Source organism: Fundulus heteroclitus, unplaced genomic scaffold (genome assembly GCF_011125445.2).
Source record: "Fundulus heteroclitus isolate FHET01 unplaced genomic scaffold, MU-UCD_Fhet_4.1 scaffold_70, whole genome shotgun sequence".
NCBI lineage: Eukaryota > Metazoa > Chordata > Actinopteri > Cyprinodontiformes > Fundulidae > Fundulus > Fundulus heteroclitus.
The window spans coordinates 938,074-1,082,252 of record NW_023397143.1 but is presented as its reverse complement, the minus strand read 5'-3'; the positions used below and the strand labels follow the sequence as shown (position 1 = coordinate 1,082,252).

General features: G+C 39.4%; 4 protein-coding genes across 6 annotated transcripts; 3 read left to right on the top strand and 1 right to left on the bottom strand.

Annotated features, from left to right (window-relative positions):
* Positions 1-41,032: 41,032 nt before the first annotated feature.
* On the bottom strand, positions 41,033-98,057 carry rai14 (retinoic acid induced 14). 3 transcript variants are annotated; one of them, XM_021323528.2, is made up of 21 exons: positions 97,751-98,056; positions 93,861-93,945; positions 72,818-72,948; positions 68,935-69,023; positions 68,673-68,737; positions 66,284-66,341; positions 66,038-66,108; positions 57,047-57,153; positions 56,751-56,935; positions 56,207-56,232; positions 55,250-55,336; positions 53,920-54,009; positions 52,324-52,452; positions 51,684-51,779; positions 47,618-48,331; positions 47,047-47,525; positions 44,687-44,855; positions 44,437-44,604; positions 43,602-43,760; positions 43,434-43,499; positions 41,033-42,968 (listed from the first exon to the last, which is right to left on the bottom strand). In XM_021323528.2, exons 2-21 carry the CDS (start codon positions 93,894-93,896, stop codon positions 42,882-42,884), a joined length of 3,012 nt encoding a protein of 1,003 aa, XP_021179203.2. In that variant the 5' UTR covers positions 93,897-93,945; positions 97,751-98,056; the 3' UTR covers positions 41,033-42,881. The 3 variants fall into 3 exon arrangements, with proteins under 3 accessions (XP_021179203.2, XP_021179204.2, XP_021179205.2); XM_021323529.2 differs by lacking the exon at positions 97,751-98,056 and adding an exon at positions 97,322-97,340; XM_021323530.2 differs by lacking the exon at positions 55,250-55,336 and having other exon boundaries at positions 97,751-98,057.
* Positions 98,058-104,820: 6,763 nt separating this feature from the next.
* On the top strand, positions 104,821-120,295 carry scarb2c (scavenger receptor class B, member 2c). The gene is made up of 11 exons (XM_012876410.3): positions 104,821-105,053; positions 105,623-105,780; positions 107,728-107,872; positions 108,127-108,410; positions 110,769-110,888; positions 111,803-111,981; positions 112,086-112,204; positions 114,292-114,365; positions 117,338-117,389; positions 118,497-118,649; positions 119,085-120,295. The coding sequence occupies exons 1-11, from the start codon at positions 104,931-104,933 to the stop codon at positions 119,121-119,123; spliced, it is 1,446 nt and encodes a 481-aa protein (XP_012731864.2). The 5' UTR covers positions 104,821-104,930; the 3' UTR covers positions 119,124-120,295.
* A 2,100-nt stretch (positions 120,296-122,395) lies between these two features.
* LOC105935829 (liver-expressed antimicrobial peptide 2) lies at positions 122,396-123,830 on the top strand. The gene is made up of 3 exons (XM_012876411.3): positions 122,396-122,961; positions 123,073-123,212; positions 123,502-123,830. The coding sequence occupies exons 1-3, from the start codon at positions 122,896-122,898 to the stop codon at positions 123,521-123,523; spliced, it is 228 nt and encodes a 75-aa protein (XP_012731865.2). The 5' UTR covers positions 122,396-122,895; the 3' UTR covers positions 123,524-123,830.
* A 1,802-nt stretch (positions 123,831-125,632) lies between these two features.
* On the top strand, positions 125,633-143,848 carry LOC105935805 (iporin). Its single transcript, XM_021323502.2, has 10 exons — positions 125,633-125,879; positions 133,094-134,365; positions 137,105-137,321; positions 137,440-138,327; positions 140,317-140,393; positions 140,543-140,717; positions 140,812-140,917; positions 141,012-141,058; positions 142,928-143,594; positions 143,734-143,848. Exons 2-10 carry the CDS (start codon positions 133,121-133,123, stop codon positions 143,837-143,839), a joined length of 3,528 nt encoding a protein of 1,175 aa, XP_021179177.2. The 5' UTR covers positions 125,633-125,879; positions 133,094-133,120; the 3' UTR covers positions 143,840-143,848.
* Positions 143,849-144,179: the final 331 nt, after the last annotated feature.

Below are 144,179 nucleotides of genomic sequence, written 5' to 3'. Positions count from 1 at the left end.
TTTTGTTGTGACATCACAACCGAAAAACCTTGATGGTATGATTGTTCTTGTTTACTTGACATACCTTCAAATCATCAGTAATGTTCAGACAATATGTAGTTCTTTTTCCACCAACAAGAAAATGTTTAAGAGGAGCGTGCAAAATCAAGAACCATAAACCCTTTTGTGGCACCTAAGCAGGAGGCTTCATTCAAAGCTGTCCTCTTACAGCCAAAATTCCCATGTATCTGGCAAAAGATTCAAGGCAGCTCTGACAACTGTGAAAACAACATTGTGCCTCAAATGAGCACAGAAAGGACACATGCAATCAACAAGCTTACAATTATAACTGAAGATCGGGGGGGGGGGGGGACCAAACTTTGCAGCTTGTGGGGCAAAAATGTCAAGTCAAAAGCACACAGTGGCTGAAAATTGTATATAAGAAAGAAAAAGTTAAGTTGTAAAAGTTTTTTTTTTTTACCTCCTCTACAAAATATGATCATTTGAAATAAACAAATTATTCAGATTTTATGTAGGAAAGGGTTGTGTAAATTACTGTAGATCCGAAGGTCATTTTCCTTAGTAAAAGATGGTTATCCAGTTTGCAAATATTGGGCTTGATTGGGGAAAAAATTATTCTTATTATGTTGATTTAGGTCTGTATCTCTTTAAAAACACTTGCTTTATTTTTTACATTTAAAGCAGATTTTAATGCACCATAGTCTGCATTTGAGTAAAAGTCACTGGATAGATGTCCTATTTACTATGAAATTGAAGAGGATGTAAAAACTGTGGTTAATTAGGTGAATACGTTATGTTGTACCTAACATTTTCAATTGTGACATTTTAACATTTTGCCTTAATTAAAAACAAAAAGTTTCCATCTGCACCATCCACCTTTGCGGGTGGGCCAAAACTTTCTTCAAATGCTGTTGGGGGGGCGGACAAAATCAGTACAGGTGCCGCAAATGGCCCCACTTGGGTCTGTTCCTGCTCAAGATTACCTGTGGTTCAGAAAGTCAGATGGGTAGGTCTGTGTCTGAAACCAGGTGCCTCTCATTGGAGGAGAGACTAGGACAAATCTGAAAATCTAAAATACTCCCAGACCTTTCAGAGATTCTCCTGCTGCAGATAACTGTACAAATTGTTGTATGGAAAGATCAGATGAGATAAGAGAGAAAAGTGTGGGACATCGGAGGCACGCCAGCTCCTTCCTTATGTTGCAGGAGACTTTGTAGCTGCTCGTTTTAGGTTCTAACACGCACAAACAAACACATACACACACACACATAGATGCATACACCTCTGCTATTATCCTCCTTTTCTTTTGGTCAAGAAGGAATTGGACACCTGTCTCTTTCCATGTACCAAGTTACAATTTCAAGTGTCGGGTTTAAGTAGTCCAGCAACCCTGCACCTCCTCTTCCCTTTTTGAATCCACTCTGCACACACTCAGTCAGCTGGGGAGTGGGTGTGGGTTGAGTATCCCCCCCCCCCCCCATCTCCTCCAGACAATATATTTGTGCTTTTAAAGAAAAGATGATTTGAAAAGCCAATTATGAAGAAACTCAAACAGACAAAGCCCTGTGATGTGGTGAAGGCACCTCGCCGTCCCGAGGTGCACAGGTACACAATAGAAAACCAATTCAAAGCCCTGCAAAATGCATTCTGTCTAGACATGATAGCAAACCAAAGTAAAAAAAAAAAAGAGTCCCTCCATAGAAGAAGATGTTCCTTTGTAGATGTGATGAAGACAACAAAAAAGTGTTCTGAATTGTTTTTGGAAAGAAGCACTTAAAGTCCACTTGAACTAACCTGTCATTAGTGGATACTCTACGTTAAAGATCAGTCAGGTGAAATGGTTTCAGATCTATCTGATGAAAGAGGGGGATTTAAAAACAATCACTCAGTTTTATAAAGACAGAAAAGAGACCATACAAGTTCAGCACCTTTTTCTGTTCATCTGTTATAAATGAGCTAAAAAAAATGTACAGAAGGATATAGAGGATCTGCTGGTATTTTTAAAACACCATATTAAAGTCTCAGATTTAATTTATGGTACACAGTGAAGAGTGGCTTCCATCTGTCAGAGATTTCTACAGTACCTACTGTAAAATTCAAGCGTTGTCTACAGCAGGAAGCTTTGCCCTTTATAAAAATACACAATCCCTAACTTTTATGAAGTATGTGTATGTTGAAAATAAACCAAAATAGAGTAAAACTTTTAATTAAAGTATGAGCATGGCATATCTGAAAATGTCTCTTTATTATTGTGTTTCTCTGTACAGCCCTGGGGCAAATGCAGTTCAGACGCCCAGATGTCTTCTTGTTCCACCTGTCATGAGCTCTAGATGTTTGCTTTTGGGTTTCTTTTGTGTTTCAAACACTCCCTTGCTCTTTATTTATGTTTGATAGGTCCTGCATATTCGGTTGTTATCGTTACAGTTTTGACAAATGATTTTATGTATTTATGGATTTAATTCTCTTAAATAACTGTTTACTCTCCCCTTGGTTTGTAGTTCTTTGTGTATTAGTTTAGCTTCCTCTGTGTAATTAATCTCCTTCCCTTAGCTGCCAGCCTTCATTCTGCCTCCGCAGAGCCACATCTTCACAGATTGGCTCCCCCAATTCGTTTGTCATTCTCCAACTCTACCTCAGTACATAAGCTCACTGGTTTTCTCTGTTCCACGCTGAAATCTTCTGTTATACTGCTTCATACTTCGTTTCGCTGTTTGTCTGCCTGCGTTGTATGCATTAATCCCCTTGAAGAGCTCAGTTGACAGTTTATCTGCACTCAGGTCCTTCACTCAGCGGTCAAACATGACGCCACCAGCTGGACAGCGGTTAAGATTTGTTGGCTGAATTCTCTAACTTGAATCCTTCCCCGGAGTCATTATAGCTAGAAATTATTTAAATAAGGATAATTTATGTTATCACAACACCTTTCTTACCCTCTGCAGGCTGTTCTATGTACTGCTTTGTAAAGGAAAAGGCCCGTCTTTGACATCAGATGCACCTCCCCCTATTATTCAATGTCAAACAACCCACACTATGAGCTTCAAAGCGCTACACACACAGTCTGTTCAAAATCAGTTCTGTTCAGAAACACCATTCCTGTTCTTTTTTTGGGCTTTCCAGCATGACACATGTAATATGTGTAAAAGGTGCCAACTGACATGGTTTTATTGCTGCGTGATGTCTGTCGTTTCAACAATATAATACCAATACAGAGGTTTAAAAAGTTACAGGTCAGTAAATCATGTAGGAAGCATTTGTAGCACAGCACTGCCCATCCCCAACCTGTTGCTGCCCACTGAAGGTCAGATGTCTTAAAGCAGTAGTATTACATTTTTCCAAATGCATTCAAGACAGACTAAATTCAGCCGGTTGTGAGATTCACAGGGCAACACAGTGGTGCAGTGGGTAGCGCTGTTGCCCCTTGGTCTTTCTGCATGGAGTTTGCATGTTCTCCCTGTGCATGCGTGGGTTCTCTCTAGGTACTCCGGAGACCCACAGTCCAAAAACATGACTGTTAGTTTAATTGGCCTCTAAATTCTGTGAGAGTGTGTGTGAATGGTTGTTTGTCCTGTTTGTCTCTATGTTGTCCTGCGATAGACTGCCGACCAGTCCAGGGTGTACCCCGCCTCTCGCCCATTGACAGCTGGAGATAGGCACCAGCAACCCTCGCAACGCCACAAGGGATAGGCATGCTGGATAATGGATGGATGGATGTGACACTCACTTACTTCTGGAGTTTATTTCTTTTTAACGGGAGCAATGAGAACTAAGTCTCAGATGGGAGCTGTTCTTAGTTTTCTTCTGTATGGCGTTTCACATAAAGGAACACATAAGCTCCTTCTTTACTACTCCATTGAGTGAGTCAGATAACAGGCTCTATTTTATATATGAACAATGCATTCTGTAATATGAACACACTGCCTCCCGCAAAGTGGTCTAAGGGGGCGGGTGGTGGAGCTTTGTTTGAATTGACCTGAGACCGCCTGTCAATTAGTCTTGTAGGCTCGTCAGTAATTCACCAATCGCAATTTTTCCCAAAGTGAAATACTCCCTACCTGCAGAGGCTTCCCCCTCTTTCCCTCCGACAACATTCTGGAGCCTTATATTACGAACGCAATGTGGTGAGAGGGATTTTGTTGTAAAAAAACATCGGTAAAAATGGTTAAACGTTGTCAGACACAATTCAGACACCGGAGTGTTTAGAAGGTGTTTATTTCTTTCCCAAAAGCAAAGCAGGAGTCTAGAAATATGTAAAAAATGGATATGTTGCCGACATATCCATCAGCTCCTTCATAACAGAAGGAACTGAGCACAACAGTGATTTTATGGGGAACTCAATCGCTAAGGTTTAGCCCAGCCATTCTGTGGAGGAAGCTCATTACAGCTGTTTCTCTCTGGAATCTTGCTCTTTTGTTTATGAATTCTATCTTATTTTCTCTGGTGAGATAATAGGATATAAATTAAGGTAATAAAGAGACCTTTGTAAAGCTTTTTTTGTGAAAAGTTGTACAAAATAAATAAATAAATACGGATGGAATACAAACTTTACCTTAAAAGTATTACTAAAGATACTGAATGGCCAAAAGCTGTGCATTCAGCTTAAGCGACGTAAAGAACGTTGATGCTTATTGTATACAACAAATTCCTCGACAGATTCGACAAGGACAGAGGAAGCAGTGTCACAGAGACGTCTCTTCTTAACCGGAGACGATACACACTCGCATAGACGGAAAACACAAACATGAACCTGTGGTTTTTAAAACCACACCAAACACTCACTCTGGGGCCAAACCCATCAAGTATCTAGTGTTTTCTCTTGTTTACACACTCCACTAATGAAGGGGCCATTAGACATGAGACACGGTCTCACATAAAAGGAGTCATCACGCATCATCATCAGAGCGGTCTGTTGCCTGTAATGAGGACACCGAGTCTGGGCTTCCCCCTGTGCAGCTGCTGACGTTTAACACGTGGTTTCCCGCTGCTGTTCCTCATCATGCTTTGTGAACGCAGGTCAATCCCACTGCAATCTGTACCAGTGGTTCAGGACACTCATAACAAAAAAATCTCATCAAATCAGATAAAATGAGCAAAGTGACATCTTTTTTTACTGGGAAACTGAACTAAAGCATTTTTCTAATATGTTTGATCCGAAAAGCTAAAGCATTGACAGTGCTGAAGGCTTGCCTTGGTGCCTACTGAGAATGGGGATGCTAGGTTATCTGCGTTATGCAGAACTACACTACATTTTATCCCTACCCAAAAAAAAATCTGATAATTGTTTGAATTTTAATTGTTTGGGGGGAGGGTGGACTTGCCCAGGGTACAATTCATACAAGAGCCGCCACTGACTGGTAAACACAGTCTCAATTGCAAACGCATACTTTGGAAAACCATTAAACATCAAATATGCCCACCATATTTACCTTAAGGCAAAACAGACATTTGCCACTTTAGAACAACTCCAACCTCAGAAATGCAACAGAGATTCGTGACAATGCTGTTTACCACTGCCAGGGAAGGTCACATTCTGTGATGATTTTCCCATGCATGATGTCTAATATGTAAAACTGAACATGTTTAACGTATCTAACCAGAGTAACAACACAACAGACGAGTGAGCAGAGCACAATTCAATAAAATATTTAGGATTTTTCAACCATTAGAAAAACCTTTGAGTGTAAACTAAAAAAAAGAAAGACCCACATGAAGTCGAGGTTTGATTCTTCTTCAAATAATAATGTCACATTACCATCACCACATGGACATTAAAAGTGGAATGGAATAAAAAAATTAAAAGGCAAAAACAAATCATGTTATTTCAAATGAATTAAACTGTTTGATGCATTAATGCCTGGAAGCTCTTGGATTTTGAATTATTTTTGATAAATCACACCTTTGCCCAGGGCACCATTCATACAGGAACAAGAACAAGACTCTGACAGATGCAACAGATTCTCACATGGTTTAGATCCTTAACTTTAGCAAGGCAAGTCACGACAACGATCCATCGAAAATGGGATCGTTGTTCCGTTTCTGTTAACACATCCACACAACAACGTTTCAGTTACAACCTCTGTGCACACGACACTAGTGGAAACATTAAAAACTGTAATTTCCGTCAACAACATGTGCATGCTTATAAACACCCTCTGCCATGAGTTCCTTTAAATCAAGTTTAAAAACCTATTTGTTTAGATTTTCCTTTAAATGTTAATGTTAAAGTTTGTAGTACAACTTGTCTTATACTATATCTGACCTGCTGCTACTATTCTTATGCAATTTGCATTCATCTGTAATGTTTTCCCCCTGTCTCTTAAATGCTTTCTTTACACTGTAATGATTTGTTTGTTCAATTACAGCACTTTGAATCATCTTGTTACTGAAAAGTGCTTTATAATTAAACTTGCCTTGCCTACTTAAAAAGGTACTTCCACTAAGTCATACTGTTCATATCCCAGGTCTTCCCCAAATAGGCAGATTCTGTTTTTCCTGTGTACATGACAGCAGAAACGGGGACGTTTTCAAACTTTAAACCCAGTTTTCTTGTACAGCCTTTAACAGGTTTTCTTCCAGGATCAACCATCTTCCCTATTGCTACCAAGAAAACTGCAAACAGGACATTTTATTGTTGTCTTTCAACTACGCCTTTCATCTTGACATTTGCTAAGGCCATATTTGTGGACTGCAGACCTAATAGTTATCCTGTTAAAGATTATCCTGCTTTATGGATCTCTGCAGCTCCTCCAGAGTTACCATGCGCCTTTTAAACTCCTTCTCTGAAGATTACTCTCTGTGTTCAGCATGTCACAGTTTATGTGGACAACCATGTCTTTATAGGTTGTTGTGCCATAGTTTTTCCACTTTCAGATAATTTACAACCTAACACTGCTTTAAACATTTCCACAGATTCACCCTTGACCTGTCTGATGTGTTCCTTGATTTGTTCCTAATGACCTGCCAGGAACTTGTCAGGCCTTTACAGTACAGTGTGATGTAACTTAGATTAAATTACATAGTGGAAGACTGTTTAGTTATAAAATGACTTCCTAATTCAAGTGGTTGCACTGGATTTTATTTAGTGGTGTCAGAGTAAAGGGGACAAAAAATTCACTGCAAAAACGGAACTAAAAATAAGGAAAATGTTCTTAAAATGAATGTATTTGTCCTTGATTTGAGCAGGTAAATAAGATGATTTGCCAATGGAATAAGATTTCTGCACTTAAAATAGGAACAATTCATCTCCATCATCTTATTTCAAGTGCAGTATATCTAATTATCTTATTTTAGGGGTCAAAATACTCATTCCATTGGCAGATCATCTTATTTACCTGCTCAAATCATGGACAAATACACCAACTTTAAGAAGATTTTACTTGTTTTTAGATCCGTTTTTGCAATGTTTAAAATGCTGTTTTGTTTGTCAAAAAATATCTTTCCATATTACTAAATCTGAATAAAATGCATTTGTGTTATAATGATAAAACATAAAAAGGTAAAGTGGTATACATACTTTTGCATGGTACTGTATGCATCTTCTGTATCTGTGTTTTTGCTGTTAAGGGTTTAAACTGCTAGTTGTACTGGACAGGATGTTCTCATGAAAGACACTTTAGCCCTTGAATATTACATAATTTGGGGCGACAGTGACATAAGAGTTAGGGAGTTCATCCTGCAAGTGGCAGGTTGCTGGTTCGATCCCCCGCTCCGACCTTCTATATGTCCTTGGGCAAGACACTTCACCCAAATTGCCTGCTAGCGGTGCTTAGCGCAGATGTATGGCAGCCTTTTCTCCTTCAGTCTGCCCCAGGGCAGCTGTGGCTACTAACACTGCTCACCACCTTCAGGGTGTGAATGGGTGAATGACTGACTGTAGTGTGAAGCGCTTTGGGGTCGTTGCACTAGTTAAAATGCTATACAAGTGCAAACTCAACACGAGCAAACCAACATCCCAACATTGTGGATGGGGAAATAATGACTATTACCCATTATCAGAAGCAACATTTGGCAACTCCATACGCAGCACATGGGTGAAGTGCTATAAGATCTTCAAGCTCACCAGGCTAAATTTCTGTTATAACCTTAAAAGGGGAAAAAACATGACATGAACACATTTAATATGCTTTAATATCTAAAACTTAATATTTTAGATCATTTAAAAAAAATTATGCTTTCTGACCTTCACTGGAGTCAAAGCAGGGAAAAGCCATACCAAAGTGTTCCTTAAATAAATCTGTATTTATATAGTAAGCTGTTTCTAATTGGGATATTCCATTTACAGAAATAGCAGCGACATAGAGCTTTGACATCTCTGTGAATATCAAAGGAGCTTTTCATGTGGTAGCCAGCACAACTGGCATGTTGACCACCCCATCATCACCATGTGTCAGCTTTAGCCAAGTTATTCATATGGAGGCAAAAAATAAAAACATAAAAATATCAGTGACACTGGGAAGTGCACTGCCTTCCTGTCTCTCCCTCTCTCTCGCTCTCTCTTTCTCACACATTCACTAGCAGAGTCTTTAGTACCTTTCAAGTGTGTGAAAAAGTGTCTGTTCAGGCCAATTTCCTCATATGGAGGCAACAACACTCGAAGATCTTTGATGTTCTGGATGACTCCACATGTTTCCAGCACAGATGATTAATGGATGATAGAGCAGGATGGGATTTAAAAGAATAATCTCAATGTTGGTTATGAACTTCAAATGCATGATAAACAGTCATGTTATATTTGTTTGCGGCATAACTGTGTTTGTGTCAGTGTTGTCTGCGACGCTGAGTGATGAGGCAACATGGGAGCATCCAGGGAGGAAATGCTGTGGAAGCTCTGTATGTCTGTGTGTGTGGATGTTTGTATAATAAGTAATACACTTCCTCTCACCTGGCAATACTTTCACGAACAAAATGATCTGTTAAAGTCCGTTTGGGACATACTATTCTAAAACATGTGCATTAGGAGTTTATTATCTTTATTTTTGGAACGTTCTTCATTTTGCATTATCTCCGTCATAAGGCTGAAAACAATGAAATGTAATGTTTATTGTGGATCTCCAATATGTGCAGACAGTTTCCTCCATCTGCAGCTCAGCATTGTTGGGGTGTGGTATGTTAAGCCAGCACTAAGATTAAATGCAGTCAGCAGCGTCTCTTTGATATGATCCATCAAAGCTCTGCTCTGCCATATCACCACTTGGCCTCTAATCAGTATATTTACATTATTTTCAGCCGTGTGAACTGAGAGCCGGCTGCAGAGATGACAGCCCTGTACCTGCTGACATGCAGGTACAAGGCTAACATTAGACAGCCTCTAGCATGAGGAACTGTTGAATGGAAATCTACAAACACGTTGTGGGGTATAAGCTCACCTTGCAAGACTAACACATACAGAGTGGAGAACTTGTAAAATATTGTGGATGTCTGAGCAATAAACCCGAACAGTTCGGTTGGGACTGTTGCAAAGAAGCATTACTTATACAGAATCTAAGATTGTTGTTCTGTATGCATGGGTAGGAGAGTATATGGTATTTATCAAAAGATTGTTCACTCTTCCCTAAATAAACCATTTGCAATGCTGACCTCAACAGCATATACACAAGCACTTGATAAATTAAAGTGAAGGATTAGGCAGGTATAGAAGATGGATGGATGGATGGATGGATGGATGGATGGATGGATGGATGGATGGATGGATGGATGGATGGATGGATGGATGGATGGATGGATGGATGGATGGATGGATGGATGGATGGATGGATGGATGGATGGATGGATGGATTGGGCACCAGTGAATACATACAAATCCATCAGCCAAAGGTTGGTGGTTGATGATACAAACTGGGTATTAGTCATGCACTTTTAATATATTTTTGAGGTACAAATGTAATGATTTCATAACAAAGTATTCTTCACAAGTTGACTTTATATTTTTTTTTACAATTTCCTGTAGAAGATCTCGATGTGAACTCAGGATCACAACTAAGAATGCTATAGAGTGGCATCTAGGTGAATCACAAAAATAATCTTTTTAATCTAGTCGCACTCTACAATACAACCTGCACATTCTCTACTTTGTAGAGCTTTCTCCAAATTGTTTATTTGAACAATCCTGGAACTCAACCGCTGCTTTCCAGAACTTTGATATGCCATGAAATTTCCACAAAGAACCTGGAATGTTACAGCAAAGAACTAGTCACTGGTGTCATGACGCTTGCATTTTGCAAGTTTCATGATAGCTCCAAGTGCAAGAAAATTATATTTCATGGATATTCCTGAGCGTATCTGGTAGGTTGTGGAAAGTATTTTGGTAAGTTTTACAAAGTACGTTGTAAGATCCAGGACAGTTTAGGAATATAGCTACTAAGTTCAGTGAACTACCTAGAAAACTTAAGGTACATTCCAAGAGAATACCTGGTTAGGTCCATAAAAGTTCTGGGAAAGTAACAGGAAAACTCAATAAGGCTTTCAGAAAGCAGTTTGTGAGTTCTGGAAAGGTTCCATGAAAGTACCCGGTAAATTTTGGGGAACCTCTGTGATAGTTTTGTAAAGTAACTTGCAAGTTTAAAAAAAACCTCTGGAGAAGCACCTTGTGAATTGCAGAAAAGCTTTGATATGAAGGGGGGCTCAAAGCTTTGCTCATGGACCTTCCCATCCTGTGTATGCTGAGCTCCAGCGGCTCCTTTTGGCCTCAAAAGTGGATGTCCTGATATTTTTCTCTTTTAAGACTTTTAAACAGCAAGTGATATTGATTTGTCTTAAGATGAATGAGTCCTGTTGTTGCTCCAGATGTGTCTTTTGCAATTGATGAAACCAAAAAAAGGTGCTTACTCTCAGCAGGACTACACAATATGTTCTCATGTGATGTATTTTCTTTAGCAGACTTCCTACTCAGAAGCTGGCTATGTGAAGATCACACAGTTTAACTGATTTAATCTGCAATGCAGGACATTTAAGGGATTCAACACATGTGCAGGAACTCCTGAACAAAATTCATCTTTTTAAGGGGATACATTTTCAGGTTGGTTGGCCTGCCTGCAGTATCATGATTTTGAAAGAGGTCTGAGACACACAAGATCTAAAATATAGTAATTTATTTAAAGCTTCTAGTAGAAAATGGAAGTACAACCACTAATCTTTGCAGCAACACATCACAAGAACAATACATCCAGAGTTTTAACTTTTCAGGCCTAGTAGTTTAGTCTAATATGAATTCAAATACATAATAAGGCAATTCTTATAATTCTTAAATGCCACCATTTTTTACAGCTCTCATTTTTGTCCCGGCAAAAAGACAAAAGTACGCAATTGATTTCTCTATGCGGTTAACACATTTTAAAGTGAGAACATGTTAAACGTTCATGTTTCAGCGCATTGAAAATGACAGATGCCTTGGTTTTCTGTGTACTGAAGTGTAACGTCGGCAAATTAGGCATTGATGAGGTAAGAAAATCAGAACAGCAGGACATCAGAACAGATTTGCAGAAATGCATGGAAGTGGTTTAAACATGAACCACTAACACTAGATGAAAGTTATTACTAAAATATACATATAGCCTAAATTGTTTTTAGGACGACATTCAAGAATAGATGACGACATTTGCTCTACAATGACAAGATGGAGATTTAACTGTACAGAGCTGTGTTGATTTTGGATGTCCCTACATATTCAACAATCTTTATTTTTTGTTTTTTCTTTTTTAGGGTAATGAAATAAGCTAAGGTCCCCAAAATCTGTTCATTCGGTTTGTTCCCACTAAAAGCAAATCAACAGATCACATGGTAGCAATTCTGCTTTTACGTAGATGTGGTCAACATGCTGATAAAAATGTTGTTGATGGTAGAGGTCAGAGAAGAATGGGCAGTCTGCTTTAAGATAATAGAAATGTAGCAGCAGCTAAAAAAAAAAAACTCTTGTCGAAACCAAGGTTTGAACGCCTGAACACATAACTCACCTGACCTAGAAGTAGATGGGCTACAACAGCAGAAGACCACTGCAGCGTCTACTGTTGTCAGCTGAAATTCAATTCAGTGCAAAATACTTTATTAATCCCAAAGGGAAATTAAATGTTGGAACAAGAGAAACAGGAAAAAGAGGACACTTAGGCTGCTGTTTACAAAGGCATGCAAGAACGTCACAATAGCGGATTGGGAAAAGTTTCCTGGGGAGATGAGTCTCAATCTCAGCAGCCACATTCAGATTGGTAGGGTCAGTATTTGGCAGAAACACATAAAAGTATGACTCCACTTTAAGTATACTTTGATGGTTCCAGCAAATGTTTCTCGTGTAATTGCGCATGACCATTTTATTGCCAGCGTTTGAGCCCCTTATTACCAATTGAATGGTGCATTCACAGCATTTTGATTGCTTGTCCGTTTCTGTGAGCCTCTAACTAAAGTAGTTCTTTCCTCTGACCTGCAAATGCTTGGCGGTGTGATAGCAATAACTTTTTGAGTTAGAGTTAGAGAGTTAGTGCTTTTGCCGCTAGAAACAGGAAAAAACTGACGATAAGCAAGCACTAGTGCTAGATCGCTACTGGTGGAACAACCACCAGGATTGTGGCGCGCATATGTAACCACCTGCTAGACGTTGGGAAGATCTTCTTTTACCGCATTTTTTTTTTTTTTTGGAGGGATCGCAAAGAACATTTTGAGCTGTCCTGAAGTTTAGATTTCCAAGAATTGAGATTCTTCAGGATTTATGGAGTCTTCGTGAATTGAGCATACTTTGCACAGATGTGGTCCCTAGAGAGGTTTAAAGGCAAATTAACGCCTCATAGTCATTATTATGATCACTGAGCCAGAACGTGGACTTCTTTGGTGGAGCCCACTGCTGTCCTTCTTCCAAGGAAAAAGTTTCACTGTTGAGGAGTACAGTTACCACGCGCATGATGTGTTGGCAGATATGTAGAGGTGTGTCGAAATAATGTTCCATGTTAACGCAAGGTCAGGTTCTCCCTGCAGAAAAGCAAAAGTTAGGATTCAGATGTATGCTAAATATCTTTGAAAACGTTCTAAATCTTATGAGATTTGTCAAATTGTTAAAAACTGGTTGAGTTTTTGATAAAGTGCATTAAACTGTTTAACATTTTGATAGAATTTATCTGTAAAGCAGCCATCCATTGGGTTTAGAAAGTACCTTTTTGTCTTCAAACTCTGAGGAGTGCTTGAAAGTGTTATTCTTTCACAAAACACATGGTTCTTAAAAACCCCGATAACATCAGCTTTTGTAAAATAAGGACGTGAATTACCCATCTTGAGTTCATATAGACTGTTTATGTTGTGTATGACATAAGATGCCGAAAAGTCTTGTTATATCCCCGTAAAAGTGCTTGAAAATAACTATGCCATCACTTTGGTATTTAATGACAAAATCGTTACCAATCAATCTACAAAAAGTTTGATTGTTTTTAAGGTCACGTGTCTGCTGTATTATATATTTAAACAAAGACGGATTTGCTCTCACAAAATGACTGAATTTTTGGTACAGTCACAAGCACAGACTCGAACTAAAACTAAGGAACCAGTTTCCATTGGGAACATCTGTTGCTGTGTTAACCCAGCAGACACAATGACCTTCTTGGTGGTAAATCTGTCAGTGAGTCTAATGTCTTTTACGTTTGTCCCAGACATCCAGCATGTCCAGTCCCTAGCATGAAATCAATGAGTCTTTTTTTTTAATGAAAATACATAAACATAATTTGTTAATTTGCTTTCTTTCGACAAAGGCCTTAATAACTCTAACTGTGTTTTTTTATATAGTTTTATGGAGATATAAAAAGGGTGTCTGGCTGTAATATTACTGTTTGCATCACCAGTGCAGTATTTAGGCACCAATTCACCAGATTACTTAAAGACTGTCTTAAAGATGAATTATCAAGAAATTAAATTTTATTATCAAACAATTAACGCTTACCTAATGATAATGTCTGGATAGTTGCCAGACAGAATACAGCAGACCATCTTCAAAGGTTAGAGTTAGGATTTTGGAAATGTTTATATCAAAATCCTAAAGGACTGGAGGAATGGAGTCAAGTGTCTTACTGCAGCCCGCGAAGAACATGTAAACAGAAATGGCAAAGGGAGCCTTTTAGAGCTTCCTTTTGTAATTTTACGTAGTAAATTATGTTAACTTTAAAGAAATAAATGGAAACATAAAGTTCTCTAAAGTTGTAGGAGTTTTCCCTCGTCTGGAGTGCATGTACCTTATGGTGACTTTACCTGAGGAAAGATAGTAAAATAGTTTGAGGTTTCATTTTTACATCTGATGGGCCATTTAGGTACATCATCATGGGGGGGGGGGGGGGATCACACGTTCATCCATAGATCATCTTATCTGAGATCAGCCTGTGGGGATAACAAGGGCGGGAGGGAAACCCAGAAAATCCTCTCCCCGGTGACACTTTCCAGCTCATTGTGGGAATCCCCAGGTGCTACAAGGCTGGAGGAATCTATAGATCCTACAGAAAGTTCTGGGTTTCCTCCAAAGGGAGACCCACAGAAACGTCTTGATCAAATCCAGATCAATCCATCTATTCACTTATCCCTCCATCCTACCAGCAATTGTGAACAAGACATCAAGACAGTCAAATCCCTTCCCTGGAGGCAGAGAATGACCCCTGAGGGAATAGTCCGTCTTTTGCTATAGGCTTAGGCTACTGGAGGACATCAGGGTCTATTTTTCTCACTCTGCTGAGTTCTACCATTCTCTAATTTGCATTGCTTGTCGTCATTTCATCTTTTAAATTTTTGCTCTTTCTGTTGTTTTTTTTCATAGCAGGTACACCTGGTCTGGTGTTCTGTTAGCTGTGACATCATCCAGAGAAGACAGATCATCCGCTATTACCATCTAATGTAGAACAGATTACTGGATCATTGTGTGCTTCTGTGCTTTTTTGTCTCTCTTGTTGTGTCTCTGCTCTGTCTTCTGTAACCCCCAGTCAGTCGAAGCAGATGACCGTTCATACTGAGCCCGGTTCTGCCGGAGGTTTTCCTTACCGTTAATGGGGAGTTTTTCTTTCCACTGTCGCCTCATGCTTGCTCAGTATGAGGGATTGCTGCAAAGCCATGGCCAATGCAGACGACTCTCCTCTAAGCTTTACGCTTCTCCAGGAGTGAATGCTGCTTGTCGGGACTTTGATGCAATCAACTGGTTTCCTTATATAGGAATTTTTTTTTACCAATTTGGATAATCTGACCCAATCTGTATAATCTGATTGAATTTGACTTTGGAAAGTGCCTTGAGATAACATGTTTCATGAATTGGTGCTATATAAATAAAATTTATTTCCAGTTGAGAGCCATGGCCTTAGATACAGAGGAGCTTACTTACATCCTGTCTACTACACAGTCAGCTGAAAACCCCTCTATTAAGCATTTGCTAGGCTAAATGCACCGACAAAAATAACATGAAGTTCACAAAGAAGAGATGAGAAACTGAGGTTTCCAAAGACATCCTCCTTTGCAAGACTACGTTTTAAGATGCCGTCCATGATCCCCACAAGCAGAATTACAGACAAGAGACAGCCCTGGCTACGTCAATCCCACTGAGGTGACAAGCTCGACTTTGTGGTTGGAATCAGCACTTAGGTCTGTTTCCGGCTATATAAGGACCAGACACCCTGAAAAGCATCCCGGCCCCATAGCAGCAGCACTCACAAAACGTTTTGAGATGCAGTCGAAAAGTCACAAGATTGCTTCGGATCTACCAAACAAATGTGGGGAGGACAAGCAAACCACGATGACCCCTTGAGCAACTCTTCAAAGGTCTTTGGACAGCACAAGCTGAACAGAAATATCCTACCGCTCCTCTTTGACAGCTGGTTAGAGCCTGGGTACATTTTCTCCACGGAAGACTCAGAAGTGAGAATGTGTTGGTTTTGTCATTCTGGCCACTGATGTCCACCAACGGGTCCTCTATTAATCACGACGATCTGAACAATGGCCCCTTCATACTGCATGTCCCCAACTTCCACTGAGACATAAAACAGAAAGCTTTCATTTTGATCATCTTTTTTTTTTACTTTATTTAAACACTATTTTGGCTTTTCAACTTCAAACCAGTTTGTGCCATTCACATACATATTTTTTTTAAAGATTTTGAATTGATTTGACATAATTTTATGTCTAATCACAAGGTGGGGTCTAACTGAGATGTTTTTGTACCCGAATGCTGGGCTATGATGAGTAATGCATGTACTGTTTAAGCAAATAGGGAAATTCAACCCTATAAGGACAGCACTGGGATGGATTCAAGAGAAATATTGCAGAAATCAACACGTTCACATGAGATGCAAAAAAAAAATTGCACAGTAACATTAAAGTAGCACCCTTTGGCCCAGTTTATCTGGAGAGAAAAATTGATTTTGGGATGCTTTACACTTTAATGAAGACAATATGGTGGCTAGAGAATAGCCAAACTTTGAAACAAGGCTTTTCATGGATGTCCATTTATACAAGGATGTGTGTGTGTGTGTGTGTGTGTGTGTCTTTAGAGGAGGGAGTATTGGGAAGAGTGGGTGGGCAGTTTGATGTATGAAACAACGAATGATGTCATGACAGCTTTTTATCTGTGAAATAAAGTGGTGAAGATGTTATCTAGGAAAGATGGGGAGAGAAAAAATATTGAGAGGCTAAATGCAATAAATACATCACCACAAAGATGTGTGTTTAAGATAACCTCAGTGAGTCAGTACATTTGTAACTGAGATGGAAAACGCAGGATTTTAACAAGTTTTTTTTCTGCAGCTGTTGCAACAGAGCAGTCCTCATGCAATTTTTTTTTTTTTTTTTTTTTGCTCTTTGCCCCTTTGCAGAGCAGAGAGATCTTGTAAAAGTCCAGCTGTGACAGATTCCAGAGCTTCCAGGAAAGAAAAAAAAAAAAAAACACTATCAGCCCAAATAAGAATGCTGATTAATGGTTTTACCAATAAGCTCCAATGACGCTTCATGCGAGAAACATCCAAAAAGCCTGGGCATTACTCACACTGCATGCACTTTTCTGCCAACACACCAACACAAACGCTTGCAGAAGTGTGCACACTTCCAACAACAAGAAGCCAGATTTACTCGCAAGGAGGAAGAAAAAACAGCTCCCAGAGCATGCACACACTTTTCTGGCCTGTTACCTGCCCGCAGCTAGCTGAAGACGTCTGGGTTGTAATTTCACACCGAGCTAACTTTGACAAGCAAAGCCGACAGAGACAAAGAGCACAACATGCACAAAAAGGCTGAGTTAAGGTAGAGTAAATAGTGATTAATTGAACTGATCAGGAACACATATGACTCCTGTAAGGATTTGATGAGAAACAAACCTAAGCGCCAGATACTGTAGATCTAATTCATTGCTGTACTGTAGAGGTGGATTTATTGTTGATTTCACATCAGTGGATTAGAGCGCCGCTGCATCGGCAGTCTGTATTTCGAAACTTACAGTAATGATGATTGTTCTTTTCTTACAGTGTGACCAAGATAAAGAGAACTTGATATCTCTGCTTTCTGTAATCCTTTTTGGGATGTCAACAATACTTTCATGTCTCCCTAATTACAGAAAGCCAAAACATATGTAGGTTTTGTCGTTTGTTTGTGCTTGTAATTAAAGACCTGTCACTTTTCTGACACTCAGGTTCCTGCAAGCCAAGGCGTGCACACACACTAACACACGCACACACACATGCTTGGTCTGCAGCAAAGCTAAATGAATCAATGTAACTATCATCAGACGGGTGCTGTCAGTGTAACGTTGTGTATGCAAGGGCATTGCTGATATTTAATACAAGATTTATGAGGTAAAGTGCTCTAAATGCAAGTGAAATGCTAACAGCAGGTACTATACAGTTGGCACTAAACTGTATTCACCTTAATAATGCAACCAGTTCTCCAAGAGAACCTCTGAATGTTTGATGGCACACCAGTGAACGCATTATCTGAGACCAATGGTTCAAAGCATTGCAGTTCCACTACATATAGACCACAACCGAATGATTTCAAGCCACAAGAATTGACAAAAACTCCTGGATAAGTGTTGAAACATTGTCAGAAAACTGAGCTTCAGTCCAAATGCCTCTGATTTAAGCCTGTTTGCTGTCGCAATGACCTGGATAATTGAGAATTTGTTCAGGTGGAAGACACAGCATTGACTTTGACAGTGGACACAACCTTTATTCACTTACAGCTTCGCCTAAGCTGCATGTGCTACTGCAGTCACTTTCTTTAGATCAGCATCTTCAAGTATTAGATAAGAAAAAAAAGGGGGATGTACTTAAGATTCCTTTCAATGTGGTCAAAATTTCTTTGAGAATTTTATTTTATACCTCCAAAGTTTTCCGTCTTTCAAGATATGCTTTCCAAAAGGTCAGGAAGGTTTAGCTTGTGAACTAATGGAAACAGGCCAGACATTTTTTTGCTCTGCCGCCCAGCTCATCTTCATTTCCTGAACGAAAACATCTTGATTACCTGTGATTTTAAGTGCAATACTGAAACACAGGAACTAAATGCCGAAAGTCAGCCAAACTCAACGTAATATTTAGTTTACCCACGTTAAAATGAAACGTGATAGATTTTGTCATTAAATCATTATTTTAGTGGATGAAATTTACCCTTAACACAAAGCAAACTATTATTAGGTGTGCTGTTAAATATTACAGATGACATTTTTAATGCTTTTTTTGAAACTTTGTATTCTGCCTCAGAAATGTATCCTTTTTGTTATAATAATAACCATATAATTGTTTTTTTTTTGTTTTTTTTAAAGGAAGTGATATCTGTATGTAAAAAGTGGAATCTTTGAACATCCTAACTGGCGCATTTTTCTAACAGTACAGCAGTTTTTTTTAGTTTTTTTTAATCAGGACATCCCGAAATAATTTATATAACCTGCTTTAACTAACTGACCATAGTCATTTCCCTAAAAGCCCCCATCCTCCTGCTTCTCTTCCTCCTCTGTAGTTCCCATGCCCCTCAGCCCTGACACCAGTCTGCCTTTGAAGTCCTCTTTTAAAAGCACAATTAACCCCCACCTCCAGACGTTGCACTCACTTCTCACCTTTTTAATAAGACCCTCATAGACAAGTGTCAGAACTTTTCTCCCCCCTCTTTCCCGCTGTCACATACACACATTTAGGTCCACACGTCCGTGCAATTTGCCTGCAAATTCTTCGTCACTTGGCTGCAAACTCTGAGAGCCTTTCCTGTTTGTGTGCTGCGGTACTGTAAATGTGAACGAGGGGGCAAATGAAAGAAAGACAGAGGAGGTTTCTACTGCTTTGACTCAGAGTTTGTAGAGTTTCCGCTGCTTTGATACAAAGTGAATCAGTGGTGACTGGGGGGTGAAAGAGGCCATTAAGCACTAGACCAGCTAATTGACTCTCAGCATGGGCTTTTTTGGAGCCCATTACCTGCCCAGTTTCATCCAAAATAAGTTATTTGTCTGGCTGTTGCACCATTGTGGACAGCAAAGGTGTTAAAATATATATCTACACCTTTATCACTGCATTCACTCTTCTGTAAAAGCAACGACTAAAACCTCAGTGTTTCGGCTCCACACCGCCATGACCTCTGCATGTTCAGTGTTTCCTGTGCCGGCGAGAATATTAGCCTGAGGCTCGCCCGCCCTGTAATTTGGTGCAGGTGAATCTGGTCTTTGTGACTCAGCCTGTTGCACCAGATTGTTTCAAACCAGAACCAGGTCACAGCTTTCAGGCACCTTAGATCTTTTAGATTTATATTACACCGTACGAACGAGGAAAACGTCTGCTCCTTTCTGTTCCCACCTAACTGCGCTGTGTAGGAAGCGGGTTAGCAAATGAAAACCATTCAGGGGATTTTTGAAGAGCTTTCATGGTGTTACAGAAATCTTAGGAGCTGTAGTGTTTTACCGTCCGTTAACCTCAGAAACTGGACCCCGGGAAGAAATCACTCCAACAAAATGACCACATTTCAGTCACTTTCTAATAAGATGTTTCCCTGCATTTACACACTTGAACATGGTTACAAATAGATGTTGCACAGTACTATTTATGCCACTGATAAAATGAAATGCTAGTTGTTATAGGTTCAAATAAGCAGCCCAACACTGCAGCCATCACTGCACGTTAAACATACGTGGCAGCCATGTTGGATTTTTAAGTCTGTTAAAAATTCATTAGGGGGGACTTCTCACTTTTCTAACTGGGTTGCTGGCTTTATTGAAAATTCCAGTTTTTCATTTGACTTGACCTTGCAAAATGCAGCTCCAATGCAAAAATGGGAAACTGTATTAAATGGCTGTTAAAATGATGCAACAGCTGAGTAGAGGGGTGTATCTAAACATCATGATTTCTCAGAAGAAAAAATGCTGTGGGGTTCCTTTATTTTGTATTTCGTGCTTCACCTTTGGACAAAACATGCACTTTTAGAGTTTTCCATGAATATTTATCAATATATCAATATATATATATCAATATATATATATCAATATATATATATCAATATCAATATCAATATATATATATCAATATCAATATATATATATATATATATATATATATATATATATATATATATATATATATATATATATATATATATATATTTTTTTTTTTTTTTTTTTTTTTTTTTTTTTAAGAAAGCTATTATAAACTTCAGTAGTTCTCACCATACATGACATACATTTACCCATCCTATATATGCAAGTGGTAACTTTTGTTTTTGGGGAAGAGAGTGTTGTAACAAGTCTAGCAGGGTACATAAAAAAAAGAAAATAAGCAACAATGACGTAGATTTGTTTGTGGTGCAAAGTTATAGAAATATTGTAAAAAAGTAGATTTGTCTTTACTATGTATATAAAACACCTGTTCACCCTAGGCAGGTGCACAGGTGAGCAGAGCTGACAGTAAAGTGGCAGCAGGTGGAGCTGATCAGAGCTGATTGGCTGGATACAGGTGGCTGTTGACTGAGGAAAGTGAAAGCTAATTAGTCCAGTACAAAATGAATAAACAAATAGCTAAATCATGACACACCTAGTGAAAGCCAATTAAACATGAACTCCTGAAGGGTTTTAGCATAAATTAAAGAAAGAAATAGCAAATCAAATTGCAATGGTGGTGCTTTAAAATTGTGCGCTTATAGCAGAAGTCGATGGCACAAAAAATGCCAAAGCAATATGAATGTTGCTGTTTAGTTTAAACGGCTTAGTTCAGGCTCAAGACAACAACAAAAAATACAAAAAACATAATAAATTCCTCGAAAATACACAACTTGGACAGATTTCAGGTGATTTTGAATAAACATAGCCAAAGTTAAGCAAGAATAAAATTCAAAACTCAGACACAGACACACACAGGCGATATTCAGGAAACCATGATGGAAACAGCTGGATATAGAACAATCATTTTTCACTTTTCCTTTGATCAAACAACTGGAAAACAAGTGGTTATACTATGCCTTTATTTCAAAACGTATACGCAATATATTAGATTTTTTTGAAAACCCTTAATCAGTGACACTAACAATAATCTGGCTGCAGAGAGCTATCTGTTATTTCTTTTACTGGTTAAGTTCCAGTTTTAGGCATGAGTGAGCTTCCAAGGTTTCACTGGGATCATCTCAATAGATTTCGAAGAACTGTTTTACAGTTTCTTTGTCTAAAGTCATGGAGTGCAGTACTTACCCAATACTTGTGATGTAAGCTTAGTGAAAAGAACATTTGAGGCAACATATTCAGTCTTTACCTTAAAAGTTTAAGAAAAGCTGAAAATCTGAGTGATGGTCGGTTTGGACTTGTCCAGACATGACTATTTGTCGCATTACTTGCGGCTGCGCTTTTAGACCCCATACTGACAATTTTTTTCTTATAACATTGTAAAAAAAATAATAAAATTCTGATTTGGGCATAAAACAGATTTTGTGAAGTATGCGTTTAATCTCAATAGAGCACATAAACACACCACAGGTTAAACCATGGGTATTAAAATTTTTTTTTAGCTAAGCTGACTAGATTTGTCAAATGAAAACTGAGGACGACTGGGGGTGGGGGAGGTTGTTTTTGGTTGGCACCCACCAATGACATCTACTAATCTGTCTGGAACACTAACAGCAGCACAACCAGGTCACTTAATAGTACTGGGTGCACGCACCTTTTTTTCTCGTTCATAAAACTCTGAAGTTGGGGACGTTTGCACGAACAGCTTTTGCCGGGGACAGGTCGTCCAAAACGGGGACTCGCCCCAGAAATCGGGGATGTCTGGTTACCCTATATTTAGCATGCAAATTTGCTAATATAGACATAGTTGTTTATAACTTCGACCGCTCAATGTTGGCAAAGTGCTTTCAATATCATCCTTGTTATGTGTTGGGTATACATCAACAGGCAGGTGGTTTACATACCGCACCTTGGCAGTGTGGTTTGAGTCGATTTCACGACAATAGTCCTCAAAGTTATTAAGCCTTAGAACCCTGAACTGGGACTTCAGCTAGCATGAGTTACAGTAGATCCAAATGGAAACTCGGTCACACCTACTATCAGAGGCTTATTTTCCATTGTTTACCAACAGGACAATTGTTGCTCAGAAATCTAAATTTAAAGAGAATACTGAAGGTCCTGCAATATTGCCCTTTTCATCTGTAAATCAAAAGCCCAGGAATTCGGGGAAAAATCTTCAGAGAAGGAACTTTGGCTTATGAACACCTCCAGTGAAAGTGGATTGTGCATGATTTTGGTTTCAGGAATAACTGGTGATGTATGTACGTCCTTTTCAGATAATATAGTTTATTAGAGCATAACCTCCTGTTCTTTCCAGTACTGACCACATTCCTAACCTATAATAGCTTAAAAGACTGACCATCTCAGTCTGGCCTCTCTGGCTTCATTTCCAACACATCTACCATCAGAGAGTCCATCAGAGACGTCTCTCTGATGGACTCATCCCTAATCCTGTCCATCCTTGTCACTCCCAAAGAGCACCTCAACATCTTCATCTCTGCTACCTCCAGCTCCTATCTCCTTCTCAGTGCCAATTTCTCTAAACCATACAACATCTCTGGTCTCTGGTCTTTTCTTTCATTCTCGCTGAAAGTCGTTGATCACACAACCCTCCCGATATCCTCTCCACCCGTTCCAAACAGCTTGAACGTGTTTTATCACCGTTTTTTTCTTTTTTTTCACTCTTGCTGTGGCTGTCCTCCACCTTCTTCATCTCTGGTCCCTGTAACCTCACGGTTCCACTTGGGTCCCTCTCATTCTCTGTCTTGCTACGGCTACCCTTCGTTCTTCTCCTCCTCCATTTCATCTCTCTAGGTTTTCCTCCACCTGTTCCCTGCCCTCGCCCCAGATCACAATCCAACTCACAGCGGGGGAGTACAAAATATTGTAACTGTATGTAACCAAAACCCGAGCTGTCCAATCCACTAGGATGGCGCATTTGCTTTTTTGCGACTTTATACTGTAAGACCAAATTTATGGTCTCAGTGTGCGATTGGGAAGAGAGCGCGTGCATCTGAGACTTCTGCTGGCTCAGCTGCCTCACTTCCTGTAGATTACTCACACACATGAAAGAGCAGTAAAATCACCAGGACGCATATGGATGCTCTAGACTTTCCAAGTGGGAAAAGCACAAAGCAAATTAAGACTGCTAAAACTAGTATTTATTAGCTGTGCACAGATATTTTATATTCAAGTCACTTTTTCAGGGGTTTGAAGAAGTCACGAAATTCGTTTTTTAAACATCCAGATTTGTATTTCTCTCTTCCAGCTGACCCACAGTCTGTAGCAGATGTAGAATGGGCTGTTCTTCACGTTCTCTGGCTGCTCATTAAAAGTGTTTTAAACCGTAGGAATAACATGTTAGATCATTTTAAAGGTATTGAAACTGCAACTTCTTTATAGCTCGGTGTAAATTGAATCTGTTAACCTTGCCGTGAAAAGTTCTTGACTATCTGAACCTTGACTAAGCTCCAGTAAACTCAGAATCAAGAACACGTTTGTTTATATGAAAGACAGACCAGCCCAAGACCCAAAATTACTCAGATCTTGAGCTTTTTTGGAATGAAAACATCTTTTTATGTATCTCTCATTTGCATCAGGGTGTGGAGTTAGCTTATCGAGGAGTGAGAGGACATTCCATATGCAAACACAGACTCGCTGTTTGACTATAATAACTTCCTCAGAAGCAAATATAGCTCAGAGTTGAGCTACTTAAGACCAGAAAGCCTTTGAGGACAGAGGATTTTCCTCTCTGGAACCTCTCCCTACCTCCCTTCCTACCTTCTTTCCTTTTTCTCAGTCATTAATAAAATGATATTGGCCCATAGTTCGGGGGGAGTCAGCGCAGAGCACGTGTTTCCATTTAGACTCATCAGAACCTGATGTGGGGAGGCCAGAGCGAATCAGAAACAGGGAAGCCTGGCCTAGAGTCGGAGTGGCGCGTAAAGAAAATGTAATTAAATCACATGGTATTTCTGTACATAGGTATACAATTACATGATTATTTTAAAAAAATAAAGAATTCCTTAGATATGAAAGTAACCATTAGCATGATAGTTAAATGATATTTCCTTTTTGACAAGTGTTTTCATATGACTGGTTGTCAAATCATGGGCAGCTTTGGTTGACGAAGGTTCGGTGCAGAACACGAACAGGAAACGAGGCTGATCAGCTGCCCTGTCACTCCTCCTCCAGAGTACGCCGCAGCAATCATTCAGTGCTGGATAAGACGCAGAAATAAACATCTCAAAACTTTGGATTTGTGGCCAAAGACTCTTTCACATCACGGATCTCTTTCAGCTTTAGTGCGTTCATTACAGAGGAAAACATCTTTGATCTTTGATGCAGGAGTTTGATTCTTGGCCTGCAATCGTAGATTTTCTCCAATGCTATTTTTGTGCGTAATACATGTCCTTATGTAGCACAGACTTCATTGTGATTACATTAACAAAGATCTTATGCCCTTTTTTGCTGTTTGTTGGCACTATATTTACCGTGTTGAGTGCGCATACAGTAAAATGTCATTATATCTCTTGTACATGTGGAGTTCTCCAAAGCTGCAAGGGAAAGCATCTCAATGACCTGATTTACCGTCACAGTCAGTGCTATGATGTCAGGAAACATTATCAGTATGCCCTGCGATATTGTGATGGTTGTCATGTAATCTGAAAACTCACATATGTTACGGTCATAGTTATCGTGGCCACCATTAAATCAATTGTTTTATGAACCGGAGTGGCTATTCCCCAAAGCGAGTAACAAGAGAACAAGAGTAATCTGTAATCTGTGATTTCATTCCGCTGCCTCATCTGGAGAATCGATCAAGATGAGATTAGGTTTTTACGGGATTTCTTGTGATCTCTTGGCGATATCAAATCTGAGCCATAAATCGTGTATTTTCCCACAGGAATCGTTCCCCTTCAGCTGCTTTTCCACGCTGTACGGACGGTGCTTTGTGGTCTCACATTAGTCATCGTTTCTGATAACTTTTAACGCTCATTCTGCAGTCCTGGTGATTTTCACGATGCTTAAGGTTCTCTCCCCGGCATCGTGTCTCATTACTCATAAATATTATTTCACTGACTTACAACCAAGTCCAAGTCACGATTCCTGAAAAGCATTTTTGCTGTCCTTCCCTCCTTGTTCCTACATTAAAGGCCTTCTTAAGCTCCAGCAAAGAAATACGTTCTATATATATTTTAAAACATGGACTTTAGGCATGGCTTTGAAGGTGACCAGCAGATTTTAAAACACATATGGAAATAAACTTGAAACAAATGTAATGAGCTAAACCGTGTTGACCTAAAACAATCCCCCCAAATGTCTGACTTAGTTTTCTGTTTTTGTGAAAGTTCAAGGGAAGACTCCTGAGACGAGAGGAGGGTTTGATCCACATGTACAAGAGATATAATGATATTTTACTGTATGCGCACTCTTGACTTTTGACATCTGCAGATTGAACCAGTTAAATGTTGCGAGGCTTCACGCCTTAACAAAGGCAGGTTGGGATTTTCCCATTGTAACCCATTGACATTGAAATTTCTGCTCCTGAGGTATAACGCATTTGTACTGAAGGGGCATGGCACGCAGCTGATGAAACCTGACTAAGAATATGTTTATCCCAGCTAATCATTGATTGCTTTGTCCTTATTTCCAAAACAGGAAATGAGTTAGGACCCCACACCAAAGCAGTGCAGAAATGGCTTCAATGACAACACGTGAACAGAAAACCTTTTGTCTATTTATTAATCAGCAGTCCAAAGAAGGTTCAAATTCTCTGTGATCTACGACAGCAATAAAGACCATTATAACAGCCACCATGCATATAAGATGTGCCACTAGAGGATAAATAACTGCACTGACCAGTCTACCAAATGTCAGTTTTGAAGCTAATCAAACTTTGACACCTAACTGGTACTGTTTTTCTTTGTTCAACTAGATTAATAATTTTGAAATCTTTTTTGATATTAAGCTAACTGTAGACTTCTGTCTTCTTGGTACATTGTCTGCTATCTCATCTTTTTTCTCTCTTTTCTATTTAAAATAAGAGAAAGGAGTTTGTTTTTCCTGCTGAAGTAAACTTCCATCCAATTGTGACGCCACCACAAAGGTACATACCATAGCATGATTTATTTATTTTACATCTGTACATCCCTGATAGGTTTTTAATAACCTTTAAACCTGTCCTTCATACTCTGTTTAAAAGTCCTTCTGTAGTTTCTAATGTCTCTTTTTTACTTTTTTAAAAAAAAAATTACATTTGGCCTACTCAGTTTACTGTCTTTGGTTTTCTTTTTCATTAGAATTACTCCTTGCTCAGTGGTCCTTGGGTTCTGTGTGTTTTTCCTGGACAAAGCAACTGACAGAGCTATTACTGACATTAACTTTGCTCTCCCGCACCCCCACATTGATTGTGAACCTTTTTTTTTTGTTTAGCTATATTTCTTTCATCAATGAAGCGACTGACAGAGATATTGCTTTTTCTTTTCCAAAGAAAGTACTCCTTTATGTGTTTTTTTCCATCCTCTCTGATGTCTGCCTAGGCACCTTCTGCAGATGGTCACTCATATTAAGTCTGCGTTTGCAACAGAGTGGTTCCTTTCCACTTTCACCGAGTAATTACTTGGGAAAAGGGATTGCTGCATAGTTAACAACTTAAGGCAGTCACCTGGATTTCCTTAGATGTATTTTTTACCAGTTGCATTAAATGATCAACTGAATTTGACTGGATTGCGTTATAATATATATTGAATTGGACTAATTGAGGATGAATCTTACTATAGGTTTGTGTTCTATTAGAATGGGTTGGATTTGAATGAAATTAGTGGGATAAGAATTGGAGGTCTGAAGCCTGGCCAAAGTCTTTATAGTCTGGTTAAGGTTTTTACATTTAAAACCTATTATCGTGAATTTTGAGCCAATTTGATTTCGTATGAGTCCAGTTACTTCAAAGACGGGCATTTTTTCCATCAAATTAGACTTGTGGTAAAAATAAAACCTTGTTTTTTACCAGCAAACAAACAAAAATAGATCTGAAAAATCACCCAACCATGCAGTAATTTAGTAACACACTTGGAAAATGTTGTGTTTTTTTTACTGTGCACACTATGTGCTCGCAAGTTGGTTCATTTGCACCCATTTATCGTGTATGCATGTGCATGTGGAAATGTGTCTGTTTGTCGACCGCAGCGGGCCGCAGGCAGCGCGACATCTTGCAGCAATTAAACTGCATGCGTCTCTTACGCCCCTCAGCTCGTCTACTGCAGGCTCTTATTTCAAGGCCCGCCAGCATTAGACAAACTGAGAACATTTAATGGATTGGTGGCTGAACAGAACAACAACATGTTGCACTCATCAGTTAATTACTCAACAATAAAATGTGGTTGCACTGGGGTGGAATGTGAGCATGTTTACAGTGTTTACAAACCAAAAAGATTTGCTTGAGAAGAAGGGGGGGAAAAATGGAAGATGTACAAGGGATATAAAGTAAGGTTAATTTGTCCATAATTCAGTCATGTTTTATTTTAGAAATCTCAATAAAATACATTTTTGAACACCCACATGGTCTCAAAGCTCTGCCAGATAGAAAGCAGCACATCATGTAATCCTCCCCGACAACAACATGACTTAGACACATGCATGAAGTCATTAGATGTGAGATTAGCTAACATGTCAACAAGACCTTGGATAACAAAAATCAGTCATCCCTGGAATATCTGAGAGGCACTCTATAATGCAAAATGTCAAAAATGTTTCTCTGTGAAAACCAAGAATTCACTTGGCCCTGTTTTGCTAATAAACAACATTAGAAACAGATAAAGAGCAAGTTCTGATCACTCAATATAACAAGTGCTGTGTATTCAGGCTACTAAGCTGTTAGCGAATCAAGCGGCAAAATTGGTTTTGTTTTAATTTTAATCATCCAAATCCCATTTTTGCAGATGAATTAAAATGTTGCCAACCAAAGCAGATACAAATTGTATTCAAGTACTTTGATTTGTATGGATCTGATTCACACTTCTTTTTTTTTTTTATCTCAACTAGCTTACGAAGCAAACAGTCCAATATATGTCCAACTAATTACAATACAATTCAGTCCAAATTAATTTCAGAACAATCCAGTTCATTACAATAGAAACCAGTCGATTAAAGACACTAATTTCCAGACCCAGAGGGTCACTTTCAGTCCAAATTATGGTACAATAGAGTTGAATTGAGTTGATTATTTCATGTTCTCTGGTTGGGTTGATTGGACAGAAAAGAGTTACTCAAAAAAAAAAATAAAGCCATGATGCCAGGAGTACCCTCAACCGAAAAAACAAATAAAAAAATTATACAGTTAATGACAGCAACAGCTCCATGAATGGCTTTGTCCAGGAAAGAGAGACAGCGCAAAGCAAGGAGTAGCATTTCATAGAAAAGACAAATAAGGAGCAAACAAAGTTCTTGGTAGCAATAGCTCCGTTAATTGTTCTGTCCAGTAGAGAGACACAGCTAAGCCCAATAACTGAGCTAGAAATACTTTCTATCCAAAGAAATAACAATGACAGTATACAGCTCGGTAATGTGTTGTTGTTTTTTTTTTTTTTTTTAAGAAAGGCAGCTAAACACAGGGTCACTGGTCCAAGCAGTTCTTCTACACTTTACACATAGTTGCCTGTATCAAAAGGTACTAAATGAGATAAACAAACTCCACTTAAACAAACTCTACCTCTGCTTTCTTTCTTGTCCATTAGGAATATAGTCATTTATTGCAGAATTTGAAAGATTCAGTATATGAAAATGTGCCCCATGTTTTGCTCTTTTGGCCGTTGATGACTAATCAAAGCAGTGGCATCAAAATTGAAAGAAAAAAAGACTAATCTCTTTTTATTTGATGACTAAAATAAACAGATAAACCCACTTAAACTTTTGCACCAAGTAAAATTATTAATTACATTTAATTACTCAAATGCAGACGTTGGTGCATTACAATCTACTTTGTATTATATTATTGATATTGGCCAATTACAGCAAGTTTCCAAAGAACAACTGACCCAATACTCTTCTTATGCTGCTAGAGCAAAATTAGTTCAGTTTACTATTGTTAAAGAGTGACATTAAATTATTCAAAGTGATTTGCAAACTGGGAGACCATCTTTTAATATGAGAATGAGCAAAACCCTTTTTTTTTTTACATTAAAATCTACAGTGATTTACAAATTCATTTCCTACAGAAAATCTGACTAATTTATTCAAAATGATCATATTTTGTAGAGCAGGTAAAAAAATTAATACAATTTGTTTGGTTAAATAAAAACCCTCGAATTCCTTTGACTTGACAATTTTGACCAGTGTACCAAAATGTTTGTCCACCCCCGGGTTATGCTGTTAACTTTCACTTCCTCCATTTTAACTGTAAATAGTCATGTGTTACCTAGATTATACCCAAATGTTTGCATTCAAGTACAGTATATAATGCTTGAAGCATCATGCTGTATGAATTAGTTGTTTTCATTTATTTATTCAATTCACTTTTTATGTTATGTTAATTTCTCATGTGTTCCAGCTCAATGTACTGTTTTGTGCCTTCCAGCTTTAAGGATGAGTCGCAGTGCTTTGTTGTTTGTCCAGCTAATACTTTATTATAATGCGAAGTGCTGTTGGGTAACCACTAACATCACTAAGAAGAGCGGCTATTTTGCCCGTCACCTCTTTTTTATTTTCATCTTCTGGTGCGAAATCAGCCTTTGTTGCATTAAAAGAGTGAAATCAACCGGCCTCCGTGATTCTATTGCTCTGGATATTTTCATGGCAGCATCAAGGGGGGTGCTTCGGGATCTGACAAAACAAAGAGTGGAGGAGACAGCGGCATACATCTGGGTTACAGTTAGTGTTCCAGTTAAATAAAAGGCTGGCTGATGGGGTGGGGTCAGAGGTTAGCACAGGGCTCAGTCAGATTTATTCTCAGACCAAAAGCACACAAAGTTCTAACATGGAGATTGCTGTATTGTTTTACTATAGGGCGCACCTAAAATCCAAAAATTTTCTCAAAAATTGATGGTGTGCCTTATATATGATTACCGTTGTGCTTACTGGCCTGTTTTATGTAGTACAATGCACTGAAAAATCTGTTAAAATGTGTAAGTACGACTTTGGTTAGCAACAAAGTTGCTGTGCTCAATGGATATTCAGAGCATTAGCTACCTGATGGGACCCCTGAGCTGTCCACAAGACTGCCTGACTATAATTTTTAAACTAAACGTGCATCCATGTAAGGCAGCCTGCGCCTGGAGTACGCACTATCAACAATAAACCAAGTAAGTTAATTTGATATAAAAATTATGTTTATTTTGGCCTTATTTTAGAAACAGGGCAGTGTAGTCCAACTACTCTGTCCTAGCGACAGAGACGGTTAGCTCTCCCTCTCAGGAGAGAGGTGTGTAGGTGAAGGGGCGAAGTGATATTACACACTCAGGAAGAATATCTAATGCACCTTATAATCCCGTGCACCTTATGTGTGAATATAGACACATAAATAACGGTATTAAAAGTCAAAGTAATTTATAATTTTGAATTAAAAAAAAAAAAATCAGAAGTGAAAAACAACCCTTAAATAAAGGAAAATTGAATAAATTTGGCCTGTTTACAAACACTTAAAGATAAACAACGCAAGTTTAAATTTTAAATCTGTTTTTCTTTCCCATACATGCCCTTACAATAGCCCGATGTGTAAAATGAGTTTTTCTGCAGTTGCCTCTATAGGCTCCATTATGTAGTTCATCAGAGTGATTCGGGCCGAATCTTCTGAGCGTGTGCATGAGTGTGGTGCTTTGCGTGCTCTGGTTCACCTGAACCAGAGAGAACACTGACTAACTTTATTATTTATAACTTTCTTACCTGAGAAGACATTACGCCTCTGAAGAAAATATCTGTGCAGTCGCAGCAGCAGATGCTTGTCCTCTTCTCACTAACACATGAACAACACTGGTGTCATTTCAACTTGTTGCCAGAGGGGGCAAACATCTGCAAAACAGAACGTGCGCTATGCTCCTGCAACACTTTTGATTGAAATCGCTTGTAATTTCTGGAAGGGGTACCCCATAAGTACTGGGAAAATAATCTGTAAACTCCATAAGGTATATTTTAATTTCCAGGAAAGAAACCTACAGGTCCCTCTAAGTACTGTGTAACCTTTAAGTGCTTCATATTGAAGGCATCCTCTAAACTGAAGTAAATGTGAAAGAAAAATTTTTACAGCATTTAAAGGTTACCTTTTGGATCCACTCCTAAAACTTAGAGGAACTCATAGTGGACTTTTATTTATTTTTTAGAATTTCTAGATTGCCTTCTGAGAACTTAAAGAGCAATAAGTAAGAAATTGACTATAAAATTAACCAAAATTATTTTCATTTGTCACTTGGGATAAAAGTAACATTCCCCATAAACAATGGGTCCTCTATGGACAGACAATGAAAAGCCAATGTGATAATCATCCAGAGAAGACGGCTCACCCGCTACTACCATCTAATGTAGAACAGATTACTGGATCAATGTGTGCTTCTGTGCTTTTTGTCTCTCTTGTTGTGTCTCTGCTCTGTCTTCTCTAACCTCAGTCGGTCGAGGCAGATGATCGTTCATACTGAGCCCGGTTCTGCTGGAGGTTTTCCTTCCCGTTAATGGGGAGTTTTTCTTCCCACTGTTGCTTCATGCTTGCTCAGTATGAGGGATTGCTGCAAAGCCATGTACAATGCAGACAACTCTCCCTGTGGCTCTACGGTTCCCCAGGAGTGAATGCTGCTTGTCGGGACTTTAATGAAATCAACTGGTTTCCTTATATAGGACATTTTTGACCAATCTGTATAATCTGACCCAATCTGTATAATATGATTGAACTTGACTTTGTAAAGTTCCTTGAGATGACATGTTTCATGATTTGGGGCTATATAAATAAAATTGAATTGAATAGAATTGAATAATCAACAAAAAACAGCAAAATGGTACAATAATTTACATTTCCTTGCAAAATTGCTTTCTACCCTCTTAAGCGTTTGCAACTTTGTCACGTTACAACCATGACCTTCAACAGATGTATTGGGAATTTATGTGATAGACCAACACAAAGTAGTGGAAGTAACATTTTGCATGGTTTTCACTATCAGACCTTACAGTAAATATAGATGTTTTGGGAAGGCCCCGGAGAAATTTCAAAGATATTCTCCGACATCTTTGAGATAGATATATAAACATAAATAATAACCCAAGCATTAAACAGCTCACAAAACACAGTACAAACCATCATGCTAAGATGGAAAGCATGTGGCACAACTGCAAATCTACCAAAACATGGACATCCACCTAAAGAGAACATCAATAAGAGACGCTGTGAAGACGCCGGTAGTATAGCTGGAGGAGCCGCAGAGATCAGCAGCTCAGATGGTAGAACCAAAAAATTGACTTTTATGGAAGAGTGGCAAGAAGGAAGTCGTTGCTGAAGGAAAAGCCACAAGATATCTGCAGTTTGCTACCAGCCATGTAGGGGAAACAGCACAAATGTGCAAGGAGGGGCTCTTTTCAGATAAGATCAAAACTAAACTTTTAGGTCAACATCCAAAAGAGGCTGAAAACTAACAACCGACATCACATTCAAACCACCATAGGGACACTGAACCATTGTGATGGCAGGATCATGGTGTTGGGACAGCCTTTGTTCGGCAGGGACAGGAAAGCTTGAGTAGCTGGGAAGAATGATGTGGGTGAAACGGGTCGATCCCGTCAGAAAACCTGTTAGAGGCAGCAAAATATTTAAGAATGGGGACGAGGTTCACCTTTCAACAGGACAATGACCCTAAACACACAGCCAGAAGTTGAATGGATTGAATCAGATCAAAGCGTATTCATCTTTTAGAAATGCCCAGTCAAAGCCCAGACCTAAATCCCACTGAATATCCTGAAAACCGATACCCTCCATCCAGCCTGACTGATGTTGAGCTATTTTTCCAAGAACAAAAGGTGAAAATTAAGTCTCTAGATGTGCAAAACTGGTAGAGACACTACCAGAGACATACTCAGTATTACTTGTGTGTGTAACGTGTCGAAATGGGTTTCTACAAATGCGTGCCACACTTGTACATTTGTCATTTGCAAATAATCTGGAAAACTATCCTTTTCTTACAATAGTGCTCATTTTTGGGTTATCTATTGCATGAAATCCCAATAAAGCATATGAAAGTATGTGGTTGTTACATGCAAAAATGTGGAAAGAAAAAAAAAAGTTTAAGAGATGTGAATACTTTCACCAGGCACTGGAAGTAGATTGTATAATAAAGCAATAATGTCATTATGATTAAAATCTCTCCTAAATAAGTGTCAGGTTAGATGTCTTTATCTGCAGCCAAAAATATTCGGAAATGCTTAATGTGCTCGATCAGTGTAATGTATACACACAAGTAGCTAATATAAGTACCGGCACTTAAGTAGGATTTTCCAAGCCAGCAGCACTCTTGGAGCGAGCACAAGGTCTATGACGCACATTAACAGGAGGCAGTTCAACAATATTTACTAAGCACATAAAACACGGCCAGTCAGAAATCTGCGCGTTAAACAAGTAGTGTGCACAAAGCCTGGATAGAAACTTTTTTTTTTTTTTAACAGGTGGTGGCTGGAAAACTCCTCTCGCTGCCGCTAATTTAACTCTCGACGAAGCGATGGGTGCTCCAGGTTGCTGTTCTCCAAACAAGATCCTGGAAGCAGGAGCACGTTTGCATACGCAACTTCAAGAGAGGTTGTCACTGGGAATTAGTCATCCATACAAGTGCTCTCCCTTTATATCGAGTGCTTATGCCTCTTTTTAGTATTTCTCTCAGCCACAGCTCTTCTAATACAGCAACAGTGTAGTTTTCCTTGGTTTTGCTTTTTAGTGATTAGATCTTTGTTATATGTGCTACTAATTTCTAACTCCTGGATCTTCAGGTTTAAGAACAGTCCAGACAAAAGTAGGAACTCGCTCTTTGCACCTCTGTTGTTTTTTTTGAGGGTCTGACCTTATCTGATCTATGGCTTGGGGCTTGATAAATTCATTAGCTCATTAACACACAGCCATTATTAGGCATTACAACACCCAAATCCATTAATATCCAAAATATTAATTAGACTTAGACAACTTTATTTGTCATCCTGCATGCACAGAGTGTGCACAGAATGAAATTTCGTTTGCATACAGCTTGGAAAATCACGGTAAAATGCGGTAAATTTCAGCAAATTACAGTGTCCATTTTGTGGCTTCAGCAGTTCAGAGTCCATTTGTATGAATATCTTTTCAAGCAGCTCTTTGTTATTTTTCCTCCCTGGATTTAATAACTAACAAAGGAAAAACTCCACACCTTATAAGTTTATTGTTGGTCCTGACGCTCGGACCAAAGACGTTTTATACCCAGGGATGTTTATCAAACGTGGGCCGCTTCTGGGTTATGATCACAGCACTGGTTTACCCTCCACTCACCCCCTGAGGTCTGAGGGCAGAACGTGGGAGAAAGCAAAGGTTGACAGGAAGTGGTCGACTAAGGGGCAGAGGTATGTGTGTGTTCCCGTGCGCATATCTGCAGTTGTGTGTGTGTGTGTGTGTGTTTGCCCAGCAGGCAATACACACAAATCCAAGACAGGAAACGAAGTGGTTGTGCCACTGGTTAGCAGGAAACAGAGCAGAAGATAAATGACTCAAAACCAAGTTGGCAGAACTTCTGAGAGGAAAAGCTGAGTGGACGCTTAGGGGGGAACCAAGTGCTGACATGCACCAAGGTGAGCCTAACCAAACAGGAAAACAAACAATGCATGTGATTAGTTTTCTATCCAGAGCGTTTGAAAGTCAGAAGGGCACGCTTCTTCTGTCGGTTTTGGGAGATGATCAAAAAATAAATAAATGCTTGTGCAAAAGGATTTTTGGAAACATTTAAAAAAAAGAAACCAGGGTGATGTTTACCCGGCACGAGCTGCCAATGCAGAATCACTTGAGGGTTTTTTTTTTTTTTTTTTATAAATTCTACATATTTCTATTTGGTAGTAATGTATAAGCTGATATTTTCTGCCACTTAAAGGTTACTATCCAGAACTTAGAGGTCACATTTGTAGAACTGACAGCTTACCTACCAAAAACATCCAAAAAAATGGCGTGCTTCGTTGGCACAGTGGTTAGCGTGCACGACCCATATACGGAGGCCCTAGTCCTCGACCTGTGGTCCTTTGCTGCATGTCTCTCCCCTCTCTCATACACCCTTTCCTGTCACCCCGCTATATGAAAAACAAGCTACTAGTGCTGTAAAAACCTGTAAAAAATTCCTAAAGCCACATTCCAGTTACAGTCAAAACTCCGAAACTGACTCCCTGGTTGCAAAAATCAGCTGGAAAGTCAGATTTCCCCCTCATAAAGACGGATAAATGTTTTAAGACTGATTGTCAGATCCAATACGGCACCTCCTTGTATCAACAACAATAGGCTACGATGAAAACAAGTTTATTTTACAAGGTAAAGCTGTAAGAATGCGTCTGTAATCATTGTTACACGTAGGGGCCACAAATTGGAACCAAACAAATTAAAAGTGGTGTTTACAGGTGGGTAGTACAGCTTTAAACGGTGTTCGTAAGAGATGCTACGAACAAAACAGCAGATTTGCTGGCCGTCGCCTTTTTGGAATATCAACCTTTTGTTTTTATTTGGGAATCCCAAGACTTCTGACTGTGTTAGCTGGTACGATATTCACTCGAGCCTGCCACCACTCCCAGCTCCTAGTTCCGACTCCCGAGGTAAAAAGGAACACTGCATTAGAAGTTACTTTCCAGAAATGATAGATTATGATTAATTTACAGGGCACTGTCCCAGTGGTTACTGTCCAGAACTTGCAAATTATTATCACAAAGCTCCAAATTTATAACTTCCTGTCCTTGAACCTGGAGGTCACAATCTGTAATTTATAGGGTGCCTCTCCAGAATATGTTTTACCTTTCCTTACCTGTAGCTTCTCAGGGTACTTTGTAGGTTATAGAAGGCAACCTCCAATGAGTTTTTTTAGGGTTCCTTTCCCCGAATTTAGAGGATGGCTTCAGGGACCTACAGGTTATGATTTCAGAACATAGATACATTTACAGCTTTCTCTCTCAGAACCTAAAGATTGTCTTTCATGATTTGCAAGTTACAGGAACCAATAGGTTGCTTTCCGGGGTACTAAAATGTTACTTTTTCTTGAAGTTGCAATATTCTTGTACAGCACTCAGTTGCTTTTACTTACCTGAACGATTTGAAAAATGAGTATATTCACAAAGGAACCTCCATGTTGCAGGAAGTACAAGGTTACAAGTCACATCAAACTAGCCACAGCCCAGGGCCCAAAAGTAACCTGTGGCTTCCAGAAAGTAACCTATAAGTTCTATGATTATTATGTATTCCTTCCTGAGTGACAAAAACCTATTACTACTCCAAGAAATATAACTTTCTGTGGTGTTTTACAGGCCATCCATCGTTTATTTTCTTTCCATTTGCTTGGGCACAAACTACCTCGTTGTTAAGATCCAGCCCTGGTCTGTGCTGCCATCTGGTGGCCTTTACGTGCCTGTGCAGTCTGTTTGGTGACCAAAACAGGCAACAAAAAGGAGCTGCTAATATTTGTGAGTGATTCTAAAGTTAAAAGTTTGGTATCAAATGTTTGATGTAGCCAACAGCCAGAGACGACGTCAAATTCTGGATCTAATTAGGAGTAAAAGTGCTTTGATTGCTCAATGAATTTCACCGTGTCTCAGACTGAAACAACAACGGGCATCAAGCTCACTGTTTTTGATCTGATAACTAAATAGTAGAGAAGATCGTTAATCCAGAAAGCATCTCTAAAAACCTTTGAAAGATATAATTTCAACGAGACCACATTCGCAGACACAAACCCACCTCACTGACATTTAGGGAACTGATGTGGAGATGGTGGACTCTTAAAAGTAGCTGGGTGTTCACCTGGACCCTAAACTGAACTGGACTCATAACAATGATGTTCTTTACAAGAAAGGACAGAGCAGACTCTACCTCCTGAGGAGGCTGAAGTCTTTTGGAGTACTGGGGTGCTCCTGAAGACCTTCTTTAACTCTGTGGTGGCATCAGCCATCTTCTTTGGTGCGGTCTGTTGGAGCAGCAGCTTATCTGTATCTGAGAGGAAGCGGCTGGATGAACTCATTAGCAGGGCTCTGTCCTCTGGACGCAGTGCAGGTGGTGGGAGACAGAAGGACTGCAAGAAAAGCAGGGTTCCCACACCTTGGTGAACATCAAATTCAAGGACCTTTCAAGGACTTTCCAGGACCAATTTCCTCAAATTCAAGGACCACACGTGGCGGCATTTACCAGCTGTGACCGCTGAATAGGTTATCATATTTTAATACAATACAAATTCAATAAAAGACTAAACGGCATTGAAGTTGTTGGGTCAGAAGCAATGCACAAAAGTGGATTTAATTTATAGCCTACATTGATATTGATCATATTCATAGCCTACATTTATATCCACAGTACATGGCTATGCCATACTACATTACATATAAGATGTACATTAGCCTACCGTTTCATGGAATTTTATGAAAAAAAGTGCAGCATTGAGATGTTCAGAATTATATCAATTTGTTTCACTTACTTTCATCTTTGATTAAGCTAGTTTTTGACTTTGACTCTGAAAAGTCGCTAAATATAGCTACAAAGTCGCTGAGTTGGCAACACTGTGTGAATGTAACCTATTGGACGCACGTAGGCCTAAACCGTAGCCTACCAACTAACGAAGAAGAGCGAACGTACTTTTGCAAATTAAAAGTCTGCGGAATCAACATAATTTTAAAAGATCGTGTGGTAGTAAAATAATGACACGAGTCGTCATCCGTGTGAACTTTCAACCCCACAAAAAAATTCAAGGACTTTCAAGGACAAGGTGTTTTTTTTGGCTGTTTTCAAGAACTTTCAAGGGCCTTGAATTTATTTTTTCAGATTCACAAACTTTCAAGGATTTCAAGGACCCGTGGGAACCCTGGAAAAGTCTGATGACTGATGGATGATGTTTTCCACCCCATGCACGGAGCTGTTGCAGAGCTGGAGAGCTCTTTCAGTGACAGATGCTCCACGGAGCGCTTCTGCAGATTGTTCCTACCAGCTGCTGTTAGATTTTATAATCTCCGTTGCTGACAACAGACTCAATAACTGTTTACATCATGCTAATGGTTGCACAGTTCTGGTCCGGTGATTAACCGTTTACACTGTCCCCAGATGCTAAGACACACGCCTTAGCTACTTTGGGATGCTGCCGCACTATCACGCACATTGCATCATAGTATTGTGTATTCAAAGAGGATGGAGTCTTTTCCACTGTTAAAAAAATCCTTTTCCCACTGTGCAATATTAATATTTATTTTTTCTGGTGTTTACTTTTTGTCTTTTACTCTTAGTGTTTCTTTAGAGCTAATGTTAGATTAGACTAGTTTGTTCTTTTTTGCTTCTTTCATTGCTCATAATTGTGTAACTGTCTGTTTGTCACTGTCACACCCAAATTTCCCCACTGCAGAACAATAAAGGAGTTCTTATCTTATCTTATTGGTTCACTTGGTCAAACTAAACTCCTTTATTTTGTGTTAGGGCTTTTGTTCACTGCAAAAACAAGAACTAAAACCAAGTAATATTTTCTTAAAATGAGTATCTGTCCTTGATTTGAGCAGGTAAATAAGATGATCTGCCAATGGAATAAGACTTTTGCACCTAAAATAGGAACAACTCATCTCCATGATCTTATTTCAAGTGCAGTATATCTAATTATCTTATTTTAAGGGTCAAAATACTCATTCCATTGGCAGATAATATTATTTACCTGCTCAAATCTGGGACAAAAACACAAATTTTAAGAACATTTTACTTATTTTAGATCCGTTTTTGCAGTGTTTGAGCGGCTTAGAGGAGGACTTGCTGGTTGGTGTGCTCTGGATAATTGTCCTGCTGTGTAGCTGAATGTGCCTGGGTTTTTGATCAGACATCCTCCTTCTGGATTATCTAGTGAAAAGTAGAAAATCATGGTTTCATCAAGTTGTCTGGATCCTTAGACAGCAAACCAGCTCCAACCCATCACACTGCCACCAATACATTTGACCATTAGTATGATATTTTCATGTAACGTTGCTAGTTTTGCACCAGATTTAACAGGAAGCATACCTTCTAAATACGTCTACTTTTGTCTCGTCACTCAATGCAATATTTCCCCATAGGCCTTGGAGATCATCGTGAGCCAAGCCTTTCTGTTTATTTATCTTCAAACTCTCCCATGGTTGCCATTTAGCCCAATCTTTCTCATTGCTGGATCATGAACATCAACCTTTACTGAAACAAGTGAAGTCTGTGGGGATTTAAATGTAGTTCTGGGTTCCTTTGTGGGATGAGTTGTTGATCCAACGTTGCTTGATTTTGATTGGCCAGGAACTCCTGATATGTTCACCATCTTCCACCAATTTCTGTCTAGTAGCATTCGCTGTCGTTTTCTGGCGTCCCAAAAGCTTAACGGCCTTGTAACCCTTACCGGACAGATGATTGTGAGTTTATGTTTTTTAATTCCTTTATATCAGCGTACAATGTGTTGCTTTTTGCGAACTTTTAGGCTAACTCACGTTGTCAGACAAGTTCTATTCAAGGGATTGTTTTTATTTTACCGGCCAAACAGGAATCAGGCCTTGGTATGACTATGGTTGTTCACATTTATTTCAAAATTTAACATTGAGTGGAGGTGGGTAATTTGTTTTTCCACACAGGGCCAGTTTGTTTATTTAGCTTTTACCCTTTAATTAATGAATCATTTGAAAACTGCTTTTTTTAATTGCTCATATTTTCTGTCTGATATTAAAATTTGCTTGATAATTTGAAATAAATAGGTGACAAAAAATGCCCTGCGACAGACTGGCGACCTGTCCAGGGTGAACCCCGCCTCTCGTCCAATGAACGCTGGAGATAGACACCAGCAACCCCCGCGACCCCATGAGGGATAAAGCGGTTTGGAAAATGGATGGATGGATAGGTGACAAAAAAAGCGGAATAAATATCTGATAGAAAAATCAAAGGATTTTTGACATGGGGCATATGGGTGGCAAAAGCAAGGAGGCATGGGATGAATGGGGGTCACCATCCAAGATGCAAAAACTGCCAGTGTGTAGACAGAATAAAGGGCCATTTTATCTGTGAAAACATAATGACTTTAACTCAAAAAGTAGCCAAGCTCATAAAAAAAAGAGGACTTCTCTGGGTTATATTCATTAATGCCAAAATCTTTTTAACCCCTACTTGCTTGTTTATTTTGCTTCCCATTGCAGCCTAAAATGAATTGTCAGTTGACCAATTTGAATCTCGAGCCGTTTAATTAGCTTATTTAAATGAGTCGAATGCGTAATCACTTGTATTGTTACTGTGCTTGCAAAATGTTATTGCTTTTTGTTTTGTTTTATCAAACGAGTCTCTTTTGAAAATGAGAGCTCAGATTTTAATGATTACACCATTATATAAAAGGTCAAATTAAACAAAGCAAAAAATGACGTGGCAAATATAACAAATACAGATGGTGACACGGTATCTTGAAAATTTAATTAATTGGGTAAAATAGGGGTTGGTAAACATTTTTCCTTGTCACTACAAAACTGTTAGTAAACCAAACAACAAAGAAATTGTTTCTTGGATTTCCCTTTCTTGGTACAAAACATCTGAGCCAAGGCTTGAAGCGAAGAGGTCGATCGTCTCCTGCATCCTCAGATTTATACGACCTGCAAAGACCTACAGGCATCGTCGAACACATCTCAGTCAGGCGTAAAAGGTTTCCTGAGAGACTCACCCACACGCAAACTCATTTTAGTGTTGATTGTACGCTGTAACAGTCGAAAAGCTTTTTTCACTAGAAATGTGACCTCCCTAAGAACAGTGCTAAGGCAAAAAGGGCTGCAGAGTGAAAAACCGTGCAGAGGCCTCCAGAAGACACATGCAAAGGAACCGAATTTAAACAAATGTTTCTGTACCGACGGACAAACACCGGATCACGTAAGAAAACTACATGAGACAAAAGGGGCAAACGTGAATAAATTACTGAGATGTTACGGAGACGTCTGAAGTATAAACTGATTTACAGGCAAGTGGCAGAAGAACCCGACAAATCGCTTTCAGCCAACATAGTTTCTGCTTTTCAAGTAAAACGGCTGCAAACAAAAGACAAAACAGAGAGGAAACTAAACAGAGTTAAAAAGATATAAATATCGAACGCATACTGCTAGGCATTTGTCACTAGTTTTTTTTTTGTTTTCTTTTTGCTTTTCTACCACAGTAAACAAAGTCATTCTATTATATGGATGACAAAGATGAACACTTTTAGAAACTACTACGTAAAATAGTGCTTTGTTACAAACAAATCAGTTCTTCTCAGTCACACAAACAAACTCACAAGACTATGGAGAACAGATCAATACTATACAGTCACTTAGGGAGCGTATTACAGTTTTATTACTTTAGAAAATCTGCTATTTCTGTTTAGAAGTGCTGGGAGAAAAGCTTTTCTGTGGAGGCTTTTGGCTGCTTTTTCAGCACAGCACCGTGGCGTTGTGCAGAAGGCCTTATAATTTAGATTTTCTCGGCAAAACGGACAGACACGGGACGTTCAGACTCACCTTTTACGATAACATCGTTAATATCGACAGCACACACAAGCTCACCGTTAACTGGGCTGATTCTGCACACACGCAGCGTCACAGTAAAGACACGTTTAAAAATAAACTGTCCGCCGGGATTGCTTCGGCACAAGCGGTCCCTTTTTGTGGGCAGTGACACAAATTGGCAAGGTGAGATCACTAATTTGGCTGGTATGCCCCCAAAAGGTCTTATTTATGCTTTCATTTGGTAGAGCCGTCTGTCCAGAGCGATGGACGGTAGCAACTTTAACGCTGCTTTGAACTGACCTGCAAGTGGGTCCTGGTCCATCCATCCTTAAGTTAGTACTACAAACTGTAAATTCCTGTTACCTGGACTGAGTGCGCAACTTGATTCAAACTAAATATGCATGACTTATTCAACAAATACTTGGTTACATTATTAAGCATATCGATGCCTGCTTAAACTGCGACATTAAAAGCAGTGCAATCTTTCTTGCAGCTGATGTCTTTTCTTTAGGCTGAATGGCTTTACAGGTTGCACTGACACCCGGCTGCGTGTGCTTTCCCAAAATAAGTCACCCATTAACAGAGGATGCTTTAATGCCAGGCTTTTGTAGGACAGAGGGTTTTAAAAGGTTCAAAACGACCTTAGCAAAGGCAATAAACTCATACTTGTAAACCAGCTCCTCACAAGCAAATACTCTGGGCTTATACACAGGCACAATGTGTTGTTTAGTCTCATAATAAATGTGCTTTGGCAGAGACTCCCAGCTGTTTCTTAGCAGGCCTCCTTGGCTTGACTTGGCACTTTGCACATCTTCAAAATCTGCTTCAAAGCTTTCTGGACATCCTCGTCCATCTGACCCTGAGGGACACAGCACAGGTTCAGTTACTGACGGCTTAAAAACAGAATGCTTTTTTTTCTCAATTTGGGGTAATCAAAGACACCAAAGCACTGCAGGATTTATCGGCGATGCTGAAAACATTACACTTAAACAGCCTTTAGAGCAACAACCCTAAACACAAATATTCGTTTACATTTTTCAAACCCAGATTTCCAGAGATTTCTACCAAACTCTGGGCAACGGAAACAGGGATGGATGGACGAATGGATGGAATATTTACACAATAAGATAATTCAAATATTTTTTTAAATAATTGTAAATAAATTAAAATACTTAACTATATTTTCAAATTATGCCAGCCTGTGCAGAAATCTTGAGAGCTTTGCCCGTATATACACGTTTTAATGGACATTTGGTCCAGATTTATATAAAAAGCAGGCATTGCACTGGCTGAAATAACCCAAATGAAACATTGACTGATTTACCTGAACAGCGTAGAGAAGATGCATCCTGTAGACGGACACTATTTCATCATGCTGCTTCTTTGATTCCTTCGGAGGCAACACAAGGCAAAATTGTAGTTTAGGTGCACCAAGAGTACAAATACTAGCATTAGCAGTAAATGACTGTATGTCATTTATAATGAATCTTACAGCTAGCTGGTACTGAAGTTGTTTAATTTGCTGCAGAAGCGTCTCCATCTGCTGGTTTTGCTGTTGCCTCTTGGACGGGGAGCAGGAGCTGTAGGAGAGCTGTGATAGGCTGTTCAGGGCGTCCTTTAGTTTGCCTACTTCCCGAGACAAGTCATCTATCTGAAAATGGAGTAAAACAAAGGCTAATATAAAAATAAACATTATAATGCAACAAATAAGCTAAAAATGTTCTGATTAAAATCTACTTGCTAACATATACAAGTAAAGGAAATCTAATGGTATTAGATAGGAACTTAAAATCTATACATACATTAGGTTTCCACTAAAAAAACATGACAAGTTCAACATGTTTTATGCCAATAAGCTACTAATAAGAAGATTTGAGTTTAAACATGTTACTCAGGAGCTTTAAACAGAGATATCTGCTGGGAGGTGCTTCTTTCACTGCAAAAAGGGAACTAAAAGTAAGTTGAAATTTCTTGGAATTACTATATATTTCCTTGATTTGAGGAGCTAGATAAGACTATTTGCCAATGGAATGAGTATTTTTACCCCTAAAATAAGATAATTAGACATACTGCACTTGAAATAAGATGATGGAGATGAATTGTTCCTATTTTAAGTGCGAAAATATTATTCCATTGGCAAATAGTCTTATTTACATGCTCTAATCAAGGAAAAATACACTGATTTCAAGAACATTTCACTTACTTTTAGTTCCCTTTTTGCAGTGTTCTTTTATTGTTTCTAAATCAGCTCTCCTCAAAAGGCCCGCAGCTTTTAAAACTCAGTTCCTGAAGTGGATCTTAGTGCAGATAAGCTGAATATTACTGACCCTCTTGTTCTTTTCTCTTTCCGACGCGACGTGATTCTCCACCAGCTGCTTGAGCTGACATACAGCATCCTGTGATTCAGCAAGTTTGGCGGTCAGTGTCTGGTTCTCCTTCTCCCGTGACATCAGCAGCTCCTGCAGAGCCTCCCGCTCTGAACGGTTATCTCGCGCCTAAAGGATGAGAGAAAGGAACAGGTTCAACATGATAGCTTACATCAGGAGAGCATGGAGGCCCTCTGAATCCTCTACCCACCTTCTGCCACGCGTCCGCCGCCTCCAGAGCCATCTCGTCCTGCTTCCTCAAGGCGCCCTGAAGGAGCTGCGTCAGATGGTTGACCTCGCCTTCCAGCTGCTCTCGCATGGCCTCATGATCCAGACGGGGAACTGTGTCCTCGGAGGCAACGTCTTGCTCTGCATTCAGTCTGTGAGAGACAGAAATACAGGGAAACTAATTAGGCGAGGCTAATTTATTTGTATAGCACAGTTCAGTACAAAGACAATGCAAAGTGCTTTATATGACTAAAATACATAAAAACAGAATAAAAGTAAGTTGGAATAAAATGCAGAAAAAAATGAAACAAAATAAAACATGGGAAAATGGAAACTAAAAGCAAATATTAAAGACTGTTGGACTACAAACTTGAACTAATGATGTTTCAGTAAAACAGCTTGACTAGAACAGTTGAAGGCAATCCTAAACAAAAAGGTTAAAAAGGTTTTTAACCTTGGTTTAGGTTGGTTTTGGTTTCAGTGCAAACTTATTTTCTATAAAATTCAGTTGATTGTATGAACAAATAAAAAAAATATGCCATCTTGAGGGCATTTACTGGCCAGAGGTCAAATTCATTAGCCTCGTGAGACCATCCTGATCTCGCGAGTGTTCAAGGTTTCACCTCGCAGATCAGTCTGGATACTCTCCGTTAAAGAAAATTTGGAGCCGTTCACCAAACGAACGTCCAATCAGCGTTGGCTTTGAGGCGGGTTGAGGTGTGACGTAACGGGAAGCGCGACAGTTCAGTCTAAAGAACATGGCGGCTTCAGCTGATGAAACTAGCGTTAGCGTGGCTATCGAGCAAGTTTTATCGGAATTACAGAGTATTTCTTTGCTGAGCTAACGAGCCTTTACCTGCAGCAGCAAGAGTAGCTTGGCTTGTGGTTGTGTTTTCGTCGTCGCTCTGTTACGAGCGACGACGAATCTGATTGGTTTATTTGGCCCGTCTATCACCAACATAGGCCAATCAGCTAACCAGTATTTTCGCCCCTTCCCAAAATTACTTCAACGGAAGGTTTCCAGATGGATATGCGGAGCAAATCTATCTGGCAGAGCCAGGTTACAAATTCATCTCCATGCAATCAAATTTAATCCAAATTGAAGGCAGGGTTTGCTCCAGTCAAATCTAATTATTCAGTATTTTTCAGATCAAAGTATATACAGCCCATTTCAATTCAAATTATATAAAAATAAGATCAAATGCAAGTGATAATAAAATGCTAAATGGTAAAGTTAGTCTACCCTGCATCCCAATGAATTTTGTGTGTTCACTTGTTGCCAAGTGTTAATGTCTTAGTTACGTTAAATCAACTGTGTTCTTGCTATATAGTGATGCTATTTAAACATTCTCCTTATTAATGAAGTACATTTAATGAAACACCTGAGTAACAATTAGGGGTTTATTGAGTACTGACCATGTGCATATTTTTGAATTATATAGCTAGAAAAAAAATCCTATTATTATTTATAAAATATATAAAAACTGGAAAAATATGAGTTCTGACTGTCATTGAAGATGTTTTAGCAACATTTGGGAGCCATCCAGTTTTTAGGAACAGGTGAACTTTCAGAAAATTAAACTGTTATCTTATATGGCTACAAAGTCTTATTGCTAAATGTAATAATGCCTATTTCAAGCATTTCTAACTTAATTTATTGGATTAAACATTTAACAGATGTTTTTTTTTTTTTTAAGTGCCTGAGAGAAGAAAGCAAACAAAAATAAACAACTAAATGGATGTTGGCTCAAACAATTGGTTTATAACTTTACAGAATCAACACGTCATCTGAAAAGTCAGCTTTGCATCTCCTCATTCTTACATTGTGTGTACTATTGAACCGACTCCCCTTTATTTTTATTTTGTAAAAGGTTGCGTAACATCAGCATTTTTTTTTTTTCTCCTTCTGGTATGTCTGGCTCTCTTTTGCCCTTCAGCTTCGGCAGATTGTTTCGCTGTCATGAAAGATTGCAAAGCTAATAGAAGCAGTAACATCCTGAGTTGGTCGGTTTTGCCTAAACAACTTTAAATTTGTCTGAAATTAAAAACATTTTTTGGGGGGAATCAAGCAGACAAATGCCAGAGTTCACCTGCATCTTGACAGTGAAATGAGCGAGTTGTGTCATTGATATTGCTGTTAATCCTGATAAATCCACAGGATTGTGTATCTGACCAAAACGATTAAATGTGGAAACCATAAAAAGTAAATCTCCACACACCAGAAGAGGTAAAGCTCCCGCATTCCTTCTTGATTAAGTCTAACGTGTCCAAATAAGCAGCTGGTTAGCTTGACGAATGGCAGTTTAAACTGGCGTTATTTTCTTCTTAAGTTTCTCTCCTCACCTCTTCTGAAGAGCCTCCACCTGCGTCGTCTTTTGATGCAGCTGCTGTCTGAGAGCTTCTAAGTCACTTTCCAGCTCCTTGATGGCATTTCCCAGAGACGACACAACCTGTGTGTGGTCGGCAAGGGTCACAGAGCTCTGGGCCTGAGCCTCGGCCTCCTGCCTCAGGCGCGTAGCGTCCTCGTGAGCGGCCGACAGCTTCCTCTCAGTCTCGGCGAGCGACTTCTGCAGCTCCTCCACTTTACAGCTCAGCGCCTGGACCTGTTGGTCTGAAGCGGCGCCTGACGCCGTGGTTTGCTCGGCTCGGGCCTCAGCCAGCTCTGTTTGAGCGGCATTCAGCTGGCTTTTGGTTTCGCTGAAGGAGTGCGACAGCTCCAGCAAGCGCTGCTGCTGCCCAGCGATGACCTCATTCAGCTCAGCCTTCATCTCCTCGAAGTCTTTGGCCGCGGCTTCGACAGGAACCGTGCCTTTGAGGGCCTCCTGCACGACAGGAATTAGGACATATAGAAGCTAAAATGAGACATTTGGTCTGATTTTCTCAGTTCAAGAGTGAGGGATCTTGTTTTTTTTACCTGGAGCATTCTGACTTCCTCCTGCGCCTCCTTGTAAAGCTCTTCAATCTGTGCCGTTCTCTGTTCTTTCTCCTCTGCCAGCCGTCTCTCCTCCTCCGTCCTCTGCAGCGCTTCTTCCAGCTGCCTGATACGCCCGGCTGTTTCGTCTTTCTCTGACCCCAGCTGGACAAGCCGTGCCTTGAGTTGCTTTACTTCATGTTCCAGTTCCTCCACCACCAATTTCCCCGTCTGCTCGTCTTTTCCCCGTCCCGTCTGCGCTTTCAGATCCTCTACTTCCTCCATAGCCTGATGGTATCTCTCCTGAGTGTCTGTCAGTTTGGCCTGAAGCTCTGCTAAACTTTCCCTCAACTCTTCCTCCCTTATCTTCTCTCTAACACTTCCATCCCCCTCTCTTTCCTTCCCTCTATCAAGGTGCAGCTGAGACTGAAGCAAGCTATAGTCTTTCCTGGCTTCAAGCAGTTTTATTTGGAGGTTTTCAACCTCTTGTTTCAAAATCCTGATTTCCTCTTCACTCCCGTCTTCACCCTCCTCTTCCTTTAGTTTAACGGAAACGGTTCCAGGAGGGTCTCCACCTTCCACCGGGGCCGTAGAGGGAACTTGTGCCTGAGGCTCAAACTCGTCCTGTGTGGAGTGGAAGGAGGAGTTGGAGGCCAAGCTGTTGGGACGACTGTTCTCCTTCAGCTCATTTCCTGATGGGGACGGATGGGGAAGTTTCTGTGTGATGAGAGTATATGAGTGAGTTAAAAAGAAATACGAAATTGACAGTCACAAACCTTTCCTTTTGATCTTCAAACACACTAACACACAAAAGTTTGGGCGTCACATCCAAAAGTCGGTATATTTGTACAGATTGTTAATGTGGTATTTAAAGGAGTGGTTAGCTTTTTTTTTCATTTTTTTTTTTTATATAGTGCCAATTCATGACACTTGTCATCTCGAGGCACTTTACTATGTCAAATCAATCATATTATACAGATTGGTCAAAAATTTCCTATATAAGGGAACCAGATCTCAACACTATTGAGCTGTTGAGCCGTAACAATTTCCCATCAAGCCGTTCAGTTTGTGGGAGGAGTTTCAAGAAGCGCAGGGGGACATTTCCTCAGATCAGCCCAACAAACTGACAGCTGCAATGTCACAGGTCTGAAAACAGATGAGTCCTTGATTGAAGCAAAGTTTAAAGGACATGATTATTTTTAACCTTGTCAATGTCTTATACCATATTCTGTATTCATTTTACAACTAATTTGATTAATAAAATGTGGATTTTCTTGGAAAAACATTAAATGTTTACAGGTTTACCCCAAACCTGAGTGATAGTTTGTACATGAAATACCAACATCCATCCATCCATCCATCATTTTTGGTAAAATTTATAATACTCTATCAGATATATATATAAAAAAAAAATCAATCATAAGTTATTAAAACATTTTTTCTATAAACTGAAAAGGAATATAAAGAACTTTATTGGATCTGTCAATATTATCTGAGAGTCTACAGTCAAGCCCTTTTAGAAAAGCACAACTGTTGCTAGTCAATGTTAACAGAGGACAAGAAAACACTCAGCAAATAATCCACTTTTAGCCCCACAGACATGCTAACATAGAGCCACAGCTCAGTTAAGGTTGTTTCCCTTTAAACATTTGAAGGAATAACTTTTTTATTTTGTACAACTCAACTGATTGAATTTGAGAAAAAAATATCTTGGCTTTCTTTCCATTCAAATAAAGCATCACATCAAATAAAATATCAACTAAATGAAATAAAAACAGTCTAATAAAAACTTAAATTATGTTAATGCATACATGCAAAAATTAGTAAATAAATATTTTCTGGAAATGAAAAAAAGCAGCATAAAATCGCAATGGATTTCATCATCCACAGTCTGTAATATAATCAAAATATGAAGGGAACCTGGAAAAATCTCTGCATGTAACCAACATTGATTGTGACCTTTTAACCCACACCACTGCATTAAAAACTAACATCATTCTGTAAAGGATATCGCCATGTGGGCTCAGGATCACTTCAGAAAACCATCAGCCAGCGGGTAACAGTTTGTTGTTACATCTAGGCAGGTTAAAATGTTTAAACTTCATCTGTGGCTTCAGCAGCGGGGCTTCGTAGTTAAAGAGTGCTTTAACTACTAGACTGGCCTGCCTGCAGTCCAGACCCGTCTCCTATTGAAAACGTGGGGCAAATTACGAAGTGCAAAATACAACGGAGACGCCGAACTGTTGAGAAGGTGCACATCAAGCAAGAGTAGGAAAGAATTTCACCTGCAAGGCTTCAACAATTAGTGTTGTGATGTTAAAAGGTGAAGTAACACAGTGGGTAGCATGCCCCTGTCCCAACGTATTAATGCAAGATTTTACTTTATTTTTTTTAACCTTTTCCACAATTTATCACATCCCAGCCGGAACTTCAAAGTATCAAGTATTATGAAGTGGAAGCAAAATGGTACGTGGTTTTAAAATTTATTTTAGAAATAAAAATCTGAAAAAGGGTAGAATTTTGTATTTAGCCCTCGTCACTCATCAAGTTAGCCGTTGTTTTCTAATAGGAAGAATTCACCTCTGGGTAATGTAATCTCAGTACAGCTAAAGGTTCACAGAGAACACCATGGAGGCTTGAGTGAACAAACAGGACAACCCAAATAGGCCAGGCATAATGTGGAAATGTTTATGGGTTAGATTATAACATGCAAAGCTTTGAACATCTCCCAAAACAGCGTTCAATTCATCTTCATCAATTGAAAAGGAGGGTGGCAAGCCTAAACATGGCCGTCCACATAAAGTGACAGACCAGACAAAAAGAGCAATAATGAAAAGCAGCCAAGAGGGCCATGATTACTCTTGAGGAAAACTAGAAACCCTCAGGTGAGTCTGCAGGACGTCTGTTAGTTGTGCACTCTGGCTGGTTTTTATTTTAGATGCTATGTGTGACAGAACTAAGCGCTGCCCATCACCCTGATGTACAGTAATCCTGTCAGTGGTTACCAAACATACAGCCAGAGCTCCAATGCAGTCGTTTAGATCCAAGCAGGTTTTAGAAAAGCCTGGACAACATATGACTCTTGAAGCCACTGAAAAACTGGGGGAAATCGTTCTTTACATACAGTATCCGTCCAATCTTATTAACCCTGAGCTGTTTAGCAAAGACTGGATGTGCAAAGCCGGTAGAGACACACCACAAGAGACCAACAGCTATAGTGAAAGGTGTTTTTAAATAGCAGCAACTTAAAGGGGCTGAATACAAATGTACATCCCACTTTTTTTCATGTTGAAAGTCTAGTATTACATCTTTCACTTCACAATTATTAATTATTTTGTGCTGGTCTATCCCATAGAATTGTTATGCAACGCTTTACGGTTGTAGTTGGACTATGACAAAACTGGAAAAAGTTCAAGGAACTTAAATAATTAAGTACTGTTTGAAAGTAAGGCTCCCTTTAAAAAAAAACAGTTTAAAAAAATTGGGACCACAGTGTACCAATTTTTTTTAAGAACTTGTTCAAATATTTTTATTTGAGATGTTCGCAAAAATCCCAGAAAACCTTCCAGTTGTAGTTTTAAAATTCTTGGAGGAATCATTTGGAAAATGGCTCTTTTAAAGCCATCAGAAAAAAGTTACATGTTCATGTTCAAAATAAAAATAAAAACTTACCAACCAAGCTCTATTCAATCTTAAATCTGATGGCTCCATGAAATCAAAGCTTATAGAGCTTGAATTCTCAATTGATTCAATAATTGTTCAACAACAGGGTTTTTTTTGCCAATCTACATCTTGTTTAGAACCACTTTTTTTAGGGTTTGTAGGTAGATTCCTGCTACCTTTAACGAGAAGTTACAACTTTCCATTTTTGGCAATGCTTATAATTAGGACTGGTTAAGAGGATCTACACCAATTAGTTTAGTTATGCTACCTTGGTGCTTACTTTCTTAGCTCTTTACGTACACAAAAGATGCCATTTATAAAGTAAATAGCATCGTAAAATTGAGTAAACGTGGTGAATCTATTCATGCTCAACCAGTTCAACACTACACCACGCAGACACACATACCTTGAGCTTGTTTGAAAGTTCCTGGTTTTCCAAGGTAAGAGCATTAATCCTGGCTTGCAGAGCAGAAACCAGAGCTGCAGACGCTGTGTGCTCGACCTGCCAACAGACACACATATATCCACATGCCAAAGAGACGCATAAAGGTAGCATTAGGGACCCCTAGGTATCTTCAGGAAAACAACACAAGTTGTGACATGTTGAAAGCTTAGGTTAGACCTTCTTTAAGAATGCAGATGATTTGTAGACTTGTACTAAACTTAGAAAAACAGAATTCAGTTACAAGTTTTGAAAAAGCACAAAACATGAACTAAGATGAGTTTTAAAAGGTTGCTTTAAAAAACCTGTTTACCAACCATGTCAAAAAGTATTTAAATGAGGTGAATATGGTCAAAATGTTTTTTAAACTAGAAGAAAACTCCAGATCTAGTTAGAAAACTTTAAGAGGTAAAGCTGGCCGGCGTGAAGTTAAATAAACATCCAATGTGTGTTTAGTACTCTACACTGTGTATTTTCACAGCCAGAATGACATCATTCTTTGTTTAGCTCCCTTAGTCTCATCCACCCACCTGGTTTTAAAGCTGCCCATAAGCAAAGTAAATGAGCCCCACACCGTCCATGTGTTAGTCATTATCACCCTCACCTCCAGATGAGGAACTGTCACCGTCTCCACCGTCTGCTTCAGGTCTTCGATCGTCTCCAGCAACATGTTTCTCTCTTCATGGAGCTTCTCTACCTCCTCTTTTAGCGGCGATCCTGTAAACTCGTCCTCCTTTGCAACGAGGGGAGGAGACAGAAGTGAGGGGTGGTGGCAAACAGGAAAATCAGACAAGCGCGAATACAGCCGGATGGTGATGGTGTATATGTAAATAGCTGGGAAATAGCCCTCTACTACAAACACAGCGGCTTGCAAAAGTATTTATGGCCTTTGAACTTTTTACAATTTTATCTCAATTAAAAACTTATTAGGATTTTATGCAATAGACAATAATACAAACAAGCACATATTTCACTTTTTTAAACTAAGAAATTTTATATATATATATATATATATATATATATATATATATATATATATATATATATATATATATATATATATATATATATATATATATATATATATATATATATATATAGCACAAGTCTTTCTCCTTCTGCTTCACGTGGATTTCTTTGTGATGGTCTTTGATATGAAACTAATGAGACAGGTTGAAAAAATGTTTAAACATTCAGAATAATTTATTTGGCTATGACTGTGTGCACAATCAAGGAATTTGACTTCTGTTACAGCACTCCCATCTTACAGACATTTGGTGTACAGTGTTGTGAAATGTGAAGGTGCAATATCCTTATTTTGTTTCACAGCAGAGTAGCTGACCAATCAGGCTCAGGTGTCCAATGTGTACATCAGAGAGGCAGCTTGGATGAAGAAATTGTCTCTGCGGTGATTAGATTTTTCCAACTAGAGCTCTGTGGTGACAACCTGAGGGTAAAAGTCTAAACAACTGGTGTGGAGGATATGAGATGCTGACCGCCTACTTCCTGATTCTAGATCTGCACGTCCTGGATGGAGGGATGATCTTCTCTGCAGACCTAAATGTTTGTTGCAGTCTGGACCTGTCCAGTTTGCTGGATGAGTCAAACCTAACAGTGATGGATTTTCACAAAACAGGCTGAATGATAAATATATAGAAGATAACCAGCAGCTCCTGTGGAAGGTTGAACCTCTGAAGATGCTGTAGTCCAGTGTCTGTTGAGCCTTTTTCTGAATAGCGTCTACATGTGAAGACCATCTCAGGTCCTGAGACGAAGTGGTGGAGGAGTGAATGCTGCTTGTCAAGACTTTGATACAATCAACTGGGTTCCCTTAGATAGGAATTTGTTTTTTTTTACCAATCTGTATAATCTGATCCAATCTGTATAATCTGATTGAATTTGACTTTGGAAAGTGCCTTGAGATGACATGTATATAAATAAAATTGAATTGAATTAACTAGCTTTCACTAGTCGCTCAAAGGACTTCATGACCACAGAGGTCAGGGCAACAGGTGTGTAGTCCTTTAACGCTGTGGTGGTGTTTCTAGGGGACTGGGATGATGATGGAGCGTTTGAAGCAGGAGAGAACTTCATTTTTCAAAGGGTACAAATACTTTTGGCTTTATAGCCTGGAAATGGCATACAGCCATAACTTAAAAAAACAGAATATTTTTAGAATGACTTTTCAGTTTACCCCTACCTTGTAGTTAAATCTCTTTGGAGTATCACCTTTGTTGGAAGCAGGAGTGCTGGTAGATGTAACAACAGAAGGAGAGGAGGGTCCCGAACTCTGAGGGACGAATAAATATGTATGTTTAGGATACATTTTTCTTATCTGTATAAAAAAAATAAGATCTTTGTTCTTGAGCTTTAACAGTACATAGCCACGTTATATGCTTACAAAAAAAAAAAAAGACCAAAAACTGTTTGATCATGATAAAGTTATAAACACCAAGCATCCATCCTGATAGTCTTTTTTAGCCTAAATAGAACCCAGCATAGGGCACGATGAGCAGATATAAACAGATGTGGCACCATCTACTGGCAGTACCACAGAACTATCAGAAAGCCAGATGGCGACTAATAAATCACTACTAAATAATGCCGGACCGAGCCTAACCCCTCTGCAGTGCCGCGTGGTAAAGTGGCAGCTCGACCAACCATTTTTAATTAAATACAACAATCTACAGCAACCCTGTATCAATGTAAGAACTAATCAATCAATCAACGTATTTGTAATGTTGTTTGTACTTATGACTGTAGAGGCTAAGAAGAGCATTGCTATTACTATTATCACAGTATTAATAAGGACATATGCTCATGTCAATCAACTCTGTGGTCACATCTGAGCGATCAGCAGGTTTGGCCTCCGCTTCAGTGAACACCAAGGTTCATACTGCATGCCCAGCTCTGTTTTAGTCTTTTCCCTCTTGGAATCATATTTTTTGCGTTTTTTTCCCACTGGATCTTGGACCATTCTTCATTGTTTCCATTACTTCAATGGGAGATGCTAATAGACATTAGCTACATCCTTGTTTATCCCTTGTACATGCAAAGTGTCACACTTAAATACACAAAGGGCTTTATTTACAAAGAAATTGAGCAAAAACAAAGCATAAAACACAAAAATAACAACTAATACGCCAACAGGACGTGATAATCTTTAAGAAAAAGTTTGTGTGCAACCAGAGTGAGTTACTCATGTATATATATAAAAAAAAGTCAAAAAAGTTGTGGCTATGTACCTTTAAAGCACCTCTAAGTATGCATAAAATAAGATTATTAATTTTAATTTTTACTAGCTAAAATATAACCTGGTGGTCTGAAGAAACACCAATAAATCACTAACGAACAACAAGCTGGATTCCTTTGAGAAAACACTAAAAGGGGGACAGGACATACAATACCTAATCACTCTAAGGCAGTAATTCAATATTCATGTTATAAATTCACCGTGGACATGCACTGATATTAATTTAAGGTGGTACAATGATTCAAGCTGGAAGACGCACAGAAAGACATGCATTTACCTGCAGTGGACTAATAGGAGGTGGAGGTGCTTTTCGTTTTTTGGGAGTTGTGATCCACTCATCACTTAGCTTAGCTACTTGCTCATGCTAAGGAGCCAGCAAGAGAATCAGACAGATATTGACAAAAAGAGAAAGAAAAAGGGAGGTGGGATTCAGTGCTGGTTAGTAGAAGAATAGTCAATCACTAATTTCTACTCTTAAACATCAGCAGCTGATGCACTTTTTTTGCTGAGAAATGTCATAATACATAAAAGCAGTGTGTGAAGAACTGTAAACCTTGTAGTTGTACAATTAAGTAAAATTGTTCTTTTTTCAAAATCAGCAAGGTGATGGAGAGTGGTGAAGACATTTTTTTATATCCCTTATCACTGAACACACCGTGCATGTTATTAAAACGAGTCCCCACACGTCTGGCATAGTTCTAGTTGTTTTAAAGCTTTTGATCGTTGTCCGGACAAAGGATATAAGCCTGTTTTTCATGTCTAAGTGGCAGGTTGTCTTCTTTTCCCCACTTTATAGAGAGGCGTCTAGGTCTGTCACATTAAAGGTGCATGTCATGTAATATTCAAACTTTCTGAGGCACTGAGTTTGGAGTTTTCACTATCTGCAAGCCAGAAATCATCAAAATGACAAAAACATAAAGCCTTGAAATATTCCACACCATGTCATGAATTTCACTTTCTGAAATGAGTGACAAAAATAATGATTTTTTTCACAATATTCTAATATTTAGAGGTGTACCTGTGGTTTGGGTAATTTTCACGAATAAAATCTTTATTTCACATTTCTACTTCTCTCACAAAAATGCTTTATTAATGATCACTGCAGAACCGCCATGGTTATAGGAAGGTTCAACTCGCAGATCAATACTTTACAATTGATCATTTATGTGCATTCAGATCTTTTAGTAGCATTTTAGTGGAACTGAACAGATGCTAAAAGTTAGTAATATTTTACCTGAGGACTTCTTGAAGACTTGGAATCTGTCAAGAGAATTGGCAAATATAACAACAAATTACAATGTTAGAAGGAGTGGCAGAAGGAAAAATCACTCATTGCAATTAAACTTTAAAAATAAAAATAAATAAAAAATTAAAAGTGCCGCACAGTGCAATAAAGCTGCGGTTCCCAAAGCTTGGGTCGGGGCCCACATGGGGGTTATAAGACACTAAATGTAGGGTTGGGAAATGCTCTACAAAAATCAAAATGATTGACATTATTTGCATATTTATTTTACTTATCAAAACACTTCAATAAAGTGCACTGAAAACGCTAACAGTAACCACAGTTTAACAGCAGAGGGCAGTGTTGCCATTGTGCTGAAATCTTAGTAATAATCCAAGAGTGTTTTGCTTATGCAAATCTTTTTTTTCTATGTTTTATTGAAAAAACAGTGTCAAAAATTAAATACAGATCAAACTGCAGTTCAAATACTGTAAATACCTTAAACTGAATCTGTATTTTTCTGTTATTAAACTCCCATTTCTTTCTTAAATCTTACCTAAGGGTGGATGTCTGCTCAGAGCAGCCAAGAGAGTCGTTTGGGCTTCAGAGTTGCCCAACAGCTTGGTATAGTGTACAACATCATGGCCCTCTGAATCTACAGCTGACAGGTCTGCCCCTCTCTGAGCTAAAACCTCAACCACAGCAACCGCGTTGGACTCAGCTGCCAGCATCAAGGCAGTCCTGCAACACGGATAAACCTGGTATCAATAAACATCCAGCTATCTGCAAGAATACCTTTCTTTAATTATCTGCCGCAGAGTATGTGTTAAATGTGTGTGTGGTTTGTTTAACCTGCCACAGTTGTCAGGAGTGTTGATTTCAGCACCGCAGTCCAGCAGCATGCTGCACACTTCAGAATGACTGTGTTTGGCTGACAGCATCAAGGCAGTGAGGCCATCCTTTGGGACAGACATACATTACGACCGTTTAACTCCGTCAGACTGAATGTTTTATAGATTTTAAATTGGCAAACACACACTTCCATAAACCACCGTGTACAACACTACGCTGTGGTCCCTAACATGGAGTAGGCCCGCTGTCTGTGTGGTGAGAAAAACTCAGTGCTATATTGTGAAAAACTATCCCAGCTAAACCTTTTGCCAATTTTTATTTAAATAAACGTGGCAACACAGGAAAAAAGAAGACACACAAGATTCATTAATGACATCAACAAATATACGAAAAGAGGTTTTAGATTAAGTTCACATTAAAAGGACCATGATACTGGAAATTAATAAAATGTAATGTTTTATTTTTTTTTATCATCTCACTGACCGTTGTGGATTGCAAAGAAAACACCAAAGAAAACAAAATTACATGTGCATATTTGCTGCACAGAGAATTCAAAGACTTGGGTTTTCAATAGTTTGCATGTTTTCAGCAGAAAAAATCCCCTGCAAAACCTATTTTTAAAGCATGATAAAAATGTTATGGGCTGGATATTGGTTTGACTATGAAATCTTCAAATCCATAAAGGACAACCCCAAATAAACAAAACAAGCCTTTTTTATTTTTTAAAAGAAAGTTAATATTCGAATCATGTTAAAATGTTATGGAAGAATTTAAAGGAACAAAGAATGTGTCAAAGAATGATGCAGCTGAAGGACCTTCGTATTAAAAAGAAATCAAAACTTGAGCGGTGTAAAAAGGCACAAACTCGCTTATAAGCCCAAGGAGGTACTAATTTTTCCACAAAACAAATAATAAAAGTATTATTTTGTCCATTAAAAGGAAAGAAAAGTAGTTTACTGCCCTTCGTTAATATAAACAGTAAAGTGTATCAAACATTTAAGCAGTACTGAATGGGGTTGCGTAGGAATCGCCATTTAGCTGTTTGCTATTTTTTACAATAAGTACTATATGTCCTTTTCACATGTCTGTATATGGGTAGGGAAAGAAATCTCAAAATGACAAAGCTGTAGTTTGTAATGAGTGGGTTCTGCAGAATTTAACACACACTTGTAATAGCTGACCAACAGCTGCAGTATTTCATGAAATGTAGCACCTTCTTCACCTGGGCAGACAGATTCTAAATCCAACCTCGGCATCTAGTTTAAAGATAGCCTTGTGTTACCACAGTCTGGCAGAACGGTTGAATTTCTAAGGCTGTTATGGCTAAGGCTATATTACGTTGTCATCAGTCATATTAAATTATGTTAATTATGACGATTTACTGATAACCTTGCCTGCCAGTTGAATTCTTGCAATATCTGCTCGTTCACAAACGCGCCTCAGCAGTTTAGGACTGAACCAAAAATGGTTCAGGCCAATCATGTTGCAGCATTATGGTTTAAGGCGGGACATACAGCTATGATGAAAGCAAGGGCTGCAGAACAAACAGCCGAATAACATAAAAACATGGCAGCACAGGGGGACGCATGTGTAGCTGCTGCTATCACATCTGTTTTGTCAGAAACCACGATGTCTTCTTTGAAAGAAGTGCGTTGACCAGCGTAACTTGTGGCTTCTCATGGCTCCTGCTGCTGCTGACAAAGTTGTCATTTGATACCGTGAAAAACACAAAAACTCTGTTAATGTTCAGCCATCCTCTTTGTTTCTGAACAGTTTTGACCTGATTGGACCCCGCATGACAGATATTATTAATCCGTCTCTGTCCTCTCCCTTCTTTAAACATGCTGGTGTTAAACCTGTTCCTAGGAAACGCAGCTCGAAACCCCTCTAAGGCAAATGATTACAGGCCAATGTCCACATTGCTTTTTTCTTAGGAAATCGTTTAAATAGTTGTGGCCAACCAACTAATTACTCCTTTGGAACAGCTCACATTTTTTTGCTAAATACTCAGGCTGGTTTTCAAAAACTGCTTTGCTTAAAGTGTCCAGTGGCATCATGGTGGCTAGTTAATAAGAAATTAATTGTTTCAGTCTTGTTGGACCTTTCAGACACCTGGCTGTGACACAATCAATCACACCAGCTTAATTAAGAGATCTCATAGTTTGGGATCACTGGAACTGTATTAGAGTAAACATATCTTCCCTGATAAATACCAGATCATTAATACATTTTATAATGGTATCACTTCAATATGAATGACATTTAGCTGTACTGATCCAACAGACATGCTGTAGTACTTGGGGAGGCCTGAAGAAAATCAACAAACAATAACTCCTTGAACTGAACTCTGAGAGGACAGTGTCTGATCATTTCCTTGGAGGACATGGCTGCTCTAATCGGGCAAAAGATTCCACATTTGAACTGAGCTGCTAAAACAAATTTAAGAAATCTAGGTGTTTTAATGTCTGGTTACCTGTTCATTTTCAAATACATTTTAAATTGTCCCAATTGGTCAAACTCCTTCCTACATCACTGGTTGTTAAAGCTGCATACTCCAATTTGTTCAGGTCTTCAGACAAAAATCTTGCTATAATCCCGAGAACCAAATATAAAACTCTTTCCATATTATCGCACCTCAAATCTGAACAAGCTTCCTTTGTTTTTTCATCGTCTTGAGTGTCTTGGTTCATTCAAAAAGCAGCTGAAGACAATTTTGTTCATACATGCTTTTTCTTTTGAATCATTTTAAAATATTTAAGTTGTCATTTACTATTTTAATCATACTTTAATTACATGCTTACATTTTATACTTTGTCTTATTTTTTATCAGCGAAGTGCTATATACATAAATACACTTGTTAATTACTTATTTTTCCTTTTTAAAATTTCTCCAAATTCCCAGATTTCTGAAACTTTCAAATATCCCAACTAATTTTTTGGCTACCTGTTACAGAGTTTTTTTGTTGCAAGTAGGGCCATCCTTGGTTTTTCTGCATTTTTTATGTAATTTCTTTTACGTTTTGGAAAATGGAGTCTGGAAAACACAAATGTTTTCCGATGGTCTTTTATAAAAAAAAAAAACGAATAATAAAAAAAAAAAAAAACGTACCCAGATTTTAACAGTTCCAAAAGCAAATTATATAAATAACTATTTTCTGTGGTAAATTCTAATAACACTAAAACAGGATAAAAAAAAAAAAAAAAGAGGCCCAGACCAAAATGTAAAAGAACTACATAAAACAGCATACCATGTCGGCATAGTTTGGTGTTTTCTATTACAAGGCTGTTGCTGTTTCCATAGACCAGAGAGGACAAAACTATGTTCTGGGTTTTTTCAAAGCTCTGTTAAAGACTTTAACAGACCCGCCTGCTCTGCCCAGTTTGTGTTACTGCTACTCTGGAAACCAAACGACAAAAATAATTTTCTTTTCTGAGAAACAGATTAAGTGTGTGTGTGTGTGTGTGTGTGTGTGTGTGTGTGTGTGTGTGTGTGTGTGTGTGTGTGTGTGTGTGTGTGTGTTTATGTATGTATATATATGTATAGTACACAGGTGTGCTACTTGGCTTGGATGTATAATTTGAGTTATGTTCATAACTTGGAATCACACTGTAAGACCAATTCTCCACATTTGGGCAAAAGTGTAAAGCTCAAGGAGGCTGAGGAGAAGAAACCTGGCAGCCACTAACAATCGTGTGTCTCAGTCTCTGGGGTCTGTCAGCCTTAGAACAAGGCTAAGTTCACTACTTAATAACTTGTTCTGAATTCAGACCAATTATTCTTATGATGTTGATCTATATACTGTACTCACACTTTATTTTCCCACAGCTTTAGCTTTGCATACATACTGTTTCAACGTTGCATTCAAGTAGTGCTTCAGTAGGCCATGATCTGTTTTTTTACATCACAGAATGTCCCATCAACACTTTACCAGAAGCCAATGTTGTTTTATTTAGTTTGCCTTGCCACCCTGTCAATCAACCCAAAAATGTACAAGATCCTTACCCTCACATTGTGAATCACTGTTAGAAAACCAATCCCAACAGCCCTAGACAATAAAGTACCAGCAATAAAATATTCTGCACTGTTCTGTAATGAAGATATAATGAACTGCAAGGGCTATAATTTACAAGAGACCATGTGACATAGTATATTTTGGGGCTGGACGATATAGAAAAAAAAAGGCACATCAATAAAATAGAAATCATATTGATCGATATCGATAATTATCAACAAATTCAAAACATTTTTTAAGTGCAGCCCCGGCCATTTTATGCTGTTGCTTAGCGACCTCTTTTTAGATACAGAACGCAAAGAAACACTGAATTGAAACTCAGCCATTTATTCAACTAACTTTTTATCAAAACTGCAAGTTTTTAAAAAAGAAAAAAAAAACATGTGCTCTCTAAACTCTTAGAAGGGGGCGGAGCTTGGTGATGGAGTGTTCCTGGGTCTGTTTGTGATTGGTTGGGAGGATGTAACGACTGTAATATTAACCTACATGGATAGAATGCAAAAGGAAGGAAGACTGTGTTTTTTATTGAACATTTTATCTATCATCGATATACGTCTATGGATCGATATATATCGTTATTGAATTCTTGTCCAGTCCTAGTATATTTACTATATCTCAAGGTATGATCATTATTACATCGTCCTCCATCAGATCATACATTAAAGAGAATACAAATCAATTCATGAATACACCTGAAAACTCAGTAGCTTTAAAGTACAGTAAAACAGCACACTAACCCCTCGGTTGGACAGTCTCATCATACCCATTTGGTTTACTTTAAGGAATTCATTGTTCTGGTTAAGATTCTGACTTGAGTTGTAGTTAGTGTTTTAATAAATTTCCTTTAGGCCTGTTTTTTTTAACTCCTTGTTTTCATTAAATTCCTGTTTCTGAGTTTCTTGTCACCTTGTGGTTGGTATCTTTGATCATTTATGGCTTTGGTTGTGTTCTGTTTCTGGTTTGGACTCTTTTCAGGTTTATAGTAATAGTAATATCATCTTTATTGTCATTGAAACATACATTACAACAAAATTTGTTCTCTGCTTTTAACCCATCACCCTTGAGGAGCAGTGGGCTGCCATGTGCGGCGCCCGGGGAACAATCTGGGATTAAGGGTCTTGCTCGGGGACCCAGAGTGCAGGGGATCGAACCGGGTACTTGCATCCTTCTCTGAGTGCAAGCGCGCTGCTCTAACCACTAGGCCACCACTCCCCTTATGCTCATCGGCTGTCTGCTCTCCCTCAGGTGTTTTCCATTCTGCTAATTAACTCTCCTGTGGTGGAATCAGTAATCACTCCTCAGTATTTAAGCACCTACTTTTCTGTCTCTTTCAGCTGGTTCTTTTTTTTTCTCAGGTTTCTGGTTCTGCTGAGTTTTAGTTCCTGTCTGTAAATTTTGAGTCACTAACTACCAAATCGACTTTTTTTTTTTTTTTTTTTGGTTGCTAACAAATAACTTCCATCCCAGATGACAAACGAGAACGATTTAGGTTGATTTTACAGTAAATATCTTACTTATTGCTCCTTTAATATATAAATATGTTTTTGTAAAACTGAAGCATGGATGTAGTGATGGCGAGATGAAGCCTCATGAGGCATTGAACCACTCAGCCAACTGGTTCGAGAAAAGGTTCATTTCTTGACGGTTCATGTGCACACAGCACCACCTACTGGCAAGTTGTATAATCACAGCCAGCTGTATCTTAACACGTGTGATGCATATCATTTTTGTCTATTATGGCTCTTGGGAATGACTTCACAGAAGGTGTAGGACGAAATCATTTGTCTACATAAATTTTGTAAACACATGTGTATAATAAAATATTGTTTGAATGTATTCTCTGTGTGTAATTATTCCCAAAATAGTAGTGACATGATATGGCATGTTGTGTAATAATGTTTTTCTGTGACTCTAGAAAAATGGCATGGGCTTAATCAGGCAGAGGACAATGAAAGTGCTTGTGGAACTAGGCAGGGGGTAGTGAATAGGCTAATGCTTGTGTAACTTGGATGATTTCATGCATTTTTATTAAGAAACAACAATTTCTCCACAGTTTTTGGTTTCAAATGATTTCTCTTTTTTGATACTACTTCTCCAACCTTTGAAAAGACACGCTCACATGGCACAGATGATGCCGGGGTGCATAAATAAATAAGTGCAAGTATGTACAGATTGGGGTACTGTGACTGATGATTAGCCCAGTACTATACGGTCCCACAGTTTCCCCTCAGCCGCAACACTGAAGCACACAGAGGTTCCCGCTGCGTCTTTACGCACGATCCAGCTGCTGATGTCTCCTCTCTTTTCAGCTCAATGCAATTCTAGACAGTAACAGTTTATAACCTATATCACCTTTCACAGCAACAGGTTTCTCATCTCAGTCGACCAGACAAATCTCTATTGCTCTCCTCAGTGCGCTCTGTGCGGTGAGGTGGGAGGATTTTACCCGATGGTGCGCTGCGTGCGAGGGATAAACAGGGTGGAAATGCATAAATAAAAACTGTAAAGGGCTCCTATACAGTGATCATAGGAGCTGACCGGTCTGAGATCAGCCTCCTGATGTTACAAGTTCTTTAAAATGAAAGCGCGCACCCAAATTACAAGTAACGTAATTTTGCGCACCTGAAAAAAGCGCACGACAGAAGCGCATCGAAGCGCTGAGGCACAGAAATACGGTGCATGTAGTTAAAAAATGCAGAATTAATAAAAACAACTTATAACCAGACGTAGCGTTTTAAACTGCATCTGGTGAGCAGAACTGTTTTATGATCCAGAGTGCAGCCATCACTGGTTCTGAATGAAGGCAATATCTGGCAGCAGCTCTCTTCCCCCGCCCCCTCCCCTCCTGCGTACGTAGTACAGGACCTTACCGGCACACTTTCAACCGCTGGTTAAGAGTAAAGTATTCATAACTCTGATCGCTCTTCCTGCTGCTCTGTTAACATGAACTGCAGCAGGAATTACTGATGGCCACAAGCTGTGAAAGAAGCTGAAACATCTCAGCAGAAGGCGGAGTTTTTATCGTCCGCTGCCCAGATGGGCGTTGGGATTTTTATGCGTGAAAAATGCCATGTGTTGCGTGTGACCGTGTGAAGTCAGTGACGGTCAATGCGTGATAGTTGAGAGCACTGATCTCCTATCTATCTATCTATCTATCTATCTATCTATCTATCTATCTATCTATCTCTCTCCTAAACTCTCCAAACACCAAACTAACTGTCTCAAACTAAATAACCACTATCCAAACTCTGCTATCCAAACTATCAAAACTCTATCCACTCTCTCAACTGACCGCAACTCGCCTACAACAACCCACATTTTGAATGGAGCCTGTTGGGTTTCTAAAAGCTGTCGAAGCCGCGCCAACACCTGAGCCACTTCCCGAAGTAGTCACGTGGTACAGCCGGCCAGCGAGGCTTCGGACGTCATCGTTTTCGGCTCCTCCCCTAAATGAAGCAAGCCTCGATACGCGCTTCACGGAAACGCCCCCTCCATTACTCGACACACGCCTCGAAGCCTCGGCACATAACGTAACATCACTACATGGATGCTAAAGAGCTAATATGGACTCTGTATTTGTAACTTGTGCTAAGACTTCATTAAAAACACATATTCCTCAAGAAAGGATAGAGAATCTTACCTCACTATGTACTTCATTCAAGCAAAGATTTAGTTGATTGTCTAATACGTTTGACCTGCCAGATGTTTTTCTGTTTCATTTTACCTTGTACTGCGTGTTTATTAAAGTCCAATCCAGATCAGGTACAGCCATATGCTACAGCTTTGATGAATGCCCGGGGCTAACAAGCTGGCATGTTCTGCTCAGCATAAAAAAGATTCATATTCCAGACGACCGGTTCACCAGCTGCCTTTACTAACAGGAGACAGAGGCTCAAACTGCTCAAACACATTTCCAGATGATTATGGTTGGAGAAGTAAATGATCTTCAGTGAACATGACGTTATGATAAACTCTCGGTTTTTATTAGAAAACAGAACTATGCTTTTAAACAAAGAAATATGGCTGCTTTATCTTTAATAAAGCATGTTATAAGAGGGGCTGGTGACTGATTGCTTACAGTTTTAAAAACAAAAAGGAGAAAAATATTACATCTACATGTACATATCCAAGCCAGATCACTGTTCTATATACAAACGCCTGCTGTGAGTGCACCAGGATTTTAACTACAAAGTCCTGACAGTTGGTGTCAAAGAAAGAGGCACTGAAGAGGTTTCAATTAAACTCAGGACTTATTTGTATAAAGACAAGGACAAAATTAGTTTTCGCTGGTATACACACACTCACTGACTCGTACATGCCATTTCATGGTTCCCCATCCCACCCCCAGTTATGGTCTGTCACTTGAATGGAGACCACATGTCTGCAGCAGAGTTCCCACAGCACTCTGACCTTCTACCTTGTGCACACACGGAAATTAATCTTCAAACAGACGATAAATGAGAGGATATGTCAGCTCCCGAGGCTCCCTTCTACTAAAGAACATTTGCTGCAGCTAATTTACATTTGTCAATGTTTTTCCCCCCCATCAAAGGCTAAAAACGAACAAAGAGGTGCTCACTAAGTGTGGGCTTGTTAGCAGTATCACAGCAATTAATAGTTTTGCGACTGAAATACCTTTATTGAGATATAAGCAGTGCTGACTGATTTCTTTGGTCTTTTTTTTTAGCTTATTTTAATTGAACAGATCAAGAAGTTAACTATTAATTTATAGCAGATAAACAGATCAACAGAAGGCTGATAGGTGGATGGATGAAAGAGAAAGATCAACTCCTGTACCTTCTCAGACTCCCTGATAACCAGGCGACTTCAAAGAATACATTAATTTCTAGACTTTACTAGACTTTATTCTGTGGAAGTGCCATAGAAAAAGAGATGTGAAAGTTAAATGATCCGTCATATTTGTGAGAAATAGTAAGAGTGTGCAGAATAAAGCAGAAGAAATCACAAAAGTACATACAGCATCTTTCTGGTTGATGGGATTTTTGAGTTCACACAGCAGCTGAACAATCTTGATGTTCCCACCGGCAGCTGAGGATCAAATGAAAAGAAACGCTTGATCACTTAATTCTATATGTGGAGAATGAGTTTTATCCAAATTAAATTACAGTGTAAAGTTAATCCTGCAAGAAACTTTCCCACGTTCAGACTAAGCCTATATAAAACTCTTCTGTATAATTAACTGTAAGGCTCCTGAGAGACTTACCAGCATGATGCAGAGCAGTTTTTCCTGAGCTATCCACAGCCTCAACGGGACACTTACTCTGGATTGGAAAGAGAACGTTATTTTAGCAAATACAAAATGTTATCTCCAAAGCACATGAAAAGCCTTAAAGTCTGTTTGGTATAAATTCAGATTAAAACCTTGTTTTCTTGATAAGTTTTGGCTTTTATTTCACAAGAAATTTGTGGAAATTGTACATAATGAGACATGAGACTGCATAGTTTCGCTATGACTGAAGTTAGCTGTTTATGCCCAAATTTACATATTTTAATACTTTTTCTTTTGGTCTCCCATTTAGCTGACTAACATCAGCCGTTTTTTTATGAATAGTGGATAATAGGTAGTTGATAGCTGAAAAAAATGTACCAGAAAGAGCATTTGAGAAATCTGCAATGCTGGACACTGTTCTTTAAGCAAGAAGGCAAAGTAGTGGTTGCTGCTGTGATTCTGCAGACATGATGTAGTCAAGTCAGCAGATCACAGTGAGAATAGTGTGCCTCTGCCTCGTCTGTCCTGCTAAGACCTGCTGATCTGCACACAATCAGCAGTATAAAGAAATGAAGCGGTGAAACCGTCTGGTATCAGGCATCACAGCTCCAGACAGACAGATCATATTGTAGGCTTCATTTGGTACAGGTTGTGCTTTCACACATTTAGTTTTCTGACTGCAACACAGAATCCAAGAAAAGGAAGTGCTGGATGACATTAAAACCTAAATATTCAGCGACTTCAAAAGTATTAATACCCCTTGGAACTGTTCTCATTTTTGCCACATCATGACAAGCTACATAGATTTTTGGAGAATTTATGTGATAGACGAACAAATAGTGACAAATAATTGTTAAGTAGAAGGAAAATTATGATACATGGTTTACAGAATACTTAAAAAAATGTGTGGCACATGTATTCAACAAACTTCTCCCTCCCAAAAAAAATCCTGTGCATCAAATGTCCTTAAGAAGATAAAGGTCATAGCTACAACATATCAAAATGATTTATTGTTCAAATATAATACATGCATAGATCGTTTAGAGTGGTGCAGAATAAAAGTATTAATTTTACTGAAAAATAAATTTACAGTATATAAATAATTGTTTTATAAATCTTGACAGATCCAAGATATCTAGATATATAAAATATTGGTTACAATGCCAATGTTGACACAAAAGGATTCTGCACCAATGGCAATAGTAGGTTGAAGTCACGTTAGACGGAGATCAGGCGCTGCCAGATCTTAATAATTTTGTGATAGCCCTGAGAAATGGCAAATTCCTGCTGTTACATGTATCAGATTCAAGTGGACCAAAAAAGAAGCAAAATGAGAGTAAACATCGGTCAAGCTTTTGAGTGTTGGTGCCAACTTAAGGAAGCAAAGGGGCTCAAAAGCCATGTGGAGGTTGTCGCTCTCCTTCTGGACAGGTAAGTGAAGTGTCTCCTAATGCTAACCAGTATGCAAATGCTACCGGAGTTTCTATTTCAGTTTTAATCCAGCTGTTCTTTGCAGGTTTGAGATGTCTGTTAGAAAAAAAATTGAAAAAAATGGCAATATGAAGATCAATAAAAACTCCAGCAGACGGGTCAGGGACGAAGGTATGGAAAGGTTTAAAGCAGTGTTAGATGCTAAAATACAGAACATTTTATGGTGCAGTGCTCAACCTAAACTGAGCACTGCACCATGAAATGAAATTAAATGCTCAATCAGTCAAGTCCTTGAGCAGTCAAAAGGTCCATAGTAACTTGGGAGGAGCTGGAGAAATCGACATCTCAAGTGGGGGATTCTTTTGACAGGCAAACAATTTGTTATCACTCCACAAACCTGGCATGCATGGAAGAAAAAAACAGAATGTTGTGGTCTGCATGCAAAACCACTGAGAATGGTGAAAAAACAAACACTGGACATCACGTGAACACATCATCCCCACTGTGCAAGATGGGGGTGGCAGGATAATGCTTTGTGGAAGCTTTACTTTAACAGAGAAAGGGCTGTAATTGGAGCAAAGGCTGGTTCAGAGTTATCTATCTGGAGTTAAATCTGTATGCAGATGCAGGCAACATTATTGTTTTTTGTAAAAACATTTTAAGAAAAAATATTTTTGTAAACAAAATTTTATTCTCCGTACTTTAAGTTGATCTATCATGAAAAATTTAAATAAAATACATTGCATTTCATGACTGTAATGTGAAAAAAAGGTTCAATGAGTATGCATACGTTTGCATTGTACAGCACATTCTGGTATAAAGTAGTTTAGATCCAATATATTAAATGGTTTAATATTTTTTTCTAGCATAACATTCCAGGCTCATGAAATATTGTTTGTCTAGGACAATAAATGACATTTTCTTACACCCCACCTCGTTCTATGGACATTACCTGAATAAGCCTTCTGCAACATTCCAGGTGATTGTTTTTGGCAGCCAGGTGTAAGGGAGTAAAACCTTAAAGAATAATGAAAATGCAGGATTTAAGACAGGATTAATAAAAACAGATAACATACAGAGAATTATAGATAATGTTAATTCTTTTACAGAAAATTAAAGACCCAAATCCCTCAAACAAACGTCTTTTCCCCTTACAAGAATAACGGTAAAAATACTATATTTTCTTTATCATATTTGTGGTTTTCAATACATACCAGCAGCATCAGTGACTGAGACGTCAGCTCCATGAGCCAAGATTACAGCGAGGCATTCTGTTAAGCCACGAGCAGCTGCTACATGGAGACTGCACACAGAATCCAAAGCAAGGAACAAATTAGTTACAGGATTACAACAAGAATGTCTACACGGCACCTCATTTATAACTAAAAAGGCCATCGGCGTGGAAAGTGGGATGCTTTGTGTGCAACATTGTTATTTTTATTTCTATTCCCATGTTAACACCAGCTGCGTGTCACGTACACCTCAGCCTCGGCTCGGACCACATTTCTGCCACGTGCCAGCGAGCGATGCGGCGTGGTGCCGGTTTTACCCACATGAGGTAAGTGTCAGGGGACTGGCTGTCAGCAGAAATACAGAACTAAAACGTTTCTCTGCCAGCGTATGCAACTCATAGCTATACAAACTATAGAGTCAGAGTAAAACCAATATGCCAGCCATTAAAACATACTTCTTACCCAATTTAATTTAAAAATTATTGCAATCTTATATTGCATTTTAGCAACTTTGCTTTTGTATTTTCACTTTTTAAATCAATGTTCTGCAATGCACAAATGGCTATCTGACCAAACAAAACCTTTTTTTATTGTTTCTGTTCAGTTTCATGCAATCATTGTGTTACCTTTACACAAAGTTATGCAAGCATGATCTTGTTTTTCACAGTTTTCACAATTTGTCTAAATTTGAGGTGCCTCTGCCTCTAATTTAGACAAATTGTGAAGTTATTTCTTGTCATTAATGCTGACATCGGCCATCATTGTTAGCGTTAGAAAAAGTCCTCTCTTCTCACATTTAAGGACAAAACTAATTTATCGACAACTCTGAAACTACATGAGGTCTCATTATACGTGTACAGCCCCACACTTCAAATGTTTTAACTTATTTAAAACCTTAAAGCCAAAATCCCTCCTCTATGCTTCCCTTCACAACCCATTTGGTGTTTTTTTGCAAAAGATTAAGGACCGGAGGCCCAGAGGCAAACACAACTATGTTGTTTGAAATCACGGCCATAAGGAAGTAATTCAGCATATCATGAGGATTTAGACTGAGATTTGACAAGTATTAATGTAGTGAACATTAACACAGTTGTTAGGAGCCAGACATGAATATATGAGCCACAGATGAGGCCAGTGGACCCACCTACTGAGCTGCCAATACAGTAGATGCAAAAGGCAAGAGAGATTGGTATATTAAATGGTAAATGGATTTAATTTATAAAGCACTTTTCTAGCCATTGTAGCCAGGTTGGTTTAAAGTGCCTTGCAAAGGGACACACTGACAAGGAATCCAACTTGCAACTTCCTGGTTGCTAGAAGACTACTTTTTCCACTGAGCAAGGGTCGCCCAAGATATCCCGCATCCTTAGCTGCAGTTACAGTAACTTATTGAGAGATTGTGGAAGAATCAGTTCTCGGACAGATTAGGTGCAGTAAAAATTAATCATGTGGTGGCTTTTTTTTTTTTTTTTTTCATAAAAGCCTGGTCAAAAATTAATAGAACTGGTAAGATTGTTAATTTATTATAGGAAGTGATTCACACAGGGTTATGGAACGGGGATCTTTGTAGCGGTCGCTCTTGGCCCTGAAAACCCCACTTCAACCTTCTTCCTGCTTATATTCGTTACATGATTCACACAAAGTAGGAACACCCACAAGTAGGACAAGGCTGGGCTTTTGATTTTGACCAGCTCCATACCAATCTTTCTGATTCCGTATTCAGCTGACCCGGGGCTCACAATGACTACGGTGCGGGTTATGGTTCTGATCCAGTGCGGGCTTGCCACAAACCACAACCCACAATGCTCCTGGGGAAACGGCAGCCAGCTACAGCTGCAGAAAGGGCGTCTCTTTCTGTTGCTATCCCTAATAAATGGGGGAAAAAAACAGCTATGGTTTTAATGTTCTAGGGCAAAACTAGTTATCTGTGTGCATAAATGCCCTGTTTCATTATCCAAAAGTTCTCTATTTCCTTGTGTTTCTGGGGTGCCATTTTGCTTCCGCTAGTCAAGTTAGCATAAGCTGGTGGGGTGATTTTATTCTGAAATTCAACAGAGCTTTATCCCGTCTGACGCCCGACGTTTCCTGTTTGGCTCGTAAAAATCGGGAACTTGATCTGGGGACCGCTGCGGCGTCCGGTCAAACTTCCTTCTTGTGGAATTAATTGCCGCGCTGCACGGCCTCGATACCCAGAACCAGCAACCGCACGTGGCTGATGTGAGTGTACACATTTGATTTTTAATTACTTGGGTTCCTTGCGGCCCCGGAACCGTACCTGCACTGTATTCGGTGTGAGCCCAGTGTGAACAGGCTCGCAGTGGAGGTAGCTAACATCATTTCACGCAGACAATAAAACAGGTGCACAGTTGCATTAAAGTCTAAAACGCAAAAAAACATTAAATCATCAAAGCCAACCAGTATGCTAGAAAAATATCTGGCATTTTAAAATTCTCCAAACCTAAATTCCCCTTCTATGCTTATGCCCATCTTCAGAGGTTTTGTGGGGCACCTATAAGAGCCTGTATCACATAATTACAGCAATAAGTTGCGCTGGGTTAAATCAGTGTTTTTACTCATATTTTAAATTTCTTTTTGTGAGAAGTTATAACATCCATACCATAAGCACTTTCACTGTTAAACAAATATAAAGGAGCAGGATTAACGATACCGTCTAGCAACAATTTCTGTTTAGCTACAGTTTTGACAGATTTTACTGGTACCAATTTACAGTTTTCATAAAGGACTGTCTTGTGCCCATGAATGAATGTCAGAAAACGACCTGCTTTTTGTGCATGTGTATGAAGAGGTCAATCAATATAACTCCCTTCCACCTCAGTAAGCAGAATGAAAATAAATAAGCAGTGCACATGCCCCGCCTCCCCTTGGTGTGTAGATGTAGGCTGTGCACACACACAAAGAAGCACACAGCTAGGTCGGCATGCCTTTTAAATAGGATGTATCACGATAGAAATGCTGTAGATCTATATGCATGTAGATCTACAAAACAAGCAAGAATTTCAGCACTACACCGCCACAATCATGTTGATGTATCAAAATCATGAGCGTGCATCCATCTGAGGGCGGCAGCGTTCCACTTGCCCACAGACAAAAGGTCAAGGATTAGTGCTAGTCGTGAAATAAAAAGGCCGTTTGTTTGTTTCGGCTCACGAGGATCTGCATGTTTGTTTTTCGCTGCATCTGATCCTGTGTCCGTGAACCTAGCTCTGCGTGAAACGCTCTGCACGCCAACAACAGTGTGTCAGAAAGAGACGGGGAAAAAAAAAAAAAGAAAAAAAAAAAAGAGGTCAAATATTAACACTGAGACTCTGTTATCAACAGTCTCAAGTGGCGAGGGAACAAGCTCCCCTCCCTCTGCGGAAAAGATTAGCTTCTGAAATGCTGAATGTAATGTAGGCTGCATGAATGTCAGTGTTTCAAGACATATTTTTAGGGCTGCTAATTCATTTTTAATGTTGTGTTGTGGAGCACGAAAGCTCTTTCAGAACCTTGGGACCTTCAACATGCAGCTTTCTGTTGGATTGTAAATGAAAAGGAAAACAGAAAAATAGACTGCAGCCCACAGGACTCCCAGATATGTCTTCCTGGCTGAGCTCATTCTTCAGAAATCCCTCCAGACTCCTGTCTTTTATTATGCAAATGACTCCCTCTGCAGAACTCCTTTATGTGAGTAAAAGCTAGATTTTGATCCTTGTGCATTAATTAAACAGTCATTAAAAACATAGTTTTATGTCATTTGGGATTTTCCAGGTTTAATTTGGTTTTCTTGTGCTGATTTATAAGCACAAAGACAAAAACACAGCACAAACAAAATAAACCCAAAGCAGAGAACTGAAAGGAAGCTCACGCTGATTTGCCCTCGCCGTCCAGCTTCGCAGCATTGGCACCTTTCTTAGCAAGAAGGGACCCCACCTTGTCCACCTCGCCATGCTCCACGGCAGTAAGCAGGCGCTCGTCGTTTTTGTTCCACTCGTTGGCCTGAAGGAGAATTTGAAACAAAGGAGATAAGCAACCAGAAGGAAATCTAAAAAGATGACACAAAAAAACTGAACGGAATCAGAAGTGGAAGAGAAAATGTTGTGGTCACTGGTATACCACAAAGTGGGTTGGTGCAGAAACAATGAATGGATTAATCATGATTATTCAGTTATTGAACTAGTCATCTAGTCATTTAGTAATTGGATCGTTAACTGGACTCTGCAGGTTCTAATATATGTCATTTACTGAAAGAACAACGACTCAGAGCATAATTAGGTCAGAACAGCACAAAAAAACATACATTTTACATTTAAGATGAAAACCTTTCTTTGTGTGTAAATATGGTCTATCCAGTAAGTGTCACAGTTTAATCTTCATCTGATTCAAGTTCTGTAAAAAAAATTCAGTATTGCTGTTAGATTTTTTAACCTTTAATCAAGATATAGTTCACAGATTAAACAATTAGCAATATAACAGTTGCAGTCCTAGTTATATCTACTCTTTTGTAGACATAACAAGGGATAGGTAGATTAGACAGACAGGACAGACAAGATTAGATACATACAGACCTCAATTATTAAATTACCATGTTGTCAACATTACATTTTTTTACATGTTTCTGCAATTTACAATGCATTTAAATGTACAATAAACATTTTTATTCTGTTTTAGTTCAAGACAGCTCAAGTTCAAGACATTAGGTCATTTTTGGTTGACCTGCCAAATTAAAAAGCATCGCAGCATGTCGTTCATATTTTTTTCTTTAGAAGCATATGTCACGCATTGATGATGCAGAATAGCATCCCAATAAATAATTTCAAATAATATACAGCGTCTCCCCCCGCCATCAACGTTTTGGCAGCCCTGGTACACATGGTTGGTCCCCCAGTACCAACCTACATACTGTTTGTGCTGAGAAGATAAACCTTAGTCCTTGAGTTTGGGAGGAAAAGACATTTTATCGTTTGCATTTCCTAACTAAGATCAACAATCTGCCTGCTTTGAATGACACGCTTTCTTGTCTATTTTTAAGAACGGCTAAAGGAAATGGGCCAAACAGCCATGCCACATTTATACCCCAGGGAAACAGGAAATCCTGGATAGCTAAATTAGATTTGCGATCCATTCTTATCAACTTAAAGAAACACAATAAAAAAAAATGCTTTAATTACAATTATTTTTGGATGAATTACTAGAGATGCCAATAATTGTGGAAAAAGCTATTTGTATATAAAAAAAAAAAGCATATCTTACCAAAAGGCAAAGCAATTGTCAATCTAAAGATAATGCCACTATTAAGCTACTGCATAAATGATTAATTTATTTAAAGGTTTTCTACACATCTGTACTAGAAGTGCAAATCAATGAGGAGGATGCAGTATACAAATTATTGAATACAATTACTGAATAAAATAAAAAAAATAATGCATTTATATAGCACTTTTCTAGTCTTTACAGTGACTACTCAACGTGGTTTACACTACAGCCTCTACCACCCAGTCGTACTCCCTGCGCAGATTGGTAGGCAATGGGGGTTACATGCCTTGCCCAAGGGCAGATAAATGTGACAGGAGGAAGCTGGAATCGCACCCACAATCTCCCAATTGCAAGGTGACTATTATACCCCCCTTTTTTCATAATTTTTTTTTTGTTTAGGAAGGAAGGAAGGAAGGAAGGAAGGAAGGAAGGAAGGAAGGAAGGAAGGAAGGAAGGAAGGAAGGAAGGAAGGAAGGAAGGAAGGAAGGAAGGAAGGAAGGATATAATTAATGGGTTTACTCAGGGCTTTTTCTAAATTCCTTTGGGGCCTGAAAATTTCTCACTGCGTTTTAAACGTTTAAAAAGTCTAAATTAATCCGAAAAGAATCCAGAAGGCTGAGCAATCCAAAACCTGAGCAGCGATTATCTTAGGAAACAAATGTTATTCTGTCCTGCTAAGGCATGCGCGCGCACACGCAAACACATGCGAGCACACACCATTTGTTTTTATAATTGGGTGAGCAAACACATGGACAGGATCCAGAGAGAACATACATACACAAACCAAATGGCCACATTTTTGCATCGCTGACAGGCCATTAGCGCTGGGACAAGTCATCTCCTGGAGAGCTTTAAACATGAGCTCATTTAGATCTCACGCTAAATACTCCAGGTTTAATAGAACAAAATAGAACAGCGAGTTTCAGGAGACACAATAGATTAAGACAGATTTGGCATCGCAAAGAAGCATGTAACATTATTCGGAGAACAAAATGGATTAAAAGAGAAAATGCATTCGCTGCACTTTGTGGAGGCAGGAGGTTGGGGGGAAAAAAAGGAGAAAACTGAACCCTTGGCCCACACAGAGTTGGTAACACAAGTTCATTAGTCAGCTCTCCCTGCAGCCACCTGTGCGTATTAGTCTGCAGTCCAGTATTAGTATCTGACCTGAAAGCCCACTGACCTACACGTGAAAGGTTGTGGAGCTCTGGCTCCATTAATGCATGTGTTGGGACACTGAAGCCTATTTTAGAAAGAGCAATATGCCATCTTATCACGGCAGGGTGTAAATAGCCTTTAGGGCAAACACCCAAGTGCAACCACTGCAGTACATTTTGCATGGCTGGTGGAAAATGCTGGGCTATTAAAATCCCCTTTCTCACTGGAAGAGCTGAGGTGACCACTGAACTCTGCTGCCTAACACACCAAGTCACCAACATGGACAAGGGACATGAATACTGGTATGAAAAATACTAACAAAAGAGAATTTTATGCTTTTTTTTTTTATATACGAGCCTGATGTTTACAGAGTTGGCCACATTTATTGGCACACCTGGAGAATATGTGTTAAAACCTTTAACAATGAATTCAAAAATATCTAAAATTCATCTAAAACTATTTGGTAGATCTGGTCAAATAAAATTTCTTGTTAAGATTGAGCTTTTTAGCAACAAACAATCCAAGCAGATCTGATGATGAGCATCTGCCTGCTGTCCCTACTGTCAAGTACAAAAGAGGATCTGTGATGTTTCGAGGGTGCTTCTCCAAAGAGTCTGTTCACAGCCGTTATGGGTCTCTTCTCATATCAGAAAGGGTACACAAGAAACTTGAGCTCATTCTCATAATCAGTAGCTGTAGAACAACTGTACCGTCCATTTGTTGATTAGCCAACTATTAGGCCTCTCTGCAGAATAAATGTCTACCAAAATAAGCAAAAAAAGCATGAATTCCTGTTGATAGTCTGACAAAATGTAGAATAAAGGAAGCAAACAGATGGTTTATAAATAAAAACCAGAAACAAAACTAAAAACTGAAAATATGTCGTCACCGCGTCTTTCAGGTGGACAAACATTGGGCCAAAAATCAACCCAGAAATTTTTCACTAGACAAAAAAAAAAAAAAAAAAAATGCTACAGAAAAGCTGTGGGTTGAGCTGAAGAGAGGAGAAGAGAGGAGGCGACCGAGGACTCTGGAGGATCTGGAAATGGTCAAAAATCTCTCTCTGTTTGCTCTAACCTTGTGGAAAATACAAAGAGTGCTGCCCTATTGGTAAAAGGAGAATGTAAGATGTAACAGCAGGGTACCAAGAATTGTGTCACCAATAATTTATTCAAAAACAAAATCTCCTAAGATGGAATTCCCACCCCCACACTGAATAAATATACTGAACACAGTCAATTTTCCCTCTTTCAAAAGTAGCTTTGAGTATGCAAGAGTACACTGATTGTGTTTTTGTTCATTGCTACGGTCCCTTTTATGGACTATTTTCAATCAAGCAAAAAAAATAAGCTCCACCATAAAGAAAAAAAAGTATGAGAAAATCTTAAACGTGTTTTTTTTTTTAAAAGCATCCGTCACAATGAGTGGCAAGCGATGAAACAACACAGTAGGAGACGAAGTTGTTAAGAAACATCCCATATGGTGGACAGGTTCAGATTTCATGTTTTCATAGAACTAGACTGAATTTTCTCCTCAGTCTGCCTGTGAGAAAAGGCCCGTGGTTTACTTAGTCATGTGCTTTTCATTTACTGCAGAGGGGAAGTTTCACTAAAAAATTGTGAAAGCGTCTACAAGAAGAAAGAAGCGAAAAGTAAAGTGCGTGTCTGAAGACACGGCATCACGTGGGACGAGAACAAAGAAACATCAAAAGGAGCAGTGTTTACATTATTCATTTGCTCTAATTGAAAGATCTGCAGCGTTTGTTCAGCAGAGGCCAGCGCTCCCCTTATCTTGTTTTTTGTGGATACCAGGAAGGGCAGATCCAACGGCTGTAATTGAGCGCCTTTGTGATCCGGAAGCAGTGAGAAAATAAACACCCCCTATTAACGACAGAGTGATTAACAAATGGGGTTACATTATGAATTGTTAATATATACCCATTATTCCCTCAGCCTAAAGTTATAAAACATGTTTAGCCTAAACCTAAGTAGTTCTCTCTGTACCTTACATGGCTCATAACAATAAACAGTACTGAAATCCTTTGATATTGCATCTGATCCTGTAATGTTTGCACAAGCCTGTCAGGAATAAATTGATCTTAATCTTCTCATTTCCACTTGCCATTCGGTAAAGTAAACTATGCTTTGACTGTATACTCACCACGTTGATTTCAACCAAAACCTGACGGAACTTCAGCTTCCAGGGATTTCTCTCTTCTAAACTGTAATTTCTGGGAAAACTGCAGTCCTGCCTACTGAATTTTAATTTATGTCAATTATATCAGTTGCCTTTGACACATTCAAACAGAGAGAAAAAGAGTTACATAAGAACATAAGTGCTTTCTGTTATTGTCCAAGTCACTTGGGCAGAAAAGCATTCTGATATGAAATGGAATAATACTTTGACATGTTCATTTGTAGTGTGAGCCACACACATAATTGTTGTAAAAAATACCTTACTGTGTTAATTAAAATTCAGTCAATCAGTATTACTATGCTGAAGTTTTGATTTTATACAGAAACAGCAACGCTACCAGTGTTCTGCACTTCAGTAGAGACATTCATGATGACTTATGTGAGAAGGCAACAGTCCCTTTCTCAGCGGTGGGCACAGCTAACCAAAATATCCCACAAACAAAAATATTAACTTGCCACCGTTAAACCGATAAGGACATTTGAGGAAGCCAGCGGTCACTCAGTCTGTGTCACTCGTCTTTTGACCAAAGGTGCAGCAGTTCCAGACAAATTACTTTTAAACAAGTTTTAATCATTGCTACAAACACAGTAATTAAATCCTGTGTGGATAGCTGCACATAAGTTTTCTTTGCAACATCTTAAAGCCTAAATTATGATCATATTATTTTGCAACACAAATAGATAGATAGATAGATAGATAGATAGATAGATAGATAGATAGATAGATAGATAGATAGATAGATAGATAGATAGATAGATAGATAGATAGATAGATAGATAGATAGATAGATAGATAGATAGATAGATAGATAGATAGATAGATAGATAGATAGATAGATAGATAGATAGATAGATAGATAGATTAATCAATCATATGGTGGCATGTGTTTTTTGAGATACTAGATTTTAAACAAAATTGAGTAAGCTGTGATTATGAACATGTTTTATATCTAGATTGTTTCTTGTTTTTATTTTAAGATCTAGTTTTTTTTAACAAGCTATGATGATATAAAATAGAAGTTTGATGATCAGTTATATGTTCTTTAAAAGTAGTCTGACTAAATTGATATAAATTATGATAAAACCCTCAATGTAAACACTTATAGGGAAAACCTAACACACGCAGTTGGGAGTTAAAAGAAGTAGTCTTCATTTGTTTTGCATCCACTACGAGGTAAAGCATTTATGGCTTTGAATATGCTTTGTAAGAGTTTGAAAAGAATTACATCCTAATGTTTTACAGCTTTGAATAGAAAAAAAAACCCCGTGGCATGCCTGAACAAAGAAATTGAAGGACAGTCAGGACAGAGCAGAATGGCATTGACAGCAGCCGGCCACATTGCAGCAGACAAGTAGGTGGAGCGGAATGCGTTGCTCCACTTTCGGCCACATACAGAGTAAGTGTCGTCTCAGGGAGGCTGATAAAAAAAAAATGATGTGCTGGCAAAGACGGTGCAAAACCAGCACAGCCTTCAACCCTTAAAAACAACAGAATTTAACAACTATTACTTGACAGTTCTGTATTGTCATAAAGAAGAAAACGTTGCGAACTTTCATCTTTTTAACTTTTTGGAGACAAAAGGATGGATTCTGAGAATCATATCGGTTATTATGTATACAGCAGCACTTGCCTTATTACAAAGCACAAATCCTTAGAAGCCAACTCAAGAGCAGAGTTTACCAGCAGGAGGTAAAATTCCCTCCCTCTGCTGCTGTCAGTTCTGTTTCCTCTTATTCTGTTCGTCCCCCCCCCCCACGCCTCTATTTCAGTTTGTCCCCATCTTACTCCTTTTTGTTCTGCAGCGAGTGTGTTTACATTGGAATCGGGTGTGTGTGTGTTCCCTTTCTGTCCTTAGCCCGACGCTCATTAAGACACGCAAAAAGTGAGCTGATAACACTGAGTGTTTCCTGTTTGTCCAGGCCAGAGGGCTGCCTGCGAAGACAAGAGCGTACAGAGCCACTGTGTGGAAGCAGTAAAGAAGCAATTCAACGGTTTGGAAAGACGCGCCGAGAGACAAAGAGATAGTGGAGAGGGTTAATTCCCACTGTTTACTTTTTGTTTATTCCTCTTTAACCTTCTTCGTTTTTTTTGCAATGACCCTTTTTACCAGAAAGTTTACAGCTCTTGAAAGACAATCCAGTGCAAACAATTGCCTTCAAAAGGCACCTAAAATAGTACATTTATTCCACCTGTGTTATTTAACGTCAGTGTAATTAGGTAGATGTGAAGACCTCCAGGGTTTGTTTGGAGGACATTGGAGAACAAACAGCAGGACGTAGAGCTAGGCACACAGCAGACAGATCAGAAGTACAATTTGTTTGAGAAGCTTAAAGTGCAGCTAAGGGTTGCAATGTCCAATCCATCATCTGAAAATGAGATGCGTATGGCAAACCTAACGTGAAACAGTCGTCCATCTAAACTGAGCTGCAGAAATCCACAGCTCGGATGGGGCAAGCCAGTAGGGGCCACAGCAAATATGTGGAAGATGCAGAGTTCACGCACGTCACACTAAAAACACATTCAGCTAAGTGAAACGGTGCTGGGAGCTTCATGCCGTTTCTTTTACAGGGAAAAGAAAGCTGGTCAGAGGTGATGGGACTGAAAGATGAAACATTGCTGCCATAGAATGGTTTAGATCAAAGCATTTACATGTCTTTGAACGTCCTAGTCAGAGTTCAGACCTAAATCCAATTGTCGATTGGTTCAACAGCCACTAATTGAGCCTGGGATACTATGCGATGATTAATGGGTAAAAACGCTATTCTCAAATGTCGCACCAAGACGCACAACAAAAGACTTGCATCTGTTTTTGCACTGAAAGGTAGGTATCAATGCCACACTTTTGCAATTATTTATAGAAAAAACTAATCTGAATGTCATAACAATTCAATTTCACCTGGATACTTAAAAACAAATAATTTGGCAAGCATTTGATGCTGTTCCTGTGGTTTGATCATTAAGTAGCGTGACAGGAATAAACTCTCTATTAGATAATTTAACCCAGCAGGTTTACGTCCAGAAAATAAAACTAACCTGACAACAGAATAAATTACAGGGTTCTTTTATGACTTTCACTTCATAATTATAGTAAATTCAGGGATTCCCCCACTGTATTATACATCAAGTCTGGTGCACCGCCAGGCTTCACGTCCCGCCTGCCAACCACCCCTGTCCCATCAGTATTAGTGATACCAAAGATGATATATAGTAAGATTGTCAAAATAATCAATGTCTTAATATAATTAATACTAAAAAAAAAATCAAAGATACACATTTGGATAAGCCATAAACACTGACCCATTCACATCAGCCCAAATTGTCACGCTCCCTCTGACAGCAGCGCACAGAGGACCTCCCGTCTCCTCTCTGCTGCCGCACGCGCACACCTGACCCAAATACTGAGCTGCTGCTGGAAGATTTCAAGTCGGCTAACTTAAGGAGAACCGGCAGAAGAAAACATGTGACCCTCTATATAGACAAGATAAACACAGAAGGGTTGCTCGAAGAGCTGCGCAGTGCCGGTGCTGCGTCACGGCACAACGCTCCGCTACTTGTGTCCTTACTGAAACTAGGGAATCCCCCTAAATCCTAAAATTCAAAGAAAATCAATGTTTAAAGGTTGAATGAATTGGTCAATTCAACATATTTTTAGAAATCGAAGACTTACTCTGTGCGTGTGTAACAAAACACTATCAGGAATAAGAGTATTAGGTTGGAAGTCTGAAGAAAAACTGTTGGGGGTTCAAAAGGATGGAAAGAAAGAAAAACAGACCTTCCTTTATCAGCTAGATAAGAGCAAGACAGCCAAAGCCATGCCAAATTACTTAGATTAATCCTTTCATCTTTTATCAGAGGGCAGCAAGACAAAAAACACCATCCCCTTTTTTTTTTAAATAGCACAGTAACCCACATTTGTCTTTTGCTGGAGTAAGAATTATGGCGTCTGTGGGATTTAACGTGAACGTAAAGTAGGTTAGACGGGGGTTAAAACGCGGCCACAAGAAGAGACGGAACATGGATGCGGGTCTCTGGGAGACAGAGATGTTGTACTGTGAGGAAGCAGAAGTAAACACACAAAGTGAATATTGTACAGAATAAAGAGGTGAAAGTGAAGACAAAGATCGACACACGTACAGTATCCCACCACCCCCCCCTTCCCTCCGTCGGTGGCTGTTGACTTAAAACCCCTTATCTGCTGCAAAGCTGATGCTCGAACGTCCTGGAACAATTCATCCTTTCTGTCGGGCTACAGCTGAAACTGCTTACTGCTCTGTGTACTACAAACACCCACTCACACACATACACCCCGACAGTTTAGACTCTGAAAGCAAGAATAAAAGAGTGAGTGCTCTGAAAAGTTAAACAAAGACCAGATGGTTGCTCTTATGGTGAAAGATGGAGCCATCGACTTCACAACGCCGGCCAACGAGGGCCTCCCGGTTAGATGATGAAACAAATTCAGATCATGGGAACATTGTTCCCTAGCTGGATATCCTCGTTTGAAAACTGACAGCATGTCTACCTGCACCTCCGTCGCAAATGCAATTATGCTGAACGTTATATGAAACGATTCAAGGCCTCTGAGAAACCGTCGCCTCCGCCGTCGGATTCCCGCTTGACGGCACATGAATAGAAGAAGCTGAAAAATCAACGCGGCCAAGTCAAATAAGTTGCGGTTTTCATTCCAAGCATTCTCTATTTTTTTGCCAGAACCTGGTCCGCACATTACCCACAATGCAATTCAACCACTAATAATCAGGTTAGGGATCTGGACGTGTCACTCACACTCATGGCGGTTATTGTAGCCACAAGCCGCTAGAATAAAGCTGATACAAGGAAAATAAGATGAGTTCTTTTTAACCGAACCCGTTATTTTTTTACACTCCGTTGTGACTGATATTAACTTACATGGTTTTATGCAACCATTTCTCATGCTCTGTGTAGCAAGTTTTGGACCCAGGACAGCTTCCAAAATTATTTCTTGATTGTTTTTCAGAAAGCCAGTTCAAACAGCAATCTGTCTCTGCCAGGGGTGTTTGCTTGAAACTGCCAAGGAGAATATTTAAGTTGTATTGCCCTGTCTCACAGTATTATGTCAGCCTAACTATTTTACAATGTATTCATTTGATAACTTTGAATTTCATTATGGAACGCGATCAAACATTGCAAAGTAAATCCAGTGTTTTATAACAATTACTTTGTATAGTGTAAACCTATAAACCAAACTGGATACATTATTGGCTTTCATGTAATGGAAAATAGGATAAAGGATTCAGATCGACAAACCCAAACTGCCGTCTCTCAGCTACTTTCTTGCACTGAAGAACTGACTCTTGAGAAACTCCTAAATAAACCTATGTGCTCTTCTCACACACAGTTGATGCAGTGATTAGAAACCATACATTTAAGATCGCCACTTCCTTAGCATATAGCCAAAGGGGCTTATAAAATACCTGCCTTATAGTTCCAGGACAAAGCTGAAGATTGATGCATATGTCCAGCGTGGAGCCATTATGGTTGCAGTAGGACCTCCAGTGAAAAAAAAATAGCCTCACGCAAAACTTCCACAAGATGGAAATAGTCTTTCCTGCTCTATAAATAAACACTGTTGGACTTGGAAAGCAACCAGCCTCATTATAGTCGAAGGTTGATCACAAAGTCACTGGAGTAAGGGGAAAAAAAACACCGCATAGCTCATTTAAGTCAAGATAAGGCAAGGGGCTTTAAATGCACACACACAAACACACACAGAAGAGTACAAGAGTGTAATTAAAACAAAGCATTACACAGCATTTTTGGTGTTTTAGTCAAGCTAAAAGGAAAACATTCAAAGGAAAAATTATTTGAGCAACTAAACCGTTGTTTCCATAAACCTGCCTGTCACCTCCAATACCAGAAAGAACTTAAAACCACAGTTTAAGCATTTTCTGCCAAAAAACGTTTTTTGTGAAGGAAGGTTTTCATTTTGTCAGTTGAAATGGGTCTCCATCCATCCATCCATCCATCCATCCATCCATCCATCCCTTTGTGTAAATACAGTTAATGTTGCTCAAAAGCAGTAAAATCAAAGTAGTCGTCTAAAGCAAACCAGACTTTGGCCTCAGAATCTGACCGCTCTGCTTAGTTCAACAAGGTTTCTTCTTTATAGCCTTGCTTTCTTCATCATATTCATATTCCCCACTGATACTATATCAGTCCTTTATTTTATCATCAAATTGAGTCTTCTTAATGCAACATTGTGCCCCTTAGCCACCCCGGGAAACAAACCTGTAACCACTAAGAACTGTAAAGGGTAATACAAATCAAAGACAGCAGCAGCTGTTCAGTCCGTGTGGGCACAGAAAGGAGATACTGCATCATCCTCTAATGATCCGCAGAATCTGATGCAGTTGCAACATGCAGGGGACAGCGCATACGGACTCTGCCTGGGGGGGGAGCAGGTTAGTACTGAATGCATCTGGTCAAGTGTCGTGACCAATGAGTCTGATGAAGGCCACAAGCTAAAATGTGTTGGCCAGCAAACAAAGTTGTCTCCTAGTACTTCAAGCGTCGCTGGAGTCTTCACCTCACCAGATCTTTGACCATCTCCATGCACCTTGGGAGTCGGTGAAGTTGTGTCAGAAACTTTTAGATCACTGAATGAGCGGCGTGCACAAAAGGCAGGGACACCGAGCTCAGCTCTGGGCAAACTTACCCGCTGGTGAAGGCTGTGAGCTGTAAGCCACACCCCTTTGACTCTATAAACGCAGCTATAAGCTGAAAACACACTGGGCGGATCGACTGGTATGATGTGAAAGGACACGCCGATCCGTAATGAGAGGTTTGTAATGAGAAGCTATTGTGATTAAGGGAGAGTCGCCAATATCAACTTTTAAAATCAACATGTTAAATGGTAAATGACCTGTACTTCCTACTATTGTGCAGCACTATTTAAAGTGAAGAACCTGATCATGAACAAGTTATTCATGGTGTTGGCACTTATTTTTCCAGTTTGCGTTTCACTTATGTGGAGAGTAATTTTTGATCACATTGTTAGATGTTTAGTCCTTTGTCTGGATTGGTCTAATGCCCACAAAATCTTTTTTGTGACAAAAGACAAAACTGATGTAGACAGTTTCTTTGCGCATCAACGTCAAGACTTTAGACAACAGTCAACCTTTCATGACTCAACTACCCTCCCTCGCCTGCTTCTGTCTCTTATTCTGTGTACTATTAACAATTAGCTAAGTCTTTCACTTTCTCACCCAGATAACTATGTTCACCGCAATGCCCATATATAGTCCTTCTACATAGGAAACACCCGATGTAGTCTCCTAAAGAGCTCTTTACAGAAGGGTATTCTCATAAAAATTCTCATACAGTTTATAATCCTTGCACAATGTAGCACAGCAGCCTCTCTAATGCCAGTAGCCTACATGAAGAAACACAGACAAACAAATCTGCATGCAAATATAAGCAGAAAGCAGCATTTAACCCAACTCACATAGCATTGGGTTTACTTGCTGTGGAACAAGCATGAAGTCCACTTCTCTGGAGTTCATAAACACAGCTGATAAAAAAAGATGCCCCACAGGCAGTGCCTGTTTTAATTGGATTCCTGTTTAAAGACTCCCTGAGTCATTTTACTCCATTCTTCCTTGCTTTTAATTTAACATACTGCTCACATCTGCATTTACAATATTCTATAGAGGTATTGAGAGGGCAAAATCCTGAGAGCCTTTAGCATGCCAGGCATAATGAAACCAGTGTTAAATTAACCTTTGTTTCCATTTGCATAACAATAAAAGGGAAGCAGAAACAGGGGTTCCAATATATAAATATAAATGAGATACAGCAAAGTCTTTTAATATAGTCATTCAATATATGAAAATATTTTGATGTAAACTATTAAGTTATATCCCTGGCTGTATTATTAGACTTATTCTCCTGCTGGACGGTGAACGACTCAGTCTGAAGTCTTCGCAGCCTCTGGTGGTCTTTTTTTTTTTTTTTTTTCATTATCTCTGAACAGTTTCATTAACATTAAGATGTTAAATGAAGGTAGGAATGGACAAAAAGCCAAAAGAAAACTTGACAACGGGGCAAACTGACAATTCATCACAGATTAAAGTCATTTTGAAAAACTTGTCTATTCCAAATCAGAGTAAAATAGAAAAAAAAATGTTGTTTTTGTTCCTAGCTAGATTAATACATTACCTATACCAAGTAGAACATAAAGCTAAATATTATAGAGTTACACGGCACATTTCTAAACTCAAGGGAGATTCATAAAGTGTCTTATAATACAAAAGTCGGGTTTCTAGCTTTAAAAAAAGGGGGAAAAATGTCTGGAAACATGTCCCCAGTCTGCCGTGGGAAATACTTAAAGTACTTACAAAGTTTTTTAACCTTTTCAAAAACTGTGTAGGAGTCCTGACTGAATGAAGCAAGAGTCATAGATATCCTTTGGCCTGCTGTATTCCTCCTGACGATTGATGATGACACGGATACACACCCTTCCTCCACCTCCTCTGTCAGATCAACACAGGGCAGCTCCAGACGTTTCGCCGTCGCTCCCAGCACTAATGCCCTTTCAATGCCCCCAGGCAGAACAAATCATTACATGCCGACCCAAGTCAAACATGGCAAAAACCAAGTACACCCAAGTAGGAATATTTCTGTCATGGTTCCTTGACGTGCCGTGCAGAGAATCCTGGGAAACACTGCGGCTAAATGCTTTTTTATCCAAACATTGCACAAGGCGTTGGATTTTGTTTTTTTAAAGAAATGTTTTCAGATGATCAGCATGTGATGTCCTCCGCTGTTCTGCTCTAGTTAACAGCGGACTCATTTCATAACTCCTGATAAGGAGGGATTCATTCCTCAGATGTTCACACACATTTTTTTTTTTTTTTCAGCCTTCAAAATTTGAAGATGCCACAAATTAGGCCACGCGGCGAACGCATTGTTTAGACTGTATTGTCTTCATTAACTGAAGCTGTAAAGCAGCTGTGGGGCGTCAGAGGAGACAGTATAATCCACACATCGATTAGAAACAGGGAGGGTGATGAAGGGGAGGGTGTGCGTGTGTGTCTGCCGCGGTTACTAATCTATGCATGAGTGTGCCTGTGTGTAAGCTTTGAGTAATCCTGCCTAAATCTAGCAGCTGGGGGAGCAGGTTTAAGCAGTGTGATAGCATGGAGTGCAGGTTAAGTACGTATTCACACCAGAATGCAGACAAAAACAAAATGTTGATTCAGGAAATTTCTAGCGTGTTTTTGATCTAGTTTAATCGTGTCTAGTGTGTTTAATGGGCAGAAGGGAAAATAATAAGTCTGTTGTCAAACTTTTAAACTTACTTAGTCATCCAGCAAAGAGATGTGAACGTGTTTTGTGTAGGAATTTTTAAAATGGACTAAAGCTAGAGACCCTTCTGCAGATAATAGGACCCCAGGAAAAGATGTTTAAATAGGAAATGAGCTTCCTTTTTTTATTCCAGTAGAAAACTTCCAAACTCAAAAAATGTTGAAAAATGCTACCTTTAATATGAGTACATTTATTCTTATGTGGAAAAAAATCCTACATCTAGAAATTTGAATGTTTCTTTTATAAAAGCATAATTGTGTCACCTAATTTTTTTACTGATGTGTTGATCTTCTTACTTTCATCAGCGGTCATTGAAGCAGGAAATAAAAGGTAACGCAACATGAGGCTGGAACAAATTACTCTTTTTTTTTTCCCAACATTTCATGAAATTTGTTTTCTATATATTGAATGGGTCTTTCAATGAATGGGTCAATCAGGATTATAAGTAATTAAATTAAGAGTAGATTATAACTGAACTCTTGGTGGTATCAAATGGTTATATGTCGCACCATACATTCTGAAGTATAAAAATTTGGTCCGATCATAGTAAACGGACATCGTTCAATATAAATGCACTGAATTATTCTTTTGCCGTACAGATCATTTATGAATAGATTGTGTGCTGGACAGGGCAGTAATGCCTACAACTCTCTTTGTGGCTGTTTGCCAGACTGATTCCCAGGATCCAGATTACACCGTCTGTGTCTGCTGAACGCTGCTCCATTTCCACCAGGCTTCACCGAGACGACAGACACAAACAAGGAAGCTCATTTTACTGTTTGTTTGTTAGAAATGATGAGTAAAAGTACATAAATCGAAAGCAGAGCAAATTCCTAACATTAAAAAAAAACCACTTCTGTACAAACAAGATTTAACAGATCTGGTATGTAAACAGAAGAAATTCATTCACCTTCAGATATTGAAGAATTTCTCTGATCTACTTTGTCCTTGCGTAACTACACACCTGCTCAAAGCTTCTGGGAAAACCAACCGACCCTGTTAGGGCCTGGTATGCACAGAATTTCAGTGGGAAAATACATTTAGCCAAAGGTCAGCCTACAAGACATGTATGATGATCGTGGGACATTGGTCACATAGCCAGCTGTCTCATCACCTACTCTGGGCAGGGAAAAAACTTAACTAGACAATGCTGCCAGACTAAAACGTGGGCAGCCTTAGCACACTGCCTACCTTCCCAGGACGCAATCTGGCATTACAGAAAGCCGATTTACTGATTCTGCTAACACATTCTGCTCTGTGAACCTGGTTTCACCAAGTATGCCTTGTACTTTTATTGAATGTATTATCTCAAAATCAAACACATGGGTAAGTGAAAATATGGTAAAATGTATAATATGAGTAAAGATTAATTGAACACTGATAAACAGCTGGTACGGACACTCAAAAATCCAATCTTTTTCCAAAACGTAAGCGCTTCCAGACTGCAATCGCAGCAACATCCTTAGGGAGGTTTTTTCTGAGGGAGGAAGACTCAAAGATAGCTAATTTAAGGATCAGTAAGGTGTTTAAAATGACGCTCTAGAAGATTTAAAAGGCTATATAACAAAACTATTCTGTGTTTTCCAGCCATATTTCAGTGGATGTTTCAGGCTGCAAGAAAAAGAGAGAGAGTGAGACTTTGAACAGGGCTGACTGGCTTACAACAACATTGCTCTGCTTTGGGGCTGCACACTATTAGGATAAAATGCTACTGCAGTATTGTTTCACAATTTTGAGATGACTATATTTATTGTGATTAACATACACATTCTTCTGTTTGTTTTGCATAATTACGATGCATCAAGAGTCATGAAAGTCCACCAAAGTGATTAAATGTATCATTTGCATGCAGAGGATAGAGTATGCATGTCACTTAAATAGTAATGTTTTCAAGTCGCGTTATGTCAGAAATCCACCGATTCTTTTCGTATTGTCCACCATCATATAATACTGTAACTCACCTAATCTCTAATGCAGGAACATGTTATCAGTAAAAAAATAAATAAATAAAAAATAAATAAATAAAATTAAGCTCACGTAACTTTTTTTTCCCCAACTGCTGTCTAGTTTAATCAGGTCTCTGGTTTAATGGCTGCCTTAGCCAATAAAACAGGAGTCACCCATCTGTGAATTAATGAATGAATCCCGGGCTTTTGCCGAGACGAGTAGAAATCTATTCTAATCACAGTCCACTGCTATACAAGCAGATTTGAATTATGTTGTGCTCTCCCTAGTATCATAAAAAAAAATCCCAATGTTATCCTCTGCTGTTATCTTTGAGCCCTTATCCGTCCATATCGCTTACAAAAATAACACATCTTGTTCTCTCCCACAGTCTCCTGCTTTTCAAACGTCTGCCTCACTTGGACCTCGTGTTTTGGAGGTGTTCGAGTGAAACCTTGGCAGCCTGTTCCACTCAGTTCACCGTGTTTGGAGGAGGGCACCTAAAGTGAAGCATTTTTATTCGTTTCCCAATCTCACCCACAGACTCCAGCGTCAGTTATCTGGCTGGAAATGCATTTACATCATCAAATAGCTATTTACAGAGGGACTAGGTTTCGGGTTATTTTGTTAAAGGAAAAGAAAAAAAGAAAAACTATGAAGGATTGGTTTTAGGGTGGCAGTGGTGGTTGGGAAGAGGTGGGGGGGGGGGGGGGGCAAATTCCTAAGTAATCAGTCACTGACATACAAAGCCTAAAATAGAACCCATGAGATGTTTTCTTTCTATTAAAGTGGTTCTGGTTCTCTATAAAAAGCTTAGGAATGACTATTGGCTAGGATAATAACATTATTCTATCAAACCCTTTTCTCTTTGCAATAACCACTCATTTTAAATTACGCAAATCGGGCAAGTGTTCTTCAATTAAAGAATAATGCTATGTTCTTTTTTAAGTTGTATCTTAAAATAGTCCAAGCATAAATCTCAGAAAAATGCCAGCTGAATGTTACATACTTATTCTGTGTACAACCAGACAGAAATATTTTCTCAACATGCTTGGACTGATGCTGGAAAATTAAATACCTCTTCTTCTTCAGCTTTCTGGTAGATTGTTAAAACATATAATTTTTTTACAAAAATCCCAGTTCCATCTCAAGAAAAGTGAACCCGCAGCATGAAAACTGCCAACACAGCGTTTTCCCTGAAGGTAGGATTTGCACATCAATGTTTTTGTGTTGAAAATACCTTTTGGGTTAGTGACAAATATTCATCTATTGTTAAATTAGGCAACAACACACTCATTGAAAAGGTTTTGAAAGATTGTACCCAGACCTGAAAGTTTTGTTTTTTTTCAAGTACTTCTCCTGACTGATACCTTTAAACAATTATTTTTCTCTGTACCCTCTCTTAAAACTATGGCTTTATACATAATGTCAAAGAACTCCTACTAGGGCAGCTGAACTTAAACTAATTTAATCTGATTAGCCATATTGCATGTTAGGCGCGCACACAAAGAGACTGAAAAGTTGAACTGAGTCAAGAGGTACATCAAATAAATATTAATTTAAGGGTTTACTCACCAATTTTTGTTATATTTTCCCACCAAATGGATTTGTTTATTTTTCAGTTGACTAACGCAGGATGTATGCTGTGGTGGGCACAGTTGTGCTAATCTGCAAACAGGTAATTGTGAAACTAACGTTTTGTTCAGCGCAATAGGGTTCTCGCTAACTTTGGTGGGTTGCCAGTTCAGTTCAAACCTCAATTCCGACCGTCTTGGTCATTGTGTCCTTGGGCAAGACACTTCACCCACTTTGCCTGCTGCTGCTGGTTAATATACTGCACAAAGGTAAGATGACATTATTATTTTTTTATGCTATCTTTTTTTAACCTGACTCTAGCCATATGGATGTCGCTCCGCCTAGCTTCACTCACATCCAAATGGGACCTCTCCATAGGAATTGCCTTTATTGAAGGCTGGGTCTTTTCAAAAATCCTTGCATATGATTGGATAAGCCACTTGTCTGTCATCTTTATCAACGTGCTATTTCAACCACTCACACCGAAGCTAACCCGTGACGTTGTGAGAGCGACGCAGGAAAAAACAAAACTTTTTTTTAATGTGTTTGCGGCTCTAGTGGCAAGCGTTTTATTGACAGTGAGCTGACAGGAAGAGGGTGGAAGACAGGCGGGTTGTTGTTTTTGTTTTTTTTTTCTCTGTGTGTGGTGAGTGGGGCACAAGGGAGGGATGGGGTGAATGAGTTTTCCTTTTTTTTTTTTTTTTTTTTTTTTTCTTTTCCGGGTATGGGTGTGGTCCGCTCCCTCTCCCAAGAACATCTCAAGTCTCCGCTAGGTGCGGAGCCCATCCCCCCACGCCCTGCCCTCCTCCACTTCGTTGGCAGGCGCCATGGCCTCCTGGCGCATTGGTTGGCTTCGGGTTTGGGGCGGGTTCCCGGGCGTGCGCCGGCCCACTCCCGGCGGCCTCTTCGGTGGGGCCTGGCCACCCGGGGGGCGGCCGGGGCCCCCGTCGCGGGGGCGGGGCGCCCCTGGGGCCTCTGGCCCTCAGGGCCCATGGCCGGGACCACTTCAGCGGGGCTAGCTGCCGGCTCGTCTCCGCGGCTCTTGAGGGCGTCGGCATTGCGGTGGCTGGGGGATTTCCTCGGGGTCGTCTCTGCTCCTTCCTTGGGGGGGGGGGGGGGGTTGCAGATATCCTGTGTCGGCCCCTCCTGGGCGACCTGCTTTAGGGACCCCTTTGGGAGTCCGGGGTTACGGGTCCCCTGACGCCTGCCTCTGTGCTCGGGGAAGGTGGGTCTTCGGTTCTCCACAATCACTATCAAGCTATTTCTGGATAATGTTCACCTAAACTAGTGCACTTTCACATCTCCCACAGGTGCTGGGTCCCAGGTATTAAGTGTTCACTTATATACAGTAATCTTATAATTTATTTATTTATTTATTTCACCTCTACTCTTTTTTTTTTCTTTTCTTTCACTTTTTGTTCTTCCTTTAAAAAAAAAAAAAAAAAAAAAAAAAGGAAGACAGGCGGCAAAGCGCTGCGGGTCAGAGTGAATCCCGGGCCGACCGCGTCGAGGACTAAAGGCCTCCTAACATGGTTTGAGCTAACCTCTCCGCAGCGGGCGCCCACCGGAAAACAAAACTTGCCAAACCCGGTCGGGTGGGAAGCTTTTACGTTGTATTGTGGCTGAAAACAGTTAGAACTGGTGAACTCAGTGAAGGTTAGCGTTAGCTTCCCCTGATTTCTCTAACTGTTTAGTGGATTAGCGTTAGCAACGCTAGCATTGCAGTTATTGGAACACAGGTTAGTGAAGCTAACTTTTTGCTTAGCTAAGCCCACCACTTGGACATATACGACAATAAAGATGAGTAAGGTTTGATGATTTATCATAGTCTCCTTCTTTTTCCTTCACCAAAATCTGTCACTCTAACAGGGGTGTGTAGACTTTTGAGAGCATGAATAACATCCCCATACAGAAACTGAAACCACAATACCAACTTCTTCTTTTTTTTTTCTTTAATGATTGAAACATGCTCCAAACATCACTGCTTCTATATCGTTTTTCTCTGTGACTCATATTACACTAATGTGCGGTTTGTCTATTCAGCATCATATCAATGTTTGGGTGTATTAAAAAAAATGATGTTACATAAAACAAGCGATAAACCCAGCATTAACAATTCTCTAAGCAATTGTGACAATGTATGAGTGGGAGTTCTGCAAAGGCATGTCTGATGTGGCATCAGCTGTGTTTCCAAGCAACATCCGCAGCTCTTCCGCTCCCCTGTCCTGCCGCCTACGACTGCCTGCTATCGTGAGGGCCAGCGCTTCGCTTCAACATCAGCTCAGACCGTCAGGAACTGCAACCCAAGATGATCACAGAAAAACTGTTGGGTGGTAAAGGTGAGACTTGCCTTTGTTTTATCCGTTAAGAGGGAAGTATTTGACCTTGCCATTGTGCATTCACCGTTTACTGGAACAACGGACGCTATTGTGCTCGTCCATAAATTTGCAAACTCAATTTGCAACAAAAAAAAAAAAATTATAATTTTAAGCAGTGGCTGCACATTGATTTGCAACATGTGTGTTTCAGGCCATGGGGAATCGAGGCTCTAATAATACTTTGCTATGTGTTTGGGGCATAACTAAATGAAAGCAGGTGTGTACTCTACCTAACTCTCCCACATGCCATTTAACCAAAGCTCCTCACACAATCCTAATCTCCTGGAAACCGTCAACATAAACCAAACGTGGCATTTACTCAGCAGCATTCTTTGACTCCTCTACATCTGACACACCTTCCACCAGCCTCCCCCCCTCCCCTCCACCGTTACATTTTTCTCTCAGAATCGCAGACGTTTCCTGTTGGCCATTTGGCTCCGTCATGAGGGGTCAACGTGACAACAGATGAGTCAGACGGAGCGGAGACGCCTAACTTCCTGTGGCTGTAAGAACATGTCAAACCCGGACCAAATGAATGACTGCACCGACGGGGAGAAGTTCCTCCCCGAAGACTGATTCATGGGCCGCAGGATTAAAATCCTGGCCTGGAATGGGGAGCAGTTTAAAGAATTTGAAATGGTTGTGAACTTTGTGGGACAAGCCTGCTGTAGAAGTCTGTATCCTGAACCATAAATAACAGTTTTACCTCGGCGGCGTGTCGACCATATTAATGGCATGCAAAAGTTGAACTGAAAAGCTGCCACATAAAAAAACAAATAAATTGTGGCATACTTTTTCAGTTTATAGCAGCTCTGGGCAAGGACCTCCACGTGGATTACACAGAGCTTATCAATAAACAGTATTTCATTCCCCAAAGAGTTTTTTTTTTTTTTCTAATAATAAGCCATAGGTTGCTGTTGGCCTTAAAGCTGAGAGATTCTGCCAGAAAAATCCTTCACGAATTGCCTAAGCCAAACATACACAGACAGTGAGTCAAATCACTCACACACACACACACACACAGCTTATACAGTCAGGAGCATATGTCTGAGTACTTACATCAGTTTTCCTAAACTTGGCTTTAAGGCTCTTCATGTTAAGTCTGATCCATGCAGTCAGTCACTCAAATCGCTTCGCTGATCTCCTGCAAAGAACAAAACACAGATGTTTAAACGCCGCCTCGGTGACGTTTCCTCCCGTTTCAAATGTGACTCGGAAGATTTCTGACACGTTAAGTGCTTGGGGGGGGATGCTTCTTCCACAAGGTAACAGTGGACGGGAGTTGAAAAGAAAGCGCGCCTCAGCCGTGACGCACGAGTTTCACGTCGTGAGTAAACCAGGACTAAGTCTTTATAACATTGCAAATGCCTAAAGGCAGTTTCCTTAACATAAGCTCGGTGGGCAAGAATTAGTGCAAAGCATCTGAACCGCTTTCATATCCAACTATTTTACCTCAGTTAATTAACAACGTTAACAACTGTGGCTGAAAATGCCATTTGTTCCAAGAAGGATGTTGTAAATCACCGGGGGACCAACGTTTTGTTTCATGACTGCCTCAAGCAATTTACAGTTCTCTAAGCATTCAAGCATGTTAATTAATTCTGCATCAGTGTTTTATTTAAACTAAGAAACAGAAGTGCAGTGGCTGAACTTTTCCTCGTTTAAAAACATTACAACCATCAACCTCTTTCTCATATATATATATATATATATATATATATATATATATATATATATATATATATATATATATATATATATATATATATATATAGCGCTGTTGCACTATGACGCAAACATGGGACTGCTGTTTTGTTCAGTTTGTCTATGTCGATGTGTGTCTGTCCCTACCAAATAAACTTAAATAAATAAATCTAAATAAAACTAAACATAACAAAACGGTGCCTAATCATTTACTCGAACGGTGTTCATTTTTTTTTTTCTTAAAATATAATTTCAAAAAGGTGTGGCATGCAATTGCCTTCATCGTTCTGAGTCACTACTTCAACCTCCGTTCACTGCAATGACAACTGAAAGTCTTCTGGGATATGGCTTTATAAACATTAAAACAAAGACCATTTGCCTTTTTCTCTTTGCAAATTAGCTCATGTTTAGTCAGACTTGATGGAGGGAGTCTGTGAACGTCAATTTTAAAAAGTTACTGTCACAGGTTATTGATTCCAGGTTCACACAGCAGGATAATTAGCCAGGTTCCCCTTCTGACAATCTTAAAAGTGGAACTTATTTGTAACATGCAAAAGCATATTTTAGGCCCCCAGACATTTTGGAAAAACTCCATCAAAGTGGGCAGGGATACGAGGGAACGGGAGGCAACGGGAGCTGTGTTCAGGATGGGGGGGGGGGGGGGGGGGCAGCAGCTAGCTTGATCTGCCATATTGAATCATGGCGAGTGAGCCGAGTTATGCTGGTAGCTACGCCACAGTTCGCTCGTTTGAGGTGGAGGATTTTTTACCCCGCTCGTCACCAGAGGTCGAGGGAGGCTTGTGGAGCCCAAGGGGCCAGAGCCTTATCGGTTTGAGCTGCTGGCTAAAGGTGCTGACGGAGCCATGCCGGAAGCATGTGCCGCCAGGGCAGTAGAGGACGGGATCGGTCCAGTTATATACTATATTTATTTCCAGCTTTGTAATCCAGGCAGGATCACACTAAGCATGGTTGATCTTCTCCTTGCTCTGAGAGGGAAGTTCACAGCCACCGCGGGGAAGTTAGTTCTAGGCTAGTTAGTCCTAGACTAACTTCCCGGCTGCCTCAAGACACCAACTACAGAACAAGTTGTTGCTTTCACATACATCTGCCAATAACACATAAAAAGTGGGTAGATTTGTTTCCGGTCACTTTCTTGAAGAGGAAAAAAATAAAAGTCGCTAGAGGGTTTGAAAAGTGCAACAAAGCTCACTGTGGCGGCACAAGACAGAGCTGCTTTTATACCCCACAGCGGCATAGTTACCGACGTCACACTTTCCGAGTTACGTCACAGTTAAAATTAAAAGCAACGTTAATTTTGAAATTCAATGCAAGACCACCGTTTAACCCCAGGAGGGCGCCACACTGACGATTTCAGACACAAAAGCTGGATTTCAACAAACATGCACCAATTTTTCTAAATAATGACCAGGATATGTAGACAGTACTGTAAGACAACCGTGTTAACAGTTTATTGGCAACAAAAAAAAAAAAAATTGGGGGGGGTTAGTTACCTTTTAAGGAGACCCCAATTATCTGTGTAGCTCTTAAAATAATCTTATGAGATATTCCTGCTGTGTGTGGCGTGTTAAGAGTGATTAAGTCTGCTAGGAAGGACATCAGGACCGCTCCGAGTCCAAATCGGGGATATTCAACATGTTGGCTTGTCTTGGCCTGATGTTCTAGCGTCTGTGTTGAACAGACGCTAGAACCGAGGACAAATGGGCATGTCGCCTGTTGGATGTGACGTACAGCCAATCAGAAAGCGACATGACAGAAAAACAGAGGGGAAAAAACAACAACAACTCATCTTCATATCATAATGTAGCAAACATAGAGGCGCCTGTTAGCTCCGTCTCTACTCCTTTAATCAACAGCCTTTCTTTTGGCAATGTTTTTTTTTTTTTTTCCTTCAGTTAAAATTAATCCCGCAAACTATCACAACTGTTCTTCCTCCTCGGCCATGTTTATTTACTCTGAACTCACGATGGACCTGGAGAGGTTTTGCGAGATTTCCCATCCGACAACTGAATGTTTGCGAGACAAATATTTTCATGCATGGCGTGCTGTGCTTGCTGTTTGACCGGACAAGGACACACACACACACACCGTAGGAGCAAACCTGTTATATCTTAGACTTAGACAAACTTTTTTTGTCATTTTGTATGCACAGAGTGCGTACAGAACGAAATGTCGTTTGCATAAAGCTTGAGAATTTCAGTGAATTGCAGTGGATTTCAGAATAAAGTAACTTTGCAGGATAATAAAGTAACTTTTCAGGATAATAAAGTAACTTTGCAGGATAATAAAGTAACTTTACAGGATAAATAAAGTAACTTTACAGGATAAATAAAGTAACTTTGCAGGACAGTTCCAGGATAAAGTGCACAGTGATTTCACAGTACAATTTTTTTTTAAATCGTCATGTGTGTCTCTCAGATTTTTGATAATCAGACGACATTATAAAATCTTAAAGAGAGTGAACCGGGCATAACTGGATTCAGGTCCGGACTTTGACTGGGCCATTCTATCTATCACATGCATAAACTCTATTAGAGCATACCGTTGCAGCTCTGGAGGTATGTTTAGCGTCACTGTCCTGCTGGAAGGTGAACTTCCACCACAGTCTCAGTGTTGTTGTTGTTTTTTCTCTCCTATACTTAGCTCCATCCATATGCCCATCAACTCTGATCGTCTTACCTGTCTCTGCTGCAGAAGAGATACTGCCTCTGCCATAACTTACTGTGAGTGATGTGGAGGGTTATTTCCATTTCCCCCCCAAAAAAATCAGAGTAGATCACCTTCTCCTGTCCCCTTACCTTTCTGTATGCCTGTCACAAGAAACAGCTACATCTACGCAACAAGTCGGTTTACACACAACAACTGGCAGCAGACCGGCCTCGGCTTGGATGCCAGAACAGAGGAAAGATGCGGTGAGTGAGAAGTGCCACAGCCAGAACCTGTATTATTAAGTTCCGGGGGGGAGACGAGCAGCTCTGACAACACTTTCCCGAGGCTTCCGCACAGCGCGTGAGCTCGTTCCTCTCGGGAAAAGCTCCACGGTAAAGGAGGCGGGCGGCATCGGTGTGCGGCACAGAACCACTTATTTCTCAGGTTCAACGCTGCGCCGGGGCTCGTCCCGAGATTTACTTCCAGTCCACTTAACAGGTTTTGGTTGAAGCAGTTAAAGCACCGACCGCAAGTTAAATAGCTCACATGATATGACCGCGGAGCTGTTGGACGCTTACCTCGCTCTCTGTCTCTGTGTGTGTTGGACTTCACATAAAAAAAAGAGACAACGGCTTTCCTTCTCTCCTTTCTTTTTAAGAGGAAAAAAAAAAAGCTGATGCGCTACCGAACAAGACAGACGACAGCGAGCCGTGGTGAAGCCAAGTCAAGCCGCAGGGCGCGTTTTAAGAGCCGCGGAACGCAGCCCGAGACAACGACGGCGGCTCGCCTCGGCACGCAGAGCCTTTAAAAGTTGAGCCGTTCATGGACTCCGCTCCTTTGGCTCGGGACCGGACCCAACGGCTGCCTCAGCCTGGGGGGGAAAGTGACGTCACGCCCCTGTTCTCCATTGTGTCCCATTCATTGCTGTTAAAGGGGCATTCCGCCCGTTAAAACACAAGGAGAGGGGGAAAAAACATGCCACAGGAGGAAGAGAAGCGATTAGCTTAATTTCCAAAGCGTGATTTATAAGGCTTCTGTGAAATTTTGTAGTTTCAAGGCTGCAGTTTTTGATATATAAAAAATAGCACTTTAATATCAAAAAGCTTCATTGTTTACTGCAGTAACACTTTTCTTCCCATATCCCAAATTGCTCTTCAAGCAATTTGGGATATATTTATTATTTTTCTTTTTTTTATGCATTTGTTTATTGCAAATCATTGTTTCCAACCTAATGCGTGTTTTCATAGTTTTGGTAGTCATGCATATTTCAGTTGTCTCACTTATTTTATTTACTTATTTAACAAACCAGAAACTGCACTGTTTTTTTACCTACCACCACTTGAATGTATATAAGTCACCTTAAATCTCTTCTTCTTTATGTAATTTTTTTCCCCATCCACTGTATGTATCTGGATGCACTGTACAAACTTCATGCACTTTCCCTCCTTTGTGCACCTTCTGTTGTTTATAAGAGCTGATGTCACAAGTAAATCTCTCCATTGTGAGATCAATAAAGTTCTATCTATCTATCTATCTATCTATCTATCTATCTATCTATCTATCCATCCATCCATCCATCCATCCATCCATCCATCCATCCATCCATCCATCCATCCATCCATCCATCCATCCATCCATCCATCCATCCATCCATCCATCCATCCATCCACCAGTGTTTGTGTCTCTCAGACACCACTGTTGTCCTTTTAAACCAGTGGCATCTCTGAGTCTTCAAATGGATGCCCAGATGTGCACCACTGGTCATTTTTGGATTGGCTCAGCAAGACCAAAGGTCATGCTATCTGCATAATTACCAGGGTTCTGCAACCTTTGCAATCCAAAGAGCCATCTTAGCCCTCAGTCCGTCTAAATAAAACACGTTTAGAGCTGCTAATGTGACTCAAACTTTTAAAAGAGACAATCTCTTATTTTGGGGGGGAAATGTACAATTGAACATTTGCTGTTTAAAAAACAACATACCATTTTATTTCTATTTTTAAATTTGTTGTAGTGTTTTATAAACTTTTGCACAGTGAGGATCTATACATGTTCTGTGGGATATTGATTTTTAAGGAAAATTATGTTCAAATAAAACCGCATCATTGTCAACATATTGCTAAGAAATAGGTCTAAAAAATAGTGTCATTCTGTGATTGATATTCAATGCAACCATTCCATGAAATAACTTAAAAAAACTGTTTAAACCTGCATATGTTGTTATATCTATACTCAAAAACCTTAGTTGGTTCTTTTTCATTTTTAGCCAAAATTATTAGGATGCACCGTGGAGGAACCAAAGAGCCACTGGTGGCTCTGGAGCCTCAGGTTGCCGACACTGAGACCTGATATGGGAGTGAAAGATGGGTATGTACAAGTGGAATGCTCTGCAGGAAATGGAAAGGATGAATAATTACATTTCGTGACTTATCTGAAGCCTGTCTTTTTCTCTTAAATTTGAAATTGAGGCAAATACTATGCACATAAACTCAATGGGGAGAGATGGGGTGTCAAGGCTGATGTCATAAAGATTTGACACTGAACATTTAAAACAAAGCTGACCAAATAACTGTACATAATTTAAAAAAAAATGCAGAATAAATGAATTTGTAAAATACAATTAAAAGGAAAAAAACACCATACAATCAATGTCAGGGATTGTTTATTTACTTGCCCAGAATGGGGGCCTGCATTCAAGGAACAATTCTAGTCAATCTGATATTGTTTCATTAGATCAGATGGGAAACTTTTTAACTTATTGGCCTGAATCTGATAGTTTGGAATAACACTTTTTATCAGATCCAATATAATGTGTGTGTGCATGTGTGCGTGCGTGTGTTTGTGTTTTAGCTCTAAGTAAATCCACCAAATTCACCACAGAGGATAAATTTAATATATCTTCTCTTCACTTTTTAAGACTGATTTTAATATTGCTCCTAAGTTATGGAATAACCACGGAGAATCAGACACGCCTCTTCTTTTCCTGTTTTGAAATCTCTCTTAAAAACACAATTTTATTCCCTGGCTTATGTATGCCATACACAACTGTGATGTTGTTCTGTATGCCATTTTAAAGTACTCTTGCTGTGAACCTGATTATTAGTTTTTGATGTTGTGTGTGTGCGTGTGTGTGTATGTTTTTAACTTTTTTTTTTTTTAACCTTTTCTTGTTTTAATGTACAACACTTTAGTCACCCACGTGTTTTTTAAAATGTGCTTTAGAAATAAAGCTGACTGATTGATTCACTTTTTGAGAAATGTATTACATGACCTAATGTTTTGGCATACAAATAGACAAAGTATATTGCACTGTTTGGCTTTGCAGTGTAACAGAGTCTGTCTCAACATGCAAGTTAAAAACCTTTGTCATTCACACAAGTCGCAGGGATTTTATACCCCCGTGTTGAAACAGTACTGCAATGAAACTCAATAATGCAAGCACAAACTTGTTTGTGCTGTTAGTCAATGTTTCAAAAATGTTGGTATCATGTGAAAAGATGAGATAATGTATCCCAGGCAACTCAGTATCTGAATGTTACATCAAAACCAACACCAGTCAAATATTAACACGTGTCCATAAATGTGTGTTTTTGCATGTGCTTGAATTTTAACAAATGTTATTTATATAAATAAGGTTTAGACCAATCACATTATCAGGCTTTGAAACTTTCCTGTTAAAATCTGTAAAAGCAAAATGAGTGAAAGTTTTTGTCAGATTGACACAGACAGTTCCTCGTTGGTTTATCTGATTATTTAATATTGGGTCAGTTTCACAGGGAGGGAACCTTTATTCAAAAACCACAAAAATTCAAGTAAACTATTAAAGTAAACAGAGAAAGAAGGCAGCGGTTTTTGAGAAAATGATTCGAGAGTGACATCTAGTGGAAACATGGTTTAAAATAGCTTTGTATTAGGTCATATGATAAGGGAGCTGTTGTTGATGATGTTGTGGAATAAACATTACATTTTTGTTGCTGTCTATTTTTTTATTTTTATCATTTTGGGACTAATGGAAATTCTGGCTAATGTACAGGCGTGAAAAACAAACGTTTGTAAAATAAGGAAAGAAAAGATGGCAATTACAACATTTTTAAACAATAGACATTTTTAAGAGATAAAAAATGTAGTGCAACAACCATCTTCAGAAGTCACAAACCATAAAGATGCAAAATAGAAAAGCTTTACGTGTTATACATATACAACATGCCTAGTGTTAAATGTCCTACAGAGCACTGTTCAGTCCATCATCTAAAAGTAGAAAGTGTTGCACAACTGCAAACCAACCAAGATGCGGCCATTCAGCTAAACTGGTAGGCTGAGCCATGAGAGCATTAATCAGAGAAAAAGATGATAATTCCATGCCTGGGGGAACTGCAAACACGTACAGGTGTATGGGGTTCCGATTGTACCAAAAATAAGCAGATGTAATATGTCTAGATGTTGTGTTGTTGTTGCATATGTGTTGTCTGCATATGTAGAAGTTGCACATGTATTTGTTGTATATGTAGATGTAGCATATGTCTATGTTGCACATGTCTGTTGTATATGTCTATGTTGCACATGTCTATGTTGCACATGTCTATGTTGCACATGTAGATGTTGCACTTGTCTATGTTGCACATGTAGATGTTGCATATGTCTATGTTGCACATGTCTATGTTATATATATCTATGTTGCACATGTAGCCGTTGCATATGTCTAGGTTGCACATGTCTATCTGCTATTGTGTTGTTAAGTCACTGTGATCTTGCCAGTTCGTGTGCAGTAAACTAACCTACACCTTGCAGTTGTTTTATGATGTTGTTGCCACCTGTTGTTGGTTCATGTAATTGTCTGCACGTCTGTAGCTTCCGTCATTGGTTAATGTCATTGCTCTCAGGGAGCAGGGAGACCCCAGAGCCTCTGATTAAAAAAGGGTGGCATTTTGACCATTTTAAACATCAAAATACAATATTATTGTGGCCTATTATTTAAGTGCACCCTTTTTATAAATTATGGGTTGCATTTTGTTAGAGTCCTCCAAGGATAATTATGTATTGTCAATTGATAATATAAATAACTTTCATGAAACTGCACCGTTAGCGTCCATTGGCTTATTACGCCCCCTAGTGTCTGAAAAAAGTTTTGGTTGAGCTACGATTAAAACAACCTGGCGATCCAGACAGTAGATACCATGTAAAGCACTTTGAATCCTGCCAGTGTGAGCACACATTTATTCACGGGCCATTGGCGGACCCCTTTGGTTTTATTTTAAAGTTATAAGCCTATAAATGTACCCCCCCCCCCCCCCCCCCCCCATTATTATCCCGAAGCGATTTGCGCCAGGCCCCCTCCTTTCTCCTTTGCTGTCCTAATTAATGCCTGAAGTAAATACCATGAGATTCGTGGAAATCTAAGCATTTTGGAGCTATTGATAATGAAAAAACAACATTTTTGTATCTTTTTTTAAACAAACACTTAGACAAAAGAAAATGTACTTCCACTGTTTGTGATGGCGAGGGGAACAGGCAACAAGGACCAACGACATGAACCAACGACAAGGACCAACAGCATATACCAACAGCTGAGAGCAATGACCTTAACCAAGTTACAGACGTGCAGACAATTACATGAACCAACAACAGGTGGCAACAGCATCATAAAACAACTGCAAGGTGTAGGTTAGTTTACTGCACATGAACTGGCAAGATCACAGTGACTTAACAACACAATAGCAGATAGACATGTGCAACATCTACATGTGCAACATAGACATATGCAACATAGACATGTGCAACATAGACATATGCAACATAGACATGTGCAACATAGACATGTGCAACATACACATGTGCAACATAGACATGTGCAACATAGACATTTACAACATAGACAAGTGCAACATAGACAAATGCTACATCTACATATACAACAAATACATGTGCAACTTCTACTTATGCAGACAACACATATGCAACAACAACACAACATCTAGACATATTACATCTGCTTATTTTTGGTACAATCGGAACCCCATACAGGTGGGAGGACCTGTACACAGAACAAGAAGTAAGCGAGACTGCTCTCCACAAACCTGGCCTTTACAGAAGAGTCCCAAGGAGATAGACATTTTAAAAGAAAAGAAAAAAACTATATTTCACCACAAGATGTGTAACAGACATTAGCATGTGGAAGAAGGTGCTTTGGTCAGAAGACAACAGCTAAGCTTTTTGGTAAAAAAAAAAATAAAAAAATCCCTATAAACACACATCCCCTCAGTGAAACATAGCGGAGGCAGCATGATACTGTGGGTGTGTTTTTATTCAGCAGGGGCAATGAAGCTGGTCAGAGGTGATGGCAAAACGTACCGAGCTAACATGACAGTTCTGGAAGAAGAATGCCTGTTGGAGGCTTCAAAAATACTCGAATTGAAGGAGTGGCGTGGATGTTTCAGGTTTCTGCCTTAACGGTACTCAGTGATTTCTTACTGTGTTAGCTGGTAAATGATGCTGCAGTGTAAACTGTTTAAAGCAGGGGTCACCAACATGGTGCCGCTGGGCACCAAGTAGCCTCCCGAGGACCACATGTGGTGCCCAAGATCCTGTTCTAAAAAAAGCACAATCCACAAGTGATCTAAAACTTTATTTTATTCCGATACCCTTCCTTTTTCTTCACACTTACATTTATAAAGATTTAAAAATGACTACATCTATAACAAAGCATGAAAATTTTATATTTTTTTTACATAAAGTTAAGGTGAACGCTGACTCTTCTAGTTCAAAGGGCAGTACTGGTAGTACACAACACCCTGCTGTCCTCTGGGAAGAGGTTTCGCAGCATCTGCTGCAGGTCCACCAGGTTCTGCAACAGCTTTTTCCCCACTGCCATCAGACTGTTGAACTCTAAACTGGACTCTGCGTCATTATTTTGCACTACCAACATTGCCAAACTTTTATAATCTATTTAAATAGTACACAACTGAACGTTTACTGCATTTTTGCACCATATTATTTTGCACTGCACTGAACCTTTTCATATTAATGCCTTTTTTGCACCATTATTTTTGCACCATAAACATGGTGGCACATTCTTCTGCACTTTTTTAAACTGTTTTTCTCCTGCATTGATACCTTCCTATCACTGCTGCACTTTATATTGTAACGTTATCTTACTCCAACTGCAATCTCATTACACTGTTGTAAACTGTATGAAACGAAATTTCGTTTTGTATACACTCTGTGCATACAAAATGACAATAAACCTTGTTCCACTTGACCTCGTTGATATCCTAGCAGTTTGTCTAAGTCTAAGTCTAAATGAAGTAGCTCTCAGTTGGAAAAAGGTTGGTGACCCCTGGTTTAAAGGAATAAAAACAGGATGAACAAGGTGCGTGTGAGCATCGGAAACAAAGAGTACTCAAGCTCAAGATAGACACCGACCCTCTGTTTTGTTTCTACGTCCAGCAGCAGTTAGCAAAATACGTCTTTTTTTAGCAACACTGGCCTCTGAAATCCCTGCCCCCTTCACGTTGGTTCCTAAAAAACGTGTCGCACACATCTAAAGGATGTTTTCATCTCTACGGCTGAACGATCAGAATACGCCCCCCCGCTGTCGACGAAACCGGAAACGATAATAGCCGCGGCTTTCGTTCCGGAAGTGAGCCTTCGTTTTGCTCCACCGAGCAAGTTCCTCCTGGGACGGGAGCTTCCAGCGAACCAAAACAAAAGCAGCTCCGTCCCTGGCTTTCCCCCCGATAAATCCGCGTCCGCCGCCGCCTCAGCATGCCGCTGAAGCCGTGGTGCGTCTACTGCGTCGGGGCGTCGTCTCTGCTCACGCTGATCATCGGCATTTCTTTAGCTTTATCCAACGTCTTTCCAGGTTTTCTACAGTCCAGGGTTAAAACGGTAAGCGCTTAAAAACAGGCTAATGTTTATGTTTACGTCAGCATGCTAACTTTAGCTCACGCACGTCTTTATGGATAAAAAAAAGCAGGTGGTTTTCAGCTTACATTTGAGGTTCGTGAACACAACTGTTACAAAGTAGTTTTTAAAATTTTATTTTAGCTTATTTATGTACTTGAATCTTTTTTTCTAAAGCTCACGGTGGCTGCAGCTAATTCTACAGGCATATATTCAGTTTCATTAATCTGGATTTACACCTTTTTATGTCTGTTAAAGCTGCCCGTCCCGATGTTGACTATGTAAAAAAAAAAAAAAAATATATATATATATATATATATATATATATATATATATAACGTTGCCAGCTCACTTGGATAATCGCAGCTTTCTTTCCCTGCAGCTGAACTGCTTTCAGTATTTCACGCCCTGTTGTTTTTCCTCCCTCTCCTCTTCAATCCTCCCCATCATAATGAAAAGGTCCATTTCGCTGTTTCCTTGTCACGTGACGTGAGACAGAGCATCATGTGCAGATGAATCAGCCGATTTTAACCCAAGCTGCACTTTCTCCACAGGAGGTTGTCCTGAAAAATGGAACAGAGGCATTTGAGGCTTGGGCGGATCCTCCCGCTCCCATCTACATGCAGTTTTACTTCTTCAACCTGACTAACCCGGGGGAGGTGCTGGACGGGGAGAGGCCGGCGGTAGTGGAGTACGGGCCTTACACCTATAGGTGAGAGATCGGTGTCAGAAAAGCGTATTCTATTGTTTCTAACACGGCAAACGTATGAAATTGAAGAAGTAGGGCACAAATATTATGCGCAAACGCCTGAAACATACTGTAAAGGGTAGATGAGTGCCATTTACTTGGTCAAAATAAAAAAAAAGGAACAATGATTTCACAAAGGTGTCGTTGAGTTGCAACACAGGAAAAGGGGAAATCCATCCGATAGAAACATACATATACCTCGCCTGAAGACGAGGGCAAAAGCGAAGAGGTGCACGCAAACAAAGGAAACCACAACAAAGTGAAAGCAAGCTGCCAGCAGTGTTTGGTATTTTGTTTGACTTCCTCGAGTTTTAATTAATATCTCGCAATCGTCGAGTCAAAATTCATAGACGTGAAACGACGTTGGTTAGTTCCATTCCATTCATAGTTGCGTTTGCTTTCTGTCTGGGTTTCGTATCAACGTAGAGACGTACCGAAAAAACACTATGGTGGCAGTGAAAGGTGGTTCCACAAAGTATTGACACAGGGGAGCTGAATACTACAACGTCTTAGAGAGATTGTAGATGACAGAAAAAAAGAAGAGTAAATTTCACCCAAAAGAGTCGGAGATTTTCAAGAAAAAAAATGTCTACAGCTTCAACATGGCAGCATCAAGTAGGTGGTATTATGCTGTAATAACTAATGCTTGGGCTTACGAGTCGTCTGTGCTCCTATTTTTTCTGGTAGATGAGCAGCTCGCTTGGCTAGCTAAAAAAAAACAAACAAAGCTTCTTCCTCACAATCTCAGGCGGATCCTGTCCGAGGTGTTCATGGCAAGTCGCCCTCGTGTACCGCTTACTCTCTGGGAAATATCCATCTGATAACTTTGCCTCTTAAATCTTGGAGGACTTCTGGCTTGTTTTGTCAGAAATATCCAGTTTGATATAAATATTATTAGATAGAAATATATAAATATATAAATAGAAATATATAAATATATAAATAGAAATATTTTTATTCTTGCAAATTTCTGACTTTACAATGGCAGAAATTATATAAAACATTAGTTTAAATGTTGAATTTATTTTGACATCAGAGTCCAAGTTTTTTTTTTTCTTGAAAATATGTGAAAACGGTCTCAAAATTTCTGAGTTTTTTGGCAGAATTTATTTTTCTTTCGTTCATAGCGGCTCTAATGCTCTGTTGTAGAATACAGATGCCTGATCTTTCATAGTTTTTCCTTCCACTCTGCCCACATTTTTCACCAGTTTGTGCTAATTCACAAAATCACCGGAAGAAATTTGTACAAGCACTAATAATATGTACACCTTTGCTATGTACTGTAGCCACGCTCTATGTTCAGAATGTAGTAGGGCAAGGGAATAAATCAATTTTATTCGATTAATTTGAATTTACAATTTGTTAAGATTTAATTTTTGGAAAATCAGGATTTTATTTTGCCAAAGCACTAATTGGACTTCCATGAAGAGAATAGCATGTAATGCTGAGTATATGTTTAGGAAAATCTATTGTCAAAATACCATAATGGGGAAACAGTTTTTACCATAATACTTTAATTTACTAATATGTTATTTTATTTTTTTATTTTTTTTATTTAAACAATGAAGTGAAGCCTGTTAGCTCATTGTGTAATACCGCTAGCAGCAAACATCTTGTTACATTTTCATCGTTTGCAATGGCAGTGCCGCCATCTTGAATTCTGGTCCGCTCTCAGACTCAAGCAAGTTTTTAAAATAATTTCTTTAATTTCTTTTTGTGAATTAAAAAGGATGAAAAAAAAAACGATTATTTGGATTTTGGTATGATAAAGTCGTGCCATTAAATCAGCTAACATTAATAATCTGCCTCAGACTGCAGTTCGAAAAGTAAACATAAAAAAAAGTCTTTGTTTAAAAAAAAAAAACAATCTAAGCTGTTAACTCAATGCGATTGTCTAATTTTCCATACCAGAGAATACCGGCCCATGGAGGAGGTGGTCTTCCAGGAGAACGGCACAAGAGTTTCAGCGGTCAATCGTAAAACGTACATTTTCCAGCGCGACATGTCCCGAGGTCCTGAAAGTGACCTGATCAGGACAATCAACATCCCTGCCATGGTGAGCGCAACCAATCCTCTCTTTTATTCAGTCAGGACACTAAGGATATTTTGCATGTCCCGTAATTGGGTTCCATGAAAATAGAAGTTTTATATTCTAACGAATGTGTTTTTGTAAAAATAAATAAATAGGTTAGTTATTTTCTCCACTGATTGAAGTGAAGTTTTATGGCCATTTTACACCCAATCAGAAAGATACGTTTTCACCATTTTTTGATTGTTGGTTTCCTGCTTTTTTTTTTCCCCCACCGATAGACTGTAATGGAAAGATTTAAGGATAATGCAGTTTTAGCCAATTTGATCTCTGCCTACATGCGGTCGGCTGGCATCGGCCTGTTCAGCACCCACACCGTGGGAGAGCTGCTGTGGGGATATGAGGACGGCCTGCTCAAGGCCCTCAAAGTCTTACAGCCTGAGCTGGACGACGTGTTTGGACTCTTCTATAAAAGCAATGCTTCGAACGACGGAGAATATATGTTCTTCACTGGCCAGCAGAACTACAAGGACTTTGCTAGAGTGGACACGTGGAACGGGAAAAGGTAGATGCCCTTTTTTTATTATTATTATTTAGTTACAGAGTTACTCAGCTCTCGGTAAACCAATCAATCTACTGGGGTTTATATAAGTGGTTGAATCAGTATTTGTAATATTCGGGGCATTTCCTGTTATTTTCTTCTCCATTGTCGCCGCAGTTAATCCGTCACTAATCTTTTGGCTGTTGACTGTATTAAATGAAACGGGTCATATGAGTGGGTTAAATACCACAGCAGTAAAGAACAGTGGGTCACAGCTTGAGGTTATCGTCGTAGCCATCCATGTCAAAATATTTATGCTTTTTTATTATAGTAGTATGATGTAAAACTGAAAAAATTCAACCTTAAATTTGAGTATATTCATTTAGTTAGGAAAAATATGTATTATTATTTAAAAAATTACATGCGTTTGTGTATGGAATAATTCATGCTAATACTTTGTGTACCGCTTTTTGCCAGCACCCTTTTTATATTTGTCTTCTCCTATAATATTGCACAAGATTGGAGCTTGCAGAGAGGGAGGGAGGGAGGGAGCTTTGCAAAACCTCTCTGGGTTTTACAGAGTACAACTCAGTCCAATGTTTAAACTTTTTTTTCTGTGGGATTTTGGTCTGGTGACTGAAAGAGCCATAGAGGAAGGTTGAGTTTGTGTCTGGTATTGATATGGCTGTTTTTTTTTTTTTTGGTTAGCTTATTCTACTGAAATCTGAAATGATTTTACTTAAAATGTTCTGGTATGTTAAGGAGTTAACGGTACCATGAACTCTTACCAAGCCTCCTGGGACCTTTGGAAGAGAAGGAGACACACTACTTTACTTAACATTTCACAATGGCTTAGGTTGCTTTTCCACATTCATCTAACCTTCTCACATAGGCCAAAGTCTTTAAGTTAAAAGTACTCTCAATTAAAAAGAATAGAAAAAACTTGAGAGAACCAGATTTGGGTAGATCAATTACCCAATATATATAATTAAAAGCAGTTTTAGATCCATGCAACAAACTCTGCTTTTGAGTAAAAGTCACTGAATAGATGTGGAGCAATTTTTTTTCTGAAAATAAAGAGAACGCAAAAAACATGTTTTTTATTTATTTATTTTTAGATCAATATTTTTATGTTGTATCTAAAGAAGATTGTGAGAAGATTTCAATTTGTTGGTAATATTTATTCCATAATTATTCATAAATAATTAGTTCCCCACCTGTGTCGACTCTATATTTGCAAATGGTCCTCGTGCAGCTCTTTGGAACATCTTATTATTGCTGTGAGCCTTTCTATGTCAGAGATATTAAAAGATATGTCATAAAGACAAATGACACTCCCACATCGCCTTCCGACACATTAAACATGCGTATAGTTTAGTGCACACAATTTAATGACCAGAATAACCAGTCTGTCACAGGCACGCCACACCTTTCACATTTTCCTTACATATCGTTAAATCATTAATTGAGATAATAATTAATTGCACTTTTAGAAAACTAAAATCTAATTTTCAGATGGTCAGTTGGTCCCTTAAAGTGAGAAAAATGAATAAAACGAGACACCGATGTCATGGAAAGGTAATGTATTGAGTCCCAACCTAGCAGGACACTGAATGCCTGTAAATTCAGTGTACATCATTCATGGTATATCAAGCTTTTCCAAAAGGAGCATATCAAAATGATGACATATATTTTTGGACTTCCTTTACTATTCCGTTTATTGTGTGGTGGCAAAAAAACTACTTTAGTCGTTTTCCGTATTTGCTTCAAGCCTTCCCAGTTGTTTTAATAGGTGTAGTTGTCGTTCTGACAGTAGAAATGGCCAAGTTTAGGCGAGTAGCTATTTATTTAGAGCCATTCCCTGGCTATAGAAGATTAACACCCATCTGCCTATCTTGAATAGCAAATTCTTTTCTTTCCTGTTATGAGGATCTGCTAAGACAAATGGGGACATCGCATCATTTACAGCCTAGAGGACTTAGAAGTCATGGATTACTTATTAAATATTACTTGTTAAATGTTTGTAGACACTTTGATCAACTTTAAAAAGTGATGAATACATTTTTGTTACGTTTATTCTATTTGAATTGCTTGAGGTACGATCAATTATTGCATTATGTTTTCTCAAGTTGGGACTTGTTTCTTCCCACTGAATGAAATCAATAAACTTTTAAGTTGATTCAAAGTTGCTGCTGCAATAAAAAAATAAATAAAAAATGATTTGGCTGCGTTTAGCAGAGCTGCATGTAATCGCAGATCCTTTTTCATCCGCCTTAACCCATTTAGTCGTTGCAAAGAACAGATCGTCTTGTTTTAACCACCAAGATGACAAAGTATTACAACTAAAAACCATACTAATAAATGTTTGGTTCATGCATGCAGCTCTTTGGACTGGTGGACGTCTGACGAGTGCAACAGCATCAATGGCACCAACGGAGCCTCTTTCCATCCAGTCATCAGCAAGAATGAAGTGCTCTACATGTTCTCCTCTGACCTGTGCAGGTGAGCTGCTGCCACAGGTCAAGTCTGAATCTTGAAGTATAAAACTTTATTTACTTTTCTTTGTGAAGACACAGTCATTTTAGTGTGACGGCACATAATTAAGCATCTTTTTTCCCCGCGTTTATATTTCCGCATAAAATGAACCTCTGCTCTCCTGTATGACTCTTTCTGGTGTTGCAGCATATCTGGTTTTAACCTCTGACCCCGCCGTTGGCTAACGTTGCAATGTTCCCCTCTTTAGTCAGCCTAAGCCTTATCCGCAGCGTTATCCCGGTGTAAGGGATTGGATTAAGAATACCACTTTAGCTTGAGTTAGTTATTGAGTTTAGATCACTGTGAAGATCATTCCTGCATGCACTGCAAAAACGGATCTAGTAAGTAAAATGTTCTAAAAGTTAGTCTATTTGTTAGCCAGTAAATAAGATTTTCTGCCAATGGAGTGAGTATCTTTACCCCTAAAATAAGATAATTAGACATCTTGCACTTGAAATAAGATGATGGAGATGAATTGTTCTTATTTTAGGTGGAAAAAATCTTATTCCATTGGCAAATAGTCTTATTTACCTGCTCTAATCAAGGACAAATACACTCATTTCACGAAAATTTTACTTTCTTTAGTTCTGTTTTTGCAGTGTGAAACTGATAACGTTAACCGTATTTTACAGTAAACGCATCAGCATGAGGAAGTGCAGCGTACAGGCCGACGACTTGCTGAGCGTGTTTATTCAAAGAATCAGTGCCACGATGCATACGAACCTTTGATCACTTCCTGTAAAACCTGCCATAAGCTGATTTACCGAAAGCCCAAATGTGCAGAATAACTGCAGTCCGTTCCCCTGTGCAACATGTTCAGCCTTATATGATTAGCTCTGCCTCCAAAGACTACCCGGCATGCAACTTTTTTTGTTTTCAAGGTCTTTGTATGCAGTTTACACCGACGACGTGGCCGTGAAGGGGATCCCCGGCTACCGCTTCTCTCCCCCCTTTGAGGTTTTCGCCAACCTGACCCTGAACCCGGCCAACGCAGGCTTCTGCGTGCCGGCCGGTAACTGCCTCGGCTCGGGCCTGCTCAATGTCAGCGCCTGCAAACAAGGTGGGTAATGTAATTCTGCCACGGATGACATGCGGTCTTGGCTCTTGATTCAATTGTGGTTGATCATGATCTGCTTTCCCTAATCTTGTTTCGGTGGCGTTTAGGAGCTCCCATCATCATGTCCTCGCCGCACTTCTACCAGGCTGATGAAAAATTTGTGCAGGACGTGTTTGGCATGAGGCCCAAGAAGGACGATCATCAGACGGCCATCGACATCAATCCGGTACGATTTTACATTTATCTCATTGCACACGTGACATGCCGCCTTTCTTTACTTTCTGATGTCACACATTTCTTGTTTTCATATTAAATTCACTTTTTTTATTATTATTATTTGCGCAGTACAAAACGATACCACTAGATGGTGAAATGTCTCAGTTTTGCAGCGGCTTGTCTGCGATAAGCCTGGGAGCAGTGGTGGAAAATTGAAGTAGGATTCGCCTGGTACGGAACTGTTACCAAAGATAAGCTCTGACAGCTGATATCAGCTTTTCATACTGTAATAACCTGGTTGGTTTTGGGAGACATATTTTGATGCTTAGGAACAGCTAGAAAAGCAGTTTTAGAACAACAGTTTGAACCAGTAAGCTCATGAATGTACAGATTTAGCAAGTCTTGCATTTGAAGGAGGCAGGAAAACACTGCAGGTATATAGTGCCTTGCTAAAGTATTCAAACTTGAAACATCTTAGTGGATTTTGTTGTTTTTTTTTCACCATCCTTCTGTCCGTATTTTGCTTGATTAATTGTTTCTTTCGTTGCATAAAAGCTAACTATGTTACAAAACATTACATTTCACTCACAAGTTACAAATGACTAACCCACACAAAGGCAAAGTTCTATAGGCAGCAGATTTAGTTGCAGCACTGTTAAGGGACATTGCCCAATGCTCCTTAAAATAGAAGCTTAGACTTCTAAAAATAGAAGCGTAACCTTTGTAAAAATGTGCACTTCTGCCTGGTTACACAATCAAGCTATTTTGCAACCGTTCGATTTAATTTAGGCCCTTCTGTCTTTGGTAGCTTGCGTTTAATCCACGCGGCTTTTTGCTTTCAGCTCTCAGAGGGCTGCGATGCTTTTGTTTTCTTACAGTATTTCTGCACTGATGTCAAGCTTTCGCATCTGTAAAAACGAAGGATGCATTGTCATGCGCAGGCATAGAGCAAACCTTTACCCTAACTGTGATGTAAGCTTTTATAGTGTGAATTACTTGTTTGAACCCCGTAAATAAGTTACTGTTTACCCTCTGTTTGACCTCCTTCCCGTTCTCCTTTGAAGTCTTTGTCATGGTTCTACAAAACATGACTCAGGCGGACTAAGGTCCTCTAAACACCCACCTTCAGAGCTGTGAAGTTGTTTTTTTTTAATATAGGAAAAGGCAGTGTTGGGGCCGTCACAGCTTAAGATGTATGGTAGTCATCATTCAATCAGAAGGTTGCTGGTTTGAGTCTCATATACTACACATTGAGCCCTTCACTGCCTTCGCTTTGTTAATCTCTTGTACTCTAGTTGGTTGCGGGTATTTGTGTATCGTGAGTAATTGTAATACAATGCAACACACTGTAGTCCTACTTTTAGCTTTGCTATAAACCAAGGTGTATAAGAATGTAATAAAACACCTATAAAGTGTTTTTTTAATTTATAAAATGTCCTTTTGTGTAATATTAAGACTGATGGTTCAGATCCTTATTTTTCTTGCTTGCCTACCAGCTTTCATAATATAAGGCAAGAAAGCTCTGGAACATCTTTCTCGTTTTAATGGAGAGCATTGGTATAAATAGTATACCAATTATTGTTAGAATAATACTAATTTTAAGTAATAATATTTAAAGGAATAAACATGTAAATGTTCAAAGATTACACTTGAGGGGTTCCTACTTAATCGGGGAAAAATCTGGCATAGTATAGAATTTCCATTTTCCAGTTCTGGATTGGCTTGGAAAAAGAAAACTCTGTGGAAGTTATTTGTCTTTCTAGATGTTATTTCTTGTCACATTGCCTGTAAGTTGGATCCATTATCCATCTCTGCTCCAGCCATCTGTTCCTTTATCCATCTGTTGATGATTCGTCCAGCTTTTGCAGCGTCTGTTCTGTTCTCTGGTTCCCATTTAAAGCCTAACAATTTTTGACATACCCAGCATAAATTTGTAGTGTACTTTTGTATTCATTCTTAAAATATGAGCTTTAAAAAAAGACTGAGAGCTCTGGGAATTTCAGTCTGGAAAAATATAGAATTTTCATGTAACTATACAGCTGCGTCGATGAGCATTAAGATCAGACGTAGGTCTGACGTCTGGCTCTGTTTTTGCAGCTGACCGGCTTCATCCTGCAAGCGGCCAAACGTCTCCAGATCAACGTCTATGTGAAGAAAGTTCCAGACTTCAGGTAACTCGCTCACTTCCTCCCGCTGTCACTTATTACTCACCGTATGCCGAAGCAGGACATCGTACTCCAGAAACCTCGCTGTCACCATATTGGCTTCAGATAAAAGCATCACGTCTGAATGATTATTCATAGCTGGGAGGGGCTGCTTGCCAGTAAGATAAAACGCAGTTTTGCCACCATCATCATTATAAGTGGACTTTTGCACAGACCTTTCTCACTTGTTTATGTGTTCATACGACATCTGATGGAAGGAGCAGTGAAATCATTTCAGAACGTTCCTTTTTTTCTTCTCTCTCTCCACCCGTTCTGCTCCAGTATGCAAATACTACATTTAAATATGCAGGCCGATCTGCAAATCCATTAACCCATCTTGGTGTTTTGCATTTTGTTGCATCCTGACAAGAAATGTTAAAGTTCTACTTTGATTTTATTCAGAGACGATATAAAATATCCCTTTAATTCAAATTAAGACAAGAAAATAACTTTAAGAAATCTTAAGCAGAAACTGATAAATCATGTGTGTGTGCATATGCAGTGGAAAGCTTTACAGCTTTTTTTTCTTTCTTTATGTCTTGTTTGTATCTCAATTAACTCTAGTTTTTGTGGAGTCGCGTACACATACATGGTTGTTGTGTTTACCAAAGCAAACGTTTGTCTCAGACTTTATTAATTTGTAGCAAAGCAAAAGAAATACTTGGGGGAGGGAATAATTTTTGCGCAGTGCTGCAGTCAAGTTAAGTTTATCTGTATAGCACGTTTCAGCAGCATGGCAGTTCAAAGTGCCTTAGATCATGAAAAGATAAAAACATCATAAACACATCGAAACAGTCTCTAACTACGTTTGCATGGACAGAAGTAATCAGAATAAAGGGCTGATTGGAATAAAAAAGCGTCATGTAAACAAGCCTATCAGAATATTGTGATGAAATTAAGCTCAATCTGAGTGAAATTGTATTCCGAATGAGAGGGGGGGGTTTATGCTGATTGATAATCCGATCAACATGTATATAACCGCTTGTCAGGCTCAAGTTATTCTGAATGTGGCGGAAATACGTCGAAACTGTCGGAGCTCCCGATACAACCTTTCTGTTCGAAAAATAAGAGCTCAAATTTGTTGCTTACTCAGTAACGTTTCAACCGTAATTAGAAGATCGTGCAAGTCCAGCCTAGGCGCTCGAAAGACAAACAAACTCGTATAATACTGCTTTGTTTACTATTTTTTGTTGTTGAGCAAAGACGGAAGTACTTCTTCTTCTGTGTTTTTTTTCTTAGGGGAATTTGATAACTGCGCATGTCAATGGGGTTATATTCTGAATAAAGCCAGGTGCATATACACACACATTATGATTGGGTTAATTGCTTGTGTGCCCATATAAACTATACAATCCGATTATTTAATCTAAATACATTTAAATCCGATCGTGAAATTTTGTGCATGTAAACATAGCTACCGGTTGAGAGAGCAGTAACAAACATTAAATTGTATCAACTGAAAACATCAATAAACATCAAATGTGTTGGTTAGAGGTCCTGTTAATATGGGGTCTAAGCAACTCTAAGTTGCTTAAAGCTCAGGTGGGTTTTCAGTCTTGATTTAAAGGAACTCAGTGTTTCAGCTGATTTGCAATTGTCTGGAAGTTTGTTCCAAATTTGTGGAGCATAGAAGCTAAATGCTGCTTCTCCATGTTTGGTTCTGGTTCTGGGTATGCAGAGTAGACCAGAACCAGAAGATCTGAGGGTCTGGAAGGTTGATGCAGCAAGAACAGGTCTTTTAATGTATTTTGTCGCTGAGATGTTCGGTGATTTATAAACTGGCAGAAGTATTTTGAAGTCTATTCCCTGCAGGGAGCGAGCCTTTTAAATTAGTTTAGGAGTTAAAAGGCAACTTGACCGATTCACACATAGTCAAACAAAAATCTATCCTGAAAACAACCTTTTACCACTTTAGGTCACTGCCCTGGCTTACTTTGGGTAAGGGGAGGGGTAAACCAAGGACACGTTTTTAGTCCAACAGCCAAGCCTGTTGATTTTTGGAAAAGTGACAACCTTTTCACATCTTTTATATCCATCTTCCGCTCAACTCCTCTTTCATAGCTTCATCATTTTGTCTGATATAAACGTTCCCCGACAATTTAAATAGAAAGTGTTCCACTGTACCTCAGCCAAGGTTAACCTTATTTATACACTGCAAAATTTTGTCATCATAAATAAATTCTAATAAAGTAAATTTCCTTGCAGCCCGTCCTGTGACTTGAGCATGAGTTTGTCAGCGCATGCCAACAAAGGGTTTTGGAGGAAATGCAAACACACTAGAAGAGAATTTTATTATTATTATTTGTAATATTAGCTGTGCCCTCTACCAGCTCTATTAGACGTCTGGAATTATCTTGTGGGTCAAAAATAATGTGGACCTACTGTGAATCTTCTTATTTACTGTTAATCTTGGGTAATAGTAACAAATCTGTTGTATATTAAATTGAAAGGAGTAATTAAGGGGGCTCTGTTAAGAAGTGTTGTACAGTCCAGATTTTATACATTTGGACAGTTATACATTTTATTTCTTTATTTTGATGCAGTTGCTCTTTTTAGGATGTTTTAATATAGCTTTGCAAACAAGCCAGTCCTTTTAAATCAAGTATTTCAAATACTTTACTCTCCCACAATACTTTCAAAGTTATTACGTTTATTTATGCAACAAAAATACTTTTAGCAAAAAATGACCTTGCCCATTATTTGACTACATGAAATGTCATTCTATGACAACATTTACCATATGGTTGACTTTTTACAACTGTTCATTTTAATTTTTTATTCACCTTTTGAACTCCATGTCCACTTTGGACATGGACATCACTGTCATTGTCAATGACCTTAAAAAGCCTTGTGATGGAAAATATGTAAACAGCATGATCCCTGGACTATTGCAGTTGAATGAAAAAAGCCCATTGTGGTTGCTTTTGCTTTTCTTTCAGTGAAACAGGAAATGTGCGGACCGTTGTGTTCCCTGTGGTGCATCTCAATGAGGTAAAAAAGACTTTTGCAGCCATTCACTTAAAATCTAATTTAATTTAGGCAATATTCAAAAGACTAGAACTCTATTTTAGGATTTAATGGATTTCAGTTTTTCTCCTAGTTTTTTTGTTTTTTTTTGGCTTGATTGTCGTTCTTAAACCAGCAGAAATAATGATAAAAATCTCATCATCAATGTAGTGTGAAGTGTTTGCAGTCATTTGTTAGGTCCATTTTGTTTATAAAATAATAATAATAATAATAATAATAATAATAATAATAATAATAATGAGATTTCCTTCCATGATTTCACTTTTGTTGAAGGCAATAATGAGGAACTGACTTTTAAGTTGGACTTCAGGTGAACTTAGTACAAGAATGAACTGATGAAATAAAATATTAAACTTTAGCATAAAAACAGTAATTTATTGGTTAGAAAGTTTTCTTTTTCTTTACAAGATGAACAAACATGACATGTTTTTAGAATTTTTTTTGAAACTTTAAAAAGGGGCGTAGCACAAGTTCCTGAGTTTTTGCACAAGTTTGCCCCCTCTGGTGACAAGTTGAAATTACACCAGTGTCATGCGCATGCATGAGAGGAGAGGAAAAGCATCTGCTGCAGCGACTGCACAGGTCTTTTGTTTAGAGGTGTAATATCTTCTGAGGTAAGAAAGGTATGAATATTGAAGTTAGCCCGTGTTCTCTCGCTAATTCATCGATTACAGAGACCCAACAAAGTAGTCAGGTGAACAAGAGCTCGTAGCGCATCACACCCACAAACATGCCCAAAGGATTCGACCCGAATCATTTTCTCATAAACTGACTAATGGAGCCTAAAGAGGCAACTGTGGTAAATAGAGGAAAACACATTTTACACGTCAGGCAGTTGTAAGGGCATGTATGGGAAATAAAATAAACAAGACAAATCCCAATATTCAGATTTTTTTTTGGTATTGTACGTAATAAACCCTGACACAATTTCACATTTGGCTTGTAATTGAGGTTATCGTTTTACTTTGTGTGGACTTAACATACAGTATATTATAAAAACACTGTAGCTTAACTGTATTTACTTTATTATGAAATTGTAAGGTTTTCCGTTTTCTTTTAACTGTCCACCAGAGCGTTGTTATTGACGATGCGTCGGCCAAGAAGCTGCAGCTGATCGTTGTTGAAAAGAATGTCGTGGAGAACATTCCTTTCATGCTGATCGGTGTCGGCATCCTCCTGGGAGCAATCTTTATGTTCTTGATGTGTCGACAGAACGTCCCAGAGGTGAGTGCGCGCTGTAAACGAGCAATAAAGTTGTGGCATCGCATGGGCCAATACAATGGCTCTTAGTATTTATGTATGCGATCAAATAAATGACGAACCTCGAAAAATTTGTCTTGTTTTAGTGGATCTTCTCAAAAGTAAGAGATGTTATGTGGTACATATATTTCTATCTTCATTTGTGAAAATTGAGGTTATTTTTTTACACTGAAATGGAGAAAAAATTAGTTTAAAGTTGAATTAGTGGAGATGGGTGCAAGAAGTCATGTATGGTAACTTATAAATAAAAAATAATGAAACGCATATTTGCAGAATTTTAAAAAAACAAATAGAGAATACTTGTTTAACAGATTGACAATTACCAAAAGCTGACTAAGCAATCTTGTTTGTTTTTAAAGTTGTTTGCTCATAAATCCTGTAATGTATGCTGTTTTTCAGAGCACTGTAGCAGAACGTCAGCCCCTGCTCTCATCCTAACACTAAGCGGAGCATGTGAGGATAAATGTGGCGTCAGCGGCATAATGTTAGGATAAAAGACTCCAACATTTCGACTCCTGATATCTAGGTAGCCACTCCTAGCCAGAATCCCATCTTTGTAATAATCTTAATCGAATGCTTTCAGGAAAAGTTGTGTGTTTGTAACAAGCACTTAAGTTGGTTGTCTTCATGCTGTGATGTTGCTGAAACTCTTAATTTTGTTTTTTATACCACTAAATAATGGTTTTAAATGAAACCATGCCGCAATGAGCGGTGTTGAACCTCATCGTAATTCTTCAGTGCAAATAATTTAACTGACATTGCCATATTTGTGTATGAAATATGCGACAAAGTGTGCATAAAAGTGTTAAATTCACGAGTCCTCGAATCAGCTGCCTCCGATGAGATGCCATTTCAGGAAAAAGAAAATCTGTTTTAAGGTTTTGTGTTAACTAAAAGGATATTCAACTACACTGACCACTGAGCTTTAATGCGACAAGTATGGTTTTTATAGACTTAAAGACTTCAAAAGTCTCAATGGAAGTTTGATGGTTGAATCTGGGAGTTTCCTGCATTTTAGAGTTACTATAATGGGGATTTATTTGCTTAAAAACAATGCATCCTGTTGAATCTGATAATGGAAAAGTTTGTGAAATAAGACCTAAACAGTATTACTTAAGGTTAAAGGGATGGCGTTTTATTTGTGAATGTGTCGGTAGAAACAAAAACTGTTTCTTCCCAGCTCAGTTCGACCCTTTTTGTCTTGACGTTGTTTTTATGACGCTCGGAGACATTGATGAAAGAAAGGTGCAAAGAGGTTTATGAAAGTCTCATAACTGTTTTATTTTTAAGTTTGTTTTCTATTGGAAAATGTTAAGTTGCTTGAGTATATAACTGTTGTCCAGCTGGGCCGAGGCTTTTAAAGTTGCTTGTTTGTTAAGAAAATTTGTCGATTCTATTCAACGCTACACAGAGTAAGATAATTGTGCAATTTCTTACATATAAATTTTAGCATTCACCATTTACTGACAGATCCTGTTGATGTTTTGTGCTGTGTTTGTAAAAGACTGTTTATATGTCTAATATCTGATTAACTTCACAGAAAAGGTCATATATATGTGATTTGCACTTTGTCTCATCTGTCGTGACCAATAAACTCTGTGTGATTTAAACATTGGTTTTGTATTTTTCATTACAAAATACAACTGTTTGAAGAATTGTTGTGAATCATGTAAGAAACTGACTGATCTAGCTATCAGCCTCAAGAGAAAACGAGAAAGATTTGATCAGACATCTTATGGACATTAACAGTTTTCATGGTGACACATTCGGCTGTGATTAGTAACAAAATAAATTCTCTTTATTATGTATTAATGATGGAGGAGAATAGATTTTTCCATTACGAAGAAAGCTAGTGTTGGGTGGATATGCGAAATTGAGCTATATGTAAATAATTAATTGCCCAGGCTGATTTAACTGACTGACTGATTTAATTCTTTCGCTTCCCATTGAAAAATGTTGTCGTTTATAAGTAGTTACAATTCAACTAATTAGTATAAGAAAAAACGCTGGAAACACTATCAAGAATAAATTTGTATTATTAATCACTCTAAGGTCTATATCCAACTGATGTAATTGTGTAAAAATCAGCACAAAACAAAGCTGGGGAGCTTTTTACATTCTGAAACTGTGTAATAAACTCAAAAGGTAAAGTCTTAGGAATAAGGGACATTTAAATGATCATCAAAGCCGAATAATTCAAATTGTATTAATGTTATTGGTGTCTAGGGAGTTGGAAGTTTTAATGCCTGAAAGTAATTTGTGTCAAAAAGGTTCAGACAGAAATAAAACAAAAGAGAAATTCAACTTTTCACAGCCAACTCTGATCCCTCAGCTTCCCACACCAGAACTGCAGCTATATACCAAGATAAGAGATTATCTGCTCTGTGGTCCAGAATCAGGCTGTTGGCTCACAGGTCCGACGGATTCAGTCCAGGGGTGTGGTTCCCACACTCCCGTCTCTTGGCCAAGCTGATAGAGAAATCTCAGCACAAACAGCTGTTGGTCCAGCCGAAGGATCTCTCACAGTGGAGGGGGGGGTTAAAATCCGGTACTGCTGAAATATACTGATGGATGCTGAACTTGGTCCAAAATGTTAAAGGGGGAAAAAAAGCATTTATCCCAACCAAATCTTAATACACAGAACATTCTGACTTGGAGAAAAACTTCTTGTTGGTTCTGGCTCTATTCCTGTTCCTTGCCCTTGTCAGAACACGGCTCTCCTCATCTTTTGACAAGGTCATCATGAGTAACCTTGCCTGCAAGCTGAAGTCTCGCGTTATTTGCATTATTTACAAACACACAAGAGTCCATCTTGTGCCGGTTCAGCTTCAACTGTTTGTGTCCGAACCAAAAACGGTTCGGGCCAATCACATTGCAGTATTGGGGTTTAAGGCGGGACATACCGCTTCGACAAAAGAAAAAATGGTTGAGCCCACAGTCGAACCAACATAAACATGACAGCGCAGGAGGACGCACGCGTAGCTGCTGCTATCACATGTGTTTAGTCAGAATCCACAATTTCTTCTTTGAAAGAAAACCAGCAAGAAGTGCCTTGACCAGCTTACCTTGTTGTGGTTTCTCATGGCAGCTGCTGCTCACGTTTTAATTTGATACCGTGATTGGCTAAAACCAACCTTTGGTAGGCGGGCACAAGATGTTGCTTCGCCCAATTAGCTTGTAGAGTTCTGCTGAATTTGCCTCCTTTTCCCAAACTGATTCAACGGGAACAGCCTCAAGATTGATAATGTGCAGAATGTAGCGTGCTACACGTTTTTAATCTGGCTGGCCAGGTTAGTCATGAGGGCCTAACCAGCCAATCAGAAGCTGACTGTGGAAGGCGCAAGTTAGACATCCAATAAACAAATGCTTTCTGTAATTTCTTAATGAAACATTCTTAAGACATAAACAAGAGAAGCAAGAATGTTAAGTTGTCATTGTAGATCGAAATTATATCCACGGACTCAAGAGTTTTAAACATGCTGTGATTGAATAAAAACGCAGCCTCGCATTAAAGGTTGAACACAAAGGCATTTAAAGCTAAGTAATGGAGATTTTTTTTTAAAGCTTTTATAAATCATTAACACAAGATCATATGAGAACATTTTAGACATGTGGGCTACTGTCAAGCATAAATACAAGACTGAGCAAAACACTTTGAGCCAATAAAAAGGCTGAAATTTAAAAGATTCTGTGAGGCCTTCAGCGTAGGAGAAGAGGTTGTTGTGATTCCACCTGTGGTCCGTCAAGGGTATTTTAAAATTCTTGTACATGAAACATTGTGCGTTCTGTGGGTCTCATTCTTCCTTTTTCCATGCCAAGCTAAACTAGCCTGAAATGGCTGCTGTGGCTCTCCATTTTCTGAACATTTCTCATAAATTCCACTTAGCCGTTACCCGTTCTAATACCTCTGACGTGGACCTGTCCTACATTACCCGACTAAAGTGTACTTTGGAAACCTGGAGATAAACTTTGACTTTGGCTGCCATTACACAACTGATAAGCACTCGGCGACGAGAGATTTCCGACACCGACTTTGACTCAGGAAATTAGCTCTGCCAAACGTCCACCTTTCTGGTAACAGATGTATGGAGCGAAGTAGTTAGAGCTTAACTCCTCCCCAACCCAATTGAAGCATTTAATACAGGGAACCAGAGACGGCACAGCAAGCCCGGGTAAGAGCGTCTCCCACGAGCTTCAACTGCAAAACAGCATGAGGACGCTACAGGAAAAAATCATCCTCCTCTCTGTTATTCTATCCCTCATATGTCTCACTCAGGTGGGTTGAAGTCCCTGTTACAATAAAGTTAGCAATCAACCATTTGTATTTTGGATAAAAAAAAAAAGAAGTAACCTGCAGCTTCTAAAGGGTCAATATTTACTCTTGCAGGTCAACACGCTACCTGTTCCGGACGACTGGAACGGTCTGATCCAGAGGACAAAGCGATCGCTGCTGTGGCGCTGGAACAGTCTGAAACCTGTGGGAGCTAGCTGCAGAGATCCCTCAGAGTGTGGCACAAAACACTGCAGGTAAAACGAAATTCTGTCATCCGGGTGTTCGGCTTGAATGATTTTCATTCAAACGCCCTGTTGGAATCTGATAACATTGAATCGGTGCATATATCTATTCCGTTTTCAGCCATTTCTGTGAAAAACAAACGTGACATTTGATAGAGAAAACATTCCTTCATGTCATTTGAACGTGCGTGCGTGATCGCATCTCCGTGAAGGTTTTTATGACGTGTCCACGCGTGTTCTGCGTGGTGCGATCAAAGTCAGAGTCCTGCGGCTGCAATTATGTTTCTGCTTATCTTTGCAGGAAAAACATATGTTCCTTCTGACACTCCGTCTGACAAAAGACCCACAAACACAACTGTGAAATAAATGGACCCCCCACTGTGTGAAATTTGATGGAAAAGATTGTTTTTTTTTTAAGACCCTTTATGCTCGCCTGGAGTCTGGTCTTCCACGTGTCAGCCTCTTCACTGGGCCGGTTGTGTAATCTGAATGTGTGTTTGATAAGAAAATACAAACGTTCACCCACAGTTTGTGAGCCCTGAGTTTATTGCCACATGTTGTTATTCGGATGTATTTATCTGTATATTTTGTAAACGTTGTACATATGATAATACACTATGTTTTTCAAGAGCTTGTACCGCCCATATCTTCTTTGCCTTCCAGTGTTACAGCAAATTAAAATACTCCTCGCAGCGCTTACTAGTTTTTAAAATGGAAAAGAACAAGCAACATGCATTTGTCCCAATAAGTTTTAACATTTAACAAAAAATTTGTTTTAAGGTAGTTTCTTCTGAGGCAACTAAGACAGGAATTTATCTTACAGTTTTTTTTTTGTTTTTTTTACTGATGATTGTCTTAATCTCATTTTTATCATATAATCCATTTGTGATACAAACTATTCTTAATATTACAAAACTGTTAAAAGAAATAAATGTGCATTTATAATACATGTGGTAACTAACAATTCATTATTGATAGTTCTCGTCTCAAACTCAGTTATTATCTGAAGTTAGGAATCTTCTTCAGATTAAATGAATAATTGACATAAAACAGGTTTGACATTAAGTGTCCAATCAAACTGTCTCCATTGAAATGTATATGACTCAAGTTATGATTTAAACACACTTTTTAAAGAAATGTCACAAGTAACGAGTTCTGCTGGATTTACTCAACAAATAGGTTGTTTGAGCTGTCTTTTTCAGCTGTTCTACATCAAATCAACATGAACTCCATAAAATAAAGCAGAATCCCCAGAGTTACTGAGAAGCACATGAACTGTTCTGAAGAAGTGAATGATGGATGTGCTTTTTCATTGCCCATAATAACTGAAAAATAGTTCCGCATTTGTACAAGACTTGTCTATGATACAGTATATTCACAAGTAAAAGACAATTATAGAGGTGTTGGTGACATTTAGATACATTTTGTACACTCACCAGCCACATTATTTGGTATACCTTGCTAGCATTGAGTTAAACTCCAGTTTTCTTATAGAACTGCTTAAAATCATTGATTCAACAAGGTGCAGGAAACAGGCTTTGGCTCATTGCTGGTGTGATAGCTGCAGGGGTCCAAAATTAAAATCAACACAGACATATTAGGCCAAAATATGGTAAATATGCTGGTGTAGACTCTCAATCACCCAGGTAAAGGAAGTTGTAAAAACTGAAGCAAAGAGCAACCAGACGGCTTGAAATAACCTCTTCCAGAGGTCTTCTTTAGTTGAGTTCTTGATAGTGTTTAGTTCTTGAGTAGCCTGGGTCCAATTCACATGCAAATCACGGTTCTGTCCATGGTGAATATGAAAGTGTAAGTATCACAGACATGAAGATGAGGACCAGTCTGGAGATGCTCTGGTGTTCTCCAAACTGGTAATATTGCTGAGGCATGTTTATACTCACTTTTTCTGCAGCTCCTTCGTCTGAATTTTAACTGGGGGTGTGTCCAACTCCATTTCGCCCAGTTACCAGCAGAGGGCGCCATGAGTCATTAAAAAAAAATCTATCCTCTGTGCTTCTTCTGGTGCCGTAAAAATAAATATTTTCTTTCCTTCTGTTTTTCCCCACTATATAGCCTATTTGTTTTATATTTAATTCTAAAATCCAATATATCCCAAAAACAATTGCCTGTAAACACATATTTGCTTTTTTATTTAAAAATGTTCTGCTTTTCATAATGCTATTATTAAGCAGCAGAGAGTGGACGGAACAGAATTTCATTCTGCTGTGCACTAACTGGTGTTGTGTTTTTTTTTAAATAACAATAACAGGGCTATTCTATTGTTATATAAAGAAAATGCTGCCATTTATCCTACCTTGTGTCCTGGATACTTTTACTAGGAGGCTTTCTTCTTTCTTCTCATTGGCTGCAGCCGTCGTGACGTAACATCTTCGGCACCCTGAGTGGTGCTGATGTGGCTGCGTGGGGGCCGATGATCATGTGTGTGTGTCCGGATCTACATGCCGGACCGGTTTCGCGTCTCCACAACAGTTCACATAGATTGCAATTGTAGTTTCTTCTATTTTTTATTTGTTTATTTATTTCTGGGTTTCGTGAAAAACTACATTTTTGTAAACCTGTAGGAGGGAAGGGCTTTTCAACTGTTTTCATGATTTCGGACTTCATTAAGAATCTGCAAGAGGAGGAGGCACATCAACTCTGAGAGACGGCTGTTTCCAAGTAGGTTTTATTAAATGCATCAGTGCATAAGTGCTGCAGTCTGCTTTTTTTCCCCCTGTCCAAATCCAGGTTGTTTTAAAGCTGCTGAGATGTGCATTTGTGCTGCTTCGGAAATGGTGCTGCTGCTGTCATGGATGCTTTTTTTTTTTTTTTTTTTTTTTTGGCAAGGCAAGGGTGCACAGACACTCTTCTCTACCGTGTTGTCCCACTTAAAAAAATCCTGGCGAAAAGTAAGTGCATCTTATTTTAGGTTTTGAGATTTTAAAACCAAGACTGTATAAAAAAAGAAATATATATGCATGCGGTCCCTAAATATAAATATATATTTGATGATCAACAGCTCATCACATATTCAAGGTATAATCTGCTCTTGGTTGTCAAGCCACATTTCAGAATATAGGAGGAAGCCCATCCTGGATGCACTGAAAGGAATTATGTGCTGCAGCTCTAATAATCCATCGGGAAGGTATTTATCAAATTCTTGTGATTAGGAGATCACCATCAAGGGGAAGTTACCGTTTCTAAGGACAAGCTTTGTCAATAAGCAGGTCTGAAGGATTTTGCTTCACTTTAAGACATTTCTTATAAGAAATCACATAAGCAGTTTCAACAACACTTAAAAACATGTGTATTTGGTGCCCAAGGTTTTCGTATTTGAGAAAAGGATATATCCAGCAGGAAAAACAGAAGAGAGCTGCTCATCGTCCAGAATGTTCTCTTTGAGGTCAGAGGATTCAATGCTAAGATAAACTGAAAAAAACTAAACAAAATAAAGAAATGTTACAACCTGATTTCTTCTTAATGAAAAATATTGAATAAAGCTATGGTTGTTGGCTATATTAGAGCATGCCTCATAGCATGCTTTAGCCTTGCAAAGCAGAATGACTAAATAGAAAATAATACATTTTCAAGATTGGCTAAAATGTTATTGCAGGACTATGATTAAGCTGTGCATCATACCCCCCCCCCAAAAAAAAAAAAAAAATCAGTAAAACCAAGAATTGTTGCATGACATAAATTCCTTCGTCATCACAATCACACAGATCTCTGAGAGGCATTGTAGCTGAAGGACTTAAACTCATTGATTGTGCTAAGTTATTCAGTCACCACTTCTTAATTTAGAGGTTTTCTTTAATAATTTATTATTAACATTATTATATATTTTTTCAAATAGATTCTGGGACAGAAAAAAAAATCTAAAACGTGCTGGCTTTCTTTTAATCATATACCTATGAAAGCCTCTTTTAAACATTGGTCTAAACCTGGCCTTGAACATGCTCATTTGGTCACTTCACAGTCAGACACCTATGGCCTGGTATGCGGCAGACCAAACTAAAGTTAGTGCATAATTGTGAAGTGGAAAGAAAATAATACACGTTTTTCAAACCTTTTTACAGATTAAAATAAAAAAGTGTGAAGTAAATATCTCATTCTCGTTGTTTCCCACTCTGATAGAAATCCATTAACCTCAGAAGTCACATTATTATTATTATTGATAATAATAATAATAATAATAATAATAATAATAATAAAAATAATAATAAATACCTGTGAAACATAATCTCAGTATAAATCCATCTTTTTTAAGGCCTCAAATGCTTTTAGAGAACATTAATATAAACATATAACATGTATAATGTATACATAAATGCATAATGGAGACCAAGGAGCACAGCTGGCAGGTCAAGGGGAAAGTTTTGGAGAGATCAAAGCAGGTTTAGGTTATAAATCAATAGGTGAAGCTCTAAACAGCTCACAGACCACTATTCATCATCTGAACATAGTGAGATTATGGCAAAAGTGTGAACCTATCATGGCCATTCACCTAAACAGGTTGAGCAAGGAGAGCATTAATCCAGATATAAGCCAAGAGGCCCATTGTAACTCTGGAGGCGCTGTAGAGATCTACAGTTGCTCTGGTCAAATGAAACCACGGTTGGATTTCTGGACTATAAGCAGGACCTTATATGTGGCAAAAGACTAATAGTAATCATGCCAGAGCACCAATATAATAGTTTAGACAAAATTTTTTGTTTGTGGTTAAAATATTGCAATATATGCAAGGAAAAAATAATATATTTACAAGGCACTCCAGAAGTACAGTGCCTTGCCCTTACAAGGCAATATGTAACATAAACATCTCCCGAGATACATCTTTGTTCTCAAATTCCCCCTTATGCCTTTACTTAGAGACGCAGTGAACGCAGACCATCTTGAGTTGGGACGGCATTGTCTCATTACAGTCTGAAATCAGAGATGAGACGCGGCATCACGATCACGGCGGGCTTCGTCTCCTGCTTTCATGTAACTAGGACTCCAGTCCATCATGTTAGATGGCTGGCACGAAGCGACAGGCATTCAGAGTTCACTTAATCACGACCATCTCTGCGTGCTCCGGCCCAACGAAGGCAGGACTAATCTACTTGGATGCTGAAATTGTGCGGAGTCCTTCACAGTGGCTGGCCTACTTCTGCCTAATGTATTCAAGCTCCACTGAAAATGAGCGGGGTTGGGATAAATTTGTTATTCTTCAGAAAACAAATGTATTTAAACCATTGCAGATTCTCTGAATGTGGAGGCAGAAGCTGCTGCAAACATTTTACTGCATTCACTTGGGAATCTTCTGTTTTTCTATTGCCATTGTGGTCTGTAAAGTAGTCAAACATTTAGGATTCCCCTCTTGTTTTACCAAAAATCTTTTTCAACCGCAACACATTTGGTGAATGTTCACTTTATTCCACAAACCCTAATGCCAGATAAGCAGAACCAGAAACGTGTCTGTTATACGTTTAGAGATTTATCTTAAATTTGGCTCCATGTATCTCTCTCCTGGCTGTCTTGCGTTTGTTTTAACTGTGGCCTATACAGTATATGCACTATATTACCAAAAGTATTCACTCACCTGCCGTGACTCACATATGAGCTTTAGTGACATCCCATTCCTAATCCGTAGGGGTTCAATATGACTGTGGTCCACCCTTTGCAGCTAAAACACCTTCAACTCTTCTGGGAAGGCTGTCCAGAAGATTTAGGAGTGTGTTTATGGGAACTTTTCACCATTCTTCCAGAAGCGCATTTGTGAGGTCACATACTGATGTTGGACGAAAAGGTCTGGCTCTCAGTCTCTGCTCTATTTCATCCCAAAGTGTGTGGATGAACCAGGCAAGTTCATCCACACCAGACTCTGCCATCCATGTCTTTATGGAATTGCTTCTTGCCACTTTACACCTGGCACCATGCAGTCAGACAAGTAGCGTTCTCCTGGCAACCGTCAAACCCAGACTCATCCATCAGATTTCCAGCACTTCAGCATCTGCTGACCGCACTTTACGTGGCCTACCACTTTGTGACTGAGTTGCTGTTTTTCCCAAATACTTCCATGTTGATATGATACAGCTGACAGTTGACTGTGAAATATTTAGGATTGAGGAAACTTCACAACTGGATTTGCTGCACAGGTAGCGTCCTATCACAGATCAACGCTGGAGTTCACTGAGCTCCTGAGAGCGACTCATTGTTTCACTATGTCTGCATGCCTAGGTGCTCAATTTTATACACCTGTGGCCATGGGACTGATTGGAACACCAATGATTGCAATAATTTGGATGGGTGAGCAAATACCTTTGGCAATATAGTGTGTATATATGAAAACATGTGTTTTGTTGCTAGTGACGTTCGACATGAGAACTTACTATCGGAAACTAAAGCACACAAAGACAGCGAGGAAGCATTGCAACTCTCTTCTTAGATAGGTTTTGAATTCTCTCAAGAGTAATATGACGTTTTTATCCCTCTAACTTAATTTTTAGTTTCTAAAGTGTAAATGTATAGAAATGGCCTAAATAGATAATCTCTTTCAACTGTAGGACTTTGCATATAAAGCTCGATTGAATTCCGATTTTTCTCTTTTAGATTAGGTTGCTTTGTTAATTTTACAATAAATGTTTGGAGTGTCTTTACACACTGTTGCTTCACTATTTGCATCGCCCACGTTGGGTCAAGTGTTAGCTGTCTGACAGACTGCCACACATTTGACTAAGACTATTTTGGTGTACAGAAAAGCTCTGCTTGATTCAATCAATGCCAGATGTCCCACTCCTGTTGCTGCAGCTGAAACCTAGATCTCTACCACTCCAACGCTATGCTTGACATGAAACGTTTATGCTGTTGCTCGTTTTCTCCAAACACGGTGCTATACAATATGGCCACTCATTTGGACCTTGGGGTTTACATCTCACGGTTAAATATCACTATCCACATTAGATTCATCTTTGCAAAAGTAAATAGGGCTTCCTCATACAAATCCTTCCGAATTAGCAATACTTGTTTAATCTTTTCTCTTTCTATGAAGGGCCTGAGCGTTGCAAACTCCAACCTTATGGTGAATTTGCCGAGTTGTGCAGTCCTTTAGGGACAGGGGAATAATTCTTACTGTAGAGAGTGGGACAAAATTGTTTGAAGATTTACTTACATCCATGGACAGACTAGGTGCTAACAATTGCTTTTTGAACGTCATTGCTATCTTTTCTGGCTGTGTGTAAACAAACCCCTGCATGCTCTACATCAGCAAATCTCGGTTACATCTGCTGATGACCAGACAGCCGAGTGCATTTGACCAGCAGCCTCACTTTCTGACTTAATCCCCAAGGAAGCAGCAAGATGCTTTTGCTAATTTGGGTCCATGTTTTGTGTACCTGGTGAGGAACCTGGTGAAGAACACAACCATATCAGTTGCGTTCTGCCCTGAAACATAAAGTATGGTAAACAACCAGGCAGATGTGAAAGTGCAGCATTCAGTGGAGCATCTCTGCAGTGCAGCTGCCCTAGTTACAGAGCAGCTGACTAACACTGTGTGATTGTGGTTGGCCCGAGCAGAGAGAAAGAGAAAGGGGGGGGGGGGGGGGGGGGGTGTTAGTGGTCGACTGAATTATGGAGCGCAATATTCAGCTGAGACCCAGGGGCACACATCACAGAGGGACTTTGAGGACCGGTGGTGCAGGCTGTGACAGCAGTACCCTGTAGTTGTGCTTTGTGTTCACCTCTCTCTCTCTAGGTTTTCTCAGATTGCTTGCAGTTTTATTTTATTTATTTACTTATTTGCAAATTGCGCTGGCACCTAATTAGATCCCAAAGGTAAAGGTTTGGTTTTAGATCTAGTGTCAGTGAGAGGGAAAAGAAAATCCTCCACAAAAACAACTATACAAGGCATACGTCCTGTTCAATCTGTAACGAGGCCCTGAAGCACAAATGGAAATCTCAAAAGCTGAGTCGAAGGGTTTTTTTGTTTCTCATGGAGACGCAAACAACCTGCAAAATCAACTGAAAGATAAACAGTTTGCCATACGCTCATGAAAGGCAAGACTGTTGTTAGTTTGGGGCTTTCTAATTACTCATTTAGTTTTTTCAAATGGAAAATGATTATCCAACTAACATCCCCAATCACTCTTAAACACAAGAATTGGAAGCACTATATGTTTTAATTTATTGTGCGTTTTCATCACAGTCCACACCCCTACATATATATCTATGTAGGAAACCCATATACATATACATAAATTTTATGCATATACATTTATATATATATATATATATATATATAAATTTTATGCATATACATTTATATATATATATATATATATATATATATATATATATATATATATATATATATATATATATAGGATCTTGCTAATATATATATATGTGTGTGTATATATATATTAGCAAGATCCTATATATATATATATATATATATATATATATATATATATATATATATATATATATATATATATATATATATATATATATATATATATATATATATATATATATATATATATATATATATATATATATATATATATATAGGATCTTGCTAATATATATATATATGTGTGTATATATATATATATATATACATACACACACACACATATACATACATATATATATATATATGTGTGTGTGTGTGTATGTATACATACAAATTAACATGGACTGGGTTTTTAGGAAAAACTGAGGAACCATCAAAGGTCACACTCATCATAAACTTGAAACTAGTGTCACAATGCACAGTGAAATGAGTTTAACTATAAACTGGCCTAGGAGGGTGCTGACAAAGAGGGGAAATGATTTGCAGTTGCTTACCAGGAGGAACAAAAAAATATTTTCAAGAAAGGCTTTATGGTCAGACAAGAAACTAGAGCTGTTTAGCAACATTAATTGGTCTAAAGAGGTGTAGGTGAAGATTTAATTTCTATGAAATCAGTTCCAGCTGTCATGCATGGTGTTGGCAGCATCATGCTGAGGGGCCTGTTGTACCGGTGCATTGTACAAAGCAGATGGAGCAATGAAGAAGGAGGAATACCTCCAAATTTGTAAACTTTTATCTCATAGTAACAGCAAGACGCTTGAAACGTGGACATAGCTGTAAAACGCTATATATAAAACTGTCTAAAAACAAGCTCCAGGAATCACTGAAACCTCAAACCTGTAAAAAATGTGCATATAAAAATATGCAGCCAGGATTATGCCAGCAGCCTATTGTTAGCTACTAACCCTTTGTCTCTGAAAAGGGTTATTTCTCACACTTTTGTTTGTAAGCATATATTTGAGCCAGGGTATATAATTTTAATTTTGTGTGGATTATGAAAATAAATCTACAGTGAACTGAAACCTCTACCCCCAATTCTTTTATTTTTTATTGTTGAAGCACAAACAGTTAAAATATCATTAGAAACCTGTCATTAATAACATTAATGGCCATGATGAGCACATGTAAACTTCCTTGGGAGTGGTGGCCTAATGGTTATAGAGCAGGACACTGGCGTCCTGGAAAGGCTGTAGGGTTCCCGGTTTGACTCCCACAGACTGCCACACTGGGTCCCTGAGCAAGACCCTCTTCATTCTCAGGTGCTGCACAGTGGCAACCCACGGCTCCCTTAGGGATGGGTTAAATGTAGATTGCAAATTTCACTGGATTGTATGTTTCAATGACAATAAAGATTATCATTATTATTATTATTATAAATCTGTATGTTTGAAAATAACCCTGTCATGAACGTAAAACCAATCATTATTCAGCTTGATTTAGCTTCTCATGTACTTTTCTGCACTGTTTTTATTACTGTTTTTTACACTTTATCCATAATTATCTAAAGATTTCTCGTCATTTTTTCCAATTAAAATGCTTATACGTTTAACTCTTTCAGGATGCGTTTTGAGAACATGGGGACAGCATGATTGGAGCATCCAGTGTCCCGGGTCACACCTTGATAGCGTGCCACTTTCCCATGGTGCAACTCCCCACATGGCAGCTTCCTGTCAAGTCCCTATGCGCTTCAGCCAAGAGGTCCAGCCGGCTGTGCTCGTCGGGTCTGACCCGGGCAGTGTCCCTCCCAGAGCAGGACACGCTCGCCAGAGAACAATGCTTCACGGGTGGACGAAGACCATTTTCCAGCAGCTACAGTAGCCTTCGTGAGGATCGGGTGGAGGAAGAGGGGACCAGCGACAGCAGCGGGAGGGATGACTCCAACTCGTCACCGGAAGAAACAAGCTCCAACACCAAGGAGGAAAGCTGTGGAGCGGGAACCACCCTGCGCTCACAAAACTCATTCCTTCCCAAACCAGAACTAGATGAGGAAGAGGAGGACGAGGACAGCGAGGGAGATAATCTCCACAGGTATCGCGAGGATTCCTCTTTTGTGTTGCATGGAAACTCTAACTGGTCGCTGCATAATGGTGGTAATGATGCATTGCTCCATGATGAGCTTGATAGCGAATGGATCAATGAAGGGCTAATGCTGGGAATGGGAAGGGACCAAGACTGGCTGTTGAACCAGATGGGCTCACTGCAGCCAAGAAGCCCGGCCTGCCCTGTCAGTAGATCTGCCGTCACTCTGTCTTGTTTGGATCAGGACTCAGACAGACTACAGGAGATGATCTACAGAGAGCACAAATGTTCCCCAGAGCTGCTGACCAACATCCACACAGAAGACAACAGCGACTCCTCCTGTAACAGCTCCGATGGCGTCCTGGTCAACTTCTGCGCCATCTACAACAAAAGCAACAATCCTGCCACACCTCAGGATCTCAGCAGTCCTGTTGCTGACCCCTGTCCGTCACGGGCGGGGTCCGTGTTCCTCAACCTTCAACCCGTTCCTCAACAGGCCAAGAAAGAAGAAGCTGACCCCACTCCATTCAGCCTAGATTCAAACTGCAACCTTTACTCGTCGGAGCCAGTGGCTCCTTGTCTCACTTCACTGGAGGTTACAGACCTGGCCGCATGTATCCAAAGCCAGGACACGCTGGCCATGGGGACAAACCAGAAGTACTACAAGCTTGTGAGCTGTGACCTCTCGTCCCAGTCACCAAGCCCGGCTTGGTCTAGTCTCACCAGCTGTCTCGAAGGGCCTGACAGAAGTAGCATCACCCTGCCTCCTCTTGACTCCAAAAAGGAAGGACCACTCAAAGTAAACTTGGAGGTTGGTGTGGACAAAGAGCAAATGTTAATGCTTATTCAGATGTTAATGCTAAACGCCAAGGAGTAAAGCAGATATGTTGCTTCTTAGATGAATCATACTTTATTGGTAACAGATTTGGTAAATAGTTGACAGACATTCATAAAAAACATTATGTACAGGCATTATGTCAAAAAGAGCAAACTAAGAACATTTATTACACAAACAACCATTTTCAAAAACATAGTCAAGTGTTAATTACAAAAAGGTGCAGACTCAGGTATGATGGTACTCAGAGCTGAATATGTTGATAATCTTTGGATTTTCTGGAAGTGAAACATATGAAAACAACCCTGATAATAATTCCACACCTTCACCTTTGCTTTCATTAACTTGGAAGTTGAGATCACAGGGCGATTCGCTTATGATGAACTTCAACTGTGACTAGTAAAATAATTTGTACATTAAATATTGGCTTTGACAGTGAATGCCTTCGGCAACACATGTTTTTTAAGAGAAATCATAATTACTTAGAAGATATGGCCGGTTGCTGTGTGCTGTGAGACTGATGAAAACCAGAATATTCTTGGTGAGAACACCTTGGTAAAACACAAAAGTGAGGCAACTTCATTTTTAAAGCATCATTGATAGAAAACCCCGTTCAAAGTGATCTACAAGAAATAAAAGGATCATAGGTAAAGAAAATCTACATTAAAGACAATCAACACATTACAAGTTTGATGGAAAAAAAATTCGACATCATGTAAAAGATAAATAGGTTTTTGCACATTTCAGGTTTTAGTGAGTCAAAGGCATAGAAAATAAATGCTGTTTCCACTGATTTAGTTCTGGTCCCAGGACCCCAGGCTGAATATGTCCCTGATGGCCTGAGGGGTCCAGCTCACATTATACCTAACAAGCCACCCTGAAATTATTTAGATTCAAGACAATTCAATGCGTTGTAGACAATGAGATTGTTGAAATTTAGGTCTGAGTCAATAACTACATCTCGGTTGGTTTTGCATAATTGAATCTAGTGAAGCCAATCCTCTCTAACCTGGCAATCCTGGAACCAAAATGAGAAAGTTCTGCCTTAAGCAGGACCTAGTCCAAACCCATCCACAGACTGATTTTATGAAAACACACACTTTGTGACTGTAAAGAAATGTTATTATGTAGAGAGAGAGAGAGAAATATAAAGTTGGGTGTCATCAGCATACTATGGAGCTTCACATACCTCTCTGTTCATGAGCTGCTTGTACCTTATGGGTAAAACCCAAGCTCCTATTCATACTCATATATTCATTCCTATTCATTCATTGTTAGCTCATGCAAACAACTGCTCTACACTTGCAGTTTTCATTACAGTCTCTCTGGGATTATAATGCACTAGTTTAACACTCCCTATTGAGAAAAAGAGAAAAACAAAAGAACAAAAAAGAAAGAATTTAGTGATCCCTCATCATAATACCATTGCAGTTTTTCCATCCTTGTTGTCTCTTAAAGACAAATGATCCATGCAGGAAAAACAGCACATTATTCACTCACTATTGATACTTATGATCTGGCCCACCAGATTTTATTTTCATCTCTGTGTTAAGCGCCCCCTGCTGTATGAAGTTGTTATTTTCCAAGCCAGCGTGCACAACCAGACAGACACAGAACTCTGGGCAGCACGTGGATGACCTTAGAGAACCCTGGTGGGTGGGGGGTATAGATTATACAACAATGGCACACAAGCTTTGCAGTCCCACAGACAGAAGAGCAGACTAGAGGACATGCTCCATATTCTGAACTGGGGAAGCATATGGACATTGATTAAAAGTGGTCCAAAAGTTGGGCCTTGAGGAACCCAATATCTAATCTTTCTTCACTCAAACGTATAACTGCTAAATAATAAAGTTGTTCCAGTCTACCAAGTATGAGCTGAACAACCACAGGCAGTTGATAAATTGCCTTTTTCAATGATGCCCAGTGTGCAAGGTTTGTGCCATATGGGTTTATACAATGGGTTTTCTGGGCAAATAGAAATGAATGTGAATGAGGAATGTGAAGAAAAATGACCATCAACAATATTTAAAGTTCCACAGACATAAACATTTTTTAAAATATATATATATATAAACGCTGGTTACCACATTGATATACCCAATGCTGGGTTTTAGGTCATGAACAGTTTATGTGAGAGATACTCAAACGGTTTAAAATGATCTAAATATAATGATGATTTTGCAGGCGCAGCTGGTTAGAAGAGGTAACCACCTAATGTTTGTCTCATTCCCATTATATTTGTCTATGGAGATAAGTCAGTATAACGCTTATTAGATGAGAGATTGGGCACATTCAGATGAGTCCTGCATGCAAAAGTCATATTTTTAAATAACTGCTGCTTTTAAAAATACACAAACCCTGATTTTCATTTTCTCCTGTCTGTGTGTTCTCATGATATTTGCCCTTTAATGTGTGGTGTATTTGTGACTGTGAGGCATAAACAGGTCTCATTTTTTATACCTTGAACAAATATGTGCCTCCTTAAGCTGGGAGTACTATTGATAATTGGTTTGTTAAATAATGATTTGGAAACCAGCTCTGTCTTTTGGCAATAGAGAGAGCTGGTTTCCAATGCACACTACCAACAACAAAACAAAAGATAAACTTGTTGGCATTAACCCACGACTTGTTGGATTATTTAAAGGTGAAGCATGACTTTACAACTGCAGTCGGCATGCAAATCTGTTTCATTTAGTCTGTCTCCTTTTTAAGGCAAGCGATCACCAGGTTGCCACCACCTCCACTGACATAGCCCCCTGCAGGGAGCAACATTTGCACGGCACCCGGAGCTTCTCCCACACTCCTTGTTCACTGTGCCGCAGCCATAGTAGCCCACATAGTAGTAAATGCCAAGAAACAGGAGTGGAATCCACCCAGCCATCTGTGATTCAGGACACAGAGTACAATGATGCAGATGCAGCGGAAACGGGTAAGGAGAGAACGTTTGATTAATTACAGAACACATACAATGCATGTCAAGTGAGAAATCTAACAAAAGATTTTAAATATTGTTTTATTTGCTGATAATAATGTCTAATTTTTGTCAGGTGTTTGGTCCTTTGACAAGGAAGTGGTGCGTTACAGTAAGCCACAAAGGCCAACCTCTTTGCCCATCCAGCCATTCGTTCTGCTCCCCACAGAAAAGCCACAGTTCCAGGCCCAACAACAACACCTAGGAGGCCTGCTTGAGCAGTACCTAAACCAAAAGAGCAACAAGCCTGCTAGCTCCCAGAACGGCCGCAAGTTCAGGGAGAAAACAAGTCAGTGTGTATCCGACCTGCAGCCATCACCAATGGAGAGTCTCTGCCCGGTGTTTCTGGAGGCAGCTTCCAGCTCTGATACCTGCTCCACCTGCACCCCCAGCCCGAAATGCTTCAGCCGCAGAAACATGTGGAGTCAACAGTCCCAGCGAACATCACATGAGTCTACCCTAAAGGCCATTGTTCAACATTTAGAAAAACCAAGCCTAAACTCTGGCACGCCAAACAATCAACCCAATCTTTTTAGCGTTCCCGTCTACCAGGACCTGATCACCCTTCGACCAGAGGGAAACCAAGTCACTCCTGAACCCAAAATTACTAACGAGAAAAACACAGATCTCCACTCAGAACCCTCCCATATGTTACCAATAACACCTGAATGCCCTGACCCAAATCTAAGCGTCTCTCTGTCACCTCCCGAAGCCTCGCGACCACAGCCGCAGCTCCAGCAGGATTCGGCCTTCGCTGCTGCAGCTTGCATCTCCTCCGTGAGCTCCTTCCTCTCCTCAGGCCTGCATCCCAAGCGAACCGAAGAAGCTGCAACGCTCAGCCCAAAGCCGACACAGGGTCAGCACAGCCGGTCTCTGATCCTGAGCGACAGGCCGCCCGCCGAGTTCTGCCTCTCGCTGGATACGTCGTACGAATCGATGTCCATCAGTCATCTTCAGAGGAAAGGTGAGGCTCACCTTAAAGACAGATGCCAAAACAAACACTAGTCATGATCATGGGTACAGGCCGCGGCTAAATTTGAAATTTGGGAGATGTAAAAATGAACGATTATTGGTGCAACCAAACGTGCTCAAAGTTGGCGTCATCTTGCCAGTAATGAGCTGTTAAAAGAAGCAACAAAAACCTCAGTGTGCTGCAGCAGTGCCTTCAATACCCTGAAGGGGCTTCCTCTCAAACATGACCTATTTTTAACTATCCCTGCACAGGATTGGCTGAGCTCTCTGCTCTCCAGTCTGTGTTTCTGTGTGTGTGTGTGAGAGACTGCAGTCTCCGAGATGAGACAGCGACTGATGCAGCAGTGCTAAATATTGATGTCACACATCATCATCTTTGCCCTAATGCCAGCGCGAGGGCTACTTGATGCAAAGTTAATGACATCAGTTGGATTCTTTTACATGTATTGAGAGGCAGCGGCATCTACCGCCGCAGCGAAGGGTTGGAGTGGTGCGGGCGCTGCAGGCGGCTTCAACGCGCATAAAGAATTTACCGTGACATTTGCATGGGCTGTTCTGCAAGAGATGAAGGAGGAGAGGCAGCGCAAGGCACAGCAATAAGGGATGCTTCTGAAATGGAAAAACGGATTATTCTGTGTTCAGATACAGTTCACATTTAAAGCGATCCAAAACAGTAACCCTGGAGACAGTGTGTCAGGTTAGGTCTGTAGTCTGGACAAATCAGGAAGTGGATTAGTACTTCCCAGCTCTGGATATTTATGGGAAAGCAACAGAGCAAAGATGAATATTAACATTTCCAGACTTTACTTCCTGTCGTTCTGTGTGAATGTCACGTCTATTTGTTTGTCAGTGTGACAAAGTGGGTTAGAACACCATTTGCCTCACTTTATATAGTTTAGGTAACTTTCTTGTTTGATTGATTTAGCCATATTTTATTTATTCTGCAGTCTGCAAACGTATACTATCCCGGGTTTGTTTATGTTTTGGATTTTTTTTTTTTTTTACAGATTATTTACTATAACATATTTGTTTAAATCAATTCACAGTTCCAGTTTGTGTTTATTGTTTGATCATTTAACTTGTGCATTTTCTTTTGGTGAACTTACATTACTTACCTGTGTTTCAGGAGGAGGCATTACCTCACTTCCTATAATTATAGCTTCATGTTAGAGCGGATGTCACAGGAAAGGATCAGGTGAAGAGGGGGGAAAAGGACAAGTATTTAAATTTGATGAGTGAAATTTAGGCATTGTGTAATATCATCCTGTATGGATTTCCTTTTATATTGTTATAGCCATAATCAAAAAGATGTTGTTAAAGCGCAATGAAAGCAACATTAGTGAGTTCAAGCGGAAACTGTTTTTAGGGGTACCTGTTTATGGAGGAATATTGAAGGCCATTTTGTCTGCCTGAACATCAGGGTATTTAAAAAGAGAAATTTTTGATGTTTTGAGACCAGAACCTGCTACAATGGACACCATCTACCTACTGCCTTTTTTAGCCACTTTGGCCAGGCTATCTTACAGTCAGATCATTCATCTGTTCGTCCATCTATCTATCTATGTATCCTTTTTTTCCCCTTACAGAGGTTTTGCAGATACCAGATTTAAAGACTGGCCTCTGAAGACACGCAATTCTGGGAATTTTAATCTGGAAAATTATGGAATTTTGCAATGAAAACAAGTTTATAGATTGATAAAGTAAACTAACAAACAAAGCCTGGGTTTTTGCTCTTGAATTAAGTTGCATTTGCTTGAATTAAGGATAGGATGCAGAAATTTCTCATATGTATTTTACTCAACAATGTGAAAATATTTAAAGATTTTGTGTGAAAATCTTTTAAGGTCTATCCCAGCGACTAGTATTTTCTTTTTAGAAACCAAGAAAATGTTTTAAGAATTTTAGTAAAAATGTTCCCCAGGAAAAAAAAAAAAAAGTTAATTGTAAAGAAGTCTACTTTTGTATTGTCAATTCTGTCCAGGTCTGCTGAGAGCTGTGAGCAGTGCTGTGGATTTGATCACGGCTCATTTTGGAAGTAGCAGAGACCCCGAAGAAAAGGTATGAGTCAGCGGAACAAAGCACCAAGAACAAGACGTCCCAACGGAAAGCATGACGCCAATAATTTAGCACAAGAGTCGAATAACTTGTGTCAGCAGGACATGCATTACAACGCAGCCTGTGTCCCTTTTTTTTTTCTGGTTGCACAGATGCGTCTGGGTAACAGCTCTTACAGTCCCACCATAGCGGGCCTCGTCCTAGAACATTTGTGCCCTGCAATCCAGAACATTTTAGAGGACGGGCTGAGGGACCATAAGCTGGATTTCATAGTCGGGCAGCGCCGCAATCACTCCTGGCGTGTGGTGGAGATCTCCACCAGAATAGGTATTTGCGGTTTTGTTTGACGGCGGGTCAGTTTGCAGAATTTTTTCAAAGCCTTTGTGGGACAGATTCACAGGTGTGATCATCTCTGCTGTAGGTCCGTCCACCAAGGTCCTTTACAGCCTCGTTTCCAAAATAAAGCGGTGCTCCCAGCTCACTAGCCACTGTATGAGACTGAGAGCCTTCCTGATGGGCCTTCTCAAGTAAGCACTTAAGCTACTTATGATCTTTTTAAGTGAACTATATGAAGAATTGACCTATAACTAATACTTTTAATGGCTATTTCTTCTCTTGTAGCTTGAGGGCTTTGGAGTTCTGGCTCAGTCACCTGCGGAGTCAAAAAGGTGAGCATGCAGCAGCAGCAGCCGTAAAAAAACGGTGAAGCTGTTAAACTGACCATACTTTATTGACTTTATCCATCCAATTAGAGGAACTTCTACCTTCCAGTGAGAGCTTGTTACCTCTTAAACTGGTCTCAATCAACAGGTTTTTTTTTTTTTAAATCCTTCTACACAAACCAGTGTACAGAATCAGTTTTTTTTATTTTATTTTGACTTTTATACTACCATGAACCAGACTACACAGCAATTGGCGTCAGACTATGCCAGAGACAGTCTGGTCAATCTGCACAGGACTGGAACTAGCTTCAAGACCATGAGCCGCAAACTCGTGACCGCTTTTGTGACCTTTGGTACTGGGTTACTTTACCACACTGAGAGGCCAAAGAACAGGGGGATGTACCATAGAATCATGGTTGAGAAGCTTCTTCCCTCACCAAGATCACCAAAGATGGTGTTTACAGCTCAACAAAGAACACGCACCAACAACTAAATGGCCAAAGAAAGAAATGAAGGTCATAGAGTAATTTAGCCAGTGGGTCGACCTCCATCCTACAGATATTTGGGGGTGAGAGGTGTGACCAGGCCTTTCTAGTGATCAAATATAAAAAAAGATCCTTAGGCTTTACATGCCAGTACACGGTTTCTTCACCAATTTTACAGTAATTTTTTGCTTGTGGATCAAACTTTTATTTCCCCATCAAGGGCATGGAAATTAACGTTGAACTTTTTCCTAATGTTTAATGAGTTTCTATTCTTTTTCTTGAAACTTTATCTGAAAGGCCCTCCTAAAAGAGGATTTTTTTTTTCCTCCTCAAATTAGAATCCAAAACTGTATCATGCATCCGTCCTGTAACAAAATACAGCAGCGTGTGTTTTGTCTTTATCAACTTTGCACATCTTTGAAATGTAATTTTTTCATCTTTGGAAAATAGTTTAAGCTCATTCACAGGAAGGTAAACGTCAGCCGAGTCTCAGGTCTTTTGCAACCTCTAATGGGTTTTCTTCCATGATTGCCCATATTTATTATGACTCCATCCATATTTTTCAATGCGGACCAGCTTCCTTGTCCCTCCTTAAAAAAAAAAAAAAACACCCCCACACCATGATGCTGCCATCACCAAGTCTCAAAGTAGCGACGGTGTGTTGAGGATGGCGTGGAGTGTCACCCATGCAACTAAGCCTAGAATCTCTCCAGCTCCTCCAGAGATCCAATGAGTTTGTGGCCACTTCTTTGATTGATGCTCCGCTTTGCCCGGTCCGTTTGTTTAGATGGACAGCCATGTCTTGGTAGCTCTTCTATTTATGGGTGATTGATTTACCGGTGTTACATAAGATGTTTCCCATTCACAATTTTATCAGCGACCTGTCTCGCATCTCCATTAATGTTCACTAACAAACCTGGAAGACCTTCACAAAGCAGCCGGTTCCATGCAGAGATTACTTTGCGGACAGGTGAAATACGTTTTTTTTTTTTTTCCTGAAGGTAATCGGTCGGATTTCATTCAGATTTCATCGAGTAAATGGGATTGAATACAAATACCCTACACATTTTAAGGATTACATTTTTAAATATATCATAGATTGGGATTGTAACATAACAGATATAAAAATATAATAAGCAAGGGATACATTTGTAAGGCACTTTAACACAAAACTAGCTTGGATTTTACAAAAATGTCTTCAACTGCAGATAAAATCTTTTTACTACGAAAGTTTGGGCTCTGGTTGACAGACCTTTTAATCGTGGTGCTAAAACGCCATTTTAGGAGTAAGCAACTAATCAACTATTATCCTTACACTAAACTTTAGACCTGATTTGTATTTTAATTATTTTCCCTTATGTTGTGATATTTACTTCGTCTTTCCTTACAGATGTCGTTACCACTCACTACCACACCTGGGGGTTCCTGTTCACGTCACTGACTCGCTCTCAGCCCCTCTTCCAGGAGCTGCTCCTCCTCCTCCAGCCGCTCTCAGTGCTGCCCTTTGACCTAAACCTGCTCCTGGAGCCGCGGCTCTTATGTCGCAGACAGCTGTGTACGGGGGAGCACGACACCCTCCCGCTTCAGCCAAGCTCGGCCCTGCTGGTGACCAGCTGGCCTGAGCTACGAGCCCACAGAGAGGTGGAGGACAGCAGGCGAATCAGTCAAACCCACCGGGGAGAGCGGGAGATTCTCGGGTCTCAGAGTTCAAGTTGCCGCAAGCAGGATTACGGGACCGTGCAAACCGACGGGGGTCCGCTTTTGGCTTCGGTTCCAGACTCATCACTGCCAAACAAGATGGATTTTGTGCACAGTGTAGCAAAAGCGGTGAACTTCAGCCTAGATCATAGAAGCACTTTGTTTCAAACACACGCGTATGGCGGGAAGGAGGAGAGAGAAGCAGGAAAAGATCGAGGGGGCCAAAACGCAACAACGTTCATCCAGGGAGAGAGTCCCTCTCAAAGCGGCCTGCGGTGGGCCAAGCTGTTCGGAGCAGCTGCTGTTTCTACCAGAGCGGAGAAAACTCCCCAGCTTCATACTGAAGCACCAAAACGAAGGTAATGAGAAATAATGATCTCCTCAGAGGAATAAGACTAGATTTTACATTTAAACTGTTGTCTCTTTTTGTCAGTAGCCTTTGTAATTTCTACCGTTGTGACTAAATTCTTTCTATCCTTTTTTCCTCCATCTGTACAGGCGACCATCTCAGTGGCTGCACTTGGACAGGTCGCAGATCGGACTTTTGGTCCAATCCATTAGATCCATGAAGCTGGGGGGAGCTCAGATTGACTCTGGGAGCTGAAAACTGAACCCAATAACAAAGTTGTCCTGCACTTAACAAAGTGTGTTAAGTGCAGGACAACTTTCACAGAGCACAAAACACACCTCTTAACTGTAACAAAAAAAAAAAAAAAAAAAACTGCAACATAGAAGCACAAAATACGAGGGTAGCAACCACTGGTCAGTTGTAATTAAGCTTTATTTTTACCAGCAGTCTTCAAAAGCAATCAGATGCTATGATAGAACATTTACATGCTTATATGCACAGTATAAATATAAATATCCTGGTGAAACATAACTGTGAACTTGAAATAATGTGATTTAGAAAGTAGGCGATCAAAGGTTGTTTGACATATGAAAAA

Excerpts from the sequence above, each read along its gene's own strand:
- rai14 (XM_021323528.2), bottom strand. The coding sequence starts at position 93,896 with ATGAAGAGCCTTAAAGCCAAGTTTAGGAAAACTGAT. Across the intron at positions 56,233-56,750 it reads GAGCAGACATCCACCCTTAG|ATTCCAAGTCTTCAAGAAGT; the intron begins GTAAGATTTAAG and ends TTCTCTTGACAG. Across the intron at positions 42,969-43,433 it reads ATCTTCTCTACGCTGTTCAG|GGTCAGATGGACGAGGATGT; the intron begins GTAAATCAGTCA and ends TGTGTCCCTCAG.
- scarb2c (XM_012876410.3), top strand. The coding sequence starts at position 104,931 with ATGCCGCTGAAGCCGTGGTGCGTCTACTGCGTCGGGGCGTCGTCTCTG. Across the intron at positions 108,411-110,768 it reads GACACGTGGAACGGGAAAAG|CTCTTTGGACTGGTGGACGT; the intron begins GTAGATGCCCTT and ends TCATGCATGCAG. Across the intron at positions 118,650-119,084 it reads GTCGACAGAACGTCCCAGAG|AGCACTGTAGCAGAACGTCA; the intron begins GTGAGTGCGCGC and ends GCTGTTTTTCAG.
- LOC105935829 (XM_012876411.3), top strand. The coding sequence starts at position 122,896 with ATGAGGACGCTACAGGAAAAAATCATCCTCCTCTCTGTTATTCTATCC. Across the intron at positions 122,962-123,072 it reads CCCTCATATGTCTCACTCAG|GTCAACACGCTACCTGTTCC; the intron begins GTGGGTTGAAGT and ends TTACTCTTGCAG. Across the intron at positions 123,213-123,501 it reads TGTGGCACAAAACACTGCAG|GAAAAACATATGTTCCTTCT; the intron begins GTAAAACGAAAT and ends TTATCTTTGCAG.
- LOC105935805 (XM_021323502.2), top strand. The coding sequence starts at position 133,121 with ATGATTGGAGCATCCAGTGTCCCGGGTCACACCTTGATAGCGTGCCAC. Across the intron at positions 140,394-140,542 it reads GCAGAGACCCCGAAGAAAAG|ATGCGTCTGGGTAACAGCTC; the intron begins GTATGAGTCAGC and ends CTGGTTGCACAG. Across the intron at positions 140,918-141,011 it reads TTCCTGATGGGCCTTCTCAA|CTTGAGGGCTTTGGAGTTCT; the intron begins GTAAGCACTTAA and ends CTTCTCTTGTAG.